Source organism: Phyllostomus hastatus, unplaced genomic scaffold (assembly GCF_019186645.2).
Source record: "Phyllostomus hastatus isolate PE091 unplaced genomic scaffold, TTU_PhHast_1.1 phas_scaffold_317, whole genome shotgun sequence".
Classification (NCBI taxonomy): Eukaryota; Metazoa; Chordata; class Mammalia; order Chiroptera; family Phyllostomidae; genus Phyllostomus; species Phyllostomus hastatus.
Window position 1 is genome coordinate 23,522,695 of NW_025334023.1, and position 144,179 is coordinate 23,666,873.

Here is a 144,179-nt window from a genome sequence, read left to right on the forward strand (position 1 = left end):
GAATTAAAAATTATTTTCCTTACATAGAAAATAATTAGTATTTAAAAGTAAGGCTATTATTACTAAAATTAAGTAATGCTATCCCTGAAAATAATAAATATTTCTTTTTAAACACCACTTCTCATTATATTAATTCTATTGATACTGATATAAGTTTTTAAAAATAGGTGTAATCAAAAGTTTTGGTTATGTATTATAATTTGATTCATTAAGAGTACAAGGATTTTTAGCAACTTCAACTATTAAGAAATTAATTATCTCTATGTAGATACACTGACATTACAAAATGGCATTATTTATGGTATACAGTTCTTAATTTGATTGTAAAACTATGCAAATATCCTAATAAAAAATTTCCCTATGATCTTGGACACAATTAAATTTATTGAATAGTGTACAGGTAAATAAAATATATTCTACTTTAAAAATTTTATATATTAAATTATTTAGTGATATTGCCATTACTTTATAGTCATTTTTGTTTTATTCTTTTTTTCTGGTGAAACATGTAATCTTCAAGTCTGTCTCACTTTGTTCCCAAATCCTTATATGGTCGATAACTTCCCTCAGACAAAAAAAAAATTGAAGTGTATGTACTAAAACACTGGATTAAACAAAAGAAGGCAACATTTGAATGTAAAATATGCTGATGGTTTCCTCTATTTCTCTGAATCAACTCTCTGTATTAGCAGAAAATCAAAGTTAATACAGGTTGTTTGAAGGATAGTGTTAAATGCAGACATTCTGCATGCAAATGAGCACAAGATATAGCGATTTCTAATGAAATATAACATTACATATGCATATACAACAAATATAATTATAACTTTATAATTTTTATAATATCCACTGGTCATTTTTCCTAATGCAATTTCTAAATTGAGAATTGCAGTGCTTTCCAAATAGTATTAAAATCATTACTTGAAAAGTATTTCAAAAAGAAAAGGAAAGTCTGCCATATAAGAAACTTAGGTCTAAATGTACAGTCTACCCAAGTATTATGACAGTGAGATATCTGACATACTACTCACATTTACTCACTTGATTGAGTTCTTGTATGCCTTGACCAACAACAAAAAAAGCTGGATATATTTCTGTACCAAAAAGAGAAAAGTCTAATAATAGCCTACTCCCAGTTAAAAAGATATGAATAAGAAAAACACAACTGCGTCCTAATTCCAGACCTGAAATCTAGGGCAAGTCATTAAAATAATAATACATTTCACCACTTGCTTTTCCCATATTGAGGAATTACTAAGGGAATCAAGTGAGGTAAAGTTTATGAAACCACCACAAAAAATATAAAATACTAGATAACCTGTGGTGTTACTATGTTCTATATGTTTCTAGTGAAGAGGAAACACATATTTGAATACTCTTTTCATCTTAGATGATCATTTTAAATTATTAATCCATTAAATTCATGAATCTTATCCATTTGATTTTCCTTAAAACAGAGCAAACATTATGATTGTTCCCAAAATCATACCATTGTTTTCATAGCCAATATACTCTATTAAAACCAAAGCAATGGCATAGAAATGAACAAATTTTATCCTAAATTAGGCATTTCACTAATTCTAACAACTTTTATCTAAGACCAATTAGTTTTTAAAACCCATGAACCTAGTGTATATTGATATTTTTATCAAATTATTTTCACAGTTGAATACATTTATTTAACCAGTTGATATTTTTTCAAAGGAACAAAAGCATTTCTGCTAAATTTATTGCAAGTTGTTAATTCAACTGTAATATCCCTTTTTAACCATTCATGTAAATTAAAGAATTTAAATATTGATGCTATTCAAATAAAATTGAAAAAATATCATTGTATCCTATTTAAAAGCATTGCACTTAAACAGAATAGATGAAAATACGATACCCATTTATATGGGTTGATGGTTTGTTGTATATTTACTATTTTTATAAAAGCATATCATATCTCTCAATAAAAGTCATCTTATTCTTGCTACTCCTCTGAACAAAAATTTCATGGCTACTAACTGCTTAAATCATACAGTCCAAAGTCCTTAGCCTGTCATATAAATCCTTTCCCAGGCTATAGTCCTAACTTCATCAATTCACTTCCTTTCTACTCTTGTACAATCTGACCATTATGCATCTAAGCCTCCACCACTACACATAAATCTCTTAGTTTTCTGCATTCCACTGAGCTACTCTGAAGCTAATATACTTTTATGTCTCATGTCCCACATTTATCTTCAAGGCAGTTTACTACTCTTACTCTCCCTTAATTGACATTTCACTTTCTTACTCAAAGTACACAACAAATGCTAGTGTTACCTAAATACCCCTGATTAAATTAGTAACTTCCATATAAACATACAATTTTAATAATGTTTAATCTGTTACTTTAATGCTAGCCAGATATACCCATATTTTTTACCACTTTATATTCTTTTTTATTTTATTTTTCAATTAAAGTTCACTTTCAATATACTTTTGTATTAGTTTGAGATGTACAGCATAATGGTTAGACAATCATATTATTTATAAAGTGTTTCTCTCAATATTTCCATAGCCATTTGTCACCACCATCCACAGTTATTACAATATTATTGATCATACTCCCTTTTGCTTTACTTCACATCCCTGTGACTATTGTGTAACTACCAATTTGTGCTTCTTAATCCCTTCACCTTTTTCACCCAGTCCCCCAACCAATCTCCCCTCTGCAACCATCAGTCTGCTCTCTGTACCTATGAGTGTGTTTCAATTGTGTTTGTTCCCTTTAGTGTGTTCCTGAATCTTGTTCTTTAGATTCCACATATGAGTGAAATCACATGATATTTGTTTTTCTCTTACTTATTTCACTTAGCATAGTACTCTCTCAGTCCATTCATGTTGTCACAAATGGTAAGATTCCATTTGTTTTATGGCCAAATAATATTCTATTCTATATATGTAGCACACTAACACACTTTCTTATTCACTCATTTATTGATGGGCACTAGGGATGCTTCCATATCTTGGCTATTGTAAATGATACTGCAATGAACATAAGTGCATATATTCTTGCAAATTAGTATTCTGAGTTTGTCCAGATATGTACCCAGAACTGGATTTGCTGGGTCATAAGGCAGTTTCATTTTTTAAAAAACTTTTTGAAGACCTTCAAATTGTTTTCCATAGTGTCTGCACCACTATGCATTCGCACCAAAGGTGCACAAGAATTCCTTGTTCTCCTCATTTTTGCCAAAACTTGCTTGTTGATTTATTGATGATAGCCATTCTGACAGACGTGAGGTGATATTTCATGGTTTTAATTGGCATTTCTCTGATGATTAGTGATGTTGAGTATCTTTCCATATGTTTATTGGCCATATGCTTTGGAGACATGTTTATTTAGGTCCTTTGCCCAATTTTAATTGGATTATTGGTTTTTTGGTGTTGAATTGAGTGAGTACTTTATAAATTTTGGTTATTAACCCTTTATGAGATAAATCATCAATGGATATGTTCTCCCATTCAGTGGGATGACTTTCCATTGGGTTGATGGCTTCCTTTGTTATGCAAAATATTTTTGGTTTGATGTAGTCCCATTTATTTATTTTTGTTTTCTTTGAGGAGATATATCAGAAAAAATATTGCTCTTTCCTCCCTTTGCTGTGAACCTGACCAGTGCAGACCCCCATTAGAGATCCACTAGCCCCACCCTCCCGACTGGAATCAGACCTGCCCTGTCAAGTTGAGAAGGTCCAGCCAGAATCAGGGACAGACTAACAACCTATAAGGCCAATCTGACCTCTACACCAGGGCCCAGGCAGCTGACTCTTCTGTAAGTCAAGAGCTGGCCAAAGTGGGATGACAAGGAGTTGAGAGGGTGCAGCTATTGAATTCCCCTAGGCTGATGCCATGTGGAGGGGAGTGCTCCACCCAAGAAAGTCAGTGTCTGTGGGAAATGTGGAAGAAAGACTCACCTCAGGAGCCCTGGCAGTTGTCCCTTCAGCTCTATGCCTAGACCCACATAGTCCAGTCTCTCTTCACACAACTCTAGCTGTAGTCATCTCTGATCTTCCCTCCCTCTGTTGGAACCCAGGGGCGGTAGCTTCCAACCAGATCTTTTGCGTTTTCCTTTAAGATGGCACCTGGTTTTCTAGCAGACTCCCATGTCAGACCAGTGGACACAATCCTGGCTGATATTCCCAGACAGATATTATGTGGTCTTTTCTTTCTGGCTCTGATACTCCAGGCTAAGGGTTGAGATTCCTCACTCCTCAAGGCAGATCTTTGCAGTTGAGTTATACCTCTGGATTCTCAGCCACCTCATGGGGTTGGGGGTGAGCCATCTTCCTGTCTCTGTCCTTCCAATGAGTCTCAATGTAGCTTTTTCTGTAAATGCTTGCTTAAAAGCCTTTTATCTAGCCCTTACTTGGTTATTCAGGTGATTAGTCTGTAATTTAGTTATAATTCCAACTTGGTCCTGGGTGGAGGGTAGAACTTCCACCTATTCCACTGCCATCTTGGATCCCCCACCATTTTATATTTTTTGAAGAAAGAGTAAATGAACTTTTTCTTACAGGTGTAAGAAGAAAGAATTGAAATAGATTAGTGTAGAACAGAATGAGTAAGCATTATACATCAGGCAAAACATTTTCTACAGAACAATTAGATTAATAATGTGCTTGATTGTAGAGACAATTGGGACACAAGGTAGAAAATATACTAAAATAATATATTTCTTCTTGCCAAGAATCCCTTTTCAAACAATGAAAGTTGTGAGAATTCCCTTTCTCACAGTGACAGCTGCTACATCACACACAACTTTAATGCACTAATATTGGGAGACTCTTTAGTATTCATGGCAGGGGAGGTTGGTACAAATCTTGTAATTTTCCACCTACCCATGGCAACCTTCCTTGCTATCAGAAATACACCTATTCTCCACAAGCATCTATTAATAATGCCATCAATAATGCTTCCACTATTGTTCTTGTTTAATATTTTAAAATGTTTTGCTGTCCTGGTTCTTTTCTGCCATGTTTGCCATGTACTTGAGTGGTCTTACCTCTTAAAGATGTTACAAGACATTTCTATCCTTCTCAAAAGAGCAGTGTTTTCATCATTAGAATTTTCTCTCTTTTTTTGCTTCAAAAACAATGATTATTTTTCACGATTCTTTGGGTTGGCTGAGGGGTTCTTCTGTTTTATACGACACATTTTATTTACTAGTATTTTATTTTTACATTTTTTTGTTTTTATTGTTGACACTATTACAGTTTACCCCCTTTGCTCCCCTCCACTCAGCACCCCCAACCCTCAACGTTTACCACACTGTTTTCTGTGTCCACGGGCTATACATATATGTATATATGTTCTTTGGCTAATCTCTTCCAGTTTTCCTAAACCCCCTCCCAACTGAGATCTGTCAGTCTGTTCTATATATCTATGCTTCTAGGATTATTTGGTTTATTTTGTTAATTAGGTGCTAAATATGAGTGAAATCACATGATATTTGTCTTTCTCTGACTGGGTTAATTTACTTAGCATAATGGTCTCCAAGTCTGTCCATGCTGTCTCAAAGACTAACGGTTCTTTTTTTTTCTCTTACTGCCAAGTAGTATTCCATTGCATAAATGTACCACAGCTTTTTTATCCACTCATCTACTGATGGAAACGTGGGCTGTTTCCAGATTTTAACTATTATAAATAATGCTACTATGAACATAAAAGTGAATATATTCCTTCTGATTGGTGTTTCCAGATTCTTAGGATGTCTTCCCCAAAAATGGGATTGCCGGGTCAAACAGCAGTTCCATTTTTTGTTTTCTGAGGAAATTCCATACTACTTTCCACAGTGACTGCACCAGTCTGCCTTCCCATCTATGATGAACAAGGGTTCCCTTTTCTCCACATCTTTTTCTTCACTTGTTGTCTGTTAATGTATTGATGGATTTTATTTCTATTTTAAATGGTCAGTTGTTCAGAAACAGCTTCTCTGATATCAGGATAGGTCATTTCATTCATTCATTCATTCACTCATTCATTCACATTTAGATTCTCAGTTTTTCTAGATATTTTCCAGTAGTCTAAGCTCTGTGTGTTAAGATTTTACAGTAATTACAATTAAGATTCTAAGTTTTTTCAGTGTATCAATCTTTTAGATACACATTAATTTCAATTATACATGGATAGTACTACTAACAATTATGACACATTAATGAGATTAATCAATAATGCACTCTATTGACAACAACACTGTGATTACTATTGTTACTTTTATGAGAACTACAGATATTAATGAACAAGAATTACTACTCCATGTAGGGTATTTGATAGATCATGACAAAAGATACAGACTACTAATGTGGGAGGGCACATTTGAAGCTGTATTTTTTAAAGATAAATAAGTGCACTGACAGTATCTAATTGGGTACAAATCATTAATGTCAGAAATCTGCCCACTAAATTTATTAATCATATATTTTCTATTCAATATGTTATTTCAAAATGACTTACAGTGTGTTAAATACTTCCATGAAGGGATCAAATATGGCCCTCTACCATGAAAATCATGAGATTCAGTGGAAAGGACCCCAATTTGAAATCAGATATTTAGATAAATGATTACATTTTCTGAGTCTCAGATTCTTCATATAGATAATCGTACTTGCCCTAACTTGCATTTCACTAACTTGAGTTACAGTGATATAGAATGAAGGTGTATTAACTTATTATACTGGTCAAAATTTAAAGTGCTATAAAATCAGTAATTGTTATTAGAAAATGTCCATAGTTTTGCTACTGTTAATTTCACAAAAGCACTCATTTAACATTACATTGGTAGTCTCACATTTTCAACTTTATGGTATCAGTTTATTTCTCTGATCCTTTGCACTGTAAATTTAGGTGACATTTAATTCTACTAAATCTGTTACATTACTGGTAAAAGAAGACAATTGTTGGTACACATTAAGAAAATATATATTGATAACCAAAATAAAAAACAAAAAAAGAACAAACTAAAAACAATGGAAGTATGTTTCAAACTTCTACTGTACTATCCTGCATACATCAGAGACTGTCCCATTTATGTTTTTCCTTCATTCCTGCAGACCACTGCCTCATGCCTTGCAAGAGGGAGCAGAGATAAATTTCTTCAAGATTTAAACCTCAATTAATAATTAATTAATTTTGCTATTGGCTATTAAAGCTAAGTTTAAAAATAGTCATGCCTTAGGATAATTAAATCTGATTTTGCTCTTTTGTCTAGAGTAAGTTTAAATTGAAATTATTTCTATTCCTCCATAAGTCTGACATTAATATATAAAGTTTCTAGGTTTTCAACTGTATTTTTGTTCTCATTCAAATAACTGCTATTTATTATGTGACTAAGAATATCAATTATATGCAACTTATGCATCTTAAAATTCCATGCATAAAAATAAAGGAAAAATGAAGATTAGGGGACCCATTTCTCAAAGTGAAAGGAGTCATTTCTTTAAAAAAATTTATTGTAAAACAAAATTAATTGCATAAATTGTTTTAAAATATCAGAAAGCACTGAAACAATGTAAAAATAGCTTATAATAACACTCCTCAAAGATTCGCCATGATTGTCAGTTGATTTTATATAAAATAACATAAATGGCATCATGCTATTTTATAACTTGTTTATTTCCCTTAATAATATATTATATATGACTTTCCATATTTGTCAGTGTAGATAAGTATCACTTCACACTTAAACAATATTAAATGTATTTAATCAATTTTAAAATTGATAGGTATTAGGATTAATTTCATTTTTTAAATATTGTTAAGCCTTGATTCAATTGGCTTACCTGAACATACATTCTTTCAGCTTGGCCAGTTATTTTAGGTAATTCCCTGTGAGTGAAACTAATGAAAATAAATTTTGAAATCTTTAATTTGGAACATGAAAACTATTTTATTATTAAAATATGTATCCATAAATTTCAAAATAAATTTTTCTTCATAGAAAAAGATGTACTACCTTCAGTTTTATTATTGTTCAGTTACAGTTGTCCCCATTTTTCTCCCATTACTCTTCCCTGCCTTACCAACCCCTCCCACCTTCCACATTCATTCCTCCCTCATCATCTTTGCCCATCTTTGCCCTTTATACTTGTTCCTTGACTTGGCCCCCATTATTCCCATTACCTTTGTCATCCCTCCCTTCTGGTCACTGTCAGTTTGCTCTTTATTTCTCAGATATTTAGGTGATGTACAGAATACTTTGGTACTAAATTGTCTCATTTATTTCAAATTCCACTGAATATCCAAACTACTTATTAGATACTCATTGAATCTAAGCTGGGCTCCTATTTTCTCAGATAAACTCTATAATAAGTAATAGTGATTTAAAATGCCATGTTGAAGAAGTCATGCAAGGTTTATGATTTTTTAAATATATTTTATTGATTATGCTATTACAGTTGTCCCAATTTGTCCCCCTTTGCCCCTCTCAACCTGGTACCCCCATTCCCTCCAGCAACCCTCCCCTTAGTTTACATCTGTGGGTCATGCATACAAGTTCTTTGGCTACTCTATTTCCTACGCTGTTCTTAACATCCCATGTCTATTTTGTACCTACCAATTTGTACGTCTTAATCCCTGCACCTTTTCCTCCATTCTCCTCCTCCCTGCCGATGACTTTCCAAATGATCTCCATATCTGTGATTCTGTTTCTCTTCTGCTTGTTTGCTTAGTTTGTTCTTTAGATTCGTTGTTAATAGTTGTGAATTTGTTGCCATTTTAATGTTCATAGTTTTGATCTTCTTGTTTCTATATAGTTCCCTTTAACATTTCATATAATAATGGGTTGGTGGTGATGAACTCCTTTAGGTTTACCTTGTCTGAGGATCACTTTATCTGCCCTTCAATTCTAAATGATAGCTTAGCTGAATAGAGTAATCTAGGTTGTAGGTCCTTGCTTTTCATCATTTTGAATTCTTGCCAGTCTCTTAAGGCCTGCAAAGTTTCTTTTGAGAAATCAGCTGACAGTTTTATGGGAATTCCTTTGTAGATAACTCTCTGCTTGTCTCTTGCTGCTTTTAAGCTTTTTCATGAAGAATTTCTTTGTAAAAAAAGAAACAAAACCAAAACTTTTTCTTACGCATTTGTTCCAGTTTGAGGTGATGAAATTAGAGAACAAAAAATACTATCAATACATCATTTAATATGTTTCAGGATCATTATAATTTATAAATGTTATTCAATTTAATCTTAATAAAGTATTATGCTTTTGATGTTTCCCCAACATTAGAGGAGAAGTTGAGATTTAAATGTTTGAACTGCTTCATTAAGATCAAGTTGGTTGTGTCAGTCATTTGTGTTTTTTTTCTCATATCCATCTCTGTCCTTTCCAAGATATGTTTTATATCACACAGGGCTCATCTGCAAACCACCTGACTCAAATTCTGTTTCCAGCTAGCCTTTAGCCAATGAGATGCCTGGAAGATAATTAGAGGGTGACAGAAATGAGAAGCCACCAAAGTTCCCTTTCTCTGCCCTGAACACTGTCTTCAGAGGTGATGTCTTTCTTCCATGATTTCAAATTCTCCCTTGGTGGATAAAGCTACCACAAGGCAGCTTTCACTGTGGTTCCATCTCCCACTGGGTGGCTTCTCTCCTGACTCTCCTCTCTTAGGATGGTGAAGTTCATGCTCTATGAATTTCTGAGTTTGTCCTGAATTCACTTCCCTATCAAGTTTTCCAACAATTGTCTCATTGGTTCCTATTATTAAAATGGCACTGCAGAACATTCTGATATGGATTTTGTTTTCTTGACTAGAACCAATAGTGGAGCAAGTAATGAAATCCAGATATCTGAACTGAAGATGTTCAGTCCTTATAATATCTTATATATGAATTATTATATACAGGTACTTGCTAGTTACAGAATAAAGGGGGAAATTAACCAATGTAATAGCAACAGATCCACAGTGGGAGGTTCTGTCTATAGATTTTTCAGCAGGGAAAGGCAGATATGTGTAGAATCCACAGATTTCAAATCTTTATCTTCTTTACTTTAAGTCTTCTCAATTGCATTTCTTCTTTTTCTGTAAGGTCAGGAATCTTCCAGGGACATAGAACTTTTGTCGGGCCAACAGAATGTGTTAGAAATCACCCTTCTAATAGTAACAAGGAGTTTGTTTATCCTGTGGTACGTTTTTTTAGGGTATAACATTTCTTTGTTCCCTATAGTTAAAGCCCTTTAATATAAAGATAATCTACAATATACATGCGAAAGATTTAGGGATATGTGGGGTTTTGTTTGTTTGTTTTGCTATCTCTATCACCTGTTTGTTCCACCTGGAAAAAACATCTGACATGCAAACCATTTTGGGACTTCATAAGTTCTTCTACCAGACTGGACATGAATTAGTAATTAATAAGATATGTATATTACTTGTAGCTATGTGCAGAATTAGTGCTGAAACTATTATAAAACTACTATGAAACTATTATCTCCTTCCTACTCTTCTTTTTATAAACTGCAATGGGCACACACTAACTCCATGAGACTGCAGATTTAGTGTCATTGTGTATAAGCTACTGCATATAAACACAATATTTTCATTTTAAGAATAAGGTGGTTCTTAATGTAAATGAACATCCTATTGCCTCTTTTTAAATAACATCCAATAATAATGACATATGAATGTGAGCTACCAATTTGCACCTTGTGTTATTATCATTAGCAACATATTGGCAATTTTAAAGTAAATATTTCAGTTTAAATCAAAATTCAGATAAAGGATAAGTCAATAAAACACAAAAGTGTAAATATGCACACAAAAATATTTGGCATGCATTAACTTTGCTTTTTTATTAAATGAGTATTTAAAATTTAAAACTGAGCTTTTGCATCCAAGCAGAAACTAACTTGAAAAGTCATAAAATGATCTCGGTCAGCCTTGACACTTGGCACAATGTATGTTTGCTTACAACATACACTTCCTAGATGTCTGTTAATGATAATGATTAAATTCCAGTTTTTAAATGAAGTTTCCCTATTTATCTTTCCCCTGAATGATGAACATTGACTACTACAAATGTGGAAATTGGCTCTTGTAATGCAAATTTTTTTGAGATCCTGTTGGTTTACACATTGGAGTCTAATTCATTGGAGTCTAATTCTTCAGGATATAACAGCTGTCACCCCAACATCCTATAAACATGCCTGCCAATCACTCTAACAGTAATGATTGTGTTCTGAGAGACTCAGTAACTGACATAGCCAGTCCTATACTGATGAGAACACATATAAACAGTTATGCAAAGTAAGTGGTGGAGTATATATGTGTAAGGATATGGTTGGGGAATGTTTCTGAAAGAACTGAAGTAGTTGCCCCTGAACAGAGTGTTCAATATTCCCTTACCATCTTGTCTCAGAACCTCTCCTCCAAAAATTCTACTCACACCATCCATGTAGTTTAGGCAAAAAGGAAATGAAATATTAGGAGCAGGACTCAGAACATAGTTATTGGAGTCCAGTGCAAAACAAAAATGTGGCACTATCAAAACAAAAATCATTAAGAATTTCAAGACAGTAACATCATTCAGCCAAGAATTAAGCCCTTTTGAGCATGTGCTGCTGTGAGACTGCACAGGCCATGCATCCATGAAGTCAGCACTGGTCAGGAGAAAGAATGAATCTCAAGAAAAATTAGATTGCTCTTTTCTATTTTCTATAACAAAGTTCCTTGTTATTTTGCAGCCACGGGTAACAGACATAACTGTAATGTCTTTTACAACTTACAGCTCCCACTGAATTGAATTAACTTCCACTAATATTTATGAAGCAGTTAGTTTGTATAGAAGACCACATTTATTATTGGAAAAGAAAAAGGTATACTCTGAGCTCTAAAGGAGATCAAAGAGCACTAGGGGGAGAATTGTATACAACCACCTGAAATAAACCTTAGGCTGAGGGAAATGCCTTAATAGAGCTATAATACTAGGTGTCACTTTTACTTGCTCCTTCTACATTGCAATTGTTTGTTTGCTTAACTGCCACCCAGTAGGCCTCAAGTTTTTCACATTAATTTCATTGTCTAACTTTGTATGTGGTGTACAAGAAATTTTAAGATTTTTAATGTATGAGTAAATGTGTGGTCCAGGAAAGAATCATACAAATAGTTTTTTTTAATTTATGTTTGGAAAAGCATAGATTTTTGAAACTACTTTCTAAGTGAGTTTGAGTTCCACCTCTGACTCCTACTGATTTTAAGGCTTAGACAAGTCAGATATTTGCACTATTCTTTAATAACATAAAGGTTCATCAATACGAGGATTGCTATGAAAATGGGAAACAAGGTATAGACAGTGCTTTGCATCTCCTCAATTCCAAGTTCTATACAGAATTAAATGTCTGCTCTTCTGTTTTTGTCCTGTTTTGTCTGGTTTTTGTTAGCGCAGTGAAAAGAACACAAAATTGAGCCAGGTGTACTAGGCTCAAAACCAGAATTTACCACTTACTGTTACTCTGAACAAGTTACTCTATGGGCCTTTGTTTTCTTTTGTATGAAACAGGAACAAAAGTAAAACCACTGCCATAATGTTGGTGAGACTGTTATATGAATTTATACATGTAAAACACTTGGAAACTATATTTGGTTAGTGGTAAACATTTTGTAGTGTCTGCAATTATTATTACTATTGTAATTCCATTACTTAATTGAACTGGGATCAAAACCTCAAATACTACTAGACTCCACCTTTATCCCTGTCTCCAACAAAGTGGTTCTCACATATATTCCTTCCATTTACACCAGTGACTTCACTCTAGTTTATACATGTCATATTCCATGAGTGAAACACTACATTATTTCTCCTGATTTATAAGCACTTTAATTGGTTCTCTCAGTAATTACAAAATAAGTCTTTTTTTAAATTACAAATCAACTTTACTCCGTCTGATCTCTAAGGACTATTACATCTATATTTCAGATTTGAATTTAATATTTACTATTTTATTTAATTTTTTGCTTTTTTCACCTATATGGATATTGTTAAAGGCTCATATTTTATTTTAATATAATCTCCTTTACATTTATTTATTTCAATATATCAATAGCAAGCTAATAAATTTTAAGTGATTTATCATAATATATAAGGTTAGGCAACAGTTTATAGTTGTTCACATGGAAAATAATATAATAATTAATAAATAATAATAATGCAAGAATAAACACTGTTTTGCATACTCACAACTATAAACTGACTTTTGCCTAACACCGTATATATGAATGAAACTGATAAAATTATTAAACTGATTAACAAAGCTTCTTGTAATACATAATATTATCAGCAGATCCAACTAATTGAGAATAACTAGGACAAGGGGTCAAGGGAAAGTAATTGGGACACAACTTCAGACCCTGATTATATTTCTGCCCATTTTTACATGGGGCTGATTTCTTAAACTTTCTGACTTCAATATTCTTCTCTATCAAATAGAGGGAAAAAATACTTGCCTTACATAATTTTCAGGAATCAAAATGTGAACAATGTATAGATATATTAAAATTTAAATATAAATAAATATATTAAATATATTTGAATATTAAAAATAAATGTTAATCATAGGCTTATAAATATATTTACTCATTATCACAATATTTCAAAAAATATTTTAATTCTACTAAACATATTTTGTTTTGTTGAATCAAGTAAAACATCTTTGATTATTATTAGAAGAACTATTAAATGGCATTGAACAAAAATATGGATGAATTTTATGTATAATGATGATTCCAAACTTTTACAGTTGAAAAGAAACTCAGAATATTGAGCATGAAAGAAAATGACATGAGTTTTTAAGTTGCATTTCTCTAGTGATTGGTGATACTGAGTATTTTTTCATAGGCTCTCTATAAGACCACTTTGGAAAAGTGCCTATTCAGGTCTTTTGCCCATTTTTAAATTGGGTTGTTTGTCTTCCTGGTGTTGAATTGCATTAGTTCTTGTATATTTTGGAGATTAAACTCTTATTAGTTTCCCTATTAGTTTTACTGATGGCTTCTTTCTTTTAACATTTTTGTATTTTATTTCATATATATATATATTTAATGATATATTTCTTATTACAGTTGTCCCACTTTTTCTCCCCTTTATTCCCCTCCACCCTTTAAACCTCCCACCAGAATTCCCCGACCTTAGTTCATGTCCATAGGTCATACATATAAGTTCTTTGGCTTCACCATTTCCTATACTATTCTTAACCACCCCCCCATCTGTTTTGTACCTACCATTTATGCTTCTTATTCCCTGTACCTTTATCTCCATTCTCTCCCCTTCCCCTCCCCACTGATAACCCTTTCTGTGATCTCTATTTCTGTGAATCTATTCCTGTTCTAGTTGTTTGCATAGTTAAGTTTTGTTTTTGCTTTTTTAGGTTCCGTTGTTGATAGTTGTGAGTTTGTTGTCATTTTACTGTTCATATTTTTTATCTTCTTTTTCTTAGATAAGTCTCTTTAATATTTCATGTAATAAAGGCTTGGTGGTGATGAACTCTTTTAACTTGACCTTATCTGGGAAGCGCTTTATCTGCCCTTCCATTTTAAATGATAGCTTTGCTGGATAGAGTAATCTTGGACGTAGGTTTTTGCCTTTTATGACATCAAATACTTCTTTTCAGCCCCTTCTGGCCTGCAAGGTTTATTTTGAGAAATCAGCTAATAGTCTTATGGGAACTCTTTTTTAGGTAGCCATCTCCCTTTCTCTTGCTGCTTTTAAGATTCTCTTCTTATCTTAAATCTTGGGTAATTACATTATGTGCCTTGGTGTGTGCTTCCTTGCATCCATCTTCTTTGGGCCTCTGTGAGCTTCCTGGACTTCCTGGAAGTCTATTTCTTTTGACAGATTGGGGAAGTTTTCCTTCATTACTTTTTCAAATAATTTTTCAGTTTCTTCCTCTTCCTGTTCTCCTTCTGGCACCCCTATGATCTGGGTGTTGTAACATTTAAAGTTGTCCAGGGAATTCCTAAGCTTCTCCTCCTTTTGAATTCTTGTTCCTTCATTTTGTTCTGGTTGAAAGTTTATTTCTTGCTTCTGTTCCAAACCATTGATTTGAGTCCTAGTTGCCTTCCCTTCACTGTTGGTTCCCTGTAGATTTTCCTTCATTTCACTTTGCATAGTCTTCACTTCCTCTATTTTGCAACAATACTCAACTATTTATGTGAGCATCCTGATTATCAGTGTTTTGAGCTCTGCATTTAATACATTGGCTATCTCTTCATCGCTTAGTTGTGTTTTTTTCTGGAGCTTTGATCTGTACTTTCATTTGGGTCATATTTTTGTCTTGCCATATCTGTATGTAGTAAAGGGCAGAGCCTTAGGTATTCAGCAGGGCAGAGCAACCCACATCACTACATAGTGGTCTGTATGTGGAGGAGGGGTCCCAGAGGAAACAATGCTGCTTGCTAAGCTTTCAGCCAGCTTTCAGTCACTTCCCCCGCTACCCACAATCAAATCTGGCCCTTCCAGTGATGATTCTCAGGTGGGTGGGTTTGTATATGTTCTAGGATACTGTGGGTCTCTCCAACCAATTCTCCTATGAGGCTGAGAGTTTCTCCTGCTGTCCCACCTCCCACAGATTTTTTTTTCAGCAACAGGTTTTGAGGCTTTATTTCCCTGTGCTGGAACTCTGGTTTGTGTGGTCTGTCTTGCTTCCCAGTTTTTCCTCCTGGTTTATCAGCACAAAAATGTGGGACTGCTCAGTCCACCAGCCACTGCCTTGCCAAGTTTGCAACCTTCCACCTTGACTGCCCCGGTCCTCCAGCCACTGCCTTACCTTGAGTCCTCTCCACCTCAGCTGCCTGTTTTCTCCTCTCCTACAGGTCTGGATGAATGTTTCTTCTTTAACTCCTTATTTGTCGGACTTCCATACATTTTTGATTTTCTGGCAGTTCTGGTTATTTTTTTGTTTTAAATTTGTTGTCGTCCTTCTTTTGGTTGTGCTAGGAGGCAAAGTGTATCTGCCTACTCCTCCATGTCAGCCAGAAGTCCTCTGATGGTTTCTTTAGCCTGCAAATTTTTATTTTGATGTAGTCCCATTTGTTTAGTTTCTCTTTTGTTTCCAGGGTCTTAGGAGATACGTTGGCAAAAATATTGCTACATGGGATATCTGGGATTTTACTGCTTATGTTTTCTTCTAGGATTTTTTGGTTTCACAATTTACATTTGTCTTTTACTCATTTTGAGTGTAGTTTGTGTATGGTGTAGGTTGGTGTCTAGTTCGTTTTTATTTGCATGCACCAGTTCAGTTTTCCCAGCACCATTTATTAAAGGGACCATCTTTGTTATACTCTATGTTCTTGCCTCATTTGTCAAATATCAATTGATCATACAGGTGTGGGTTTATTTCTGGGCTCTCTGTTCTGTTCCGTTGGTCTGTATTTCTGTTCTTATGCCAGTATCAGGCTATTTTTATTATGCTGGCTTTATAGTTTGATACCAGCAGTTATAATACTTCCAGGTTTGTTCTCCTTTCACAAAGTTGCTGAGGCTATCTGGGGTCTTTTTTTGTTTGTTTCTTATAAATTTTTGGAACAGTTGTTAGTCCTGTGAAATATGTCACTGGTATTTTAATAGGAATTGCATTGAATGTATAGATTACTTTGAGTAGAATAGAAATTTTAATATTTCTTCCAGTCTCTGAACCTGATATATGCTTCCACTTGCTTATATCTTCCTCAGTTTCTTTCTTCAGTGGTCTATAGTTTTCCAAGTATAGGTCTTTTAACTCCTTGGTTAAATTTATTCCTATGTACCTTATTATGTTTTTGCTGTATTTTTTCTTAGTTTCTCTTTCTGATAGCTTGCTATTGGAGCATAAAAGTGCCATCAATTTCTGGGTATTAACTTTTATCCTGCTACTTTGCTAAATTCATTTATTAGGTCTAGTAATTTTTGGTGGCATCTTTAAGGTTTTCTATGTACAATGTCATATGATCTGCAAATAATGAAAGCTTTACTTTCTCCTTTCAATTTGGATGCTTTTTTATTTCTTGTTAGTATCTGATCACTGTGGCAAACACCTTCAGAACTAGTTGAATGTGAATGGTTAAAGTGGATATCCCTATCTTGTTCCTGATCTCAAGGGGGAGGCTTTTGGTTTTGTCCATTGAGAATGATGTTAACTGCAGGTTTTTTTATATATAACCATCAGAGAAATGCAAATTAAACCTTAATAAGATGTCACCTTACACCTGTCAGAATGGCTACCATCAATAAATCAACAAACAAGTGTTGGTGAGGATGTGAAGAAAAGGGAACCCTAGTGCACTTTTGGTGGTAATGCAATCTGGCACAGCCCCTGAGGAAAACAATATGGAGTATCTTTTAAAAATTAAAAATGAGTCTCCCTTTCAACCCAGTGATTACACTTTCAGGAATATATCCTAAGGATCCCAAAACACCTTTAGAAAAATATATATATATACACTCCTATATTTATAGCTGCACTATTTACAATATAAGATTTGGAAACAGCCTAAGTCCCTATCAATAGATGAGTAGATAAAAAAGCTATGGTGCAGTTACACAATGGAATACTACACAGCAGTAAAAGAGAATAAACTCGTACATTTTGCAACAGCATGGATGAAGCTGGAGAATATTATGCTAAATAAATTGAGCCAGTCAGTAAAAGACAAATATTACATGATCTCACCTATAGGTAGAACCTAATGAATATCAGAAACTAATGAACAAAATAGTAACAGAAGCTTAGCAACATGAAACAGACTGACAGATGCTGGAAAGGACTGGGGAGGGGGTGGAGAATGGGATATAAAGTGGTGAAGAGATTAACCAAAGAATATTTATGAACAACCCATGGACACAGACAACAATACATGGTTTGACTTAGGGAGGGGAGAGTGTGGGACTGGGTAGAGGGGGGAAAAGGGAGAAAACGGGAACTGTAATAGAATAAACAATAAAAATAGGGTTTTTTTTTAAGAAAATGACAAGTATATGTAGGCAACAGTTTTTCTTTTAGGCTCAAGTGTAACACTTGTGGGTAGGTAGTTGGTGGAGAGAGAGAAAATGTAAGACTACAATAAGGTTTTGAAGTGCTTTTAATAGCAAGCTAAAGATCTCTTTTTGGTAATCAGAGCAATAGGTATTTATTTTTGGGGGACAAGAGAATGATGTCACTAAAGGAGTGCAATAAACTATTAATAGAATAAATACAAAATAGCCTAGACATGTGATGCCAGGTGCTTCCTTAAAGAGCTCTCAACTCTAGATGGAGAACCACTGCAGGGGTAAAACAGTGAAGCATGAAGAACCTGGTGTGGCGCTCACTATAGGAATAAAAAACAGAACAAGAGTTTCGTGGTGAGGCTTTCACCACTCACTTTCCCCAATTCATTCACCTCTCTTAAGTTTAACTTAAATTCTCTAAGTCTAAAATGTTATTATATATTGTGCATTCCCAACTTTCCCTTTTGCTACATGACTGCTACTCTTAAGTTCATGATAGAAATTCTCAAGCCACTAATGAAGAAGATTGTTGCTGAGAAAGATTCAATGTTATTCACTAACTAGCAAGTTAGATGTCCAAGATGATTGTTATGTCAGACTGATGGTTGGAATGATTGTGAGAGATATGCTAGTGGTATGCAAGATGAGATTAATATTAGGTATAATACTTTTGAAATGCAATGTGATAACTAGAGGAATTTATCAGTTTACCATGTAGAAGTTAGTAACTTGAGTTTGAGGCTATAGAATTTTTGCAGTTGAGAGATGAAGACACAGGTATGGTAAATAACAGTGTGGGAAGATAAAGGGAAAAAGAGAGAAGCTGAGGAAAGAACATTGGAGCATACCCAAATTTAATATGAGAGGAAAGAATCATAAAAGTAAAACAAAATTTGTGTTCAAATAGGAGAAGGAGAGATTAGTAATGAGGGGAGATTATAAATGTAAAATGTAAATATTTGGACAAATATCCATGTCAATTCTCTTATTTAATTTAATGCTTAATTTTATATATACCATTTATTATAATACTTTTGAAATCATCAAAAACTAAAGCAAAATGTAGAAATATAATAATCCATAACTCTAAAATTTAGAATTAAGTACTGTTAAGATTTTGGACTATTTTCTTCTGTGGTATTTAAATGTACTTTTACTTATGTGAAATTACAGTAAATATACATGCCATATTCTAGTTTTATTTTTCACTTATTTTATCATGTATATGTCTCATTTAATTTAGACTCTTCTTAAACATTACTTTAAAGTACGTATAATATCCACTCTATATCCACATGATAAATTAGATGATGATTTTCACACTTTTTCATAAAATACATTTTAAATATGCCTCTTTTTCTTTCTTTGTGAAAAAAATATTCAGAACTATGTGTACATACTTTTTTTCTTTATAAATAAAAGAAACCCACCCTCCTACATCCACAGGGCAAAGAATGGGGAAATGTAAGCTAAAGATTTTTTCCTTACTATTTATTCATTCCCAAATGATATATTTATTTGCACTAAAAACAAGCATCTCAATCTAGAGCAGTGTTTTTCTTTGAGGACACATTTTGAATATTTGCCTTTTGGGGATACTGGAGGTAACAATAATTAAACACCACTGGTATTGGCAATGCTAGCCCCTGCCACATTATGTAGAAGCAAACATCTTACTCCTATTAGAACATCTTATAGAGGCCTGCTGAACATCTGCATATTGAAATGAATATTAGTTTAGAATTTCATTAATTTTATTTTTTCTTCTATACTATAATTACTTTAATTGACTTCCTAAAATTGTGTATATAACTAGATTATATTATTTGTGAATTTCAGTTTAGGAAAATAAAGTAGATGTTACAAATACTGGTTATAAAAGGGGACATTAGCTCTGGTAGGTAACAATTATTAGTTTAGGATCTTTATATTCAAAACTTTTTAAAAATACAAAGACCTCCATTCAGCTTCTTAACCTAGTAAAAGGCTCTCTATGCTTATTTTTATATTAGTCTTTTACATTAAAGTTGTGATGTATTTATTGACCTTGTTTTTAAGAGACAAAGTAAGTATAAATGTTTAAGAAAACTTGATTTACTAAAATGTGATCATTTGAAAGCAAGTGGTAACATTATAGAATAAGGACATCAATCCAGCACCTAACAGTGGTGTATTTGAATTTGCTGGTGTTAAAAGGATCAATAAGTAGACATGATATCATCTTGAGATCATTGTTTAGGTATGATGACTAAAACTTCTGAGAAATGCACAGGTGGGTATTTTTTCCTCTTAAGTTACAGATTAATTGAAAGAAAAAAAATGAACTAGACAACATATCCTGAGCAAATATAGAAAACATTATTACAACTTGTGTGTCTGAGTGAATGAAACTCAAGAAACATTTTCTATGCACCTATGTTTTACATTTATTAAAGATATCTTTGTTAAATTAATGAGGCTGTAGCTTCACAGTGAATTCTGAAGAGTTACACTCACAAAAAGGCACTAAATATATTGAAGAGACTGTAAAACAGGGATTTATTTTTTGGATATGTCGGCATTTACAACATATTGAGATATAAAGAACATATGTTAGAGTTATTGAAAATGCAAAATGCAATGGAATGTCTTGTTTTCAATTTTTAAAAATCTATTGCTTTAATTTATGCTTATAATTCAAGGAATTTTATATACATTTAAAAAGCAAAATTTCCATTTTCACCATATTCTGCATAGCTTCAAGACAATACAAGCTAAAATAGGTTTATAGTTGAAAGTATGAAAAACAGTATACTCTAGTATTACTTATTATTATATTATTTTTCATACATACAACTGTAAACTTACTTTTGCTCACTCCTGTGTCTGTATGTGTATATATATTTCTTAAATATATATATTTTTAAAAGAAATATTATTTTTGAATAAGTGAGAAAAAGTTGTACCAAGCCTTCAAAATAGCTATTTGCAGCCATCTCCAAAGAAAATCTCCTGCCTCAATAGAAGTTATACACATTATCTAAATCTTTAAATGGCTTCTTATTTTCTATCGCATTGCCTACATTCCTCCCTAAATTGTTCTCACTGCATTTACACAAACCTATTTTCCACTTTTCTCAATACAAGTTTTAGAAACTGCTGGTTGCCTATTTGGTAGTTGTTTTTTTCCTTTTTTTCCTAACAGTGTTCTGCCCCCTCCCAGAAAACCTAAATATTAGTCAATTATGTTAATCAAATTCCCAATTCTAATAAAGGCTATGACTTAGTTCTGCTAAATAATTATCATCATTTGCTGATAAAATGTGACAAAATATTTTCTAATAAAATGGCAAATTTGAAATATGGCAGAAGTCTTGTCATCTTAAAAGAGTCATCCAGAGGACCAAGTCCACATTTTATTGGCATAATGTCAAAAAGATAAACTGAATGTTGGAACTTGATTACCATAGTGAAAGCACTATTTTACATTCTCTTTCCACTCTACTTCATGATTTTTATGAAGGTCACTGTTAAATTAGGTAATATGTTTCCCTTTATATTTATAATATTCTGAGTTGGATTTTCTATTATTTGCTGCCAAGAACATCAAAAAGATGAATTGTGTAATATACTATTCATATTCTTGCCATTATCACTTTGTTCCTTTTGTTTGAATACTGTTTTTTTAACCTTTTCAAGTTATTAATACCATCAAGAAATAACATGAAACCCACCTTCTCTACAATCTTATATTTTATGCAATCACCTTCACTTTCCTCCTCTTTCTTTGAATTTGCACAGCACTTACAGTCAGTAATACACAGTTTGGCCTAAAATAAAATAATATTTTAGTGTTTATCCACTATGCATTTGTTGAGTGTCTATAAGTTGTCATGCTCAGTGCTATATACATGTGATAAAGCATAACAGCACTGTGCTCCTGCACACAAACAGTTCAAGTCTAGAAGAAAAATAAAATACAGATAGAAGCAAACTATCTGCAAAGGCTGGAATACAGATATGTACAAGGGGCTGTGGTGGCAGAAAAGAGACAACTATCTTATTTATCTGGGGGCAATCAGAAATTCTGAGCTGCCTTAAAGAATGAGACGAAGTTCACCAGGGTGACAAAAAGGGTGATTAAGGACATCATATTTAGAAAAGATAGGATGTACAAAGACAAGGAAGTGGGAAACTATGACACCTTTGAGGACCTGAAGTTAATTTGTTTTGATTCAAGAATAAACTGCAAGGAATAAAGGGCTTATAAACTAGGCTAGAAAGGCAAGCAATGAAAATAATTGTATTTTGTACTTGTTCTCCAATTAAATTGGGTTTCCTATTTACTATCTAGCTTATGTTAAATTTATTTTTGGTGAAGGTATTGTAGAATTGCAAGATGATACTGATTTCAAACTTCCTGCAATTGTGGCCAGTAGATTTACTTGAACTTGTCTGATAGATCATCTTGATTTTTGAGCTGGATCACATGGTCATTATATGCTATATACCTCTTTTTTAACACTAGCACCTAAAACTGTGCAGGGAATATTGCAGGCATTCTACTTCCTTGTGAATGTGCTGTGTTAATTATACAAACAGAATTGGAATCTTGCACGGAAGCCTTAATATAGTATGTCCCCTTTATTAGTCATTTAATTTTCTAACGTCAGAGTGAAACCTAGAATTCTGTCTTGCATATCTGCATCCTTAAAGTCCTCTTTTATTGTAGCTATATATATACCACAATTCCCCAAACAGAAATCCACCAAAAGGCATCATTGGATGAAGTGTCTTTATTTAAGTTCATGGACACACAGATTATTATTTATCAACAATAATACCTGTTTAACATTTCTTCCTGAAGCATTATACTCAGAATCAGATAAATTTAAATATTAAATTTAGTTACTTAGAAAAATTTACCTTTTCTATTCAAGAAGAAGAAGTGTGTTGATATAAATCATTACTTTAACTAGATATCAAATTACTTATAAGAGCAAATGAAATAAAATTATATTAATCCTGTTTTGTGCTCAGGTTTACAAGTAACAATTATTTTTTAAATCACAAGAAATTGATAATGCATTAAAGTTTAATATATATTAGCAAAGACAGGAAGAAAAGTTTGAGAACACACTCTCTACTTACACTTTATTGAAGAGAAAGAGAAAGCTTGAGGTAATTCTGATGATGCTCTAGCACCACAATAGAACTGATTATATGTTGGCAAAATTACAAATAAGAATTTAGTCATTTTCTGTCTGCCAAAGAAAACTGCTGAGAATCACTGAGGGAGATAATACACAAATTTTATCTGGAATCCTTGGAATAGTGTTGAAAGTGTGATGACTATCACCTTATGTAATTTTTTTGTAGCAATGTTATTAAATATAGTCAACTCAAAGTGCTGACTGTAGGATCCATCATCCTTATCATTACATAAATAGTAGCAGTATTGCTTTTTATAATTTTCCCCTGGAACAATATATCACAAAACTTTTAAATTTTGATCATTTGTCAAACTTTATATTCTATAACAGTGTTAAGAGTAACAACATATCCCAAATGCCTTCTCTTAAGTATCTGAATTTGAAGCCTAGGTGTGCCACAGAAGGCCACATAAACTCAATACCACAACTTAGTTTCATAAAATGCAATATGCTAGCACAGCTTATCCTGTATCCCGAATAGCAAAGGAAAACAAATTGCACATGGGACTATAAGAACACAGTGCAACTCAATTCCAATCAGTAGCATGTGTAAAAAATGTATGATTAGATCAGTTGGAAGATGAATAATAAAATAAAAGTAGAATAAGTGATCCTTTGTGAGGAAGAAAAATTATAAACATTTCAAAGAAACAAAAATACACAATGGGTTACAATTTTCATTCACTGGAAAATACCGAGCTAGTTTCCCTGATGCTCTTCCATCAGACTCCTCCTTTTTTTAACCTCCTTTGTGCCCCGTGAAAAACTTTACACAAATAATGTTCATTTTCCAAATAGCACAGAAAATGAGATGTAGCATTTTCCATGGAAGATATAATAAAGTCTTTCCACAAATTATGTCATACTAAAGTAGATATAGAAGTACACTTTTTAAAAATATTTGTGAATATATCTATAGATGTCTGTTGGGAACCGCCCTGACTGGTATCAGAGGCTGAAACCCCCGCCTAGCTAAGGCTAAGGGAACGCCCTTGGAACCGTGAGCCGGCAAGGAGACAAAAGCTTATCTTCCTGGCAGGAATGCTGCTTCTGCTGCTTTATTCATAACTGAACCCCCAAAAGCTTGGTCGGTTAGCCAAAGACGGGTAAGATTCCCCATGGGGGGAACGACCCAAGCCAGGCACGATCACTTTGGGAGGCCCCCCAAAAGAAGGACTTGGGGGGCTGCAGCAAAAGGGGGTGATGGACCCTCGCTCCTCAGCTTTGACATAGCCTGAGTTCTCAGTGTCTGGAAGAAAATCTCCTTATCTCTTGGTTACCTAGTTCCCTTGCTCCACCTAAGCCTGAAACAATGACAGGGTGGTGCAGCTCGGTACTGAGAAGTGCGGATTCCCCAGGGTGATCAGGCCTAAGAAAGAACATGTAAATTACTGTGAAACCTTCTTTGTTTAGAATGCTCTCAGTTGAATGAGAAGGGTCTTAGGAGGAAGTTAGTTTGTTCCTCAGTCTTACAGCTCTTTGACCCCCCAACTCAATAGACCGGCAGAGTTCTTTGTTTTCTATAGTTCCTTACTTCCCCTAATGAGTACTGTACTTTACCTGAATTATTATGCAAAATGAGCCTAATAAAAGCAGGTATGGATGGTAAATCAGCACGCTCCCCACTAGGGGGGGTGGCCATTTCGTCCCTACTTCCCCACAGAAACTAGTCTGTCTCTGTGCATGTGGTGTTTTTTCTCGCGTGTTTATCGTCGAGCCGTTAAACACAGCGCAGCGTTCCGTGGTCACTGCTGGCCGGTGACCCACACGCAACAGATGTCAAGTATTAAAGAAGTAACTGCATCATGGAAAAAACCTGTTTTGTATCTTGTGATATTACATGTCTTAGAATTTGGGTATACTGAATCCATTACTTGGAATTCTCATATTTCACATCTCAGCACATCCAGTGCTCTTTAGGTACAGGACATGTGTGTTGTGTGCATTGTGTGTGCCTGTGTGTGTTTTAAAAGTTTCTATTTCTATATTTGGAAATGTTAACTAGTACTTTTTCTACTAATGGCAAACTCCTCCTAAAAAGTAAAGTTCGTATTTGAACTGCTTTACAAATTATAAAAGTGAAATCAGTTTTAATATTTTTCCCAATGATATTTTGCATAACTTTAAATGCTACAGTGTATCAGTCATAAGAGTTTGTAACTTTGTTGAAGTAAATTTTTTCTTAATGGTTATATCTAACTTTTGGAGGAGAAATAAAGCTTAAAGCAACTACTTCATGCATGCAACATTATTCTCAACTGGGTGAACAAAAACTAACATAAAATGATAACTTGCTTTCATTTCTAAACCAGTTTTACTTCCTAAACATATAGTATTTTATATGCCAATTCTCTTAACAGCTGTCAGTATGCATTAAGTGAAAAGAATATAATAAGGCTATCAAGTAAATATTATTTATAGAAGAGATGAAACAAGAAAGATTCCTTTTGTAATAGAAGGGAAATGTATTAACGTATCATAATTTTTTCTTTTATATTTTCATAGTTTTGAGCTAGCTTCAGTTGAAGTGTTGTTTCTATTCTTACCTTTCATTTGATTTGTTTTATCAACATTTATTTGAAAGTTTAGATAATGATGAACTAAAGGTAAACCTTTTTCTTAAAACAGATCTAAATTAAAAGGAATGTTTGCCCAATTTGTATTTTAATCAAATGCTGAATATGTATTTTAACCAATTACTTCCTGGCATTTGCAATCTATATTTTCAAAATTCATGTCTATTGATATTAAAACTAGTGCTTTTATTCTTTAGGTACAAAATTAGTGTTATCATTCTTTAGGTGCATATGTTCAACAGAAAAACATATGAACAATATTTACATATGAACATTTCATATACTAATTTAAAATTATTATAATTTTATGATATATTTGGTTACAGTAACAAAATGTGATTTTCCAGGACGTTGTTGGAGAAACTTAAATCTTTGCAGCTTATTGATGTGTTACTAGAGATGTTGTAAAAAGAATGAATAATTCATGAATGTGCAAAATCTATAACCAATGCTAAACTATATTTTGGTTTTTACAAGGGTTGCTGCCTTGAGCAAATCGAGAGAGGATCTGGTTCTTCATTTTTATGTATATATCTGTTACATAGCCAAGAGATTATATCATTTTGGCTGTTTTTTATCATCTGATATGTTTTATATCATTCCAATTATTTTAGGCCAAAGAAGCACACTGCTTAATAGCTGTTATATGTTCTGACTGAAAAACATTGTGCCTTGAGGTATGTGCCTTCTGTTTTAGCTTTGAATCACTGAGTCTTTCTGGCATATAGTAGACTCAAAACATGCTTGTTGGAGTGAACTGTACTAGCAAATACATTTGAAAAATTGCTCTAAAAATATACCAGCTTCTGAAGATTGGACTGGGTTATTTATAAAAGTTACACTATAAAAAGTAGACATTTAACTTCAGTGGCATTGAGTTTTAATTTAATAAACATATGATAATCAAAAATATTAAAAAATATTTCATTTTGAAATGCTTAGGTGAAGAATAAGACAAATTCATAAACAGGTAAAACTAAAAACAATGAAAAATACAATGTGAGTTGCAATTACTACATAGCATAACTATTAGCTAAATGTAATGGGATTTTCACATCCCAATATGCATTATCTCTTTCAAAGTAATCATTTTAGAAAACGACATACTTAACACCAATCACAATCTCATTACTCAAAAGAGTTTTAGCTCCTGATTTGATAGGATTCCCTTGAGTATTCTCAATGACAGCATTTTTCCCCAACCTGAGACCAGTTTATGAATTTACTATGCATATGGACTGATCTGAGCAATAAGGACTTTTTTATACATTTGTATTCCTTTTAACTTTACAGAAATTTTGTTTGAGAAATGTACAATGTTTTGAGTTCTGGAAAATGTGTACACTCTTTTAAAAAACATCCTAATCATTTCTTTCACTGAAAAAAGTTCTCCCATGACCCTTTCACATTTGTTCCAGATCTTTATAGGCCATGGACACTGATTTCTCTCATCATTCATTAGATTAGCCAGTTATTCAACTTCATATAAGTAAAATTGTATAGTATGCACATTTGTGTCTGACTTCTTTTGCTCAATTGTTAAATGTATTCACACAGAGTTTGTGTGATAGTATTATTATTTCCTTAAACTTTTTATAAAATTAATCAATGAAGCCATCTTAGCCTAGGGTGTCCTTTAGGAAAAAGTTTTAGATAATAAATTAGACTTCTTTAATAGACATAGGATTATTCAGATGTCTTATTTCTTTGTGTGCTAGTTTTAAGAATTGTTTTTTCCAAGGAATTTGTTTATTTTATCTATGTTAGAGCCAACTACTTGAAATATAACCTATAAATTTGGCTTTTTTTAGAAATACTGTAAAGTTCTTCAGTGTGAAATTTAGTAGTAAAATTAGTGCCAATTGTTTAGGTAAGTGATAGTTATTTTAGACTTGATAAAGTAAACATAATAATGGAAATGATAATATGTAGGGTAAAAATTTGTGGTTTTTTTTTCAGGATTTTAAAAATTGTTTTTAACATACAGTTGTCTGCATTTTCCCCCCACCACTCCCTGCAACCCCTGCCATCCCCACCTCTGCCCCCAATCCTACCCACCTTTGGCTTTGTCCATGGATCCTTTATACATGTTCCTGGCAACCTGTCCCCTTTTCTCTCCATTATCCCTTCCCACCTCTCCTGATTACTGTCAGTTTGTTCTTAATTTCAGTGTCTCTGGTTATATTTTGCTTGCTTATTTATTTTGTTGATTAGGTTCCACTTATAGGTGAGATCATATGGTATCTGTCTTTCACTGCCTGGCTTATTTCACTTAGCATAATGCTCTCCAGATCCATCCATGTTGTTGCAAAGGGTAGGAGCTTCTTCTTCCTTTCTGCTGCATAGTGTTCCATTGTTTAAATGTACCACAGTTTTTTGATCTATTCATTTACTGATGGGCATTTAGGTTGCTTACACCACTTGGCTATTGTAAATTGTGCTGCTATGAACATTGGGGTGCACAGGCTCTTTTGAATTGTTGTTTCAGGGTTCTTACAATATAATCCTAGCAGTGGAATTGCCAGGTCGAAAGGCAGATCCATTTTTAGTTTTCTGAGGAAATTCCATGCTGTTTTACACAGTGGCTGCACGAGTCTGCATTCCCACATTGACTTGTGGTTTATATATTTCCTGAAAAAGTTCTCTGATATTAAACTTAAGGTTAGGTATATTCCAGCTTTCCTAATTGTAATTTTTATTACAGTAATTCATAAATATGCCAATAGTTCCTTTAAAGTTTTTAATTCATATAAAATGTGAACATTTTCATTGATTTCTTCTTTCTACTTGCATAAGCTTTCTTTTTTTCTTTAATGTAAACCTTTGTCCCAGTTTTATGGACTATATGTGGTATTTTCAGTTTATGCCTAATTTAATGATGTTGTAGATTTAAGTACAAGTCAAGCAACTTATCTCCAGCCTCCAACAGAATGACCTTAGGTACATATTTTATGCTCTTTGAGCCTCAGTTTTGAACTTAAAAAGGTGGTAGTCATAGATTGTTTTGATGATTCAGTATGATCAAGAATATTTTCCTGCACTGGCTGATATGGCTCAGTGGTTGAGTACCAGCCTGCCAGTTCAATTCTCAGTCTACATCACATGCCTGGGCTGTAGACCAGGTCCCCAGTAGGGGGCTGTGCAAGAGGCAACCACACATCGATGTTTCTCTCCTTCTTTCTCCCTCCTTTCCCCTTTCTAATAAATAAATAAATAAAATCTTAAAAAAATGAAGTTGAAAAAAGAGGGGAGCTTATCCTTGGGGGAAAAAAAGAATATAGTGCTGACAGATTGGCCTGCCACATAGTACCTGACACATTGTGCATTCTAAGCCTTGCTGCTTACAGGATTGTGCAAGGCCAGCAACATCAATGTCTCCTGTAAGATTACAGAGTGTCAGCCCCCCATCAAGCCCTACTGAGTCAGCATCTGCATTTTAATAGTTTTCCAGGTGATTTGGATGCTCATACCAATTTCAGAACCAGTTTAGAAATAGTAATTAGTAATAGTAATTAGTATTATTAGTAGTATTATTAGTATTCTTAGTCTGTATTCAAATAGCTCTGGCCATTTGAACAGATACTTTTTGACATTCCCTGGACTAATTATGTTAACACTGATATCCAGCAGGAAGACACGCACATAATACCTGTGTGAGGTTCTCTAGGGTGATTTTGAAATAAAATATTATTTTCAAACTACTGGCATATTTTAATTCATATATTCAAAATTAATTTAAGATTTAAAAATGGCCACCTTTACAAAGTGTTTACTACTGACAAGAGAAAATGAATATAATAGTTATTTTTACTTAATTAGAAGCATACATATAAAGATCTCATTTACAGTAAAAGTGTATTTGCCTATCCCTTGGTTTATCTATTTCTTCATTCTTCACATATATGGAATAATCTGGATATGTTTGTCAAGTGCTGGAAACTGAACAGGGGGGTTCAGGGTTTTTTTTCACCTTTTTCTCTTTACTGTTTTTGTGTTGCCTCCATTTAAAAAAAGAAACTATCTAAAATTCTTTTCAGAAAAAAATCATTATTCCTGAGCACAAATTATGGCCTTAAAAAAGACACCTAAAATCTAAACCTAAATTCCCTTTGCTTGCAAATCTCCTTGAAGAAAGAACTGAGAAGACCTTAACAAGAAAGGCAGGCTCTTATTGGAATATTCAGCAGTCAGTAAAGCAGAATAGCCAGTGATAGGTGACAGGTTTTGAAGTTACAACCAGTTGGAAGTTATTAGGAGGAAGACACTGCCAGGAGCACAGCCAAGGCAGCTCCTGCAGCCATTTTCATGCCGTTGGGGACTAAGTGGTCATCAGGGAGCCTGACCACCAGCTGTGTGAAGAGAGAAACCAGTGTGCAGTGTAGACCTCAGTTGCAGTTGAGGGAGATCTGTCCCCTACACCTGAGGAAGTGTCTAAATTAAATCCTTCCTGCTGCAGCCGGGGAGCAAGCTTGTGGGGTGGAGTAGGGTAGGGTGGGGTGAAGGTCTTTAACCCCATTGCAATAGCTGTCTGTAAGCAGTAACATTGACTTGGGTAGGAATCTTTAAATTTGCTGCAGAAAGCAGAAAGCAAAGCATGTCAGTGTGGTTTACACATGTAGCAGAGTAATCCCTGGAAGACAAGAAAGCTAAAGGACAGGAGATTGATGTTTATAAAACAGGGCATTTTTCTAGGTATCTAAATTGTTTATTAAAACAATAACAGATCAAATTATTCTTAAAACAAATACTAAGTATATAATACATGACAGGTTCTGGTACAAAGTTCTGAGAATAAATATGTAAAACATCTAGTACTTGTCCTCTTAGTAGCTTATGATCCAGTGGTAAAGACTGACTTGAATAATTGCAATACAATGCAAGCACTATAACAGACATTCACAATATAGTATGGGAGCGATGGAAGCACACGAGTAGTGGCAGGACATTCACCAATCTAATCAACCAACACAACTTTTGAGAACAAAAAGAAGAAAGGTATATTTGACCTTGATTTACAGACTGTCTTTTTAATGTACCCTTCAACCACTTTTTATCCTGACTTCCACTTAAAGGTCATCTGGATCTTATCTGCCCCATTTTCCTAAGCCTGGTTTATACCTAAGTAATAAACAATTCTAATGAAATTTCAGATGAACATATTGCTTTGGCCATGAAGTTTTGTTTTGTTTTGTTTTGTTTTGTTTTCTGTTAGATCGCTCTAGTAGTGCTTAGTTGTCTAACTACATTTAAACAATTTTCTTGCATTGTATTGTGATAGCTGTCATATCAGCATGCATTTAAAAATACTTATCAAAATTGATGAATTTCTGTGTAGCCATTTTAATATTGAAGTTGAAAGCAAATATGCAATATTTTGGCATATTATGTATTATTATTTCGAGAGAGGTAAAAAAGCAACTGATCAAATGTGTCAAAAGTAGTCTGTGAAGCTTCAGGCTGGAGATTTCTTGCTGGATAGTGTTCCACATTTGGGTAGACCAGTTGGAGTTGATAGCGATCAAACAGAGAAATTAATTGAGAAAATGAACATTATGCCATGTAGGAGATAGCTGACATACTCAAAATATTCAAAGCAATAAAGTTATTGTTGAAAATTAAAAATGTGTTTTATTTTATGAAAGAATTATATAAACTTTTTGGCCAACTTAATACATTAGGGAATTAATGGAAAAGAGAAGCATATTTCTTATAATCTAAGAGTCAATTTGAGGGTGGAAGCCCTCATTTTGTAGAGAATAAACTATGAAAAGTTTTATTTTCTATCAAATTATTCCTCACTGTTGATTTTCTACTCAGTCTGACAGCAACTCTCAATCATGACAGCTTCTTACAGCTTTCAAATTAAGGTAAGACTGAATCATTGCCAACTACCATGAATGATGCTAGAAGTATAGCTAATACAAGGTAAGAATCCAGGAAAAGTGTTAAAGGAGATTTCCTCTTTCATTCACTAATGGTCACTCTTTCTTAGAAAGGTCTGATTCTGTATATTATACTCAATTTCTAGAATTCTAAAGCCCTATGACTGTTTGCCATTAATTTTCTATTTATCCAACCAAAATACATTCAAATTATGTGTTACTTTATTTTATATAAACTTTTAATAGATTCCCTTGCCTTTGTCTCCCCATACCTCAATGTATGATATTCAAAGTTATATTTCTAAAATCCAAAGTGACAATGTAACTTCTTTTAATAAAATTCTTTTGTGGCTCTTCAAGTCTGTCAGGGTAAAATCTTTGGTTTCCCAAGAGCTTTGAGAAAGGGCCTGCTTATCCCTCCTGCCTCACCCACTTTGCTCCCTCACCAGCAGGTTGCTCAAGGCATAAGGTTCTTTAATGTCTCTAAATAGATAATGTCATCTGATTCTCTAATATTTTTAAACAAGCTGTTAACTAGATGTGTATTCCTCTGCTCTAGACCATCTAAGAACTGAATACATGTTTTAATTTTACCCATACTTTATATCATCTAAAGTGTCTTTCCAGACTCTTCTCACATCAATGAATTAAATGCCTTCATTCTATATCCCACCACATCCTAGATATACCTTTTCATACTATTTATCACAATAAATTTCAGTTGTTAGCTAGTTGTCTTTCTTCCTTGTGGGAGATCTAGCTAGCACAAAGCAGGCGTATGGTGGTATTGTGTGAATACTTAATAAATTAATTAATAAGTTAAAGAATATTATAGCAAGACTTTATATTAAGACATTAGAGATTATCTAATGCAGCCTTAGTCTACAGAGGTAGAAATTTAATATGCTTTTCTCTAAGTAATCTAAGTTTTTTGAACACCAGAGCTTTTTAATTTTATTTTTCTTCTTTGACTACTCTAAAAAACCTCCTTCTTATGCCACCCTTTCTTCCTGTATGTAGCGCTGCCATACATTCCTCTTTATACCTACTGTAAATTCTTATATTTTAATGACAGACATGACACCTAAGCCAATCTTCCTTTTCTCAGTCTCCTACAGAAGATTTCAGCTTTTGTTTATTCCACATTGATTGCTTCTCTTGCACATCTCTCCACTGGCAGAACTGTCAATATTTATTTTAGGAGAACAATAGCTCTCTAAAGAAAAGGAAAATAAAAATATGGGGATCCCTAGAGCAGCATGAACATCTGGTCACTATGATAATGCTTACAAATTTTCTGACTATGCATGTCTTTAGTATTTGAAAGACAACAAGGATATTTTTAGTGTTAAAAATTTATAGAGAGACTTACAAGTAGTTTCCGTCCTATGAAATTCTAAAGATGCCAAAATGTTTGAGTGTTAGGTTCTTTGGAGAAGCAACTGCCAAAATGGAATTAGACCTGCAAGTGATTCACTGGAGAAAATGCCTATGATGGAAAATGGAAAGAATCCAGGAAAGAGTCCAAAAGAGCTGTCAGGGTACAATAAAGTTCTCATCTCTGTGAAGAAGAGAAGGAAGGGAATGAGTTTTGATGGAACATCTTAGACTGCAGCACAATTTGAAGAAAGTGTAGCAAGGCCAATGGAAAGTCCTTGAGTGGAAGTCACAGTCAGAACTCTCCTCAGAACCAACCTGCTTTAGTATTCCTGCTTTACTCAGTGATTGGCTGGGAAAAGTTAATGGGAAGGGAAAGCATCAGCTTAAAAACAATGATGGATTTCAAAATGTAAAACCATGAGCAATGGGTCAGTCAGACTCTCTTAGTCAGATCTGAGAAGCACATGTTCATGGCTGCCACAGTATGTTGTTTTACATTGCACAGCTCAGGTCATTAGAAAATTTCCTCGATGCAATGCTAGTTAATAGCTCTTTTCCATGTTTGGTAATAATTTTATCTATTGAAGACAGTTTCTGTAAAATAGTTGCAGTGTAAAAGAATAGATAATTTTCACATGTACTAAGTGGAGAAAACATTATCTTGTCCTTTCAGTCATACCCTCATGGACAACACAAGTACTTAACACCAGCAGTAATGGTCATTAAAATAAATATGGCAAAAAGGTTCTTTGAATATATTATATGGGTGCATATTTATATTTAATAACCATATCTACATATTCTTTTATCACTTCATGTATGTTAATTTACAGAAAAGTAATATGATCAGTAATGAGCAGATGAAAGTAAAATTGAAAAGCTTGATTAGATTTTAACAAAATTAATATTTCTAAACACTTTTATTGAGTTCAAAATTATATGCTAATTGTGTTTTAAAATGTTTCTTATATTAACTATCTATATTTCAACTTCAATGTTAAAGAAATCAAACTTCTCTCTACTCATCCTTTTTGTCAAACACAGTATGAATCTGCCCTAATAAGGCCAGTGTTGTTGGTATATGTGCCTATATGTGTAGGTGGTGTGGTTTCAGATGTATATATAACCTTTCACATTTTCTCGTAAGATTACTTAGTTTTTTTTTTTAAAGATTTTATTTATTTATTTTTAGAGAGGGAAGGGAGGGAGGGAGGGAGGGAGAGAGAGAGAGAGAGAGAGAGAGAGAGAGAGAGACATCAATGTGCGGTTGCTGGGGGTTCTGGCCTGCAACCCAGGAATGTACCCTGGCTGGGAATCGAACCTGGGACACTTTGGTTCCCAGCCCGTGCTCAATCCACTGAGCTACGCCAGCCAGGGCTGATTACTTACAGTTTTATAGTGACCTATAAGTTTTAAAAGTTGTTTACATGTAAATATGGCTGTCATTGACTCAACACAAGAAAAAGAGGTGGCAGCACTATGAAATCACTCATTTCCCTTTCAGACAAAGAAGGTAGATGCAGAGATGTGTCTGTTTTCCACAATTTGTCCTTGACTTGAACAGTCACTGGCATTTGTACGTTATTTTTCCCTAATCTAAACACTTGTATACTTGTGTGGTGCCCTCTGAATTTGAGAATTCTGCTTCCTGCATTCTCTTTTTTAAATATATTTTATTGATCATGCTATTACAGTTGTCCCATTCCCCCCTTCATTCCCCTCCACCCTGCACACCCTCTCCCACCCACGTCCCCCTGCTTAGTTCACGTCCATGTGTCATAAGTTCTTTGGCTTCTACATTTCCCATACTATTCTTGCCCTCCCCCTGTCTATTTTCTACCTACCGTCTATGCTACTTATTCTCTGTACCTTTGCCCCCTCTCTCCTCCTCCCACTCCCCTGTTGCTAACCCTCCATGTGATCTCCATTTCTGTGCTTCTGTTTCTGTTCTAGTTGTTCGCTTAGTTTGTTTTTGTTTTAGGTGTGGTTGTTAATAATTGTGAGTTTGCTGTCATTTTACTGTACATGTTTTTTATCTTCTTTTTCTTAGATAAGTCCTTTCAATATTTCGTATAACAAGGGCTTGGTGATGATGAACTCCTTGAACTTGACCTTATCTGAGAAGCACTTTATCTGCCCTTCCATTCTAAATGAAAGCTTTGTTGAATAGAGCAATCTTGGAGTAGGTCCTTGCCTTTCATGACTTGGAATACTTCTTTCTAGCCCCTTCTTTGCCTGCAAGGTCTCTCTTGAGAAATCAACTGACAGTCTAATGAACTCCTTTGTTGGTTACTGTCTCCTTATCTCTTGCTGCTTCTAGGATTCTCTCCTTCATTTTTATCTTGGCTAATGTAACTATGATGTGCCTTGGTGTGTTCCTCCTTGGGTCCAACTTCTTTGGGACTCTCTGAGTTTCCTGGACTTCCTGGAAGTCTATTTCCTTTGCTAGATTGGGGAAGTTCTCCTTTATTATTTGTTCAAATAACTTTTCCACTTGTTGCTCTTCCTCTCCCCCTTCTGGTACTCCTATAATTTGGATGTTGGAAGATTTAAAGATGTCCTGGAGGTTCCTAAGCCTCTCCTCATTTTTTATAATTCTCGTTTCTTTATTATTTTCTGTTTGGTTGTTTCTTTCTTCCTTCTGGTACACTCCACTGATTTGAGTCCCGATTTTCTGCCCATCACTCTTGGTTCCCTATGCATTTTCCTTCATTTCACTTAGCATAGCCTTCATTTTTTCCATCTAATTTGTGACCAAATTCAACCAGTTCTGTGAGCATCCTGATCACCAGTGCTTTGAACTGTGCATCTGATAGGCTGATTTCCAGCCAAGATGGAGGCGTAGGTAGACACACTGTGCCTCCTCACATAATAGAGACAACAATCATTTAGAAATAAAATAACAATCAGAACTGATAGAAAATTTAACTGTATAGGAGTCCAACAACCAAGGAGCTAAAATATACACATTCATCCAGACTGGTAGGCGAAGCTAAGTTGGACCACAGGGCCTCAGCACAAAAAGCAGTGGCACCAGGGGCACAAGTTACCCTGTGCACACAAGTCTGCAGCAGGCAGACCCTGGGTGCACAGGAAGTGGCTGGCACACCCTGGACACAGGGTGGCAATGGGCAGACCCAGCAGAAAGGCAACTGTGAAGCAAGGCACTGCATGCAAGGCAGCTGGCTGATCCAGTGGTCCCACATTCATGTGCAGATAATCCAAGCAAAACTGGGGGGCGAGACAGACCATGCAGCCCAGGGTCGAGCACCTGGAAATAAGGCCATGAAACACCAATTGAAAACACCTGTGGGGGTTTAGGCATAGGGAGAGACTCCCAGCCTCACAGGAGAGTTCACTGGAGAGACCCACAGGATCCTGGAATGTACACAGACCCACCCACATGGGAATTAGCACCAGAAGGGCCCAGTTTGTTTGGGGGAAGCAGTGAAGGGGACTGGGATCCAACAAAGAGCAGAGAGGGTACCATTGTTTCCTCTCAGACCCCACCCCCACATATAGCGTCACAACCCAGTGACTGGTGAACACCTAAGGCTTCGCCCCTAATACATAACAGGTGTGACAAGACAAAAAAAAAAGGCCCAAATGGAAGAACAGATCAAAGCTCTGCTGTTTCCTCCATTCTCTTAAGGATAAATGTCAGTGTGATTACCACTGAAAATCTGCCTTATTACCTTTTTGCTTCACACATCCTTAAAGATAATTATGTCTCCAATATAGCTATATTTGCACAAGAGCATTGTAAATCTGAGGATTTTAATTTAACTTCTATGTTTCCTACTATTTAATGTGTACTCTTTGTAAGTATATTTCCTCTAAAATGAGAAATATATAGAATGTCATTTAATTGAAAAATTGAAAAACTAACATTTATATAATTAAAAAAATTTTATTTTGGAAATTAGTGCTAATATTTTCATTACAGAAAAAAATTAAAAAGCAACCATTCTTTTTACTCAGAAACCACCAATCACTCTAAATCTTAGGTCAAATAATTGTATTAGAAGTTGGAAAATAAGAAATATTTTATTCAATATAAAATACACATTTAATATTATCAAATAAATATTTAAACATGATTTAATATGAACACAACTTTAGAAATAAAATAATGGTGTTCAGAACACGCTACCCTTGGCATAATGAATATTTTAAGCTTTTGTTTCAGAAAATGTCAGAAGCAGGAAAGGCATTCTGACTCCCTCCTCTCTTTGACTTTCTATCTTGAAACAAGTCTTGAAAACTTCATTTGAAAGGTGCCCTCTTCATGCCCTGTATTATTATCTCTGGAGACAAAAGGATGCCAGGAAGGAATTTAAGAAACAGGCATTACTACATCCCCCCACCAGTTTAGCACAATTACTTCATAGCTAAACTACCATTTTTCTCCACAACTAGGCTCTCTTCATTAAACTTATCACATAAATACATGTTTGTTTCACTGGGTCTTCATTACCTTATCAAAGCTACCATGTCATATATATTGTGTATTAATAAAATTGTATGCTTTGCTTCTATTACTATGTCTTTGCCAGTTTAATCCTTAGACCCAGCTAGAAAGCCTAAAAGGACTAGTAAAAACTTTTTCCCATACAAAAATTTCCAAACATTTTAAGATAATTTTTAATGAAAATAATACTGTCTCTAAAGTAAGAGACAATAATTTTTAGGTGCAATTTTGTTCATCTTTTTTTGATACCACATATTTTATGGAAAACATGATACTAATTTTTATAGGCTCAAAATAAAATTTACTATAAAAGATTATAATATTTTTGTATGACTTTAATTTTAAAATATTTGGTTTAAGGTTTTGTTCAATACTAGAAAGATTATGAGAACCTGGACTCATTATTTATTTGGTGAATAGAGATGTTCATGATCATTAGTCACTTCTCAGTTTTTTTCATATAAAAAGTCTCATTTTACTAGTATGCTATTAATTCTAGACCAACAGATGCCTTTTGACTACGCTGCCTGAAAAAATCTGTGTCCTTTTTCATAATGAAAAACTTTCCAAATGATCTACACATTTTCTGATTTAGGTTGTTTTCCCACATGTTAAGCAAAAAGAAATACAATATTTCAGGATGAAATACCAATAGAGTCATAACTATGTGAACAGAGAGAATTGGCAAATAATGCTCAAGAAGCTGCTATGCTGAAAACTTCAGTCAGGTACTCCTGAACAGATAAAGTGGAAAAAAAGTCATAAAAACACATTGGAAGAAGAGTTCAAATAGTGGAACTGACTGGAAAACTGCAAAGCAACAGGAGCACGCAGGCTGACTATAAGAACAAATGAGGTGATTAATTTTAAAGAAAGGGTTTGCCTTTGAGGCAGTGATGTTCTGAGACATTGTAAATTTGACTCAGCCATTAACAATATCCAGCACTGCTTAATCAATGTGTCCTAAATAAATGATTAAATAAGTCAGTGAAGGGCAGTAGCAAGTTACATACAGACACACACAGACACACACACAATTTATGCAATATGATAGACACATGTAAAAAACAAAGAAGCACACTGTAATATGTTGCCAGTGTGGATTATTTTCTCAATTTATTCTATTTGCACTGAATGAGATATACAGCAGCACTGTCTAGTAGAACTATAACACAAGCCACAAATGAGAAAAGTAAAAACAGGTGAAATTAAGTTTAATAATACATTTTATTTAAATCAATATATCCTACAACCTGCATAATTTTGTTAACCAGTGCCACCCAATATATTCAAGAAAAAGAAAAAAAATAAGCCAATACATCCATTAAGCCAATTATACATTATAAGCCAAAATATAATTTCAATATATAATAGATATAAAATATTTTACTTTTTCCCATATTAAGCCATAAGCCAATTATACATTACAAGCCAAAATATAATTTCAATATATAATAAATATAAAATATTTTACTTTTTCCCATATTAAGTATATCTGGTATGTAGTTTACGTTTTCACTGCATCTAATTTGTAGGAGCCACATTTGAGTCTCTGCATTGGTCTGTGTAAGTATAGACATTCTTACAGAGAGTTGATTCCTGGAAATTGTGTTCCCCGTGAGGAAAAGAAGAATTTGCTATCCCAAAATATGCTTTTTGGGATATTGATTATTTTTAAGCTGGATGTTTTTAAGAAAAGAAAGTCTTAGGAAAAAACTTTGAATTTTCCCCTAACTGCCTAAAAGGAATTTACTTGGAGAACCTGCTCTAGGAGGAGAGATATCATCATAGGTCACTTTACCATAAATTAGTGTATGAGAAAGGAACCTACCAAAGCCCATTGGTTCAAAGTCCTTTCTGTGCCCCATTGTTAGGATGGACCAGCAAACACTTATGCACCAAACGTATGCTTTTCCATTTCCATGTGAATTGACTTCCTACCCTGGGAAGACCCAGTCCATAACCACCCTCCCCTTTCCCTCAAGATGGTACATGAGCCTCAATTGCCAGATCTATCCTTAGGTTCCATGTTCTTTTGAAGCCCCCAGGTGCACATACATATATTAAATTTGGATATTTTCTCTTCTTAATGTCTTATGTCAATCTGAGTATTTGTCCAGTCAGAAGAACTTAATAAGGTGAGAGGAAAATTTTACTTTCCTATTCACACACAAATTCTGTGGTAACCTGCTAACACAGTTGCCCCTATTTGTTTTTCAGAACTTCTTTACAAATCTGATGATATTAAAACTATTTATTTATTGATTGATTGATTGATTCATTCATTCATTCATTTATGTTTTAGTCAATGATGGAGCAGGCACAATTCTAGACATGTGAAATTAAGTAGTGAATTTATTTTTAATAACTAGAACCCTTTGTAGTTTCTTATAATTCCAAAAGGAAAGCTAATAATTTAATTATGAAAGGCTTACTTTAGGCTAAGGGAGTATTTTTCAAAGAAGCTAAAAATGGCAAGAATAAGAGATAAGGTTGCTTTGTATTTGGACCTAGAGCAAATTGTAACTGCTGTAATGGATATGGTTCCCTAAACAGCGTACATACCCACAAGAATGTGTGCATACACACACATTATATATTTAGGATGTTCTTGTTAGATACTCTCTTTAGGTTTGTATTTTTTTGAATGCAAACATTTCTGAATAATGTAAGTTTTCTTGTTTCATACAACTTCTATTACTCAGATAGATAGCAAACAATACAAATTTGTTCCTGATCTGTAGCATTCATTTCTTCCTGGTTCTCTAATGGTCTTCCTCAGTCTTCTCTCTGGAATCCTCTGGGGTTCTCCTGGCTTTACTTATATGCCTAAAACTCTTCCACATAAAACACAAGCAGCCCTGACCAGGTAGCTCAACTGGTTAGAGTGTTGTCCTACTTGTGGGTTTAGTCACTGTTCGAGGCACGTATAAGGAACTACCAAAAATTCATAATTGGGTGGAACAACAAATCAATCTCTTTCCCTGTCTCTCTCTCTCTCTAAAAAAATCAATTAAAAAAAGAACCTCCTCAAACCAATGATTCCCATGTATTTACTATTCTCTTTTGATTTTTAAATAACATTTACTTACAACTTCTTCTACTGGCTTTGGCACCTCTTCAGTTTTCATCTCAGGTAATGTTGCTACAAAGTCACTCTGTCTAAAGCTGTCCTTACTAAAGCTCCTGCTCATCTCCTAGTTGGTAATTCGGAGACTCCTTTTCAGGGTGAATTGCCACTGCTGCCTTGGGTCTGCCAGGGTCACTTGGTGTCCTTTCAACTGACCCTTATTCTCTAAGCAATATCATCTACTCTTTGCTTCTACTATCATCTCTATGTTGTCGACCTGCCAACAAATATGTCCCAGGCTTGACCTCTATTTTAAACTCTAATCATTTTTAATCTCTACCTAGATTTCCTACATCAATTTAATATGCCCCTACCTTAAATAATACTAATAAGAAAAATTGTTGATAATAATTGAGGGCTGCCATGCTAATAACTAAGTACTTTGTATAGATTATTTTATTTAATCACCATAACAATTCTATGATATGAATATTACCCTCATGTTAAACATGTAGAAATATTCTAAGAGCAGTTAACTGACTTGTATCTTTAGTAGATATCACACAGCTGTCACAAATTCAAGTATGATTTTATTTTTTAAAATTGCATCTAATATTATTCAATGGCTTTCATTAATGAAAGCCCAATCAGTCATCACTATCATTTGAGCTAGTGAAGTGGTCCTCAAATTAAGAGGTAGATTATACAATTATTAAAAACATGGATACCAAAACCAAACTCTCCTGATCCAAACTCTGATTCTCTTGAGTAGTATAATCTTGAGCAATTACTAAATCCTTCTGGGCCTTGTTTTTTAACTGGGTACATAAAACAACATGCCAACAGGTACATAAAAACAACATGCCAACAGGTACATAAAAACAACATGCCAACAACATACACTTATTGTCTGTAGATGAAATATTTTGTATATAATAACTCTTGATGAAGATTTGCCATTGTTAGCACCTCCAGTCATATCTTATTACATCTCCTAGTCAGCTCCTAGAGTTACAGCATAATACGTTTCTTCCAATTCCTTATGGTAGACACCTTTGGGGATCTACCTATAGAGAACTGTATGCTGTTATTACTTTATTTCCATATATCATATCTGTGATAAACATCCTTATTTATTTAAGTTCTCTGTCAGAATAAATCAACAGGCTACTATTAAATGGTCAAAGTATTTGTTAGTTTTCAACAAATACATTTTCAAGCTAATAACTAAACAGTCAAAATATGTGTTTTGACATAAAGAAACTTTTCAGTCTTAGTCCCAGGTAGGCTACTGTACCTAAAAGACTGACAATATGTTGAGTCTCATATGCTAACCAATTACAACTGTTCTTTTTGGGTTTTCTTTCATCAGATCATCTTGCCTGCTTTTTTGCAATGTTGATTGTTATATGGAACTCTATAAATTTAGTTAAATCTGTTGAAGCCACCAGTGCAGTTTGAATCTCCGTCACATTCTCATTTTCAAAACATCATTTACTTCAAAATTGTCATGAAGTTTCTTCCAATTCTTGTATAGCACCAATGAAGTTTCCAAAGTTCTCTGATTGATCCCAATTTAATCAGAAACACTGATTCTAATTATTAAATTCACAGAGATTATGTCCTCTTTTCAGGTTAAATCCAACTGAAAGTTTTCCCCAATAGTCAAGTCTGTAACCTCTTCTTTCCATATGTGAATAGTATGCTTTGCCTATTGCTCCTATCTGAAACATGCTTTATTTTTTGATGTTGATCGAGAAATTTGCCCAAGAGCCTGAAGTGGGTCAGATTGTTCATAGCAGCAAGATAAGAAACCCAAGGTATATCCACATACTGCACTCTCCAGTCTTCACTTCCTGAGAAGCCACACCCCAAAAGACTTCTGGTGTTGCAGACACAGTTGTGCTGGATCAGACTCTTCTTGGACTGCTGCCAATATGATTTCCCTAATACCACTCCCTCCGTATTATACACACAGACGTCTCCTTCACAGAAGCATATTTCATGGATATTTGTTATGAAGAATGAAAGCAAGTTTTCAGTGTAATGGTATTCAGATAGAGAAAGAAGATATTCAGAGCCTTTCACCCTCCTTCTAACCATAAAAGAAGAACTTATTTGTTATTACATATAGAATCACAGGCTTTGTTATATAAAGCCTGGACAAATTAGGGGTTGGAAAACTCCCAGAGTATATAAACTGTTTTTTATTGACACAAAGCTACTTAAAGCAAAAAAAAAAATTAAATCTGGAAACTTGGGATGGGCTTATGACAATAGGAGAGAAGGGAAATCTAGAGGAATTGGAGTTTGGAAGGAGAACCTTGAAGGAGGTTACAATGATAATGCTATCGTATGAGGCATTGGAAAGAGATAAGTAGAGGCATTTCAATGTGCACACTGTGATAGTACATTCCCTTTGCCACCTCTTCAAAAGCCTTTGCTAGTGACATATTACTTTGAAAAAATTCTTGTCATATCTTTCTTTCTTTTCAATGTAACACTGTCTGAAAATGGATCTTAAGGTGGGAACAAAAGGGACAAATTTTATTCTGCTTACATATTTTAAGTAAAATTCATTGAATGCAAAATGACATGTTATTTGTGTTCTTTTTTCTCCCCTATAGATCCATGACCAAATTTCTTACATTGCTTATCTATAATAAAAAAAATCATTTCACATACCAAGCTTATTTTTTTCTTTCCTGTCTGTGACTAACCGTATATTCTCTTACCACATCATCTTAATACCAATGATGGACCTACTTATAAACCAATTAATTATTAATCAGAACATGACCATATTTCCAACTATGATAGCTTTAGTGTTATTTAGTTTAAAGTTCTGTGTGATGTGTTAAAGTGTGATGTGTGGGCTTTGTATTTCCTCTGTAAATCTAGATACTTTCAATTTATAACTTTCTAAGATGACATGCCATTGTGCATGCATATATATACAAGGGGAGACCAAAAAGCCCAGAATTTATTTATTAAAAAATTGTATATTTATTCTTACATGTTTAAATTTCAATCACCTTCCAAGTACTCTCCATTTGATGCAATACACCTATCGAGACACTTTTTTTCCACTGCTCAAAACATTTTTGAACTTGTCGATTTTGATACCTTTTTAGTGCTTCTGCCATTTTTTGTTTCACCTCTTCCATGTCAGCAAAATGTTTCCCTATGAGGACTTTGTTTCACCCAGGGAAACAACAAAAAAAGTTTCTGGCAGCGAGATTGGGTGAATAGGAAGGGTGGGACATGGGGATCATGATGTTTTTGGTCAAAAATGCGCTCATAAATCACCCACGATAAAATGGGCAAATGTGTTAATAGAGTCTTCAAAAAAGATTCACTGAAGCCGAATACAGCCTCTCAGAGCAAGGTCAGCTGGTGCACTGATACGGATAAGTTCCTAGAACACTAGCAGGGGAAGCCTATATTGCAAGGGGCCCACCCTCCAGAATATAATTCTGTTTTTTTCTGGGGGGGATTCCCACCTCATATACTTGAGATTGCACACATAACTTAAAATATTTCCATTTAATTTATTATATTCTTCAAATATACTGTATTGTAATATTCTGATTTTTGTAATCTAGTATTAGATTTGTTTTTGTTGTACTTAAGTACAACAAAATTTTATTTTCAAATAAAGTTCCTTATTTCCCAAACAAGAGCTTATCTACAAACCTATATGTATAAAATTTACATCAATCTCTTTCTTTCTCTTACATTTCTAAAATTAACTAATTTTAACCATTCCAGTGGGCTATATCCTAATGTTAAATTTCAATATTTTAAAGGAAATTCAAATCAGTAAATAGGCAGTATATACAAAACATACATATTGCTATAAAACTGCACTTGAATTATATATGTGATTATATACACATGAATTAGGTTCATATTTTACAAACCACAGATTTATATAATTATATTAAAGTATGAGAAATTATTATAATCACAAGTTGCATTTATATAACTAATAATGATCTTACTGGAATAATATGCCAACTTGACCCATCACATATATGGGAAAGGAAGCTTGGGGATATTTAGTATCCCTAAATGAGAAAAGAAAACAAGTATGCTGGAATTGGTACCTGTGATATTAGTATCAATGAGAGGAGATAAAACAGTATAGAAATATTAATAGAGAGACTGGAAACTCCAAGTACATGTCATAAACAGAATGTTACAGGAAAGTCAGTAACACTTTGTTGTAAGGACTCTTCTAAGTGCTTTTAATGAGAATGTACAGTGTGTGAATTCCATGTGACCATTCTGAATGGACTGAAAGGGGATGGCAGATGTTTTCAGAGAAAAAAAACGTCTCCTGGCATTAATTTTAAATTTGGATTCACATTGGTAATAGAAATTAAGGAAGCAACGTCTACTAGGAGCATCATAGAGCATAATAGAAGAATGGGGAAATAAATTTCCCTTTCCACTAAGCAATGGTTCCAGCTTTTTGTAAAGTAATAGCCTACCTCTAGTTTCCATGATAACTAAAGACCAAAAGGTCTAGAAAAAACTCATTTTAGGGACTAGCTATTAGTCTAATAAATAAACTCCTACCAGTTCTCCTAGTAGTATATCTTCAAGTTGTTAAATGTCTACCTTACCCAGATACTTAGCCCAAAAGGACCACTCTAAGTGTCATGTTTCTGAAATAAAGAGAAAGAAAGCAGAAAAGGAGAAAAGAAAAAAGGAAGCCCATAGGTAGGGAGGAAGGAAGAAAAGACAAATGGAGGAAGGGTCATTTCTTCATGACCACTATCTCAAATGAATATTAGTTCTAGTCCCAGATTCCAGGCAGTGAACGACAAATACCATATGATCTCACGTTTAACAGGAACCTAAACAACAAAACAAAGAAACAAGCAAAATATAACCAAAAACACTGAAATAGAGGATAGGCTGACAGTGACCACCGGGGAGACAAGAGGGAATTTCAGGGGACAATGGGAAGGGTTTACAGGAACAAATTTAAAGGACACATGGACAAAAACTAGGGGGAGGATGGTAATGGGAAGGAAGTGGGGAGGGTTGGGTGGGTGGGCTGGATTGGGAGTAAAAGTGAGAAAACTATACTTGAACAATGATTAAAATAAAATTTAAAAAAGAAAGAATCTGTGGGCTTGTATAAATAAACAACACCTCTTATTTCTAGATTTGTGTGTACGTGTGTGTGTTATAGAAACAGACAGAGAGAGACAGAAAATTTTGTAAATTGTAGGTAATAGCACATGGGCCAATATGTTTGATTATATAAGTAATTTGATAATTAAACATTGCATTATAAAAGTACATATGATGGAAAAGTACTTGGAAGAGAGCAGAAATTTTCCTAATCCCTCAACCATTAATATAATTCACTCATATAGAGAAAAACAAACAAATAACAATAAATTAGAAAAGATTCAGTTCTTAGAAAATGGGAGGGGACACAGATAAACTTATTTAATCTAAGAATTTAAAGTCATGAAAAACTATAGAAAACAGTTACTAAATAGAAGTCAGAAGTAGACTACATCTGGTCTAAGGATGTATTTATCTTGCATACAATAGTGTTAAATGAAAAGAGAGAGACAAAAACAGATGGGGAAATGGGAAGAAAAAGAAAGAGAAGGAGGAAAGGAGAAAGAGATAAAGAGAAACTTTTCAGCATGACTAAACTTCTCACTTAACCAGAGACCCTACCATGCTCTATTGTAATACCAGATAATCTGCACTTTAACATTATTTAAATTTGTACCTATGAAAAAAATTGAATCTGTGACCCTTGTATACAAATAAAGAAAAATTAAGATGAGGAAAGCCTAGAAGGGATTCCTGGAGTTTGAGACTAATTGGACAATGGGGGAAATGGGGAGGGGGATAAAGGTGAGAAAAAGAAGTTAAAAGAATATCATAAAGAGGAGATAATTCTTATTTATTATCTTCAGTTTTACAAAGATATATTCTAAAATCCAGCAATAATAATTAATTGACAAATTGCCTGGTTTGACAAACTCACAAAGAGTACTGTGCTCCTTTATATTAATATATAAATTTTATCCATCTGTGATTTAGCATCCTCATCTGAATGGTTTTAATCAGGATCACACCTAATAATACATAAATTGCTTTAAAAACCTTAAACAGTACAATGATTACAATACGACAGTGAATCGATAAGATAATGGAGGACTAAGCAACAATATATTACATTGCCTTTAAAAGATGAATACTCCTGAATACATGAATACATTTTATTTTAATTCTTTCTTACAGGCACTTAAGGACAGTGTGCTGTGATTTTATTAATTTAACTAGGATGGAAAAGAAAAAAAAGACAAATAATTGTGTGTATGTGTGTGTGTGTAAAATCACCTACCCACCATCAGTTGTCCCTCCCTTCTGTTCTCCAATTCAATCCTCATCATTGAAAATTGCATGGAGTCTCAACCTCATTATCTCTCAAATTTCTGTGGCACTTTGACCATTACTTTGTTTGCCTTCTTGTTAGCCAGATGACTACAAGAGTGCCAAACTTTAATGTCAATGAAGAAAGAGTTTTGGCAGATGAAGGAAACTGGCCAAGTGGGAGAAACAAGCAGAGAGGGACACTACCGAATGCTGAGGAGTTGTAGAGCAACCAGCTCAAGGAAGATGCTAAGAATACTGAGCTATGTGATGGAAGGACTTGAATCTTCAGAAGCAAAGGTCTTTGAAACTTAATCTTTGCACATAAGATCCTATGGTATGTGTGTGTGAGTGGTCAACCTATTTAGCTTTCCAAGTTGTAGTTTCCTCATTTCTAAAATGGAGAAAAAATGTTTTTTTTTTAATTAAAGGAACTAATTTGTGTGGACTTTTGTTATGCAGCAATAGGTAATAGTTTTAAATATTATTTGTGCATGTATGACTCTCAAATTTATATCTCTGGTCCAAACCTCTTCCCTAAATTTCAGGCATATATCTAACTACTTAATTGATATATCACATTAGATGTCTAACATCCAATGGAAATAATGCATCAGAAACTGAGCTCCTGATCTTTCCTTCCAAACTTGCTTTCCCCTCATTGTCCTTATCATCTCAACAGAAACTATACTGCCCCATGTGCTAAGGCTGGAAACTTTAGAGTCAACCCTGATCCTGCCCCTTACATTCAACATCAAAACTGCAAGCATTGTTTATAGATATATCCAGAAACTGACCGCATGCATTAGCATCACCTAGTCAAGGTATCCATTATCTATTACTTGATTTTTTAGTAGCTTCATTAATATATTGCATGTTACTCTCCCTACAATTTCTGCTTCACCCAGGAAGCAGAGTTGTGCTATTGAATGCCAGTCAGGATATAGCCTTCTGTACTCATAAACTACAGAGCTTCCCATCTCACTCAGAGTAAAACCCAAAATCATGATAGTGACCTCCAAGTTTTTTTTATCCCTTCATCTTCCCCAAACTCCAATACTGACTCTTAATCAATCAAACGTGAATCCATTATGTGCCTACGGAAAACTAGGAAGATTCCTGCCCAAGATGTTTTGCACTATGTGTCCTCTCTCTAGAACATTCTTATATCCACATGGCTTGTTCCCTGACAGTCTATATGTAAATATTACCTTCCATTGTCCCTCTAGCTAAAATGTTGACCATTTCTGCTCTACCCTTTCCAATACTAAAAACTCCTTTATTTTTTATTCTCATCATTTGTGACCATATAAATAAAGATATTTATATTATGTTTCACTTACTTATTAAATATATGTCTGACCGCCTTACTAGGACATAAATTCTGTTAAAGTGGGCATTTTTCACCTTTTCGCAATATTTTATTCTTAACAATGGGAACAATTCCTGATACAGAGCAGGCACTTAAGCATTAACTGAATGAAGGAATGAATCATAATCAAATGTTTTCCTTTAAAAATGTTTGCAAGGATATGAAATGCATAATTATGCATTAAATGCATAATTAAATCATGTAGAATAATCAAAGACTCTGTGTTCTGGATAAGTTTTAGTCACCTAGAAATGCTTGTAGGTTAAATTAAGCTTCTTTTTTTTCTAGAAATATTATCTTTCCCTTCTCAAAGCCATACTTAGATAGAACCAGAGAGAATCAGACTCCTCCCAGCCTAAAATAAGCAAATAATATTAAGTATTTATTACAAGGTGAACCTTTTAACACAATTATAGAAAAATAAATAAAAATCTGCATTGTTTTATTATATATGGACTTTGGGGTGGACATAGTTCAAAAATACATAAAAATCTGGAAACTGGAAGAAGCCATAAATGATTTTTACAGAAAATGTTAAGGATAAACAGATTAGATTTACCAAAGGCAATGTTGAGGACATACAGTGGTATATGGAATTTTCCAAGCATTTCAAAGGCAAAAATAACCTTCTGTCCCAAAAGACAGCATAATTGAAGTTATTTCTGACCCTCTGGAGGCTATTCACACTTATCAGTTTAGTGATACACTTAAATTTGGTTTACAGGTAGTATCCATAATTCACCTGATCTTTCAGGGGAGTTGAGAACAAAGGGAAAAATGTTGGGCAGCCAGAAGTAGAAAAAAACACATTAGTCCAGTAAATGAAAAGTTAAATACAGAATTGAAAACCTGTCAAAGCTCATATAAGGTATGAAATATGTATGTGAAAATGTGTTCATTCCCCAATTCACCACCATGCATGAAGGGTAAGGAATAACTGAATAAAGGGGTAGACCATTCCAGATTGGTAAATGGCAATTTTAATAAGCAAGAGAATGTACATACAAGGCAACTGTAAGACAAAGAGATCCCACCATTCAGAACCCCAAAAGTTTATAAGGATGCCTTAACTGGGTTCAGTCCCAAATTCAGCTCTTATAGTCTCAAGAGTATGTTACTCTTTCAAGTATCACTTGAAATGGCTGCTAGCATGGGAATAGTAGGCAGAGGTACTTTCCAAAGGCAGGGTTAGGGATAAAGAGCCTTCTGTTATCACGGTGCCATTTGTGGGTCAACTGGCAGTCATGTCCTCCAACACAATGATCTTGTAAATATTTTTCCATCTTTTAAAATCATGTTTTCTTTGACACAATATCTGAGTCATTTCTGGTGTTGGGTGTGGGAATGCAGCTGTCACAAAAGCCTTGAGTGGTAGCAGGGCAACTTCTCCCACTGCGCAGGCCAGTAAGTTGGACAGACTTATTTTAGCCAATCTGATGTTCCTAGCTGGGACCTTGAACATGCAGTTAGTGATTCAAAGAGAGGAACTTTTAATAATCATTTTAATATGACAGTGGTGGCATTGGTGTCCAACATCATCAGTACAAGGCTATTTCAGCTGCTCAGTTTCTGTTGGCTCCCTTCACCTTCCTTTGGTTGTTTTTATGGAGCATGGTTCTCAGCTTTGTGTTAAGTGTGCTGCCTGAATACCTTCCAATAAACCCTTTTCTACTTAAACTGAAACAACTATGAGTCCTTGGTTTACTACCAATACCTCAACTGGTTATAACAGTGTAGGTGTGCAAATAATTTCTAGTAGAAAGTACGCATTTGGGAAGATGGTGATTATATGCTACATAGCTTACCACTACAAAATCCTAAGGTTTGAAATAAAGTATAATACAAAAAGTAATGTATAAGAAAAGGGGATATTGAATTTCTTAAGAGGGAACATCAGATCAATGAAACAGCAGCCCACATCCATGTTATTGAAGCATGAAACAGGAAAGTACTGTAATGAGAAAGTGTTTAAGCCACTAGGCCTCTGAAACCTAATACAGAAACTGAAAAGGGAAAACCTGAGGGTAAAAAACAGGCAAGCCTTGAAATTGAAACTGAAGGAGACAACCCAAAGGCAATATTCACTGGCGCCTGGATGATCAGTCTGTAGGAATGGAGAGAGCCTAAGGGCAAAAATGCATTCAGGCCCAATAGTAAGTTCGAAAGGATTCCTTTAGGGCAAGACTCATTCTTTTTCTAACTATAAATTAGAATAGATCCAGTTTAGCCACAGCATGCTCAATGCTGTGGAATTGAAAAAGTAAGCATATAACTAGGAGCAACTTGCATTTTTTATAAAATAGTAATAAGTCTGATTGGTAAGAACTAGGATGTGGCTAGCATTTAAATACACAGCATGAGCTTATGAGAAAAATTAGATAATGAAAGAGAAAATAAAAAGAAAATGGGACTGGCAGGGAGAGCATATATTGATAAAACCTCTACTGAGTATAACATTGTGATCCAGAGTCAATTTCCACATCTCCTCAATCAGTATACATTAACACTTATCGACAGATGTATTTTTATAATGCAAACATCTCTAGGAAACCAGAATTGATGTTGAGATACTAACAGTAGAGAAATCTCTTTTCTATTTCGAGGAATAACATAAAATTGGCATCTTAAATTTACTTATGCAGAGGAGTAAGACTCCCTTTCTCTTAAGTAATAAACATCTTGAATGTTACAAACTGACAAATGTGAGCTGCATTAAAACTCTTTTATTGGCATACACAGTTATATACATATTTAGTTTCCCTGAAATTATCACCAGCCACACAGCTTAATACAGTTAACTGTAATACAGTTAATGACTAAGACTGTCCACATCAGCAGTTCTCAAAATATTCTCACAGATTATAAACACTAGCGTCACCTACATACTTGTTAAAAATGCAAATCCTAGGGCACCAGCTCGGATTTTTTAAATTCTTCATATGAGTCCCAGCAACATGTGTGTTAATAAGCCTTCCTGATGATTGTGATTGTGCAGGTAAACTTTGAGAATTACTCGTCTACATTACCATTAACATGACTACTATTTCAGAAAATTTTAGCCCATAAAATTTGTGAATAACTTTGTTTAGAAACTTCCTAATAAATCTAATCAATAAACTAGAGAATAACCCCACATATGATTTTTATTCTCCTTCTAGGAAAAACATATTATTCAATTGGGTTAATACAAACAACTTTTTACTCTTAAGTCTTCTTTTAAAACAGTTATGACCATGTCTCCCCTTTAAACTCACCTTATAAAGATGAGACTTCTGTTGGGTTTGAACCTTTGAACTTCTACATATTTTAAATGCTCCCAAATGCTTCTAGGAATGAAGATAATTTACATGAAATACTTTTAGTAGGTCCTTTTGGAAAGCTTTTATCTTTGTGGAAGTATGCTTTATTAATAATAAAACTGTTTCTTAAGGAAAAGAACAAGTATAGACCCTTACAAGTTTGTCCATGCTCCAAAATCTGTCCTGCTCCAAAAAGCCAATGAGTTTAGAAGTTCTCAGTGAATCAGCATTTTTGTAGAACAAATCTTGCCATATACAGTAGCCACCCCCAACCCTTATCGGGGGAAGATACATTCCAAGATCCCCAGTGGATGCCTGAAACCACAGATAGTACTGGATCCTACATACACCATGATTTTTCCTTTACATACATAACTATGACAATGTTTCACTTTAAATTAGGTACAGTAAGAGATTAACAAAAATGACTAGTAATAAAATACAGCAATTACATAACAATACACTGTAATAAAAGTTATGTGAATGTGGTCTCTGCCTCAAAATATTTTATTTTATTGTACTCACCTTTTCACTTAAAGGAAGCATTTTACAGTTTTTCTTTGGCGCATTTGAATCACCAGCATGACTACTGTTGCACTTTGGGGCCATCATTAAGCATTACTTGAACACAAGCAATGTAACCACTCAAGAGTCAATCCTGTAACTGAGAGGACTACCAAGAGACTAGTATGTCCAGCATTGCACACACTGGACAAGGGGATGATACACATCCTGGGTAGGATGAGCAGAGAGATTTCGTCATTCTGTTCACAAACGTGTGAAATTTAAAACCTATGAATTATTTATTTCTGGATTTTTTTCATTTTCAAAATATTTTATTTATTTATTTTAGCAAGAAGGGAATGGAGGAGGAAAAAGAGGAAGAGAAACATTGATGTGAGAAACATTGATCCATTGCCTTTCATAAGTGTCCCAGCCAGAGACCAGACCTGCAACCCAGGCATGTGATGGGTCCTGACCAGGAACTGAATTGGATACCCTTCACTTTGCAAAACAATGCTCAACCAACTGAGCCATACTGGTAAGAGCTATTGCTGGAATTTTTGATTTAATATTTTCAGACCATGGTTGACCATGAGTAACTAAAAATGCAAGAAGCAAAACTGTGGATGAAGGAGAACTACTGTGTCCCACATCAGAAAACAGAATAATTTTTCTCAGATCTGTTTTTGTGGGGGTTTTGTTGTTGTTGTTTGTTGTAGCTGTTGTTGTTGTTGTTTGTCTCTAAAAGCCTATTTCTAAGAGAGTCCATCCAGCCACCTAGCCATTCCAATTCTGGCCACAAAATAAGAGATCTTACCTGGCAGGTCTCTAAAGTCCAAATCTCACCTGCTTTTGGAATCTCCAGCAAGATGCAACTCAAAAAGCCTGTTGTAGCTTCCCCATGGCTGTCTAGTACTGACCAAGACTCTAAAGTATAGTAATACATACACTGGAGGATCCACAGCCATCTCAAGTTTTCAAGGCAAACCCAGGCGAGGGCACCAGGCCACAGGCAATGGCTAAAGACCTCTTTGGTGGTTCTCTTGGCTAAATTGAACCAGCACCATCCAGGGCTGGGACAGAAACACAGCAACCCAGCTCATCTCCACTGGGCCAAGGGAAGCTCCAAGCCCCATTCTGTTCTTAAGGACTGAGACCTGGGATTAGGAAAATATTCTCCGGTAGGGTTGGAGAACACAGGGCCTCCGCAAGGTGAATGTGGGTTGGAGAAGGCCCACCATCACCACGACCACCACTACCACCACCAAGTGTGGGAAGGGGAAGAAGGGCTCTAGTTTCCTTGGAGGCTGCACCCTGCCTGAGAGAGAGCAGCGCCCTAAAATTTACACTTAAGAAACTGACTTGGGGCCATGAAAACATACTTAAATCTAAGGGTTTGATTTCCCCTTTACAAATGGAAGCAGGTGAGAAAAGGAATTTTTTGGCTGAGTATCACAATAATTCTGAGTCCAGCCCACCAGGCTTAGCCCTGGAAACAGCAAACAAGCTGCCCTGCCCCAACAGGTGTGTGGACACTGGCTGCCAACTGCCATTCACTGGGCTAAGGTGTGGATGAGACAGCAGGGGAGGAAAGCCAATCCCCAGGGAATAGGAGTGCTGGGAAAGATCTTTAGTCCATCCTCAGTCCCCAGAGCAAGGCCAAGGCCCAACATTTAATGCCATCAGATATAACTCTGTACCCCAGACCCCCCATGTCACCTCAGCTCCTACTTTCTTCACTGACCCAGGCCACAGAATATAGCTATAAGTCCAGGATTTCTTCTTCATAAACTGCATGAGCTGAGGGACTTCCTAAAAGCTACCTGCCCAGGTGGTAGCCCTTCCCCACTTATGTATACCTATGTGTTTTATATGTCAGAAGCCAGGAGCAAGCACCTGTGACCTAAATGGTCAGCCACAGAAGTAAAATGTTAGTAACAAACAGCATTTATTCAGTATTCTGCAATTTATAAAGTACTTTTTACAAATTTTTCTATCCCCCTAAGTTAGGCATTGACATTTTTCCATTCCACAGGTACAAAAGAAAGGCTTAAAGAGGTATTCACTGGGGTGATAAAATCAGGTTTTCACCCCAAATTATCTAACTCTACAGTTAGTCAGATCGATGATGGACAACAAAAAATTGGGATGAGGGCTGAATACAAGTTGCACAAGCAATAAATTGATTCAGCGTTTCCAGACTTTTAAGGGTTTGTCCCAGTCTAAGTCCTTTATATCCACTAGACTAAAACTCCTGCTTCTTATATATACTAAAATAAAAATTTTTCACTTATTTTTAATGGCATAATTACACCAAAAAATAAAATTACAGTGGCCACATTGGGGAATTTTACACATGAACCATATTATTCATTTTATTCATTTTTAATTGGAATGAGGAAAGTCCCAAAAGAAATTCAGGTTCAAAATTGTTTCCTTAAAATATTCCTTGGCTAATTAAAAAATGAGGAAATTAAAAAATGAGGAAAACTTAAAACTCTCACTTAGATCCTCCTAAACTTCAACTAAAGCCTAAGGCTTTATCTTATTAGTCTTCTTTCTTCATCCTATGCTCCTGTATTGTCTGCTACCGGTACTTTTTTTTCTGTCCCGTTCCCCTTCTCTTAGAACCAGCTAGAAACCCACAAAGCTCAATTACATGTTAAACACCATTCAGCACAGGGAAATATCCTTACGGAAAAACTTTTGAAAGCCTAAATAAGTCAAAGAAAATTTTAGACATATCACATATTTAGAATAATTTCAGGAACATATATTCTAGGGTCCTCACATGGTATATCAATTAGCTTGTATGTTAGTGGAAACCTCACATGCAGATGCAAAAAACAAAATAAAAAGAGAAACAAAATTGAGAGGTAGAATAAGACAGTTTTGAAGATGACTTAAAAGATTCTAAATTGCATATGAACCTAGAAAGGTTTAAGAAAAATGTAATTATTTGTCATTGTCTTTTAGCTGTTATCCCAAATTGTTTCCTATGAAAGTAGATTGGCCTTGACTTCTAACTATAAATAAAAAATTAGTTCACTGGAGACTTTAAGAATAGGCTCTTTGAAAACTTCAACATATAAAAGTAGATTTGAAGCAGATATAATTCCAGCTTTTTCCTCCATTTTTTTTGTGAATGTAATCTAGAGATAAGAAATGTAAAACATAGCATATAAGCTTTTTATTTTACAACTAGAAAGATCATTGTATAGAATGGCTGTATTGAAACATAAGGAGGTGTGGAAAAAGAAGCATGGAGTAATTTGAGTCTTAAAGTAGGACATAGAATTTTGTATATTGTGCTCTGAAGTTGGGCTTTCACCATGTACTACAGTCAAATTTTTGAAGAAGTTTAATTTCTAGTTGTTCTAAATGTGGTATGTAAAACACAATTAGATTTAAGTAGTAGAAATATTTCTCTTGTGGTAGCATTAAGGATAAATTGAAAGAGTAAAAAAACTAGATACACAGAGCACGTAGAATTAACATGACTTAGAAACATCTTCTCTGTACTCACATGTTTATCTCATATATCAAAATTCTTCCTGCTTCATATAAGACAATACATCCAATATGTAACTAATAGATATGTTTTACAGGTGAACATTTGACCACATTAACTCCTCTTTCAAAAATATCTGGCAATCTGTTAACTTTTGAATTAAATTAAAACTTCTTTTCAAGATTTTTCAAGATTTTTCACCCATTTTGCTCAGCAGAGCTCACCATTCATACTATATACCTTTTATGTTTTATGTATGTGTGTATAAGTATATATACTTAATATGTAACATAGACACATTCTATGCATCATACATATAAGCATACTAGGTCTGTCCAGAAAAAGTCAAGCCATTGTTAATATAATGAGAATGGTTTGCACAACATCTATGTAACCTGGTAGCCAACAAGAGTGGAATACACATGCATGAACAATGATGACTTCACTGTACTAGTCAGTGAGGGTCGTAGGTGCCTTTGAATGAGCATGTGTACTGTATGGCCAGCACATTCAAAATGAAGCAAGTAGAGCAATGAATCTGCATGAAATTTTGCATTAAGCTTGAACATTCCGCCACGGAAAGTATTTGGATGAATCACAAGGCCACAGCTTAGGCAGCTGGTGATTGGCAGCTTCATCATGACAATATGCCAGCTCATGCATTTTGTCTAGTGCAGTTTTCTGGTGAAATAGCAAATCACCCACGTGACTCAGCCCTCCTACAGCCCAGATTTGGTGCCCAGAGACTTTTGCCTTTTCCCAAAACTAAAATCACTTTTGAAAAGGAAGAGAGTTCAGACTGTCAATAAGATTCAGGAAAATATGATGAGGCAACTGATGGTGATTGGGAGAACTGTGTGAGGTCCTGAGTTGCCTACTTTGAAGGAGACTGAGGGGTCTTGTCCTATGCACAGTGTTTCTTATCTCTTATACTTTCTTCAATAAATGTCTCTATTTTTCATATTATATGATTGAATACTTTCTGAAAAGAACATGTATATCCCCCACTTTTGTCTGCCCCCTCAATATCACACACTTTGTTCTGGCATCCCAAGCTACTATTTCAAGTTTCCCAAGTGCCTAAAATGATTGCTCTTGTTTAACTCCATGCCTTTCTTTTTAGTATTTTCTCTACTAAATTTTACTTTCTCCAATCTCCAACACTCAAAATATAATTCATCCTTTAAAACCACAGTCAAAAGCTGCTTTTTTCCCTATCCTTCTTCCCTGACACTCTTCATGATAATAAATTGTACTTCTACTATTCAGGGGTAGTTATATCATGACTTGGTGTTCACCGTGAGTTTTGATGGGCATACACACTTTCTTGTGCATCTGTGTAAATTCTAAAACCAAAAATTAGAAGTTAAGTACATAGTATACTCCAATCAATGAATGAGTAAAGAGTACATGGATGAACTAATACTTAATCATTTCTATAAAGTTTTCCTTTTCCCCCTCATTAGGTGATAAGTATGTGATTATCTGAACAAATATTTTACTTCCTGTGTAATGACTTCCTCACAATACACAGTACAATGCTTTCAACACAGTGGGTAATCAATACCTGCTGTTGACTGTTGAAATAAAATAAATTTACAAAAATAAACCAGGCTTGTTTCTAGTAATGGAACTCCCCTTGGTGATTTTTGGCATGCTAAATGAAATCACCACAGGAAAGTTTGTGAATGATACCCTGAATATTCCAAATGAATGTTGTACGTTCAGATAGAGCACCACTGGCTTCAGTTGCAAAGATACTGAAAATTAAGTAAGTTTCAAAAGGGAAAATTTTCTGGGTGACATTAATGATTCAGCTATTTGTCTCTTCCCTTTGGGACCAAGTACACTGATGTCATTAAATTGAATATGAATAAAATTGCACAACTAGAAATGCCTTTCTTCAAGTATTATAAAAATATGATTTATAATTATTAAACATAATATTATACAGAAGAAAAGTATACAGGCCTCCTAAAACAGGTTTTCCTAATATGACTGACATTAGAATATCATTTTAGCTATATTTTAATAGTAATTTATGTAATATATGCATATGCAGGGTATTAATAATTGTTATACACAGATTCATTTAGGGGAGCAAGCCATAATTTTAAAACTATATAATAAACATATGACATAAAAAGCATTACTTAATATGACACTTTTTCATTTTCATTTCCATGATTATTTCTTAAGGAGTAAAAGTTCTGAAACTTTAAGTTTCTAAATGTATGCAAAGCACTAAAATATTAACTATGTGTGCAACAGTTAGAAATATATTGTTATCCTTAAAGATACTCTTTTTCACCAGAAAAACAAGTATCTTAACTTGAACATGTATACTTCATTTGGGTTTCTTCTTTTAATTTAAAAATAAATCTTTATTTTTTAAAGAATGGCTTTTTTATTCTCCATTTTGTTTTCTGTTTGGAATACTAATTCTTATACAGGATTGTTCTTTTTTTCTGACAAATACCAATAGCTGATTTCATCTAAACAAAAAATAGCACATCCCCCATCAAATTATAATACAAAAGTCCATATATTTCAAATAGTAAAAATATTATAAATTTATTTTCTTCCTTTTTTTACTTTTAAAAGTAAAAAAAAACATAAGTTGCTTTGGTTTGTCTTTTAAATTATATTGTCTAAAATATATATTTTTCTCATGTTCTCATTTTCTGCTTTTCTTTCTACTAAAGTGTCAGTCAATATATCTCAAAGAGAGTTGACTGTTTTGTTTGGCAGTAATTCTCTATACCAAAGAATTATGGAAGTAATCACATTCTGAAGGAATGTGTTTCTACTAGCTACATTGCAATGGGCCCCAGATATCCAATTTACAAGTTTTAAATTAATGTATGTTTATTCTGCTACACAACAAAAAGTAGTTATCATAGAAACTAATTCATTGCATAATACTCTCACCATCAACTAGTTTCACAATATCACCCACCCTTTGGAAATAAGAGAAATAGAACACACAAAATTTTATTCTTTCCTTTCAAAATGTAAAATATGAAAAATAGATAGGATCAGAGTCATGTAGGGCTGTGACAAAAATGAAAATAAAATCTTCGATTTGTAGTCTTTATCAGTGTTATTTATATAATTGATAATAAGGATATACAGGGACCAGATATATGGGAAATAAACATACCTGGATATAAGGAAAGTTAATATTAATTTGCCTGTTTTCTCAGTTTCCACTCTTTGCTTTTCTGGAAAATCTTTTTTTGGGGGCGGGATTTAGGGGAGTTCCAGCCAAGATGGAGGTGTAGGTAGAAATGCTTCACTTCCTCACACAACCAAAAGAAGAATAACAACCAATTTAAAAACAAAAAATAACCACAACTGCCAGAAAATCAAACTGCATGAAAGTCCAACAACCAAGGAGTTAAAGAAGAAACATTCGTCCAGACTGGTAGAAGAGATGGAGTCGGGGCAGAGAGAATATGCAGCAAGGCCACAGTGGGCTGGGCCAAACAAGGCAGCACCTGACAGAAGGGATTTCCCACATTCACATGCAGATAAACCTGGAGGAATGACTGGAAAGCGAGATAAACCCAGGGTTCCAATGCGGGAAAATAAAGCCTCAAACCTCTGGCTGTATAAACCTGTGTGGGTTGTGGGAACAGGAGAAACTCCCAGCCTCACAGGAGGATCCACTGGGGAGACACATAGTATCCTAGAATGTACACAAGCCCACCCACCTGGGAATCCCCAACTGAAAGGGCAAGATCCCCTTGTGGGAAGCAAGGGAAATGATGGAAAGTGGGGTGAGAGCCAAGCAGGCAGTACTGTTCCCTCTCTAACCCCTCCACCCCATACAGCACCACAACAAAACAACTCAGCAAAAGGGGTTGCTCTGCCCTGATGAATACCTAAAGCTCTGCCTCTTAGAAGAGAACAGGTGTGCAGAAACAAAGAAATATGGCCAAAATGAAAGAACAGATCAAAAGTCCAGAAAAAGAACTAAGCAATGAAGAAATAGCCTATCAGACGCACAGTTCAAAACACTGGTAATCAGGATGTTCACAGAAATTATTGAGTTCAGTGGCAAAATGAAGATATGAAGAATATACTGGTGAAATAAAGGAAAATATACAAGGAACCAACAGTGAAGGGAAGGAAACTGGGACTCAAATCAATGATTTGGAACAAAAGAAAAAAATAAACATTCAACTGGAACACAATGAAGAAATTAGAATTCAAAAAAAAATTAGGAGAGGCTGAGGAAGCTCTGGGGTAATTTTAAATGTTCCAACATCAAAATCATAAGGGTGCCAGAAGAGAAACAGCAAGAAATTGAAAACTTATTTGAACAAATAATGAAGGAAAACTTCCCCAATCTGGAGAAGGAAATAGACATGCAAATCCAGGATGCTCAGAGAGGCCCCTAAAAGTTGGATCCAAAAAGAAACACACTGAAACACATCATAATTAAATTATCCAAGATTAAAGATAAGGAGAGAATCTTAAAAGCAGCAAGACAAAAAGAGGCAGTTACCTACAAAAGAGTTCCCATAAGACTATCATCTGATTTCTCCAAAGAAACCTTATAGGCAAGAAGGGGCTGAAAAGAAGTATTTGAAGTCATGAAAGGCAAGGACCTACATCCAAGATTGCTCTATCCAGTAAAGCTTTCATTTAGAATGGAAGGGCAAATAAAGTGCTTCTCAGATAAGGTCAAGTTAAGGGGATTCATCAACACCAAGCCTTTATTATACAAAATATTAAAGGGACTTATCTAAGAAATAGAAGATCAAAAGCTTTGAACAGTAAATGACAGCAAACTCACATCTATCAACAACTGAACCTAAAAAAAAAAAAAAGCAAAAACTAAGTTAACAACTGGAACAGGAACAGAATCACAGAAATAAAGATCACATGGAGGGTTATCAGCAATGGGAGGGGGAGAATAGGGGAAAAGGTACAGGGAATAAGAAGCATAATTGGTACGTACAAAATAAACAGGGGGGAGGTTAAGAATAGTATAGGAAATGGAGAAGCCAAAGACCTTATATGTATAACCCATGGACATGAACTAAGGGTGGGAGGAATGCAGATGGGTGGATGGGGTACAGGGCTGAAGGAGATACAGGGGAGAAGAATATGGGACAAATATAATAGCATAATCAATAAAATACACTTAAAAATCTTTTTTCTGAACTGTGTTTCATGTAGGTTTTCATCCTGCGATGATGAATAGATTTTTAATATACTTCTGGCATAACTGGCCCATGAAGGAATCAGGTTAACCATGGACTACAGTCAGTACAGAAGACTATGTTCACTTAAGTCATATTTCAAAATACAAAAAGAGACTTTCCATGAAAATCAGACACCTTCTTCATTTATTTATTTTACTTCTCTATAAAGCTCAGTTGAATATGCAAATAATTTAAAGTTAAGTCAATTGCTAAAGTTAAGTTTACTGAGCAAGCCACCTTCAATTTACCAAGGAACTCAGGTCATTACAGATGAGGAAAATAAGGCATAGAGAATATAACTTGCTCAAGTAGAAACACTAAATTTGAAAGTCAGGTGATTAGGCTCCGTTATTACTATTGTTAACCAGAATGTTCTACTAGTGAAGCCATCATGATACATGCTATTACATATTTTTCCAAAATCTCAGAAAGAGGAGAAAGACAAATTGAGGCAGCAGCAAAATTAAATTTTATCATGAATTTAAAAATAATTAGCAATGTTTTCAAGTACCTATTTATAGGTTTTTAGACCAACCTTGCATAACGAAAGTGTTCTAAGGAAAATGTAAGGATGAACCACTCCTGAAGATGGTCAGCCATCTTTGCCCAAGATGTGGACCTAGGATGTAACTGACACCACAGTGGCAGTGCCTATTTCATTATAAATCCTTTAGAATTTTTTTAAATGATACAGAATTTTATCACGTACTACTGATAAGAAACGGGCTTTGCCAAAATGAACCTGCAAAATAATGTATTCTCTTAAGAGCTGACAAACTGAAAGGTGCATGTGATGCACTAGAACTTAGAAAGGAGGCAATAAACACAAATAATTTTCCTATCTAGTAATTTATTTCATAACTAATTAATGTGAAAATATTTAAAGATTCTTAGTTATTTGTGACTACTTATATACAGTAACTCCTGAAAAATAGAGAAAAACTTGAAAAAATGAATCATTTGTATGTCAATTTTCTTTAAAATTGGTGACAATGCTTTTTTCTTTGGAATGGTTGATACCCTAACACTGGGACACCAACAGAATCCATGGCATCAACTTTGGATTGAGATGCCCTTGCTCTGCCTTGGGTTGTACAGTAGTACCTAATCTTTTTTATTGCAAATCTTAAAGTCACTCCACTGATTTAGTGTTTTGGGTCACCTTCATTGTACCTGTAAACTGACATCAGTAGTCTGATTTGGTATCATTTTAAGACTTAGTTTGTATAGTGACTGTGAAACCTGAACAAAATAGAGATAAAAATTATACAAAATGCTTTAAATGGGGTGCCATGTTATTATTTTAAACTTTACAACTGTATATATTTGTGAAACAGCTTGATTTGTTTCCAATTATCTTTTGTAAAAATGAAATACACTGGATTTTTTCATGAAAGGGCATGGGAAATGTTAACTCTCAATACATATTTTTAAAATATATTAGATAAATTTAATGTAACTGAGAAAATCATGGAGGAATTCCATTAAGTTACACTCTTTCACAAATACAAATAAATTTTCACTATTTTTAAAAATGAAAATAATTGTATAAATATATATGTAGAAGCTGCAATAGCACACTTGTTTAACTTGTGTATGAGGTATGAAAATAGTGACATAATTTGAAGAACAGACAATTAAGACATTTTTAATTTTAGGGTAAAAATCTCAATATCAAAAGCTAAACAATTGATTCTATTAAGAACAAATTATTTGAACTGCTTAGATGGCTGAGTTATTGATTAGGTTTTACTGGATTATTGCTGCAAACTGATGTTCACATGATCAATACAACAAAAGCTTATATACCCAGTCTGCGGAGCTTTTAGAAAACTGTGAAAGGCAATGTTTTGAACACTCAAGGCCAGAGTGGGCTCATATTTTACTCATTTTTGTGTTCTCATAAAATAAATGAGAAATGACAAACAAAGTTCTAAACTTAAGGGGAATAATTCAAGCTAAAACAAAGTTACATTTCTTTTTCTCTATAGATTTGGTTTAGCATCTCCTTTGCTTCTTCTTCTTTTTCTTCTTCTTCTTTTTCTTCTTCTTCTTCTTCTTCTTATTTATTATTATTATTATTATTATTATTATTATTATTTGGAATGGCATTTATTACATTTTACAGTTTTGCTTTAAATTTCTAATAAGCCTGAAAATTGTGACTAAAGGAATGTTAACAACTACTTCAGATCTGTGACAGCCCTTTCTTCTTTAACCATAAGAAGGTAGTTAAAATCATATATATTTTGCCCTGGCTGGTCAATCAGTGGATTGAGTGCAGGCTGCGAACCAAAGTGTCGCAGGTTCGATTCCCAGTCAGGGGACATGCCTGGGTTGCAGGCCACGGCCCCCAGCAACCGCACATTGATGTTTCTCTCTTTCTCTCTCTTTCTCCCTCCCTTCCCTCTCTAAAAATAAATAAATAAAATATTTTAAAAATCATACATATTTCTAGATATGCATCAGCAAAACCATTAAATAATGGATATTGTGAGACTTTGATCTTTGCATAAAACATTCAGAGTAAACTAGCCAAAGTGGTAATGTTTAAGAATGTGTTTGTGCCATCCAGCATCATCTTACCCTGCACAGACTAAAACAACAAATAAACCCACACTGAATAGAGTTTCACTCACTTTTTACTTTTATTTTTGAATGATCTCTTAATTCTTTATTTTTCTTTCAACTCTTTGGATTTTTATAGCTTCAGGTTTTTAAAACAAGCTAAATGGAAAATGCAGTTAATTTTAGGCAAAGATAAAGCCTAAAACAATAGCACCAAGTGTTAACAAACATCAGTATTATGCTAATTAATCAGGCTGGTACAATATTTATCTTATATTCTAACATAATGTATTTAATGTTTTATAATTATTTTTATGATAAAAATATGCTATAAGAGCTTTTTTAGACTAATAAAAGCATATTTACATAGAAAAATGGTTTGGGTTCTAGTTATTAAATTATATTTTCTTATTATTCTCTCAAAATCTATACATACCTGTGCATACTTAATCATCTTTTCCTTTTTCTACAGTGATATTTCCACTCTAAGTGACACCTTAGGAATAGGAACCCAAAGTGTCCAGATTCTCATCCATCTGTTATTGAGCAAATACCTGCTGGGTGACTTTCTTATCTGATTGGTTTTATGGCCTCTGAAACCATAAAACCAAATGAAAGATAAATCCCTACTCCCCCCTGCCATCCTAAATAATGCACTGTATATGATTACTGAACAAATTAAAATGGGTACATGAAATTTACTTAAGTTTCTTTTTCTTGACTTTCTGAAATGCTAAACATTTTTATTTCAAATGTAAAAATCTCTGAAACTGTTTTAGACAAGTTTTGGTATACCAAGAAATATTCCTTTTAAATGCTTAGTAAGGCACTGCTGATTCCTCCAGGCCACCTATTTCTTAACACAAGGAATACGTCATAAGCTAATACAACATTTGGTGTCTTTCCTACTTTTGGATTAAGTGCTCTACACTTGCTCATTCTTTTCTTTGTTGATCCATTCAGTTAAATCACAGAGGTCATTTTAGTTGTGCACAAGGCAAAGTTTGTAATTTCAACTACTGTGTTTGTGCTTGATACCTGCAAACTCTCTATTTTTTCTTGATCTCAAAAAGAAGTCTTGGACTTTGATTTGATTTTTATTGTTAGTGTTTTCTATTGAGGCAGAAAGAATACAAAGAACAGCAGCTTGGCTTTTCTGAATTTATCTAGTGACAAAAAATAAGAGTGTTGATCCTTTCTGCAGTTCAATTGTATTTCCTCTTGATGACACAGGTTCTTGTTCAGAAGAAATTGGTTCAAGGAATAGTATCTTAAGATAAAAAAAGGAAGCACAAGATATAAAAGAGGTAACAGCATACTCTTAGACTTAAATACAGTCAATGGTCTAAAAGGTTGTGAGATGCCTTTAGGCTTGTTGGATCAAATCACTCTTTAGGATTTCCCTTCTTTTCTTTTTTTAGCCTAAGACATATTTAATACTTTTTTATTGCTCATATTTCTATGATGTTAAGAAATTGAATTTATGGACTCAATTTTTAGTGTAATTATCAAAATATAGTCCAGAATGGAGAAAAATATTGCTTGATTTTAAACAAGAGCCCTAAAGAATTTTCTAAGAACATTTTGAAAGATTACTAAAGATACAGAAAATGTCATTTCAGGTTTTTAAATTTAATCTTTATTGTATTTTTCCCATTACTCTTTAGTACTCTTATGCCCCCCTACCCCCAGAAGTCACCACATTGTTGTCCATGTCCATGAGTCTCTTTTCTTTTTTTCTGTTTTCAATTAATTATTCTTCTTATGATAACTTTGGTATCTGATCAAAAACTATGACATTTTAGCTAGTTGCTAATTTGTTGAATTGGAACAGAATTATACAACTAAAACTCATAAGTTTATAATTTATTTAGATTACAGATGGGACATTTTACTTAGTGATACTTATGATTTGATTCAATGATAAAATTCAAACATAGTTTGAATTCAAAAATACATCATCATAAACGTTCCCATATCTTAAAGTGAGTTATAAAAGAATATATATCCTTGATTTCTTTGTGCTAAGATTTTGCTGTGTGCAACATTTGTAAATGATATATAAAATGGGAAATATTTACTTGTGTTTCATCAGTGTTAAAATACATATTGGTTTACTGCCCATTGATTTTATAAGAAGCAATGCTCCATGTTCTGGAATGAGCAATGCAGGTGTACCAAAATCCAGCAAGGCAAAGATTCGTTATAAAAAATTTTAAACAATTTTAAAGATGTTTATTACAAATTTGTCATGAATATACAAGTTTAGTTTCTTCATAACAATTAGGAAAAGTCAAATTACATAAACATTTAATATTATTGATGTCGTCAAGTCAAGGTATAGTAAGAACACTTACTATATGTAGAGGTATAGTAAGAACACTTAATGAGAGTTTGTTTTGTGTTATACTATACTGAAAGCAATTGTTTCTTATGTAGTATTTCTCAATGCTGACAACTTCAAAGCATTATGTTATTTAGAGCATTAGGCATTAGGACAAAGATCTAGTTTAATTAAATAAACATTTCACTTGTTTATGTTATTTACAGCAGTGTATGATCAAAATGTGTTCCTATCTTTAAAGCCCCTTGCATGGACATATCTGGAAGCATAATTTTTGGCAGAAGAAATCATGTCAACAAAAGTACAGAGATGGAAAATTTAATGACAGTTTTCAGAGAGATGTGGCTCTATCTAAAATGTGTGCATTGATGTAGTTGCAGAGGAACTTAGAAAGAGTTTCTAAAGGACAGCTGTGGAGCTCCTTACTGGCACACTGAAGAATTCAAAATGTGTTTTTCAAACAGAAACAACCATTAAAGCCTTGAAAGTAAAGAAAGGGAATGACTAGACTTGAGTCTTCAAAAGGTTACTCCATTAGAATGACTGACATTTTGGAGAATACAGGGAGAGAAACTAGTCTGGAGATGTTATTCCAGTGAAAGATGCCCTGAATCAGTGCTGAGTGAGAGAGATTTGTAAAGCTGGTTTGAATACAAGATGACTCATTTCTCCATAATTTTTTATTTTCTTGACATCCTTTCTGCTCTTCCTGAGTAGAACTGTCTTCTCTTCATTGTACTTCCACTGGATATTTTGAATACAATGGATAAGGAAAGGAAAACAATGTTATGTTACAAATATCTCTGGCTTTTCACAGATGTGCACTTTATTTCTTAGAAATTTTGGCAATGTCTCAAAGCATTTTTAATTGACTTCTTGCTGCTATTTGTTTCTTGCTTTCAGTTATTATGTAAAGGGAATAAGGAAAAGGTTAACTCATAGAATTAAACTGAAGATGAGCAAAAACAGAAGGTTAAAAAGTTTTATAAACATGTAAAAGTGCTCAAAATATTAAGCATAAATAAAAATGAAAATAAAATACGTTTTTATCTCTTCCATTAGGTATAGGACAAGAAGTTTGGTAATACACAATACTGGCTTAGAATATAGAGAGACAGACACTCTAATAAACTGTTAGTGAGAATGTTAATTGGAACCATCTCTGTGGGGGGCAATTTGGCAATAAAACCAAAATTTTAAATGCATATTCTTACTGACCTAGCAATTTTATTTCTAGATCTAGTTATACTTATGTAAACATAAATACATAAGAATTTTTTATTTCATAAACATTTGTATTCCTATTTAAAAATGAATTGATAATGAATTTTAAGTAAAGGACTATTTATATAAATAATGATATAACTTTACCATGAATAGTCTACAGTGTTCAAAAACTATATACCTTTGGAATTGATATGTGGACACCTAAGATTCTTTTTTAAAAATAATATTCACTGGAAGGAAGTCATAGAAAAATCTGTTATATGGGCTACTTCTGAGGGATAGAACTAGAGAACATTTTAGGGAAAATATTTGGCTTCCATCATATTCTTTTTATACTGCTCATCATTATTTCTATAATATTAGAATAAAAAAGAGATGATGACAACAGTGTTTATTTCAAGCAAGATTCTGACTTATGAGACTTGCTTTACCATATGGTCCTAAGGCTAAGCATATCATTTGTAATCTAACAGAAAGAATTTCAGCATCATTTTAAACGTCATTCTTAAACAACATCCCACTCTTTATCAATAAAGGGGTAGGAAAAGAGTTATAATTATCTTTTGTTACTGGAAAGTAACTTCTACAAAACAATGCCTTTTAAAATTAATCCTTAAAATGATATCTGTACTATTTTTACCTAGGGGAAAAAGGATTAATAAGGATGTACCTATTTATATTTAAGTTTTATTTTTCTGTCTTGAGAAAGCTTAAATTAACCTAATGATTTTGAAATGAAAAGACAAAGGAAATTAATAAGAGCAATTTTTTCAGATGAAAAATAATTGATCTCAAATATATCATTTACCTAAATATTAGCTAAAGACAAACACTAAACAGAGATTAACAATTAGAAAAGATATGTTGCATTAACTTTTAAACACCTTTTAAAGTTCTAATATGTAAAAGACATCTAATCATGCAAAAATCTAAAGAAGAGAAGTAATGAGAATGAGAACACTGAGTCATTTCTTCTAAATATATTTATCAAAGCAACTATATAGTATCAAGATGGTATTTTAATATTCAATCTGGGGAAATTAACCATGTACTTGTATGTAAAGTCCCTTATCTTATAAGACAAATGCATGCAGAAAAGATAAAAAGAAAACTGTTTCAGGTAAAATATCAAGTCCAGGTATTTTTTAAAAGTATTTCATGATGTAAATTATTATTTAATCACTTCTTCATTGAACAGTTTAAAACTGCTTTCTATCAGCTCCCTCTCCTGTCTGCTTTGTGGCTTTCTCCACCTTTCTCTTTTCCTCTGTATCCTGTATCTCTGAAACCAGTATAGTATTATCATACTTCTTTGAAAGAAACTATTTTTTGTGAGATTTGTTTCTTTCATTTCTTTCTACTGTGTTCAAACTCCTGCAATAGTAAAATATTCAGTAATTATGTAGGTAAAAGGTTGATTGGTTGTACAGATACAAAGCATATACATATTTCAAGTGGCATATAAGTTACCACATTACTCATAAATTTATTTATTTTTTAATAACTTATAATATCACAGTAGCAAAGCCAATAAAATAGCAATATGTCTAAATATCTCTTACAGAAAAACTTAACTATAAAATGATTGTAAGTTGAAATGAAATCTTTTCACTTTTGCTCTAAAATGTACTACCAATTTACATTTTAAAAGATTTCAGTTTTAATTTGTGTTAATAAATTAGTATTAGACACAACTTTGCAGCAAGAGACACTTCCTTAGAAGTATTTAAATAACAAAGAGATATAGTCAAAATAAAAGAAGAAAATATTTGGAGGAAGCATTTTCAAATGAATATATTCTATACCATTTTACAATCCCATTGGGTTCAAAAACAATTTTGAAAAAGCTTTCCCTCCTACCAAAATAAAATCAATCCTCCAAACAAGCTCACAAAGGGCATTAAAGACTTCCCTCAGATAAAGCAAAACACAGTATTTTTTAAAATAAATAAAAAATAATAATCTATTTAAATATTGTCAAATACAATTAAGACCATAAAAAGAAATCATCTCACTAACAGCAAATGTACAATGCTGTGCCAAGAAAATAAATGAGTTTCCTCATATTTGGAAAACTGAAGTGATTGTACCCAGATGTATTTATACAAAATTCAAATGAATTTTCTGCCTTCTAATATTTCTTGTACTTAAGCCTAAAAATATATTGTTGCAAGCAACCATACGTAAAGATATGAAGAAAATGATTTTAACTTGTGAATTACACAATTGCATTTCCTTGTTACAAAAAAACCCACAAAACTGAGAGGTAGTAGTTAATATCCTTGTACAGGAAAAGAAATGGAAGCTATAAAGGTTACTGTATTGCTTAGGTAAGCACATAGAGAAATTGCTGAATCAGGATTAATCTTGTGTGTAATAAGTCCATGCTTTTCCTTGGCCTCCCCATATGCCGTGAACGTTACCTTTGTTTGGTGGAATCTATCCTAAATTCAGCTGTCAACAACTACAATTTTGTTTCTTGCAATTTTCCTCTTCATCAGAACCTCGGATCGTGCACAGTCATTGAACTAAAGTGGATCAAAACTTTACGAGAAAAAACTCTTTTACATTTATTGATTTTAACTGTCTTGCTGGAGAGATTAGTAAAATGAGGAAATGGCTTTTCCAAGTCAAAGTAAGGGACAAAACTGAGGCTGAACCTCATATTCAATGCCATCTAATTTTGAGTTATCCTCTTCTTTTTGAACAAAATCCCGATTCTTCAAAGGTCTCTCAGAATCCTTTACATTTCTGCATCTGATATATTTTATATTCTCTCTTTGGATAACAAAGAGTTCTTTCTTTACATTAACTAACTCTCTTATTTTCTTCTACACATCCATCTTATCTGCTTATCTTTCCACCAACTGAAAAAGAGTCTTTCCCAATCCATAATGGAAAGTTCCTTCAAGTTCCGTTGCTTCTCATTTTGTCTGGGATATAACCCATCCCTACAATGACCATTTCTGGTCCTCCAAGATTCTCAGAATGTGTGACCCATATCTTAATAAGTATGTTTACTGATACATTTTCTTAAGATTCTTATTATGTTGTGTTCTGGCTGACAATTTTCCATCTTTCCATTGTCAGGAATCAAACCTCTAATTTCCTTTACATCTCCAACAGTAAGTGGTATTGTAAGTGTGAATTTTTAAGAAATGTTTATTCAAATAATTTACTTGACTCAGAGGTAAGATACAAAAGAATAATCTTTAAATACTCATGGTCTATAGATCTCAATATAACTCCACAATTAGGACAGCATTGTGCCTTATACAAAAATAGATTTTTGTAGATAGATAATTTAAAATTTATACATTAGAAAAGGAATTGGAGTGAAACCAAAATTTCTTCCCAGACTTAAATTTTTGATGTTACTAGTACTGTCAATTTTTTTCATTGAAAAGTAGACTTTTTTCCTATATAATTACATCTTCATGACAGTTAATATCCTGATTTTACAAGTAAATAAGTAACTTTTCTAAAATTATACAATAAATTGTAGAGCCCACTCTAAATCTTATAATTCAAATACCTAATCCCCTAATTCATACTACCTCCCTATATTAAATATACTATTGTAAATAGCAAAATAATGTTTACTACTGTTCTGCTGCTACTATTACTACTACATGGGAGGACCTGTGTAAGCAAAGCTTCATTAGCTTCATGGTTAACCCACCCCTGTAAAACAAGAATCACCAACACATTAATATTACATACTTGATAACTCAAAAACCAAGCTTACTTATAACAACATATAAAAATTGTATATCTTCATAGCATCTAAGCCACATCCCTTTTCCCTCAGATTTGGCTGTATCATCAGAGACTAGATGATACTAAAGTTAGCACTATAATGAGATGTAGAAAAACAGAACATTCATTTAAATTAGGTGAATCTTGGAACCACAGTTACTTCAAAATAAATTAGACTCTAGGAAGTAAATACAGCAATTACAGAACCAATGTTAGCATGAAATAGTCCAAACTAGAAAGACTGGAGGAAAACGAACAGCTGTCCATAAAAGGAGAAATATTGAAAATTTGCATCTTAGCTGTATGCAACTTTATCACTGAACATTTCACACTAAATTACATTCACCCTATGTGCTTATTTCCTCCATCAGTCCATGAAATACTTACTCCCCTTCATACTCTTACTTATTATTACTACAACTGTCCACAGAAGACCACTTGAGTGATTGAAATAATGTAGAAATTGCTTTAAATGTGAAAGGAATTACTCTTTTGTTAATTTTACTCACTGGGGTATATACTAACAACAACTCATTAAAGAATGTGAAGCAAACGAATATAGTCATGTTTTAAAACACAATTAATATAGTAATTTTTTTTTATAAAATCAACTCTGGATCATTTAACTTAAATATCAAGTAACCACTCTTTCTTACTAAGTTTATTGTTCTTTGAAAACATTGAAGAATTAAAAGTTGTAGGTAAGTAAATATACAAAAAATTAAAATTCAAATAATTTTAAGACCATCTATTTATTGGACCTGGAGAATAAATTTTGTATTTTCTACCAGAGTTATCTACAAATTTTGGCTATATGCATAAGGTAGAAAAGACCTCAAACCAAACATTGTTTTAGCCACAGTCTTTTACACATCCTATTACGTCTGCCACCTTTAAATATTCAGAATTTAAAGGAAGAAAGTCTTAAAATATAAGGTCACCCCATATAAACACATACACAAATTTCTTGTCATAATTTGACAATTAAAGAAATTTGAGAGAGAGCATCTGTAAAAATATCGCTATCAGAAACCCAGCACCATTCAAGTGACTTTCCACTAAGTTGTACTATGCTAATTTTACAGTTTATCACATTCAGTTCCACTGGTGAAAAATTTTAGCATATAGATGCATTCTAAAATCATTTATATAGTACTATTTAAATTAAGTATAAACAAACTTGGTTCAAATACAATGATAACTAAATACTATTACTCAAATTTGCTCTGTATTAACTTCCTTTTGTATTGAATCAGTAAATTTAAAATTTATATACAAGTTAATATTTGAATTTTAAAACTCAGAATAGTGCCTATTTTTAGAGACTCATTTTCTGTTTTGCATTTTATTAAATGCTCTAAAATCATTAGTGCCCTAACAAAGGTCATTATTTAAATTTTATTCAAATTTTCCAATACACAGAAATATTATCTCACCCACATTTCTCACTGGTTTTCCACTTAATTTAGCACCCCATCAAACATTTATTACTGGGGGAAAAACACCAATCCAGAAAAGAAGCTAATGAAAAAATGAATGGTCCTTTATAATCACTGGAAAAAAATTACATTTCTTTTCCTACTTGAGTTCACAGTTTTCTTAACTGAAACTGTCAAAGCCTCCTATTTGATTTAGCTGGTGAGTGCACACTAAGTTCATTGTGAAAAAAGTTCACATCTAGCTATTAAGTTGTCTAGTCATTCAAGTCTTGGTTAACAACAGAACCTGGGTATAGTAGCTGTTTCTTCTGACTTTATGGATTTTAAATTATTGGAATAAATTATGAAAACCTCTGACCTAGAAATTTAAGAGAACTGGGTTCTAATTCCATCTTTTCCATTAAATGTAATGTTAAACCCATCACTTAACCTTTTCATATCTTTGTTTATTCCTTTTCATGACAAATGACAAATATGTGAAAATAGGAGCTTGGTAAGTTCCTTCTAACACTAAATGGTATCATTCTGTCATTTTTTCTTAAGTATCCTCATAATTATTTATCACCAATAACTCATGAGATATGTGCTTATTTTTAATAAAATGATTATTTTAGCATTAGGAACTCTCATTCACTAGCACACACATTTCCATTAGAACAATGGAACTGAAAGACAAAGAATATTACATTGAATTATGGTTTAAAGGTTTCATATAAACAGGAGAGTTTTCAAATAACAAAATGTGGCAAAATCTAAAATTAATTATGAGAATTTTCACAATGTTTTCAGAAATATTCATGAGCACTTGAATTTGTTTAGGTGTCCCAGAAACAATTTTACATTTAATAATAATAATAAATCCTAATGCAATAAAAATTTATTTCTACGAAACAAAATTATTTTTTAAATTTCTATTGTCACCTGTACCTTCAAATAAATATTCACATTGATCACTAGGGATTTCATCTAATTCTGTCATTAGATACTATAAACCATAATAGCATCTCAACAAATATTATGTCATTGAAAAATGAATTTGGCCCTGTCTGGTGTAGCTCTGTGGATTGAGCATGGGCTGCAAACCAAAGGGTTCAATTTCCAGTTAGGGCACATGCCTAGGTTGCAGGCCAGGTCCCCATAGGAGGCGCACAAGAGGCAACTACTCATTGATATTTCTCTACCTCTTTCTCCTTCCCTTCCTCTCTCTCTAAAAATAAATTAATTAATTAAAAAAAAGTGAATTTATATATAAAGCTGGAATGGGAGCACCTAGAAGATTTAAAATAATTTATCTAAACTATCTGTCATCTGTATGTTTGGTTTGGTTTCCAAAAAATTCTTTAATACTTGTAAATATAAAGTTAAATATTTGAGAAAGTAAAGATTAAACTTTATACACTTAAAAATAAATTTTTCACCAAATACAATACAACCATTTTTCTACTTGTTATCTTACAAAATAACCCTTGCAACTAGTAAAATTTTGTGAAAATACAGCAGCTCCAAACATATTACAAGTATAATTACCCTATTATAATATCTCTTTCAATTAAAATCCCTAATATTTTTAGCTTCAGAATGAATGTTTGTGCTAAATGATGACTATCAAGTGGAAGAAAATTCAATCCATCTTTTATCACATAAGAGGTCAGCAAAGTTTCTCTTCCTAAGCTCCATATGCTATAGTTACTACTGGATCATAATGGAAGATGAGATGTTCTCCTTCTTGAGCATTTAACAGCTATAAAAATGCTAAAAAGCAAAATTCTATGTCCCTCATAGAATGGTATGTATACAATTATACATCCTGTCAAAGGTCACAAATGAGAGTTTTTGACCACTCAGGTAAATGCAGTACTTTCACCTTCCTCCTTGCCTGATCTTATACAATTACTTAAAATTTCTATGAAGTTCATAACAGTCACTTTAATACTTAAGCAGGTTCAGATTTTAGGGTAAAGAACCAAACTATAAAGGTGTGTTTGTGGGAAAAGTCATAAAATATGTTAATGCTTTCTATTAAGATCTCAACTTTTTTGGACTACATAAGTGAATATAAGAAATACTTGGAGCCCTGGCTGGCATAGCTCAGTGGATTGAGCGCGGGCTGGGAATCAAAGTGTCCCAGGTTCAATTCCCAGCCAGGGTACATTCCTAGGTTGCAGGCCATAACCCCCAGCAACCACACATTAATGTCCCTCTCTCTCTCTCCCTCTCTCTCTCTCTCTCCCTCCCTCCCTCCCTTCCCTCCCTAAAAATAAATAAATAAAATCTTTAAAAAAAAAAAGCCTCCTCTAATTGTTTAAAAAAAAAAAAAAAAGAAATATTTGGAACCACAACTAGTATAGGAGGAAATACACAAGTCCTGCCAGATCTTTTAAAAGAAGTCCACTTGTTAAAAGTGAATAAAAAAAGTGGTATTCATAAATAAGTAGGTTATTAGGCCATTATGGATTTTTAAGGGACCACTTAGAAAACCAGAAAAAATAAATAAATTTCGTCCCTATGTTGTCAAATGCAACCAATGGAACAATTTTGGAGCTGTATAAAAATGATAGTGATCACAAGGAATTCCAGTTTAAGGAACACATGGGAAAAGAACATGACTGTACTTTCTAAAATTTTCCACAAGTAATGTTTCATAGTTTTATATTAGATTAAGAAATGGTAGATTCATTGATTTTTTTACTTCCATTAAAAAAAACAGAGCTTGATTTATTTTTTGGAATTACTTTCTGCCAATTTCTATAGATCCATTACCCTGTACTAAAGAAAAGAAGAGCTTTCACATTTTGGCTAGCTTTTAAGTCTTATGAGCTAATGTTTAAGACAGCTATAATGTCAAAAATACAATATGCACTCTCTGGAATATGAAATTAAAAACCTGTGTTTTAACTTAAGCGCCTGATAGCATGAAAATGTTCTCTGCTTAGCTTAAGCACATGTTTATCATAGATAAAATATAAAGAAAGTTAAATATATACTCATATATCAAGTTCATGTGATATAATTTAATAGTGCCAAATAACTCTGATGAAAACTTATTTGCAAAACTGTATTTTCCTACAAATTAAATATATAATCACTTAAAAATTTCTTCCATACTCACTTTATCAATGAAGCACTATCAAATTTGTTTTATTTATTTTAATGAAAAAAATAAAAAAAAAACTATTGAAGTATCTGGGGAAAATATAACCTCGTACTGTTACATTTATTCAAACCTTCTCAACATTATATATTTGAATATCAAAAATTTGTAAAACAGGAGAAATTAATTGAAAGGGTATGGGTAAATAGTATTCAATATTAAATCTTAAGTGTTAATGACTTTTATATACTTCATTGCTTTCGTAAATGTGCCAGTCTCTAATGTAGAGTTATTGATCACAAATGCTCAGAATATAGACCTCTGCAGAGATTCTACTGCTTTGAGCTTCCAACCAGCCTCTTTCCTGCTACAAAGTGCTAAGAAGTTCATGTAACATATTAGCACAACCTTATGACCCTCATCTGAAAAACATATTTTCAGAAAAACATACCTCTTTCATATTTATATCTTTAGTAATAAGAAAGAGGTGAATAAATCTGAGCTCCTGAAGTCAGAATTTGAAATAGCAAATTATATGGACCTGTTAAATTAAGAGAAATAAATTTCTAACCTCTTAGTAAATTTTTAGAACATATTTAAAAAACAATTCAAAAACTATAATCAAAATATGTGTGGCAGAATGGATTCAGCAAATCTAACATTTGGTCTTATAAAATCGAAATTAATTTTTGATGACTGAAGGGCACTTAACCTCTACTATAAAACTTTGTTTTAGCCAACGGGACTTAGGCATAATCAAATAATCTTTATACTTTTACAGCCATCTAGACAAGTTTGGGTTGTTTTTTTTTTTCTTCACAAAAACATGCCATTTATTTTACCTAGAAATAAGACAAACTCTAAACTAACTTGGCCAGCAAATATTCCCTTACTTTCTTCATCTGGAGAGCCCTCTACCCTTAATTAACATCCTTTGGTCCTTATCACTAAATCAGTTTTGCCATTAAACCATACTCTTAACTCTACTCTGAAGGTGACAAAGGTTTTCTAAAATGTTGGATAAAAAATACATTTAAAGAAGTATATATTAGTCAAACCAGATCTTTTTTAAAACTTAATTTGGCACATAAAATTGAAGTAAACTTTCACAAGCAACTATTTTTTAATTATTCTTAAATAAACATAGTCTACTTGTTCATTCATGGTTTGATTTTAATTCACCTCCCAAAATTAACAAAGATGTCAGACCACCACATAGTTGAAGTATTGCTCACCTGAGGAGAAAAGGTATTTCAACGATCCATTTAAAAATTCCACAACTGTAGTTTCTCAGACCTATTTCCAAATGCATCTTGGTATGCATGTGCCTCAAAAGTTATAGACAAAGTCTGAAATTTAGTGACTCTATTGGGGTAATGTTCTTTTTTCTAAATTTTTATTATTCTAACTTTCTATTCAGTTGTGTATGAAATCAAAGAGAAATGAAAATTAGCAGTTTTTCTCTCCATTTTGTAGTTTCTAAAAGTGTTAACAGGAATAATTGAAAGGCTCCATCAAGGTTTACATAACATATTGGAATTTATACAAATATTTTAATAAACATTTTATTGATTTTCTATTTTCAAATATGGTTTTAAATAATTGAATCACACTCCAGCTAAGTTAGTTTTCAAATTCAATTTTATTTTTTAGATTGTATTTCCCTTTAACTTTTAACTTTAAATTTTGTGCTTTGTTTACTCCACTAGACTTAGTTGTTCTTTGTATGTGATATTTTTTCATCTTTATTCATTTGTTTTATGTGACATTGTCTTATATAATCATATCATTTTTACCATTGTAATAAAGGAAACATATACTTTTGAGACTCAATAAACTAGTCCACATAGAATTTATAATCATTTGAGTATGAAGTAGGAAAACATACAAAGAAACCCTTCTGAGTTTCTTAAAATTGACAATAGGAACTTAAAAAAATAATAATGTAATCACTAATATTTTATGTTTAAGGTCACAATATTAATAATGATGAACTTATTTAAGCTTGCTATGGTACTCAATTATGCCTCCACTAATTTTTAAATTTGACCCACTACTTATTTATCTTGCATGTTTAAGGCTAGTACACTGCATCTACTTCTTACATCCTTATTTCCAGTTACCGTGGAAAATCAAGGTATAAGCATGGCCTTTCTCAATGATTTTAGCTTTAAATTTTTTTTAAAAAAAGAGTACATGCATATAGGTAAGACATTTCACATACAATAGTTAAAAAGTTTTTTTCTTCCAAACCTGCATTTACATGATCACAATGAATAGTATTGTTCAAGGTAGAGAGGTTATCAGATTGTAAAAATAAAATAATTCTAAAACATTTAGTGGATTATTAGTTTTCCCACATAAAGTTAGTTAAAACAACTTAAATTTTTTGAGGTTGTCTGAATAATTCTCAGCTTACTATACACCATGTCCATGTACATGCAAATTACCACTCTTCCACTTTTCAATTAAAAAACTCAATATGGATGTCTGAATATACGTTCATATTCTTTTTAAAAATCTATCACATTCCTACACAACATTCAGAAAACACCTCAGCATAATCCAAGATACTGTTGTTTTAGTCTCTCGAACTTTGTAGAACTTCACTTACAGAGTATCCTTGCTGAAATTTAACAAGTTACTGCACTGTCAGACGCCCAGTTACCTGGTCTCTCTTCTCTCAAACAAACTGCTCAATCCTAAGACACATATTCAGCACCTGAGAATGCACCCTATTTTATGAACATTTAGTTTAGTTTAGTTTTTTTTAAAAGAAAAATCCCTACCCTATCTTCGTATTCATCACCTTACAGTTCAGTTGTAGGAATTGTTTACTCTTATTTTCGATGACATTATGAAATATACAAATAGGTTATAGTTACTCTTGTTTCAACTTTTCTTACATAAAATCCCAGCAGAGAAAAAAATAGCATGTTGAAAAATATATAAAAGCTTTATTTTACAGTTTTTAAATTCTGGCAACATCGCTAGAGAGGGTGGCTATGCAGAAGCCAGTGTGTCAAAATTTGAAAGCGCCTGGGAGAGAAAGTGCACAATTCAGAGAAAGCAGTCATTGGCAAAGGAATGTATGTCAGCCACTTACCAATGAGATGCCAGACTCCCCTGTCCTTCCTCTGAGACTCTCAATTCCCGTCTCCCATCATCCTGCCCCTCGGCACAGTTCAAAGAGAGCAGTTCCTGGGGTCCTTCTTCAGCCTGTGGCAGAAGAGAATCCGGGAGTGTGGAATCATTCAGTGGGAATCCTCCAGCTTGCCCGGCTTCTCCCAGAAGAGAGGACCCAGGTAACGCCTCCCTTCCGCCCCGAGCTTTAATGGCACTTTGGCTGCTGCCTTCTCGCAGTTAACACTCCCGCACTCGGTAGTTGGTTATATTGGGAAGTAGGCGCGGCGCCTCCTCCGGCTGGTGTGTTTGGGGCTCGCGTGTTCTCCAATGCGTCCGCGCGCCCCGCGCCCTGCGCCTCTGACTGGCTGTGTCCTTCCCGGCGGTCCCTCGCCCCTCCCTGCTCGCCCGCGCTGTCGCCCTCGCCCGCGCCCAGCGCCTCACTGCCTCTCGCCGAAAAGGTTCTTTTAGCTTGTCCCCGGGCTTAAAGGTCTGTTTGTCTCAAGAAGGGTTTTATATGTTTTCCTCATCGTCTCACTAGTCAACCGCTCCCGAGGACGCAGGGCTTCCCTCACGCCGGTCAGCCCTGCCACCTTCCCTGGGTTAACGTCCGTAGATTACAAAGCAGACGGAGGTGTCGGCGGGTGCGGGCCCAGACTGGAGTCCCTTCCCGTCCTCCGAGGCAGCTGCCTCTCTCCCGACTCCCAGGCTCCGCGCTTCCACCTCAGATCGCCGCGGCGTTCACTTGGGTGGCTCCAGAGCGGACTTTCTCACTTTGGAGAATTTCCTCAGGTCCTGACTGGGAAGACTGCTCTTTGTTTACACACTTACGAGTTGTGTCTTCGGACTGTTAGGCTCTCTGACTGGGTCGATTTCCCCTGGATTCTCTCCCCCGTGTCCGTTCTCAATAAGCTGAGGAAATAGTTGCCTGAGTCTCAGACAGCAGCCCTGTCTCTGAATTTTTATATCACAATGGAGGTAATTGGGAAAATAACCCAGGTAGTAAATCCACAGTGTGGCAGCTTTAGTGCCATTGTTCTGCTAGTCCTCCCCACTACTTTTCCTCTCTCTGAATCGTTCTTTCTTTCTCCTGATGCATTTGATGTTAATTGAGTGTTTGCTAAATGAATCCTATGACATTTCTGTTGCAATGTATTTCCGTAGATAATGCGGTTGGCACCTGTGTTTTATGGGAAGGAAAGCCCACATGCTGTTTTCTATTTCTGTAGGTCTATGCACGAAACTGCTCAGAGAAGCCTCAGGTCACACCGCGGAGGTCGGTTTTTCACGTGTGTTTGAGACCAGCCTGACCTGCACTGAGGCTGATTCCTCTGCTTACTTCATCCCCCAGTGAGGTCTCACTGGCTCTGATTGGCACGGGGAGTACAGTGCCATGCAGCCTGTAGCTGGAAGCTTCCTGCCCCCAGCTCTGTGTTCTTTCTCTTGCAGCTTTCCTAGTAATTAAAATTGGTCTTTTTTTTTTTCTGTTCCTTGGCGTCTTCTCATTCATCCACACGTGTTAGACAAACATCCAGTCTTTAATGGCTACCCTCAGGACCTAGGCTGATTTCTCGTTCCACAGCAGAGACAAATTTGTGTGTTCGCATTTAATGCTTCTCTGCCTTCCCATACTTTTTATTTTCTTTTTCCCTGCTTTCCAGTAATTAGGTTGTTTTCTTTATGTGTTAACTGAGGGATTGTTGCAGAGATTCGACTTGTCTGTGCTTTTTCTCTCCTTCACTGGCTCCACTCCTGCATCAGGCTATTGGTTCACAGGGAGAATCACCAGGACTTTTATAACCTCTTTAAATATATCACAAAATAGATACAAAGTCTGAGGGCTTAAAGCATGCTTTTCTATTGTGCAGTTGTTTTGCCTTAAAACGTTTGTTATAATTGAGCACATTCAATCTTAATGGGGGACTTGGAAGGTGAGCTTGCTTGTACTTTTCTTCACTTCCTAAATACCTTTATAGTACATGACTTAAGAATTTTGGCATTTACATCAGTATCTCATGTATTTCATAGACTTTCTTGTAACTGGCTTTTCAGAAAAAATTTGCTTGGCTTATCAAAATTTATTCAATTAAAAATTAATCAAAAGTATAGGTCAGTCAAAAGAAGACAGAGGGTAAAGTGAGAGAAAATAGTAGAGAAATGAATCCAAGAATGGGGTTTAAGGAGAAAAATTATTTTATATTTTGTCAGAAATGGCCCCAAGTTTACCAGTAAGGTGGTTAATAGCTAGTATAAAGAAGCAAACACGCAGCAATGTGATTCATGGTACCCTACCGCAATCAACCTGAGCAAGGAAATTTATGTTTCAAATGATACAGACGATTTAAAATTTTTTCCATTTTTAATAAAAGAATCTAAAGGCTTATGATTTTGACTTTTTATAAAGGAAACAATATTATCACAAGTTGGGCATGAACATATTTTAGCAACAAGTAGATGATATAATAGCATTTTTCCTTTCAAGGTTATCTGATAATTTAAAGGGAGAGAAAGGAGATGTTGAATCTGGTTAATCAGGAATAGTGAGATCTCTTTTTGTCAGTTCAAATTTAGAATGTTAGTTTCAAATCATAATTTAGGGTGACTAGGTTACATGACATGTCTGCAATACAGAATGAGTGACTATATTTTGATTTATTTTATAACTTAAATGTTCCATTTTATATTTATAATTACATATTCTATATTAATATATATTTCAAATTAACATCTATAGATAATATAGTCTTAGTACTATAATATAGTATAGTACTATAGTACTATATTAGTACTATAGATAGTACTAATAGTATAGATTAGTACAGAATAGTATAGATAGTATAGATTAGTACTAATATAGTACTATAGATAATATTAGTCTTTCTGACTTCTACAACTTTCTGAAAAATTTAGATTTTTGATATGTTTATTTTTGTGCTGAATATTTTTAATGGTTGTGTTTGTAAAGTGAGGGGTCTATAGATCATGTATTCTGTTATATAACAAGTCACAGGTATAAGCATGTTGACATCTGAAATTAGAAAAAAAGTAGTGCATAAAGTAAGATGCAGGAAAAATTTTTCTTGTAGGACTTCTGCCAAGAAGAAACAAACTATTTCAAATTTCCTAGCATTACCCTGGCCTGTGTAGCTCAGTTGGTTGAAGCATCCTCTCATAACAAAGGTTTCAGGTTCAGTTCCAGGTCACAGCACATACCTAGGTTGAGGTTTTGATCCCCTGGGTTCATGTGTTTGCCTGGTCTGGTTCATGCTCCTACAGGAGGCAACCAATCAATGCTTCTCTCTCACATCAACGTTTCTTTCCCTTGCTCTCTCTCTAAAAGTAGTGAAGAAATGTCATCTGGTGAGGATTAAAAACAAAAATTCCTAGCACCCATCAGGGTTTTCACAGATATCATATGCATCATAACTAAAGGTTTCTATTTTTATCATGTGAAAATGAGATTTTAAAATATTGTTCTGTCTTAGAATTGTCTTTAGAAGACTACAGAGTATTCATACTCCATCTTTACAATCATAATTCTGTTTACCTAAGTAAAGCCATTATTAAAATATCACTTATTTCTCCCTATTTCAGAATAATAGTGATACTTTAAAAGTAACCAGATCATTGTCTATCTTGATTAAAATATAATTTGAATGTTAAATGAATTAAAAATACTGTTTATAAGTGGGTTAAGTGGTTTAGTGGGTCATTTTCTCCACACAATGGTTAGAGTACCTGGACCTTGCTGTCTCATTGTTTATCTGATCTTGTCTAACCATCTTTGTGTAAATGTCTTAATCTCTTTATCTGCTGGTCCCCAGTGGGCAAGTGAGCAGATGCAGCACATCTGCAGCAGTTGAGTTGCCTCTAAGCTTTTGTCTTATTTGTGTTACAAATATTTTCTTTAAATCATGCCCTCCCTTTTCTCTCCTTTTATTTGATTCACATAAGGTGAATCAAGGTTCTAGTTAACAGACCATAACTACCATTAGATCCCAAGTTTTACCATAAAATGTTGGGAAGCAGAGAGCACTACGCAGTTCAAATCAAGTTCAATCCTTTCTTTCCTAGATTACCTGCGTTGCATATTGGAACCAATTTCACCATTTACAGTTTGTGTTTTGATGTTTTAATCCTCTATGGTTTATGGTAAAAATAATGGTGAATGTGAAACTATTTAGAAATAAAACTAATAAGAAAATAAACATCTTGGATTCTGAATATATACACTGGTATTCCCTAAAAATATAAATAAAACATCAAGACCTATAAGTGAACTTTTACTTGAACTGGACAACATATGATGGTTTTAATTTTATTTTGTTATTCTTAGAACATCAGTTTTAGGACTTATATCACAGCTGTTTTCTGAAAGCAGAAATAAACATATCTTAATCAGACCCGAGAAATATACTGACTTAATTAATTTAACATCTGGTTCAGGAACCAACACTAAAGAACATAGAATACTTTGTAGATGTCTTGATAACATCTGCAACCAAAATCATCAGGAGGTATGAAAGAGGCACTCTAATTCAAGTGCTCTGAGGCTCATAGTGCCAGCTTTTGCTTGCAGTGGCTACAGACATGACTGACTTCCCAGTGCTTCTCATGCTCATCCTCTGTGACACCTTGGCCTAACAAAAATGTTCTTCCTTATGAAAAAAAAAAGCACTGGCAGTTAAACTAAGATTTTAGGAAACAGGAGTAAAATTTGAAATTACTTATTATTAGTTTCCATACAGTAGCTTTTGTTAGATAAGCGCTTGCATGTTTCCTTAGATATGTCTTCAGTGTGAGAATGCCGATGAGTTTTATGACACTACTTTTATAGATGCCTAATTTTCATTTTGTATAGTGATCGTTCTCCAAGATCATTTAGCACAAAATTTTTTCCACAAAGAAAAAAAACCTAAGTCACTTTTTTGTGACCAGATATTTCTCCAGATATTCTCTGTTTTCACACTGCTTTTCTAAATCTGAGATTAAAAATCTCTAGTAACTTCTTATAATCTGTCTCAATTAATGTGTCTTACTTTAAAGGATTTTTATGTGTGTTGCACCTCAATCATTTCCCATCTCTTTCCTGTTTCCTATTAACTTGACAATTCTTTGATGTTCTGCACTAAATCAGAATAATCTTCCTTCCAAAAATTTTGTGCTATTATAATGTTATATCCCTCTTTCTGTTTCGGCCAACCTTAGTTTCGTTTATATCTGGAATCATATTTTTTTCTGATTTGTATCTTTAATAATTTAAGTATTTTATGTGAGTATTTAGAACTAGACTATATTCTTCTTGTAGCCCAGAAACTAAATTTCCCTGACACTTTGCTGAAATTTTGTGTTAAAACATTTTAATTGGTTGAGTGATATGCATATAGGAAGCTTCATTTGTTTGACTGAGATTCACTCCAGGAGACTGCATCATGAAGCAGAAGCAGAACATCTTCACCACCTATTTTTCTGTTCACCAGTAAACCAGTAGTTAGCAATCATGACCACTAGATGGCACTCGTGTTCTAATTAGGAATGTCATTGAGGTTTGTCCTAGGGATTTTCTGATTCTTTTTAGGGAACTGAGAGGAACCCCCAAGTTAGCAATTGTAACTATAAGAAAAGTTATATATACAATTTAACACGGTATGTCTGATAAATACATCAGCAAGTTGTAAAGTGTCAAAATGCTTAATAGGAGGTCTTGCACTTAGAAGCAAAGTAAGAGTTATTAACATTTGTTGAGGGCTAACTATACACTAGGCATTGAAGTCGTATGCTTTATATGAACTCTTTGTTTCATTTTATCCTAATGGTCTAGTTGAAACTCTCACTGAAATATTCTGTCTCCAATGAGTGTTCTTAACCCTTCACTAAACCAATCCTTATTTTGATTAGCATAAATTAATCAAATCATCCCAAAACAAGTTGTTCATAACCACGTGCACAGAACAGACCTCATATAGAGAGAATCCAACTAATGGAAAATAATTAAGCCCAAGTTCATAATAAGATAAAATGCCATATTAAACATATTAGTTGGCGTTTTATGGCATGTTTGTATATTCTCAGGGACATGATTCATTCTTGTAACATTTATTAGGAACTTAACTACTCTAAGCACTGTACAGAAATTAGTTTAAATATGAGGTTTCAATAAAACTTTTACATATACTTAAAAAATAGATACTATATATTCTCTTATTTTAGTGTTTTGCCTGAATAGCAACCTGATTCTACATGCTAATTGGCATATACGGGCCACAATTGGGGAGGAAAATCCATAATTTAACAATAGTTGCTGTTTTGTTCAGAAGAGATTACATTTTGGCATTTCAAATTTATTTGTCATCAATCCTATTTATATCTGGTTGCTTTCTTTATAAATTAAAAAAATCACTGTCCTCTCACCATGTTAGTTTTACCAGGGCACATAAAAATAGGCTGTGTTCTTTCTACCTGACCGTCCACCATCCATATCTCATGGTAACTGGTAACAATGAAAGGATTAGGACTGATAACAGAAGAGGCTCCCCTCTGAAATAGCTATCTTGGCTTTGCTTTCTGACAATAGTAAAAATTTGCTTTGTGTTATGAAATTTCAAGATATAATTTATAAGCTTATGCAAGTACAGACATATCACCAATATTTTATGATTAAATAGAACCTTTATTGTAAGGACCCCAAGCCTATTTAATATGGCAACAAAAATTAATCAGTATAGTATAGCTACATGGCACTGCTTTTGTATACCTCTCATTATTTCCTATGCCACATCATTTATGTGCATACTCAAACTGTATGAAAGGAAGGAATTATACACTGAGACTCAGCTTTCTGAGCAGTTGGTGAAGGGGTGTTCCTAATGAGATAAAAATAAATTATATCAGGAGCCAAAGTACAATATAATGCAACTTTACTATCAAACATTAATTGATTATTAATTATTAGCTCACAAAGGGCTGACAGTCTCATTTTAAGGAAAAGAAAGAAGTCTATGTTGGACACTTCCAAGAGAAGCCAAAAGACTAAACAAGGTGGCATCATGCTGGCTTAAGTATGTGCTACATGATGGTTGCTAGTTAGGTAGCAGATACTGATGAGAACCCAGCAGTAAAAGAAATAATATCAAAAACCACTGGAAAACAATATGAGAAAAGAAAAATGACAACATTTGCTGAAAATATGACAGCAATAAGTGTTCTATACCTATAATGAGCCTTCAGGACAATACCACCAACAATGAATGACAATCCCTAAATGGTAGGAAGTATGGTTGTTTACTATGAAAATCAGCACAATTAAAGTGTAATGATCTATTAGTATCAGATTAAACTGCATGTTTGACTAGAAGTTTGAAAATGTTAATAGCGAAGTTATTAACTTAGAGCTTTTTCAGTATTAGATGAATAATGGGAAAATGTTTTAGTTTTCTTACTAAAGAATTGATTTTTTGATAAGACAAAAAAAAGAGACTAATTTCTAGATTCATGGAAAATGCACTGGGAGGATTGAGCCTCTTAAAGGTACTTCCCACTCAGACAACCATCTTCCTTTCCCAGGTCAGCTTCACCTGCTGGTTTTCCCTGGAATGTGTTCTCCCAGCAAATGATTTAAATTGAGGAAACTCTAGCTATCCTATGATCTCCACACCCAAAACAGGATTACATATCTTCCCCTTCTGTTTCATTTTGTTTACCTCTCTTTCCATATGATCTGAATTAGAGTTCCAACTTCTCTGATTTTCTTTGACTGACATAAACACAATTTTATCCTGCTTTGTTCTCAATTGTGTTAATTACTTCAAAATGAAAATATGCTCTCTATGAAGAGATGAAAATAAATTTTGTTTTAAAGACTAAATTGTTGACTTTGATATGTTTTTGTATTGAATGAAATGTTTACTTCATTTTTCATTAATTCTTGACTGCATACTGTGCTCACAGTTTTGTTCTGTTTTTGTTTTTGTTTTAAAATGAAAGCACTAGAGCCATTTTTAATGTTGAAAAAATTAACATGGCTTAAAAAAGTAGGAGGGATTCTTTCTGGTGTCTCAGTTGGACTTGCTCACTGAGAGGTCAGAACTGAATATAGTAGAAAAAATCAAATACGTTGAGCTTGTCTCTCCCCACATAATTAAATTTGAGGTTACTTTCATTGTTTCTATGAAGCACTAGTGTTACAATAATTTCCTATGAAAATAAGTTTCCAAATAAGTATCTTCAATACTTAATCAAAAGTATAAACAAACTGGAAACAATTTATTGTTAAAATCTCTGAACAATTTGGATTTTAACAAAAATTAACTCTTACCTATAAAGCCTTCTTAATATATACTATACTTATTTATTAACAGATTTAAAATAGCATAAGTAGATATTTATTTTGAATGTGGGGGCTTATTTTTCTTAAGTATTATTTATTGACCTTATATTAAGGAGAGTTCTGAAATAAATTTTTATTTTCAGGATTCCTAATTTGAGGTTCTTAGTGCCCAACTACTTAGATAAGTGTATTAAAATTTAGATTTTTGTCTCTTTACATGGTAAATTAATATGATAATTAATACATATTATCATTTTTAATTTATACATTCCTTTAACATTAAACATTTTTACTAGCAATTGTGTGATACTGCATCATATATCATGATGTACCGTCATTACTCTCAAGGAGTTTACAGAATGTCCAAAGTGCTTTATTTGAGATATTCCCAGGATTATGTAAAAAGTTTGGGGAAAATACCTCTCTATGCATTGAAGGGATTTCTTCACCAATGACATGCACTTGAATTGGCTCAGAAGAATGAGTGGAAGAGCTGTCCAGAGGTAATTAAAAATATATATGTTGATATCTATATCCACAGCCACATACCTATAGCTATGTCTATATCTATGTAGATATAGGTATTTATATCAACATCTACATCTATCCAGCCCTGTGATAGTAGCACAGTGTGCTGTCACAAATTCAGGAAAATTTAGGAAATTTATGTTCAGGAAAGTTAAAAATGATGAATATGAGTAGATTCTGCATTGAGGGAAGGTGTTATTAGAGTAGGAAGCAGCTCAATTAAGACATATATCATCTGAAGGAACTAGAATTGTAAAGTTTTAATCAGGAGGAGGTAATTCTATTGATGAATAAACTTGAAGAAGATAAATCAGTAAGGAGGCTTATAATGTTTGTTGACGAAAGAAGCCATCCATGATAAGGAGAATAAGAAAATAAGACTGTGGCAGGGCAGTGGATTTCAGACCCTTTTAGGATGAGCTATCAGAGGGACTTGTGGACTAATTGGCATGCAGGCAGGTGGCACAAGATTCACTCTGCATTAACTCTTTTAGGAGAGCAGAACTAGGTATACCACAGTGAATGAAACAGAAAAGAAGTAGACTTCACTCTCCCATAGTTTAATTTTTTTGTCAGGTATAAACAAGTAAACAAGATATTACACTGAATCCATTATGCCAAATAGAAAAAGAATGGAACTCTAGTTGCTCAAAATTTGTAGGTTTAGCTGAAATGTAGTATTTAAGGGATATATTTAGGGATACATGTGAGTTTAGTTTTGGAAATAGTGACAAAATTCATTTGTGTAATATTTCAGGAAGTTGTGTTGAACAATACTACTGTATTTACAAGTCATAGATCTTGTTTTGAAAGTAAGCAGGTATAGTTGATGCATGGAATAAATGGATGTACTGTTGAAAATGATGAGAAAGGTCGGGGATGACAGTGAAACCTTGTGGAAAAACAGTTTAGAGTCATAGGAAATAAAAACCAGTATTAAACACTGATAAGGCAATATTGTGCTTGTTGGAGGAGAATCATATAAAAAGACATTAAGGAAGCCAAAGCTAGAGAGAATTTCAAGAAAAAGGGGCAAGTGTAAATGCATCATTCAAAGGAAAGAAAGAAAATCAGAATGCAAAACTGAGTTTTGATTTGTCTTTAAGAGCATATACAAGTATGTTGCAGTTATGAAAAGTTTCCTCAAGGCAATGGATAACATGAAAAGATTATCAAAATTTAAATACATTTTTTAATGAAATAGAACATTGAGAAATTGAAAACATTCCACTTGTTGTAACTTTATTTGGCTGAATTTAACTTGGGGTCAATAGTACTAATATATATGAGGATTTTTTTCCTGAAGAGTTATTTTTCAAACATATATCATCTTATCATTCCTGTGAATAAATGTTTCTGTTGTTAGAAAATTAGATTTTAAGAATTCAATTTCTGGGGATTAATCCATATATAAAATATAGAGAGATTTTTTGTGTGTATATATATATTTGTATTGTTTTACATTTTGAGAATCATTTGTTATTAAAACAAAAAAGCACACTGTAATATAGAGACCTTACTGCAGCATGTGTATCATTTCATATTAACACAGCATTTGCCAACTCACAATTGAGAGAATATAGGCAAAGGGAAACTTACTCATTTAGAAGAATCAACTAAAGTGATTCTTCTTAAATAATACCCAGTTAAAGTTAGTCATACCTAACATCTCTATTTCTTTATTAATAACACAAGCGAACATAACTAAAATATGCTGTGACATTCTTATTTGTAAAATATTGTTCAATATATGCTCATTGTCACTAATGATAAATTATAAATAATACAATCTTAAAACTCAAATCACTGTTGCTAGATAAAACAGGGCATCATATCTAATTTTCCTCTAACAACAAAAAGAAACAAAAGAATCTGAATCTGAATCTGAAACAGTAAAATACCAACAAAAAGACAATATATTTCAGGTTGATTTTGGACCCCGCAGAACAAATTAGAATATATGTTAGCTATTTTTATTTAAAAATGGCAAATCAAAACCATCTTTTAGGACACATTTCTTTACTCAAAAAATTAAAATTATTTTTTATTGTTTTCAGAAAAGTATGTTTTTCTGAAAATATAGCAGATATCTTCCATACCAATGAGTGGACTGGAATAATTCTTCATTATTATCTTATAATGAGAATATGAAATTATTTTTACAACTTCCTTTTAGTTTGTTGTAAGTTAATTTGGTAAGTGCATCTTTTTAATTCTCTTGCATTTTCTGGAGATTAGTGTTTAAATTTGGTCTTCCAAAAATTTTTTTTGAAGACATGCTATATAAAAAGCTAAGCAGAATACATATTTTTATTTTGGTTTATGCTTGTAGACATGAATTCTAATTAACTCGGCAACAGCTGATAATAAGATTATTAGCATGTAGAAAGTGTACAGTTAATAGAAGCAGAACTAGAGGCAATTAGTGGAATTAGGTGTTTTTTCTACCGAGAAACAGTATCCTAAATACTAATTGTTTATGCCAGTCTAGTCACTGTAAATATCACTAATAGCATCATTAAATCTATGTAACACTACATTATAAGCACTAAATAGACTTACTGATTTGGTATTAGATTGGCATTGTGATGAACTTATTAACATTTTTCATGACTGTGTACACTGGGGAAACTTGGTTTAACAGCAAGATTTAGCTGAATATAGTTTTGAAAGATAAAAACATGCTTACTCTGCCATAGGTACAGGGCCTGTATGTTACACTCTTAAAATTACTCAGTAACTTTTAAATTTTTTAGTTCATTTGTGCAGTGAATTTTTTATTAATAAAGCTCATGAAACTGTCATGAAATAAAAGTGCTGTTCCCTAAGACTAAAGAAAAAGAGAGATAGAAGAACAGTTAGTAGTAATTATTACTTTCTTATTTTAAATGTTCATTACTTTACTTTTTTATGCTTCATATTATCCAATGGGTTTGGTATGAATGTAGCTTTGAGGGTAGGGGCAGTGGACTTCCAATTTTTCTTGTGGTTTATTTCCATGGAATAGACAAGCTGTCTATCTGACATGTGAAGTGAGGTATGGTAAGCCACATACTTCCTTCAGTTCTGTTTGCAGTGTGTGCTTTTTATCTCTCCCTTTTATTCATCTTCATTTTTCTTTCTTAGTCATCTCCTGTTTTTTAATTCTTTATCAAAAACATATATAAAATCCAAAAAAACCCACAGTAGCCTCTCTATTCTGAAATATATATATATTATCTAATATATAGAGAGATAATATATATTAGATAATTAGATATATCTAATATATATTAGATAATATATATTATCTAATATATATTATATTTATAAATATATAGATATATTTATTTATTTATTTATTTATTCTAGCATTTTGGTTTTAGGACTTAGATGCTCAAACTCTGTGGACTTTGTACCACTTAGCACTCAAAGTACACAAAGTCCAAAAGAGTTTTTGTTGTTGCTTTGATTATATCTATTGATATTCATGATATAAGAAATTGAAAATGAGAAACTTAAAAACAATTTTTATAATTCACTTAAAACTAGAAATAGTGAACAGTATATGCTAGCAAAAATACGCTATTTTATAAAAAGTATTATATTAAAACAAAAATAGTGGAAAGATTAACAATATTTTATGTTTGCCAAAACATTGTAAATATCTTTCTTAATCGAAGACAGATTCCCATGTCTGCTTCTGTTACACTATCACATTGAATGTAGCTGCTGGGCCACTCCTCTGTACACACATGAAAGAATGAAAATTTTTTAAAAAGGAAATACCATTTTAGCCTTTTTATGAGTTCAGCTTTATTTCACATACGTCATGAAAGGATCTTTGGGATCCCAGAGTCCTAGGACCACCTTTCAGAAACCACTAGTTTGAGGCAATGTCAGGTTTATAAATCAGAATAATTTAGCTAATTGTGCTAAGATTAAAACATTTATTACTATCTCCATATAATTTATAATCTAGATTGAATCTTCACTTATATCCATCTAAATAGCTAATATAAATTCATTGTATATAAAACATTTAGCTACCTAGGTTGTAGGGATACAGACTCCAACATAACCTTTTTAAGCTAGCAGTTTCTAAAAGGTCCTTTTCTATGTATGACTTTCTAAGCATATGCTTCAGCAACGTAATACAGAATTCCATATAATCAGGAGGGAAATTATCATTAAAAATAAAAGTCCTCTAAAATTACACACACACAATCTTACTAAGTTAAGGGAATATATAACCTAACAACATTTGCTTTTCAGGAATTTTTATTTTAAGGGTAAAATGAGTCAAGTGAACTCATAAAAATTTGAGGTACCATCAACCAGGTCTGAGCACAGTTATACTTAATCACCAGACTTGAGTAGAAAAGTAAAAAGCAAAGTAAAAAAAAATTGTTTAAGACTCTGTAAAACATTAAAGGAGCAAATTTACTCCTGAGCCACAGACGTTTTTAATATTGTCTTTTACCAATTCTCTCCTGTATCCATTCCCACAAGTCCTCTGTCAATATTTCCCAAGCCTAACAGTCATATTCAATAGTCTTTGTTTCCCAAATATTCCCAGCCTCAGATCACACATGTTCCTGTTTGTTTTCATTTGATTACTCCTTTATTTTCACTTCCCGCTTCTCTTAATCACTCTTCTTACAGCAATATGAAGGCTTACAGCATTCTCACCATATGACTCACTGTGGAACTCCTACCTCTGCCAGTTCCACTTTCCCTCCCATTGTTCAAAAAGTGGGTGCAGCAGATGCCCAGGCACTTAGCAGGCAAGACACAATCTGTAGTGAGTGTGGTAGGTAAGTGGAAAGGCTGTGTATAAATATAATTTTTATTCTTATTTCAAAAGCAAAATAATGAATTCCAAAATATAAAATAAAAGATGTGATTTCAGCTTCTGTCCATGGAATATAATACATGGCTGTGCCCAATCCTTTCACCTTCTCGCAACCCCCACAACCCCCATCCCCACAGCTGAGGAAAAAATAACAACTCATGGACATGGACAACAGTGTGGATATTCCATGGGGTTGAGGATTGGGGGAGCTGGAGGACGATATAGAGGGAATGAATAAGGATGGACTGATACTTGACTTGAAGTGATGAACACACAATACAGTGTACAATGATGTGATGTAGAATTGTGTACCTGAAACCTCTATGATTTTGTTAACCAGTGTCACTCCAACAAATTCAATAAAAGATACATGGCTGTGGTTTGACTCTCTTAATAGTAACATTTTTATTTTATTTTAGATTCATAGCCATTTTGAAAGATTGATCAATGTGTAACTAAGAATGTTGGTACTTTAAACAGTAATTAAATCCCTTGCTCAACCCTAAGATTCTGTATTCATGAAGGAGTAGGGAATGGAGGAGTGTTTTTTTTTGCTGCTACCTAGATAAAACATAGCATCTCTATTTCTGTCCACTTGGAGGAAGTTTGTTTTTATCTCATACCTCCATCATACAGTTACTGTCCTCCAGCCAAAAGAAGGTTGATAGGTATTTTTCTCTTTTATGGAATAACAAAGGAAAGAACACACAGAATGCAGAGAAAGGACCCTCAGTTTTGAAAAGAGTATATAGCCCACCAGATCAATTTGTAGCCCAGCAGATCCATTTCCACATTAATAAGCAGATGCCACACAGCATTAAACAAACTTTAAATACATTTATAAGCAAATATCAGAACTTTCAGAAAATATAGTAAAACTCTACCAACATGCTGTAAATGATGTCTACAAATTTGGTTCAATAAGATAGACAATCACATTATTGCTGAGCATAGTAAGGAAATAATAGGAGTTCTTAAAAAGTAAACAGCATAGGCTAATGGAAGAAAATATGGGAGACAATATATCAAAAGCTAGAGAAATAATTTTTAAAGGACACAAAAGTTGCAAATTTTAAGAATAATAATTTCTATTCAATAGATATTAATTGATGTTAAGATACAAATGTGACTGGGGGAAGATATTTATGACATCTAAAATGGCAAAAGGGATGCATATCTAAAACATACTAAGAACATTGAAATTGAGTAAAAATATCAGGAAAACCAATAGAAAATAATCAATACATGTTAATGATCAGTTAGAAATATAAATCTCAATGTATAACAAGCACATGAATTGATAATCTCACAGTGATTTTTCAACCAGTGTGATGTGGCAGGCACACTGGTGTGCCAAAAGAAGCATGCAGTGTCTGACTACTTATTTAGAGGCACTGACCTCTTTTTCCTTAGACTGTCATATTAAAAAATAACAGCCCACGCAAAAATAGCTGTCCACTGTGAATGAATCAAAATTATACTTAGTTTTTGTCAGATCAGCAAAAAATGCATTTTCTGGTTTGCTACAGAATTTTAGTAATTAGTTTATATGTGCCATGAGATAAAAATGTTTGAAAATTGGAAAATACAATTTGCAAGATCCTTTTTATCTACCTTGAATGGCAGAAATATGTATCATTTCCAGTAAGTGGAACAGACATAGGGAGATGAATTTTAGATTTTACCAAGAGTATGTAAAATGACCAGCCATGAGGACTTCATTAAAATAATATTTATTAAATTATGAATATTTAAGTCTGATATGTTCAATATTGTTTTTTGGAAATAAATTGTAATCTTCACTTTATTCTATATTCTTCCCTGTGCCATAGAAGGTGCAGTATGGAAATATATTTTCAAAAATGTATTGCTATCCTAGTTCTTGTTTAGATTTCTCCAGAAAGAAGCAGTCATGTGTGGTAAGGAAGATAGAAGGAGCTGTTGAGATTATAACAGGCAATGGTAGGGGGCTATGCAGATGTGAAGTTTTTCCACCAACCTTGAGATGTTTTCCTGTGGATCACCAATCCATGAACACTGGAGGAGGTTTCTTTTAGTTCCTTCCATTCCTGATGCCATGGAAGCTAGAAAGGCATATGAGAGCCAACAGAAGCCTTTCCTAATATCACATATCAAGCCTTTCCAAGGGCTTTTATACCTAACTCACTGTATTAAATACCATTCTCTAAATCTGTAGAGCAGAATCTCATCTTACATGGACTGATACACAAACTAATCCTACTTATGGGTTAATTATACAACAACAACAAAGACAAACAAAAAAACTTTATCACACATTACATCATCATATTCTTTATAACAATGAATAGTCACAGGTTTCAAAATTGAATGATATATAGAGAATACATAAAATATGGAGAGTGGAATAGTTTTGAGCTAGAAACAACAACATAGAAACAAAGAAGTGTGAATATATCTCAAAACATTAGTGCTGAGAATGAAAGAGGAGTAAAATAATATGATTCATGGGTAAGTATCATATCTAAATTAAAGCATAAGCACTCAACAAGAGTCCATATTTGATAAGGTTTTACATGTATTGCAGAGTATATTAAATAAGGAGAGTAGGTACATAAGGAATTAAAGGGTACAGGGTAGCAGACCAGAAGAAAAGAGGAAATAAAATGTAATGGAATCAAATAACATAAAACAGTAAGATAAAATACAAAAAGGATGCCTTAGAATGGATATACAAGGGATGACCCCAGAAAGTATGGAAATTATCTTCTGGTGCATGGGTCCTTTGTAGTACAGGCCTCACCCACTAGGTGAATATTCTAGGAACACATCTGTATCAATGTACCAGCTGGTGTTGGTGTGAGAGGCTGTGTCCAGCTTCAGTGAATTTTTTGAAGACTCTCTCAACGTGTTTGACCATTTTGTAATGGGTGATTTACAACACACCTGCCCACACCATGCTGAGTGTTTGGCAGTTCTTGGACAAAAATGGCATGACCCATGTGCCCCACCCTCCCTGTTCACCTAGTTTCTCCCTAGACAATTTTTATTGTTTGTTTGTTTCCCCGGATGAAAAAGTCCTCAAAGGGAAACATTTTGCCAGTGTGGAAGAAGCAAACCAAACATGGCTGAAGCACTAAAAGGCCTCAAAATGGACAAATTCAAAACAGTTTTTAGCAGTGGAAAAAATGTCTCAATAGGTATATTGCATCAAATAGAGAGTACTTTGAAGGTACCTGAAGTTTACACATATAAGAATAAATATGCAATTTTGTATAAGTAAATTCCAGTTTTTTTGGCCCCCCATCATATGAATACAGCTTGCTATGAGCTGAGGAATACAAAGGAGTATAGGCTGTCTCTCTACACCTAAAGATCAGAAAGGAAACAATAAATACAATACAAAAAATACTTTAATCAGTGTTTTTTCTAAGTTCACCCTAGTGCTTTCAAATTTATTTTGTATTATTTTTGTACTAAAATGTAGATTTTGAAACTGATCCCTCAATAGATATAGAGCTTTCTTATGCATATTTTCTTGACACATTTCATTTGTACTTGCATCTATACTTCACAAACTAAAGCAACAGTTAAATTATTTTAAAATCCAATAGCTTTTAACTGTTGAATACAGCTTCTGTTCTTTCAGCAGCTTTTTTACTTATGTTGTGTTTACTGAATTTTGATTTTAAATGAATTAACATTTCAACATTTATATATATTAAAGCTGTTAAATGTGTTCACATTTAAAAGTAATAGAAAAAGCAAAATATGTAGCAGTAATATTATTTTTAAATACCAGTTTTACTTTCTTCTTCTTCTTCCCTAAACTACAGAAACTGTATAGTATAGTAAGTGATACAGATGCACCATGAAGGAATATTAGTTATTCTCCGACAGCTTCATTTCTATAACAGATAATATAATTCTTTGTTCTTTCAACTATTAATTTTGTTGAAAAGTAATGTGTCCAGATCCAAGGGACATGTCATGATTTGCCTGGGCCAATGATGGTTACCTTATTTCTGTACTAGAGACTGGTCAGGCATGAGCAACGATGTAAATAAAGTCTGCTACAGATGTTTGAAAAGATTTTCCTCCCCGATACAGGCAATAGTGGCATTAGAAGTCTCTTTTGTGCCTCTTCATCCTTCCCCAAATTTTGGACATAGTCAATGAAAACAAGATTTCTCTTTCTGTAACAGTTATCTTGCACTTATCAAACAAGAAGCAAAAGGAGAAAATAAAAATGTTTAAGAGGGTGAAATGCAATAACATGGTGAAACAGAGAAATGCATATATGAAGATAAGAATGCCTAATAGTTTACTTTTTGGTGGAAACTTCATACTCTTTTTCACAGTCGTTGCACCAATCTGTATTTCCACCAACAGAGCACAAGGATCTCCCTTTCTCCACATCCTCGCCAGAGTTGTTGTTTGTTGATTTATTCATGATAGCCACTCTGACATGTGTGAGGTGATATCTCATTGTTGTTTTACTTTGCATCTCTCTGATGATTTGTGACATTGAGCATTTTTCATATGTCTATTGGCCATCTGTATGCCCTCTTTGGAGAAGTATCTATTCAGGTCCTTTACCCATTTTTTAATTGGATCCTTTGTCTTCCTGGTATTGAGCTGTATAAGTTCTTTATATATTTTAGAGATTAACCCCTATGAGATGTATCAGTGGCAAATGTGTGCTCCCGTATAGTGAGTTCCTTTTCATTTTATTGATGGTTTCTTTTGCTTTAAAGAAGACTTTTAGTTTGATGTAACCTCATTTGTTTATTTTTTCCCTTGCCCTAGGAGATATAGCAGCAAAAATATTACTCCAAGAGATGTCTGAGATTTTACTGCCTGTTTTCTTCAAAGATTTTTATGTTTTCACAATGTACACTTAAGTCTTTTATCCTTAGTTCTTCTGTATTGTATAAGTTGGTGGTCTAGTTCCCTTTTTTTTTTTGCATGTATGTGTCCAGTTTTTCTAACACCACTTATTGAAGATATTTTCTTTACCCAAATGTATGCACATGCCTCCTTTGTCAAATAATAATTGACCATGTAGGTGTGGGTTTATTTCTGGGTTCTCTGTTCTATTCCATTGATCTACATGCCAGTTCTTATGCCATTACCAGGCTATTTTGATTACAATGTCTTTGTAGTATAGTTTGATATCAGGTATTATGATACCTCCAACTTTGTTCTTCTTTCTCAAGATTGCTGAGGATATTCTGTGTCTGTTTTTGTTCCATATAAATCTTTGGAATATTTGTTCTTGCTCTGTTAAATATTCCATTGGTATTTTAATAGGAATTGAATCTATAGATTGTTTGGGGTAGTATGGACATTTTAATAATGTCAGTCCTTCTAATCCATGATCATGATATATCCTTCCACTAATTTGTATCTTCCTCAATTTCATCTTTTAGTGCCCTATAGTTTTCATAGCACAAGTCTTTTACCTCCTTGCTTAAATATATTACTAAGTACTTTATTTTCTTTTGTTTCAATAGCAAATGGGATTGTTTTCTTAGTTTCTTTTTCTGATAATTCATTGTTGTTGTATAGAAATGCTACCGATTTCTATATATTAATTTTGTATCCTACTACTTTGCCAAATTAATTTATTAGATCTAGTAGCTTTTTGATGGGGTTTTTAGAGCTTTCTATGTGCAGTATCATGTCATCTGCAAATATGAAAGTTTTACTCACTCCTTCCCAATTTGCATGCCTTTTATTTATTCTTTTTTTCTAATTACTCTAGCTAGAACTTCCAGTACTATGTAGAATAAAAGTGGTGAAAGTGGACACCCCTGTCTTGTTCTAGATCTTAAGGGAAACAGTTTTGGTTTTGCCCATTGAGTATGATGTTGGCTGTGGGTTTGTCACATCTGTCCTTTATAACATGAGGTTATGTTCCTTCTATTCCTACTTAGCTGAGAGCTTTATCATAAATGGGTGATGGATTTTATCAAATGCCTTTTCTGTATATAGTAATATGATCATGTGGTTTTTATCCTTCATTTTTTTAATGTGGTGAATCGCACTTACTGATTTGCAAATATTGTACCAGTCTTGCATCTCTGGAATAAATGCTAGTATGCTATCAACAGTTTTAGCTTCTATGTTCATCAGAGATATTGCCCTATAATTTTCTTTCTTAGAAATGTCTTTAGCTGGTTTTGGAATTAGGATAACACTGAGCTCATAAAATATACTTGAGAGTCTTCCCTTCTGTTGAATTTTTTAGAATAGTTTGAGAAGGACAGGTGTTAATTATTCATTAAATATCTGGTAAAATTCACCTATGAAGCCATCTGACCATGGACATTTATTTGCAGGGAGTTTTTTATTTGCAGCTTCTATTTCACTAGTTGTAACTGTCTATTCAGATTACCTGATTCTTTCTGGTTTGGTTTTGTAAGACTGTATGTTTCTAGGAATTTATATATTTCTTCCAGATTGCCCATTTTGTTGGCATAAAATTGTTTGTAATGTTTTCTTACAATTCTTTGTGTCTTTGGTGTCAGTTGTTACTTCTCCTCTTTCATCTGATTTATTTATATGGGTCTCTCTCTCTCTCTCTCTCTCTCTCTCTCTCTCTCTCTCTCTCTCTCTCTCTCTCTCTCTCTCTCTCTCTCTCCCCCTCTCCCTCTCCCTCTCCCTCTCCCTCTCCCTCTCTCTCTCCCTCTCCCAGACTGGTTAAAAATTTTTCAATCTGGTTTATCTTTCCAAAGAAGCAGCTCTTGGTTTAATTAATCTCTTCTATTATTTTTTTAGACTCTGTTTTGTTTATTTCTGCTCTGATCTTTACTATTCCTCCTTCATAAAATCGATCTGTCACTTTTCTTAAAATGCCCCTCATTGCCTTCAGGTACAATTCAGTGTAATTCAAAGCCACAAATTATTTGGGTGCCACTTTTCTCCACCATACTTCTTTGCATTCAGAGAAGCACTCTACCCTATTGCCAACAGTCAACTGATGGTATTGCTTGGAATGTCTGTGGTAGAAATGATTCTTGTTCTACATTTTAACTGAACCTGGCAGAGTCATATATCTTTGTTTTTGTCAATCTACCGGGTATGAAATAATATCTTATTATAGAGGAAGCCAATTCATCTTTGTTTATTTTATAGGTTTTTCCTATATAGACATTGCTTACATTTTTAGACCCATATTATTGTCCATTTATGTATGTTGCAAATACATTCTCTCAGAAAATGTGTTTCTCCCCTAATTTTCCCTCTATAGTATTATTTGATGAAACAGGTTTCTTAAATTTAATATAATTGAATTTTACAAATTTCTGTTAATGTTAACATTTTAAAATTTATTCATTGACCAGTGATATACTGAAATGTTAAAATATACTTTTTATGTTGTCCTATAAAATGTTATGAGTTTTATTTACAGGTAATTATTTTATTTTGCTTTGTTTTATTTTGTTTTATTTTTCACATTCAGGTCCATAAGCACATAGATTTTTTTTTCATGTAGAGGGTCAATTTTACCACTCTAAAAATTTTGAGAAGTTCCTTATTTCTCATTGCTTAGTAAGTCATACCATTTGTCACACATACCAAGTTTGCACACCTGACTATTTTGGGGCCCTCTATTCTGTTCTGTGATCAATTTATAATTCTTTAAGCCGATACCACATTATCTCAATTATTAATGCTTTTTAAATCATTTTGATATCTGTTAGTCAAATCTTTACATGTTAATTTTATCAACAATGTCTTCCTTCTTCTTCATTTGTACTCCTTAGATTTGTTTTATTTCACCCATAGCCTCTGTACTTCTTATACATGTTATACTAACCTCATCAATTCCCAGGAAACACCTTATGGTAGTTTTGTTTACAAGAAAGTTTAAAATTTTTCCCCACAAAACCACTTTACATATGTTGTGGGGGTTTTTCCCTGGTTACCATTGTATATGCATTATAACATCAATTTTAAAATTATATCTGTGAACTCCTCCTTTGCTTCAACAATTATAAATTCTATTGTATTTTTAATTTCAGGGTCTACATACTCATTGCTGATATTTAGAAACACGGTGGATTTTTGTATATATATCTTCTATTTTCTTAAGTTGCTGAACTCATGAGGAAGTCCTGAGTCCTGGGAGATTCTTTTTTATACATGGGAATTTTTCTATAGACAACCATGTCATCTGGAAATAGAAACCACTTCATTTCTTTATTTTTCATTTTCATGCTATTCATTTCCTCTTCTTGCCTTATTCTATCAATTGAAACTTCAAGTGATATGTTAAATACTAGTGTTAAAAGTAGACATTTTTGCCTTCTTTCTGATCTTAGGAAAAATAAATTGTTTAGCAGATACCTTAGTAAAAATAAATTGTTTAACAGATATTGAGTCTTGTTCAAAATATCCATAGAGACATTTGGTCCATGCCAACTCATCTCTCTCACCCAATGCACCATACCAGTTAAGCTACCATAGGATTATTTTTGTAATAAACAGCCACAGCACAATCAATGGACCAAAAACTGTATTATTTATGTGTTAATACTATAAATCAAAAATTGAAATAAACATTATGAGCTATTTAAATCTGGGGTGTTTTCTAAGCATGGATGTTTTAGACAGAACCAAATATCAAGGACCACTTGATGTGGACCAAATATTCTCATGAAAATTTTGGACAGAACCAAATTACAATAATATTTTTTCATGGACAGAATGTCTTTGTGGACATTTGGACCAGCACCGAATATCATGCAGGGAATAATCCGATCTTGAACATTAAATATAATGTTACCTAAAGGGTTTTCATAAATACTCTTTATCAAGCTGAAATTCTATTCTATTTTTCTGACAGTTGTCATAAATTAATGCCAAACTTCTCAAATGAGTGTTCCGCATTGATTGATATGACCATGTGACTTTTTTCTCTTTACCCTGTTAATATGGATTGCATTGATTTTGAATATATTAATCCAGATTCCCATGCCCAGAATAAACCTTACTTGGCCATTTCCATAATGTTTCTTATACAGTGCTTAATTCTATACCAGCGATTTTCAACTTGTGTATCACAAGAGGCACACTGGTGTGCTATAAGAATTTTTATAACATTCAATACCTGACCAATAAGTCAGGGGCACTGACCTCATTGCCCTTAGACTGTCAAATTAAAAAAATGACAACAGCCAATACAACAATATCCATGAGGTATAAATGACTCAAAATCATACCTATTTTTTCTCAGATTAGCAAATCTATTTTGGCGGTGCTGCAGAATTTTAGCAATTAGTTCATGTGTGTCATCAGATGAAAAGGGTTTAAAGTCACTGTTCTGTATGATAATATTTTATAAGGAGTTTACATCTCTACTCATAAGCAATGTTGACCTGTGGTTTTGTTGTTTTTTTTGTGTTGTTTTGCATTGTTTTTGTGCTTTCTCTGGTTCTATTAAGAGCTATAAATGTTCCTGTCAACACTGTGATCCATACATTTTTATACGCTGTATTTTACTTTCATTTAGTCCAATGTATTTTCTAATTTCCTTTTGGACTTCCTTCTTTGACCCGTGGGTTATTTAGTTTGCTACTTTCCAAATTTTAGGAGATTTTCCTGTTAACTTGATTGATTTCTAGTGGGATTTCATATTGGTTGGAGAACCAATGATTTCAATTCTTTTAAATCTCCTGTTAACTTGATTGATTTCTAGTGGGATTTCATATTGGTTGGAGAACCAAATGATTTCAATTCTTTTAAATTTCCTGAGGTTTTTTTATAGCCCAGTATATGATCTACACTTTAATGTTTCTTGAGCTGTTGAAAAAAAATGTGTGCTTTGATATTTGTTTGGTGGAGTGTTCCATTTTCTCCTGTTGGTTGGTTAGAATGCTGAATTATTTGATATCCTTGCTAACTTTTTATTTGTTTACCAATTTTTGAAAGAAGCTTGATATCCACAATTATGAATTTGTCTATTTCTACTTTTAGTTTTATCAGCTTTAACTTTGTACATTTTGCAGCTATCTTATTTGGTTCATACATTTTGAGGGGTGTGATGTCCCCTTGCTATATTTTAACATCATACAATACCCCTCTCTTTCTCTCATAGCTTACTTTTCTCTAAAGTCTACCTTTTCTGATAATAATGTAGCCCTACCTCCTCATTTGTATGATTTTTAAATTATTTTACTTTATAGAATATAAACTGCCTATAGTTTATAATTAAAGTTAGTGTCTGATTGGCCATTTAAAAATATTCTTTCAATTCCAGGCTATTAATTAGTGTAGCTACACTATTTATGTTTGATGTAATTATTGATATTAAAGATTATCTGTAATTTATTTCTTTTATAATTTTATTTCTCTTATTGCATTTTTTTACTTTCATACTCACATGTTTTAAAATATCATTTTCATTTATTATATATTTTTAGTTTATCTTTTTTTATGTATAGTTTTAGTGGTGGTTCTGAGCATTTCATTACATATACAAAGCTTATCACAGTCTATTACATAATTATTTTACCAATTGAGTGGAGTGTATAGAACTCTTACCCCTTTCTACATTCCACTGCCAGACCCCATTTATAATATAATTATTAAATATTTCCTCTCTATATAAAACCACATTCCACAATGCTATAATTTTTGCTTCAGCTATGGAACACAAATTAGAAAAATCAATGAAAGAAAGCAAGAATATTGCTATCCATATTTTTTTCTTACTGTGTTCTTTTTTCCTTGTTGGTATTCCAAAGCTGCTTCTCTTATTTTTTCCTGCTTAGAGAACTTCTTTAGCCATTCATTTAGCACCAAATCTATTAGGAGAAAACCACTTTTTGTTTTTGTTTTTTTTTTGTTTTTGTTTTTTCACCTGAGAATGTCTTGGCTTTTTTCTTCACTGCTGAAATATATTTTTTGTAGGATATAAGTTGTAGTTGACAATTTTTTTCTTTCAGTTCTTCGAAGATATTGTGCGAATTTTGACTTCAGTGGTTTCTGATAAGAAATCTACTGTCATTCACATTACTTTTACCCTACAGGTGAGGTCTCATAGGTCTTATTTCCCTCTTGTTGTTTTTAGGATTTTTTGTTTGTTTAGAAACACACACAGAGTTTGACTATGCTGTATTTTGGTGTGTATTTCAAAGGGTTTGTTCAGACTGGGGTCTTCTTCACTTCTCATACTTGTAGGTTTATATCTTTTGACAAGTTCAGGATGTTCTTAGTCATTATTTCTTGAGTACTTTTGGCCTTGATACTCTTTCTCTTCAACGTTGGGACTCCAATGATACAAATATTAGGTAATTTGTTATAATGCCATATAGGCCCCTAAAGTTCTGTTCACCTTTTCTTGAAGTCTGTTCTCTGCATGTTGTAAAGATTCATTACTTTCTATTGTTTTATGTTCCATTTCACTAATCCTTTCTTCTGACACCTCCATTCTAATATTGAACTGTACATACCAGTTTCTTTATTCTTTAGTTTTAAAAATTTTATTCAGTTCTTCTTTATTTAGTTCAGCTTTTATATTTAGCTGAGATCTTTTTCATTGTTGAGTCTTTATTTTTTCATTTGTTTCATGCATGTTTGTAATAGTTTATTGAAGCATTAGATTCATGGCTTCTTTAAAAACTTCATTATATCCATTATCTCAATATTTGCCTCTATTTATTGCCCTTTTTTATTCAATTTTAGATCTTTCTGGTTCTTGATACAATAAATGATTTTCAATTGAAACTTGGACATTCTTATTACATTATGAAAAATTTTAAACTTATTTGTACTTTCTTTTAGCTGACTTTCTCTAACAGTGCTCTGGTGAGAGAATTGGAGAAACCACAAAATAGAGAAAGAAGTTCATGTTTTCCAGTCACCTTCTTTTGATACCTAAGGTGGAACACTGCTCATGACTGTTGGGAATGAAAGTCTAGGTTTGCTGTGTGGTCTTCAGTGACACCATAGGATAGTAGGGCATGTTATCAGCTAGCAGGGATGAAATTCACAGCCCCCTATTGGAACATCTCTGCCATCACCACTACACAGGTGGGGTGACTTACAGTCTTACAAGGGCAAAAGTCTAGGTTCCCCACTTGGCCTTTGCCAGATCAAGTAATGGGAATGGGAGCAGAGTTTTCCCCATGGAATTGCCTGAAGTAGAGTGGTTATTTTCTAAGAATTTTCTGTTACTCGGTTTGTCCTATTTTGCTCCTGGGTTTAGAAAGAACACTTCTTTTGGAGGAAACTCTTTTGTCTGTGCCTATGGGCATTTGCAGGTTACAGCTTCTTAAAAGCAAGTCTGGTTATATGAAACAAAAAGAAAATTCAGAGACTTAATATATTTCTCCAGTGCCCATGTCCCTAACAAGTATGCCTTCTTTTTTCCAACTTTCAAGAGTTTTTTTTTACCTGTTTTTTAAAGATTTTATTTATTTATTTATTTTTAGATAGGGGAAGGGAGGGAAAGAGAAAGAGAGAAACATCAATGTGTGGTTGCCTCTCACATGGCTCCCACTGGGGACCTTGCCCACAACCCAGGCATATGCCCTGACTGGGAATCGAACCTGTGATGCTTTGGTTCACAGCTCACGCTCGATCCACTGAGCTACATCATACAAGGCAAGAGTTTCCTTATATTTGGTTTATATATAATGTTCAGGGCCTTTTGTGGTACTTAGCAAGAAAATTAGAGAAAAGTATGCTACTTCATCCTCCCAGAAGTGAAAGCCTTCATCACTGTCTTTTAAAAGCTCTAACTTACTACCGTTTAAGTATTTTTTTTATTACAACCGGATCCAATGTACATGAGTCACACTAGTCAGGGCTATATTAAAGAATTTTTAATAGCAAATAATATGTGTTACTTCCCTTTGATACCACTCTGTAGTCACACATATTTAGAAGTAGCTGCAATGTAAAATGAAGAACAGTTTTCTCACTGAAACAAAGGTTTATCTTAGTATGAATCAGGCATTAAAATAGCAAAAGAGAAACAGAAGGCTAAGGAGCATAAATTTAAACTGTGCCTCTATGTAATTTTTGGAATAAAGATAATAGAGCCCTTAAAAATAACATTCTGAATCCTCTAGGAAAAATCAATGATTCCACTGACCATAATTTTTTCCCTTCCAGACACAGGCATTAATTATTGTCAAGGTTAAACATAGGAAATATATCAATGCCACTTTACCACAATCATGTTTTTTAATGTTTAGTGTTCTATTTCTTAACAAACTTTGTTTTTATTTTAAAAGTAGCATATTTCAAATAAAAGGGAGTTTATAAAAAGTTTTCTCAAGTCTCAATCTTGAGATATGTAAAATCAGTGCAAATACATTAATAATGGTTAACTTATACTTACAATTGTTCTATTAATATTAGCTATGGGGATTTTAATCATGTTACGTCTAACCACCTGTTTTATTAGAATCATTATTGCTCTTCTTTAATTGAATTTACTAAACTTTGTCTTTGCTTTTTAGAAGGCCTAGGGCAATAAACATTTACTTTTAGTGCTTGTAGTTATAAATAAGTATCTACATTATTTTTCTTCCTACTAATTAGCTTGAAATTTACTGTTTTCCCATTATTATTTTACTGTATTATTATCCACAGTTATTTATTAATCATATACTATAACCCAAACAATTCCATATTTTAATACTCACAAAGATATAAAATACACAGTACTATGATATCCACTGTTTAATTAAGTACCCTAAGGTGCAAGGACTTTAAATAACATGCCCAAAGCTATAGAGCTCCAAGTGGCAGCAACTGAATTGTAAATCATGTCCAAATGCTTTTGAAACTTTTAACAGTGGAAACTTATTGCCTCATATACACATAAATAAAAATTAAACAATTCATCACACCATCATAATATATCATTTGCAATGCTGCAATTTATTATTTCTATCCATAATTCTATTCCTACCTTTTTTTCTCACTATATGGATACCTTTACCATGGTTGCATCTATACTGAATGTGTACAGACTTTCTTTTCTTGTCATTATTTCTTAAACAGTATAGTAGTGTGACAGGACATACCTGAAGCAGGAGGAGCCTGCTTCATTCTTAGGTAGGAGCTGACCAGCAGCTGTTCCCAGACAGCAGCCGTTCTCAGATAAGCAGTTATCTCAAGGTCATACACTAACCCCCGTTTTAACAGCTGCACTCCTTCCCCTCCTCCTTCTGACTGTGTAACAAGCATATAAGGAAACTCCAGCTTGACCTCAAGGCCCAGAATTTGGATTTTTTTATCTCCTCTGGGTCCACATGTAACAATAAACCCCACTTTGCAAACTCCAAGGCTGTCTGAGTCGTCTTTTTCGTAACAGTAGAACAACTTTTTACATAGTATATACATTGTATTAGGTATCATAAATAGTCTAGAGATGACTTAAAGTATTTGCAAGAATGTGCACAGGTTACATGCAAATATAATACCATTTTAAGTAGGTGACTTAAGCATTCTTGGATTTTGGTATTCTTGGGATCTTGGAACTAATCCCCCATGAATAACAAGGAATGACTGTATGTGCCAAAGTTTTCGTGTGTATATGTGAGTGTTTTATTTTTAAATACTGAAGCTTTTGTCCATGTGCATTTTCATTATTACCAGTAGAGCTGAATGGTAAGTTTCTGAATAATGGTACAGAATTGAACATTGGGTATCTGTAGAAATGACAAGAGCACTGATACCCCCAGACCCTAGTACATCAAAGGAGCATCAGACATGGCTAGTTTGTCACAGCATGGTGACTCTGTACACCATGGGGAAACTTTAGAGCACTTAAGAATGAGCACCAACTGAAGTAGTAGTAACCACTGTGGGTGATCTTAAGAAATTTAATGGGCAGCACAGGCCTCTACAGCAGTCCTTTCTACAGAAAAGACAAAGAGAAAAATAATAAATGAGAGGTGAGCTGAGGGAGCTTTTGTAAGATGACAAAAACATTCAGCATGTCAGCATCTCAGAAATCCACCTGGACCTTTGATCAGTATTTCAGTGAATTTATAAATCAATTTAGGGAGGATTATTATTCTTAAATGATTGATTCTTAAAACCTATGAATAAATTCTATCTTATCATTTCTTTAGCATTTTAATTCTTTTCAACAATGTTCTGTAATTTTCAAAGTAAATGGAGGTTTTAAACATCTTTTGTTACATTTGTTAAGATTTTATATTTTTGAAACTATTATAAATATTACTCTTAAAAATAGTTTATTATCTACCTAGAATTGCCAGTAAAAGTGATCTTTAATAAAAGTAGTCATAACAAGTATTCTTGTTTTGTTATCAATCTTATGAATAAAACTTTTAACAATAAATTATTGAAGTTGCTGTTGACATTTTTTAGATGCTTGCATTATATCCGTGACTTAAAGGCTTTAAAAAGATATTTTATCTCCATTCCTGGTGTCAGGAATCTGGGTGGGGTTTAGCCAGGCCCTTTGGCTCAAGTCTGCCTGGAATCTGCAATCAAAATGTCAGCCTAGGCAGGCTCGCCTTCCAAGCTCACTCTCTTTGTTGAAAGAATTCAGTTCTTCATGGGTTGTTGGACTAGGGACCTCAGCTCCTCACTGGATGTTGGCTGGAGGAAACACATTGCTTTGCTTCTTGGACCTCTTTATAAGGCAACTCACAAAACGGTAACTGGCTTCATCAAAGTGAGAAAGCAAGATAGATTGAGAGTGATATGGATGCCACAGTGCCATAAAATTTAACATTAGAAGCAGCATTCCCTCGAATTTACCATATCCTGTTTCCTAGAGATTACTAGTTCAGACTCTCACATAAGGGAAAAGCCATGAATACCTGTATTCAGGGACCATTGGTAGCTATTTTAGAAACAGACTAACCCAAAACTCTTCATCAAGTAGGAAGTTCTTTCTATTGCAACATTGCTGAGTGGTTTTTACTTAAATAAGTGTTGAATTTTGTCTGCACCTTCATATATCGACATAATCATATAATTTTTGTCCTCTTTTTTATTTTCTCTACTGATTTGGTCAATTATATCGCCTGACCTGCAATCTTTATACCAAACTTTTATTATAGTATTAACTCTGCTTGTTAATGAGGCATTATCCTTTTAATATATTACTGTACTTTACTTAGTGGTATTTTGTTTAGAATCTCTGCATCTATTACAAAAGAAATATTTGTTTTTAAATCTCTTTCCTTTATTTTGTTGTCATGTTTGATGATAACATTATGCCACCCTCATAAAATTAGTTCAGAAATATTTTCTCTGTTTTTCTACATTAGATTTGTCCAAAGAAATATCGGTGTTCTCCTGTCTTTAAATGTCTGAAAATCTTCACTGGTGAGTTCATTTGAGCCTAGAGATCTCTTTAAGGAAAATTTTAAATGTGGATTCAGTTTGAAAATAGATATAAAATGTTATTGGTGTTTTATGTCTTTTCAAAAAATTACAATTTTTTAAAGTTTTTTATTTAACTGAAAAATTTTAAATTAGTGTTATAGAATGTTAATATAGAATTGTCTTAACATCATTTTAATATCTAAAAATTATGTAGTGATGAACACCTTTCATTCCTTATAGGTTAATTGTACCTATTCTTCATTAGTCTTGCTAGCAATCTATTAACTTTATTAGTCTTAAAAAACGCTTTAATTTGTTGATATTTTTTATAATTCCACTAATTTATAGTTTACTTTTTACACTCTTTACACTTTGTTTGGGTTATTTAGCTTTTAAAAAATTACTTGAGGTACACACATATTTGGGGGACTTTTTTCTAATACATGTATTTTAATGTTATAAATTACTCTATAGGTCCACAAGAAATGAATCTTAATTTTGTAAGGAAGTACTTCTTTCGATCATTTAATTCAAAATAATTATTAGTTTATTTTATAATTATTTTCACTATAAGATCTCTTTATTGGTATTAATTACTTAATTTCTAAACAGTGTAGATTTTCTACTTTTATTTTTGTTATTAACTTTTAGATTAATTTGATCGTGGTCAAAGAACATATCCTGAATAATTACTACCTTGAGAAATTATTTGGGGTTTGTTTTCTTGTTTAATAAACATAGGGTTAAATTTAAGAATATATAGCATGAGTAGATGAAAAGAATGTTTAACCATTTGTTGTTATGGGTGGTATTCTAAATGTGGAAATTAGCAAATTGTTAATTTGTTAAATTGTTAATGTGCAGACCTCCTATATTGTTACTCATATTTATTTTCTTGTTTTATCACTTTTTAGAAAGGTATGTTGAAATCTTCCAGGAAAAATTGATTTCTACTCTAATTATTTTAATTTTTACTTAATATATTTGAAGTCATATTATTGTGTGCAGTGAAATTTTATATGGTTACATTTTCCTGAAGAATATACACCTTTATCATTACAAGATATCCCTTTCTTTCTGTTTTACCTAGTAACAACTCTTAGTTCTTAAAGTCTGTTTTTTACATACTAAAATAGGAATTCAAGCTTTCTTTCATTTAGTGTTTTTGAAATAGTATTGTTTTTATCTTTACATGATAGTCTTTCTGTATCCACATATATTTAAATTCTATCTCTAGAAGAAAATACATAGTCCTTTTTAAAAAATAGTTTTCCAATTAAATTTATGGGTGTGATATTGGTTAATAGGATCATACAGGTGTCCAGGGTACATTTCTAGGATACATGCTCTATATATTGCATTGTGTGCCCACCAACCAAATTCAAATGATCTTCCACCACCATATGTTTTGCCTCTTTTACCCTTTACTACCTCCCTTTCCCTCTAGTAACCAACTGTCCCTAGCAAGGAATTTATAATCTTTTTTAAATACTGGTCTGACCATCTTAGCCTTATTTAGTGTTTACATTTTTTTTGAATACTCACACACATATATATAGACACATTCACACAAGGGTGAACAAAAAGTAGGTTTACAGTTATGATATAAATAAATAATACAACAATAAATAAATAATAATACAAGAATAAATTGTATTTCACATACTCACAACTGTAAACTTATTTTTGCCAACCTCTGTATGTCTATTGTTAACCTAAAAATAAAATGCCTAAGTGAGGCAACAAGTATTTATTTGAGATCAAAATGAATAGCTACTTGGGAATCACTGAGTCTAGCAGAAACCCAAATGGTGTTGTGATCAATGGGTAAAAGCAAAAGTTTTTTTTTATTACAAGGGAAGAGAATAAATTACAATAGTAGAAGGAACAAACTTCTATAGGTGCAAACAAACTTATTCTTTAGATGATCATGATGGCGCCAATTCAAAAAAATGTCTTTAGTTATCAGTCTAGTAATTGGGATATCTGCTTTCCTGTTAGCTTTTCAAAGAATTGTTTGAAATACAATGTTTTTTTTGTCCCAGTTCAAAGGTGCTTTTTTTTCCCATTTCAACATTCCAAAGGTTTTAGGAGTAAGATTTGCAAGATATTTTCTTTGGAATGGCTGCCCTGCCCTAACTGTATTTTAAAATGACTTCACTCAGGTCAACTTCTCATAATATATAATGTTTATATGTACTATTTTACTATTTTTGGTATATACTCCACTTTCTGGCCTTCATTTAAATTTCTTTTTAAATTATTTAATAAGGTTTATTATAGGTACATTATTTATTAAGTGATTATAATAGAAAATTAAACATGAATATGGACTTATTTTATCCAGTCTAAGTTATAACTTTAAGCAGTGCTTAATGATACAAAATCTTCTCACCTTTTTGTTTTTTGTGTATTTTAATTTTACTTATATTTAATCTTTACATTATAATTATACTTTTGTATGGCCAGTATCCAATATATTATGCATACATTTACCTTTTGAGATAGTCTTTTTTTCCTGTCTCTTGTATTTCTATATAGAATTATTCTCTTTACACCTGAACAACACTCCAGTATTCATTTAACTGTACATATAATAATGGGTTTCTTAGTTTTTCTTGTCTTAAATAATCTTTATTTTTCTTCACCTACAGCGATATTTTTCCTGAATATAGAACACTCAGAAATTTGTTTTGTTTGCCTTTGGTAAGATTTTTTTATTGTTTTCTGGTTTCTATATTTATGTGAACATTCAGCCATTAGTGATGTTTCTGCTTTTGCAATGATGTGTCACTTTTTATAGCTGTTATTGAAATGTTCTCTTTACCTTGAGTTTTCAACATGATGTGCCAAGATGTAGATTTCTTTGCATTAATCCTACTTGGTGTATACAGAATTTATTGCATCTGTCACTTGTTGTTAGTTTGGCTTTAGAAAATTATCAATCAATATTTTTTCAAATGCTCCTTTTGCTCTATTTTCATCTGTCCTTCTGAACTCCAGTTTAAAAAAAGTTAGAACTTTTAACTTTGTTTCACATATTACTTATGATTTTTTCTAATATTTACCCTCATTTCTCTATGTGCATCAATATGAATACATTCTATTAATCAGCCTTCTTATTTCTTTCAGCCTTGAGCACTGGGACACTTCAGAATTAAGTGAATGCCTTCATATGAAAACTAAAGTAGTAGTGAGCTCAATTTCTCACCTGTACTTCTTTCTTACTGGAAACCTAGCAATTTCTTCTCTTTAGCTGTTTTCTCTCTAAGGAAAATATCCCATTTCTTTTGATTTTCCTGCCTTTTAGTGACAGCTTTTGCCTGGGCCCTTTCTCAGAACCTCAATTTCTTTGTCCAGAATTGACAAAACTCCTGAGGGGAAAAGTGGATGCAAAATTTCAGCTCATCTTTTTGAATTGCTTTCCCTTCTTCTGGGATTTTTTTTCTGTTTTGATTGCTTCAGACTTTTTCCAATGTTTTCACTAGATTTTTTAATTGAAATTTTTAGCTTTTTAACTTGTTTTTGGTGAGAGTATTGTTATTCTACATCCATAACTGTAATCATACTATAATAACTATAATCAGTATATTCTATTTTTAATCTTGGTTTTCAGAAAGAAAAATGGGATGGTACAACTTGTTACATTCATTTTGAAAAGTACTTATTATTACTGTTATAAAGTGATATTTTCTTTTTTACTTATACTTAAATATTCTATTTTAACTTCAAACGTATCTTTTAAGATTTTATTTATTTACTTTTGGAGATAGGAAGGGAAGGAGAAAGAGAGGGAGAGAACTTTTAATGTGTGGTTGCCTATCACGTGCCTCCTGTTGGGGACCTGGCCCACAACCCAAGCATGTGCCTTAGACTGGGAATCGAACCACTGACCCTTTGGTCCTCAGGCCAGAACTCAATCTACTGAGCTGCACCAGCCAGGTTAACTTCAAACATATTTAAATACATTTACTCATCAATGTTTTGATGTAACACAGGGCTGCAAATAAGTAAGTTATTTGGAGCTGTGGATTATCTTCCTTGAACAAACCACAATCAAAATAGGTATTTTTATGATTCCCAGTTTGGGTTTCTTTTTAGTGTAGCAATAACTTAAACAAAGGGAAAGTAATCTGTGTGCAGGACTTTAAGTTACTTAAAACAGGAGTTTAAGTTACTTAGAATTCTTGATCAACTTTTTACAAGTTTTACCCACACTTATTTCAATGGTGGGTATTTTTGAATTATATTTTATTGATTATGATATTAGAGTTGTCCTGATTTTTGCCCCTTTGCCCCACCCCCCACAAAACACCCTCTCCACTCCCTCAGGCAACTCCCACACCTTTGTACATGTCTATGAGACATGCATAGCAGTTCTTCAGTGACTCCATTCCCTATACTGTACTTTACACCCCCATGGCTATTCTGTAGCTACCAATGAGTACCTCTTACTCCCTTCGCCTCTTCACCCATTCTCCCAAAGCCCCATACCATTTGGCACCCATCAAAATGCTCTGCATATGCAGGATTCTGTCTCTATTCTTCTTGCTTGCTGTTTGTTATTTAGATTCACTTGTTGAGAGATGTATTTATTACCATCCTATTGTTCATGGTTTTGATCTTTTGCTTACATAAGTCCTTTTAACATTTCATATAATAATGATTTGGTGATGATGAATTCCCTTAGTTTTTTTCTTGTCTGGAAAGCTCTTTATCTGCCCTTCAATTCTAAATGATAGCTTTTCTGGGTAGAGTGATCTTGGCTGTAGGTCCCTACTTTTCATGCCTGAATATTTCTTGCCAATCTCTTCTACCCTGAAGTTTCTTTTGAGAAATCAGCTGACAGTCTTATGGGAACTCTCATTTAGGCAACAAACTTCTTTGTTCTTGCTGCTTTTAAGATTCTTTCTTTATCTTTAACATTTGGCATTTTAATTCTGATGTGTCTTGGAGTGGGCCTCTTTGCATCCATCTTATTTGGCACTATCTGTGCTTCCTGAACTTGCATGTCTATTTCCTTCACTTCAAATTAGGGAAGTTTTCTTTCATTATTTTTCAGATAAATTTCCAATTTCTTGCCATTTTTCTTCTCCTTTTTCACCCCTATGATGCTAATGTTGAAAAGCTTGAAGTTATCCCAGGTGCTGCTTAAACTAGCCTCAATTTTTTGGATCTTTTTTTCTTGTTCTACTTCTGATTGGTTGGGTTTTTTGTTTGTTTGTTTTTTGTTGTTTTATCATTGTTGTGTTTTGCTTCCTTATGTTCCAAATCATTGATTTGGTTCTTGGCTTCATCCACTCTACTATTGATTCCCTGTCAATTGTTCTTTATTTCAATTAGTGTATTCATCATTTCTGACTGAATCATTTTTATGCTGTTGAACTACTCACTAAGTTCCTTGAGCATCCTTATAACCAGTGCTTTGAACTCTGTATCTGATAGATTGCTTATCTCCATTTTATTTAGCTCTTTTTCTGGAGCTTTCACCTCTCTCTTCATTTGGATCATGCTTCTTCATCTCCTCATTTTAGCAACCTCCCTCTGTTTGTTTCTGTGTATTAGATAGAGTTGCTATGACTCTCTGTCTTGGTAGTATGACTTAATGTAGCAGGTGCCTTGTAGGGTCCAGTGGCACAGCCTCTCCTATCACCCAAGCTAGTTACTCGAGGTGAGCCCTTCTTGTGCTCTGAGTACATGCTCCTCTTGTAGTTGAGTCTTGACTGCTGTTGGCAGGTCAATACAAAGGATTTACTGAGACAGTCAGCTGCCAGGACTGGCTGTGCCCACTGGCCACCAACTTATGCCTTCTGTGGAGGATCAGCTGTGCAGGGGTAGAGTGGTGGTTCTCCAGTGTGGTCTATAGCTCTCCATTGGGTGCACAGGCTCTGGGGTTTCCCAGGTGGTGCAGGCCAAGGTCAGCCAACACTTGTGTTCTTCTCCAGAACCACCCAGCATGAACTACAGAGCAATCTTCAGATGGCTGCTACTTGTGCTGGGCTTGGAGGTTCCCAGTCAAAGCCAAGCTGTGATCCTAGGCTTGTCACTGCTAGTACCAAGCCTGTGGCCACTTAACAAAGGGTATAGAGGGCTGGTGGCTTGCTGAGGCTGGCTGTTGCTGGTTTTAGAGGATTTAGGTAGATATGAAGCATGAGCCCAGATAAGCCATTTGTAAAAGCTACTGTTTACAGCTTGGGTAGACCCCATGAGCTGGGTGAGGCAGATCTGCAAGGAATCACCAGGACAGGGCAAACAGTGTGGGCTATGCTGATGGAGTCTGTGGCTCCAAACAGATATGACACCCACGTGCTGGCTCTGTGGGTCTGTGGGAAGAGAGTTAGAAAAGGAACAATAGCCTCTGCCCACTGTTCTGTCTAGGGGAAAGCTTTCCCCCAGCTCTCTCCCTGATGCCAGATATTTTGGTTCCTCCCAGTATGCCACTGGTGCCTTTCAAGCTGCTATTCCCAGTGCTGGAGCTCAGAGGGAGTGAGTCTAAGTTCACAAAAGAACTACTTAGGAATCCAGCAGTTTCTTCCACTGACTCAGTCCTGATTGTTTTTCAGCCAGAAGTTACAGGGATTTATCTTCCTGGCACTGGAACATTTGTATGAGGGGCCTGGTGTGTGGGCTGGGGCCCTTCGCTCCTGAGATATCTCTCCCAAATTTTTATCCACCACTTGTAGTTGTAGGACCAGCCCACTCTGCTTTGCATCTCTGTCTCTCTTAGTGCTCTGGATGGATGTGGTTTCTTTAATTTTGTAGCTGTCAGACTTTAATTCAACTCAATTTCTAATGCTTCTGAAGAATGGTTGTTGTATAGTTTGGTTGTAATTTTGATGTGGTTATGTGAGGAGGCAAGCTGTGTTTTCCTATACCTCCATCTTGACTGGAAGTCAAAATAACATTTTCTCATTGATCTACTAAAAATAAAACTGATATTTAATAATTCAATACAGTGGAACAGAACTGTATACTAGGTAACATATCAGAAAATAAGTTCTTAAGCCAAAATATTTTTCATCTATAAACTCTACTTCACCTGATTATTAGATGTGAGTAGGTTTTTATTTTCCTCACTGAAGAATTCACTGTTCTAGGAAATGCCTTATTACAAAAAAACATTATTTATAGCACAGAGAGTAAGACATTTCTTGTAAGTGATAAGAGATTTCACTTGTTGTTGAAAATCTGACTCTGAATTACAAATACTAAATATGTATTTTATGTATGCTGATTACTTTTAATTCCCCAGGCATTTTTTATGCAATTCAATTTTTTTGTATCTAACTTCTTAAATTAATAATTCATGAGCTATTTATTGAGAGCCTACTAAGTGTGCAGTGTCTATTTTAATCACAATATATTTATAGGCAAGAGGCTTTTTCTTTTGTTCAAATTTTATTTATTTATAAATCACAACCATAAAAAAGACATAAGGCTGAATCTTCAATCCCAAGTCTTATCTGAAGTAATAGAATTTAAATGGTTAGATCTCTGAACACTTTCACCACCTTAGAGGATGGATTCTAATGGGTATAATATTATAAATTAGCTATTAAAATAATGTGATACACTATTTCAACTTTTATGCCTCTGCAATGTTAACCATTAAACTTTTTGTTTTGGTACAGACTCTAGAAGTCACTGAAGTTTCCTCGTATGAGAAAATTACAATGACTGTGTTTAAATTAAATATTTCCACAATACTTGAGCTTACAGTTAATAACATATTAAAATTTATATTAACTTATGTTATATATCCATATATTTATATAACTTTATATTATTACAGGTAATATGAAATAACTGATATCTACAACTTACTCATCTCTGTACCCCCAGTACCTATATATTTTTTTCAATTATGAACTATTAAATGTTTCTTGAGTGAATGAGTAAATAAATTAATTATATCTACTGAGATTATAGCATTTACACTTTCCAATTTTGTTTTAAACACACATTTTATCTAATAATATTATAATAAAGAAAATTCAAGAAGAACCAGTTTATTGCAGTAACATTTTTTATTTGTATTTTTAAGTATGTTTTAGTCATTATGTTATTATAGTTGTCCCAATATTTTTCTTCCCTTTATCCCCCCTCCTTTCCTGAATACTCCCCACCCTCCTTCATCCTCCAACCTTAGTTCATGTCCATGAGTTGTACATAGAAGTTCTTTAACTTCTCTACTTCCTATACTGTTTCTTTTTTTCTATGGATAGTAGATTTATTTTTTTAAGATTTTATTCATTTATTTTTAGAGAGGGAAGGGAGGGAGAGAGAGAGAGAGAAACATCAATGTGCGGTTGCTGGGGGTCATGGCCTGCCACCCAGGCACGTGTCTTGACTGGGAATCAAACCTGCAACACTGGTTCGCAGCCCGAGCTCAATCCACTGAGCTATGCCAGCCAGGGCAGATTTATTTTTTAAACAAAATTTAATAAAAAAGTTTTTTTAATTGTTGTTTTAGTAAAGTTGTTTCCAATTTCACCCCACCATTCCCCCTCAGCCCAGCCATCCCCACCTTCCACACCTGATCCTACCCCCTGCCTTGGTTTTGTTCATATGTCCTTTGTAGATGTTCCTAAAAACCCTTCTTCCTCCGCCCCCAGTATCCCCTTCTACCTTTCCTCTGGTTACTGTCAGTTTGTTCTTATACTATTCTTAACCTCCCCCTGTCTATTTTGTACCTACCTACCATTTTTGCTTCTTATTCCCTGTACCTTTTCCCCCCTTTCTTCCCCTCTCCCTCCTCACTGATAACCTTCAATGTGATCTCCATTTCTGTGATTCTGTTCCTGTTCTAGTTGTTTGCTTAGTTTTTATTTTTCTTTTTAAGGTTCAGATGTTGATAGTCATGAGTTTGTTGTCATTTTACTGTTCTTAGTTTTTGATCTTCTTCTATTTCTTAGATAAGTCCCTTTATCATTTCATATAGTAAGGGCTTGGTGATGATGGACTCTTTTAACTTTGCCTTGTCTGGGAAGCACTTTATGTGCCCTTCCTTTCTAAATGATAGCTTTGCTGGTTGGAGTCATCTTGGATGTAGGTCTTTGCCTTCAAATACTTCTTTCCAGCCCCTTCTTGCCTGCAAGGTTTCTTTTGAGAAATCAGCTGATAGTCTTACAGGCATTTCTTTGTAGATAACTGTCTCCTTTTCTCTTGCTGCTTTTAAGATTATCTCTCTATCTTTAAGCTTGGGTAACTTAATGATGATGTGCTCTGGTGTGTTCCTCCTTGGGTCCAATTTCTTTCAGATTCTCTGGGATTCCTGGACTTCCTGGAAGTCTACTTCTTTTGCCAGATTGGGGAAATTTTCCTTCATTAATTGTTCAAAAAAGTTTTCGATTTCTTGCTCTTCCTCTTCTCCTTCTGGTACCCCTATGATTCAGAGGTTGGCAGGCTGGAGCACTTAAAATTGTCCCATAGGTTCCTAAACCTCTCCTCATTTTTTTGAATTCTTATTTCTTCATTCTGTTCTGATTGGATGTTTATTTCTTCGTTTTGCTCCAAATCATTGATTTGAGTCCTGGTTTCCTTCCTTCATTGTTGATTCCTTGTATATTTTCCTTTATTTCACTTTTTATAGCCTTCATTTTTTCCTTCATTTTTTAACCAAGCTTAATCAGTTTTGTGAGCATCTTCATTAGCAGTGTTTTGAACTCTGCTTCTGATAGGTTGTCTATCTCCTAATCCCTTGGCTCTCTCTCTTTTTTTTTTTTTTGGAATTTTGATCCATTCTTTCATTTGGGCCATATTTCTTTATCTTGGCATGTCTGTTATGTTGTAAGGGGAGGAGCCTTAGGTATTCACTGGGGAAGAGTAACCCCTTTTGCTGTGTTGTGATGCTGTATGTAAGGGAGGGGTTGGAGAGAGAGTAGTGCTGCTTACTCGCTCTACACTAGCCCCAATTTCCATCATTTCCAACAAGCAGATTATGCTCATTGAGGTGCTGATTCACAGGTGGGTGGAGTTGTGTACATTCTAGGACCCTGTGGATCTCTCTAATGAACTCTCTTGTGCAGCTGGGAGGTTCTCTCGCCTTCATAAACTCTCCAGAATTTTACAGCCAGAGGTTTCAAGTCTTTAGTTTCCTGGTCAGCCAGCCCCTGCCTCACCATCGTGGTCTGCTGACTTACAGTGGGTCCTCTCTGCCAGGATTCCCATTGTCTCCATCCATCCTACCTATCTGGATGAATGTTTCTTTTAACTCCTTGGTTGTTGGAGTTCCATGCAGTTTGATTTTCTGGAAGTTCTAGCTGTTTATTGCTTTTAAATTGGTTGTTATCCTTTTGATTTTGTGAGGAAGTGAAATGTTTCTACCTACACCTCCATCTTGGCCAGAAATTGCAGTAACATCTATGTTCTACATAATACAGCCTTTGACTGTAAGCCTGTGATGTTAGATATTGATCAGAATTATCACAATAGGTAAAAATGAGGCATTAAATTACCTAAAACTCTAAAAAAGATTTTCTCAGAGTGATGTGACCAATGAGGATGTTGTTCTAAGGAGAACAGCTCCAAAAGATGTCATGATGATATAAGAAAATAAACAAAATAGATGAAAGTACAGGTATCTCAGTAATTACATAAGAATACTGCCTTTCTCTTAAAAAAAACTTGTTTGTAAAGTATTATAATAATGAGGATATATTTAAAAGGCATAAAATCCAGTTAGTAAAGGATCAATAAATATTGAGATCATACATACACCAGAGACTGTTTTACATGCTGGGGATCAAACAGTAAGCAAAAAAGTACACTTGTAGGGTTTAAAGCTAAAGTCAAGAAAGAAATTTGCCAAATAATCAAACAAATGTTAAAGAGATTTTTAAAATTAAGAGAAAATGTAAAGCAAACTGATAAGACAGCAGAGCAAGGTGTTCAGAGTTATGAAGATGCATAGTTTCCTATCTATAATTTATATTCAGTTGAATAGTAAAAAATATGAGGGCAATATGAAACTATTTTTACATTTTCAAGGACTCAGAGCTTATTTCTGACAAAACACTTTTAGGATTTTCTTTGAGTGCACAATTAGCCAAACAAATGGTTAAACTGAAAAAGAAAAGATATTGAATTCAGGTCAAATCTTGGACAAATTAAAGACAGACCTTGGCAAAACTATATTGTCTCTATTTTTGATGTAATGATAATATGAAGTTTAGAAATGCAAAGGAAGATGTAAAATGGATGGCACTATTAAAAATATGCATTTGCCTGTTGATGGATTGATTATATCCTGGGTACCCAATGGTTGCCTCTCCAAAAATCTGTACTATAAAGAGCATCTCAAACCTTTGAGCCAAAGCAGAATTATCATTTCCTGCTAAAGAGGCATAGTAAAATATGTATGCATTTATTTCCAGGTTTGCTTTAGAGTTGTGTCAGCCTAATCCAATATTCTTTTCAGTTTTTCACTTTGTAGGTAGGAAATAACCACATTCTTGAGATTCTGTTCAGAATAAAGGCATAAACCCATAAAAGTTGTGAATGATTCACAGTTTCCCCAGGCTCTGAAGACAAATGTGCTAACTCCTAAAAACAACTTGGGTACTTCTTGGAAAATGTTAGATTTTAAAAAATTGTTTTTTTCAAAATCTGGGAAGCAATATAGAGGTTTGATAAAACTACATCTTAGATGAATAAAGAAGGTCTCATCATAAATAGACATGGAATTTTGTTGAAGTGAAATTTTTTTGTTAAATAACATTTCTGATTTTGTTGTTATTCTATTATATTAAATTTTTACTAAACCATTTATTTTACCTTCTTCTTATACCTTAAGGGTAATGGTCTTGATCTTTTATTTCAAACATTCTTTTGTATTACAAGTCTGCTTTCTGTTCAAGGGCAGACTTAAAATGAGACACACATGGTTAACATGCCACCTGTTTACTTTTTCATTGAAATTCACATTTTATACTTCCACTTGAGTTTCAATAGCTTTCCACTCAATCTGTTTTGTTTACACTTTTTAACTAATCATACTTTTTCTTCTTAAATTTCCTGCTCAATTATCTACTTTTTTTATCATAATCTCTGAGATGTGGGGGGTGGGGGGGGAGCTGGTTGGAGAATGGGAGGAAGGAAGGGAATGGAAGAAAAAGAAAAGAGTGGAGGGGAGGTGGCAGGAGAGGAAGAACTAAAAACTCAGAAAGGGTAGACTGGTGCCACAGAGTCCTGGAAATGAATACTTGCTTAGCAACTCAATTTCCATCTGACCAGGTGTAAACCATTTATTTATTCATAAAGCCATTCAATTCTTACAGACTCTTATATATGTTCTACACACTATGTTAAAAAGTAGGGATAAAAAGAATTTGCTAAGCATCATTCTGCCTTAAACATACAATATACTGTTGGCATATTAACTTTCTGAAAAGGTTTTTTCATCTTGAAAAGGATAATACTAAAGCTTAATTGTATTATCTGTTATTTTTTCTTTATTTATAATCCTGATTTTTTGTTATATTTTTATTTTGTTTTCATTGAATTTATTAGGGTGACATGGGTTAATAAAATTATATAGATTTTAGGTGTACAATTCTATAATATATCATCCATATGTATGAAAAAACTATGGTACATTTACACAATGGAATGCTACTCAACCCTAAGGAAGAATAAAATTTTGCCCTTTACGATTGCATGAATGGACATGGAGATTATTATGCTAAGTGAAATAAGCCAGTCAGAGAAAGACAAATATGTGATTTCACTCATATAGAACCCAGTGAATAAGATAAACTAACAAATTAAATAGAAACACACTCGTAGCTAGAAGACAGCTGCCAGAGAGAAGGTGGGTTGTGGGGCTGGATGAAAAGGGTGAAGGATTAAGCAAAAAAGAAACAAACAAAAAAACAACACAACAACAACTCACAGACACAGACAACAGAATGATGATTACCAGAGGGAAAGGTGGGGGAAGGGAGAAGAGGGTCTAGGGGGAATACATGGTGATAGGAGACTTGACATGGGGGTGGTGACCCTGATTCTTTGATATGAATTTTACCTTCATTCTGAAGGAAACCCAGTGAAATGTGATTTACAATGGGGGCTTTGGGAACAGTCATGTCAGTTCAGTGAAATGCATATTATTATCCCGTTGTACAAATGATGAAACAGATATATCTAAATGCTCAATAAACTCACTAAATAACATAGTGCTTAACAAGCTAAAATCATCTGAAGCCCAGGCTGTCCCAGGCCAATCCTGATGTCCTCAAACTTTGTCACTGGTGCTAGGCTTCTTTTATTCAACTTTTAATGTGATTCTTTGTGCATGTCTTTGCCTACCTTTTGAAAGTTCCTCAATTTTCACTCCTTTTCACTGCAGTTCAAACTAATTTTCTGGAATAATCTGATGCGAAAGGGGATATAGTACCTGAAGTATATTATTATATGGAGTTGACTAGCTCTTTATAATCTTTATGTTTTTACTCCTCACAATAACTTTATGAGGTAGATGATAGCACTCTATTTTTTAATAACAAATTGAGACTAGAATGGTTGTATATGCTGTCAATTAATCAATCCTTGAGCATAGGATAAAATATTTGGGGGTTTGGGAGCTTTCTAGTATCCTCAAAATATTATGATTTTTATAAATTTGGAAACATAAATTTAACATTAGTATAACTTTGCCAGTATAAGCATGGAGTTAAAAAGAATAAGCAAAACTATTAATTATTCTGTATTTTACACTAAATCTAATTATGCTAAATTTGATTACTTTTTAATCACTATACTGATAACTTCTGTAGCAAATAATGGGTATGGAAAATTAAGCTTAGGCTTCTCTGAATTCTCCATACAAAATGTCTCATTATGCTGCATCTGTTTCTATTAGTGGTGGTGATAGTATATGTCTGAGAGAATAAAACCTTTTCATGCACCTAAAGTGCACATTGAGTTATACCTATACCTTTTCAAGTGTGTAGCCCTGTGAGAAAAGAATCCATATTATGTGTTTACTCATAGACTGTTCTCAACAGTAGACTGTAAATCACAAAATGTCTGGTATTACAAAGAGAATTGCACATAATCATTATTAAGTATTTGCAGCAAACACATTTCTTCATTTCTCCTTTGCTATAATGTCTTTCCCTGCCTTTCTACTTCACCAAAACCAAAATATCAATAGTCTTCCCAACTTTTTTCAGATAATAAAGAAAATCATTACATTTCATGTCCTAAACATTTTACTTTTTCTTAGTTTCATTTTCAGTGCTATAGGATATGTTTATTGTCTGTATGTTCATTCTCATTGTTCTTGATGTCAAAATAGATTTTTTGTTGTTGTTTTTTATATTTACTGAATGTTTTCAACATTCAAAGCATTAGGGAAAATCCACACAAGGCTCAGTTGCTAAAAATGAGAGTGCTACCTTTTTTAGGAAGGCAGTGAATGAAGACCATGGTCTCAGACTATGCGAGTTATGGTATCTAACTTGCCAAAGTCTTATTAACTAATATTTTATCTTTATAGTTAATTCCACATAAATTACTCCATTTCTTTATTCATTTAGTAATCAGAATATAGTAAGGAAGACAAAGAAGCAAAATTTGAGCAATAAATACTATGTGAGGCCCTGGCCAGGAAGCTCAGTTGGTTACAGCATCATTTCAATTAACCAATGCTGCAGGTTCCATCCCTGGTCAGGGCACATACTATAATCAACCAATGAATGCATAAGTAAGTGAAACACCAAAAAGATCTCTCTCTCACTCTCTCTCTCTCTGCTCAATACAATCAAAGTAAATAAAAATACTATGTGATAGTATATATCAGAATATGAAGAAAAGAAGAGAAAAATAATAGGCAATAAGACTTCATTATATTATTCTTTTTAAAAAGATTTTACTCATTTATTGTTAGAGAGGAGAAGGGAGGGAGAAATAGAGGGAGAGAAATATCAATGTGTGGTTGCCTCTCAAGCACCCCCAACTGGAGACCAGGCCCACAACACAGGCATGTACTAGGAATCGAACCAGCAACCCTTTGGTTCACAGTCTGGCACTCAATCCACTGAGCCACACCTGGCATGACAAGACTTCATTATATTATTCTTAATATATCAGAAAATATTATCCATGAAGAAGCCAATCAATGGTAATTTCAAGAAGAGAAAAATAACATGTATAAGGGCAGTGTGCCTTAGCAAACACTGGTGGCTTTGAAAATATGGAAGTGGGCAGTTTGGATGAGTATAAATGAACACATGTGGAAGTTACTGGTGACAGATGAGGCTTTTTAGCTTATCATTTAGATTTTATTTTGACCATAATTGAAAAGATATGAGATTTTCTTTTAAATTGGCAGTGACCAAATCATATACTTTAATTCATTCAGATATGTTTTTTCAAATTGTTGCTCTGGAAACAGAAAAGACAAAAGAATGGGTGTGACTCACAGCCATCTTGTGCTAGTGTATGAAGAACATTCGCCCTTGTGTCTCAAGGATTCATAGCATTTTCTTCATTCATCAGAACTGCATAGCACCTACATGTCTAGAACCTAGCTTGACATCATTTTGAAGAATTAGACTGCAATACTGACCTTTTCTATCATGTTGGGCTTTATTTGGAAAGTAGAATTCTTAATGTGATGGATAGAGAAGGAGCTTTCATAAGAATGAGACCTTATATAATTGTGGGAGCTGGTAAATAAATCTGTGAAAATATGCTACCTGTGTTATCAGGCGATGAGTCTATAATTGCCATAGATCATCAGCACTAACAGTTAAGGAGCAAAGTGACACACAGACCAATGGAACAGAACAAAGAGTCCAGAAATAAACCCAAGTCTCTATGATCAATTAACATTTGACAAAGTGGGCAGCAACATAAAATGGAGTAAAAATGGCCTCTTCAACAAATGGTGTTGGGGGAGCTAGACAGCTATGTGCAAAAAAATGAAATTCAAGCAAGCACCAACTTAAACCATACACAAAATTAAATTCAAGGTGGATAAAAGATTTAAATATAATCCATGACACCATTAAAGTCCTAGAGGAGAACATAGGCAGGAAAATAACAGATATTTCACAAAGCAACATTTTCACTGATATGTCCCCTACAGCAAGGGACATAAAGAAAATAATAAATAAATGGGATCTCATCAAAATAAAAAGCTTCTTCACAGCTAAAGAAAACAGCATTAAAATAAAAAGAGAACCAATGTATGGGAAAACATATTTGTCAATGATACCTCAGACAAGGGTTTAATCTCCAAAATATATAAAGAACTCACATGAATCCACTCTAAGAAGACCAAGCAACACAATTAAAGAATGGGCAAAGGACTTGAACAGACACTTCTCCAAGGACATACAGAGAATTCAAAGACACATTAAAGATGCTCAGTATCACTAGCTATTAGAGAGATGCAAATTAGAACCACAATGAGATACCACTTCACACCAGTTAGAATGGCCATCATAAACAAATCAACAAACAAGAAGTGCTGGTGAGGTTGTGGATAAAAGGGAACCCTAGTGCACTACTGGTGGGAATGCAGACTGGTGCAACCACTATGGAAAACAGTATGGAATTTCCTCAGAAAACTAAAACTGGGTCTGCCTTTTGACCCAGCAATTTTACTACTGGGATTATATCCTAAGAACTCTGAAACACCAATCTATAAGAACCTATGCACCCCAATGTTCATAGCAGCACAATTCACAATAGCCAAGTGCTGGAAGCAACCTACATGCTCATCAGTAAATGAATGGATTAAAACACAATGGTACATTTACACAATGGAATACTATGCAGCAGAAAGAAAGAAGGAACTCCTACCCTTTGCAACAGCATGTATGGAACTGGAGAACATTATGCTAAGTGAAATAAGCCAAGCAGTGAAAGACAAATACCATATGATCTCACCTTTAACTGGAACCTAATCAACAAAACAAGCAAGCAAGCAAAATATAACCAGAGACATTGAGATTAAGAACAATCTGACAGGAACCAGAGGGGAGGAGGGAGAGGATAAAGCGGGAAAAGGAGGGAAGGGTTTTCAGGATCAACTGTAAAGGACACATGGATAAAACCAAGGGGGGTGTAAGTCAGGGGAGGGAGGTGGGGATAGCTTAGGTGCAGGGGGAGTGGTGGGGGGTAAATGCAGACAACTGTACTTAAACAACAATAAAATAGTTTAAAAAATAAAATATGGAAAGCAAAAAGAAAGAAAAAGAAGCAAAGTGACAGAGTATCATTGCCTCCAACCTAGATGACATAGGTAAACTCTAGAAGTTAGTGCTTTTCCCTATTAATTTCACATTGGCCCAGGCCCAGGATTTGGAGAATATAAAGAGGGAAATTTGGTGGGAATTAGAGGAGTTTCAGACTCTATTTCAGCCAGAAACCAAGAGGTAGACTCAGCCAGTCAGTGGATGTGACTGTGACTGGTGCAGAAACATAATGGCTACCACTTCACTTACACCTTAAAAATTCTTTGCTATTTCATTAGAAGAAATGCTGGACCATTTAGTTCCAGCTAGAGAATATGACAATATCACCACCATCCACCACATGTCAACTTAGATTCCATACATAATTTATTAAACCATATGAAATTTCCCAATAAAGACAACAGCAAACCATGATTCATGTATGTGAAGCAATTATCACCTTGTACAACTGAAAGCACACTGTTCCTTTCCCCAAAGGTGAAAGGAAGACCTAATTGTCATTTCATCTATTTTTGAGTGATATCTGTCTTCATCTAGGCCAATCATGTCCTTCTTTGATATAATGATTTATATACTGAGATATTAAGTTAAACATTATTAATACAGCTTATACAGTGAGGGGATGATGGGAGAGGGCAGAAAAAGAAAAAGAATTGGTCAGTGCTTAACACATACATTCACACTGAAATAAGAAAGAAATGTCATAAGAAATAGAGTCTGTATTTGTGCAACTTCTATTATGAATCATAACTGGTATTTATAAAAATGTAAACATTCTTTATTTTATACCTTTATTTTTTCTTAGCACATATGTAGGCTAGCTTTGATACTTTTTCTGGTAGGGTGACCTAAATATTAATTTCTATGGAATCTAAACCCTTGTGGTAGTTTAGATTCCATAGAAATCAAGCCCTTGTAGTCATTTTTAATACATATACAAAAGTACTTTGATACTCTTCATTTAGAGATGGAGCTTAATTTCCCTTCCTTTGAGTATGTACAGCACTTTGTGAATCACTTCTAATGAATAGAATATAGTAACAATGAAAACATGTCACCCCAATATTGTTATAAAAATACTGTGGCTTCACATCTTGAGGGTTCTGTCTCTTTGGCATCTGTTTCTTGGTATGAAAAATCCATATCTTTAGTAGCCCCACTGAGAAGTCCTATTTGGTTTGTGCTAAAAGAATGAAACTCCTAGCCACATTAATGAACTCAGAAGCAGATCCACCAAGCTTCAAATAAAAGGTCTGCTGTCTGGGGTGCCAGTTTGACTGCAACCTCAAAAAAAACTATGAACCAGCACCAACAACAGGTACTCTCAGAATCTTGACCATTAGAAAGTGAGTTAATAAATGTTCATTTTTTTAATCTGGAAAACTTCGGGATAGATTTTTTAATGCAGCAGTAGATAATTAATACCACTTTTTGTATCTGGAAGTGGGGTGTTGTTTTAACTACAACCTAAAGTGTAGGAATGGCCTTGGAACTGGACAGTGGGCTTTGAGGAGAGTTAAGGAAAAGCTTAGAGTACCCTGAGCACACCATTTGTAGAAGTCTGAACTTTCACATGCAGTAAGACCTCTCCAGAAAAGAAGAGATCTTCGTTATGTGGGGTCTGAAAGTTTAGCAACAGTGTTGACTAAAAATGTATGGAAAGTAGAAAATGTACTTAGTAAATTGGTAGATGAGGAGATTTACAACCAGAGAAGTACCACTTTTTTTTCCTTGCTATTTAGAGTGAAATGCAAGAAGATAGAGAAAAACTGTTAAGGACAAAGGGAAAACTATTACATGATAAGGGGCCAGAATTTCATGATTTTAAAGTTTCTCAGCCACTTCAGAAGCACATGGTGCTAAATTTGAGAAATTGTTCTGTTCCCAGTCAGGGCACATGTCTGGGTTGTAGGCCATGGCCCCCAGCAACTGCACATTGATGTTTCTCTCTCTCTCTCTTTCTCCCTCCCTTCCTTCTCTATAAATAAATAAATAAATAAATCTTTGAAAAAAGAATGTTTAAAAAAAAGAAATTGTTCTGAAGCAAGGATTAAATCTAGGATACTGCAAGAAAAATAGGGTCTAAAGATGAAGCTGAGGATGTGATTATAAAACCTTTTGTTAAATCTTCAAAAAGAGTAAAGGTAGTATCCCAGAGTACCTTTCCATACAACAAATATTCTTCTAGACAAATTAAGGGTATACTTCATAGATCATCTCAGTCAAACAATAGTGCTTCTAGGAAGATTAAGAATGTTATATCCCAGAATTTTTAGCAAAAGTTCAAGTTAGAAAAAGGTTTAACCTTGAAGAGATATGTGGTAATACCCTTTGTCAAACACAATAAATCTTAAATGTTAGAGGACACCCAAAATATTTTAGAGAGTGATATTGGAAACTCTGTCATCTTAGAATGAAGTAGAGAGTGTATACAAAGTGAAGAGCCTACTGTAACCTTAAAATTTTACTGGCAGGAAGCAAAGAGAAAAGTACTGAGATGTCAACATGTGATACCCCCCCTTCAAGAAAAACAAAGTATGTTGCAGAGAGAAGAAACATGAGAACAGAGCACAGAACCAAGGGTGTAATGTTTCTATTTAAAAACCTTCCCTTGATCTACTTGTATTATTTCATTAATCATTAGCATAGCTTATATAGACAACACAGGATGCTTGCTTCACTCTTTCCTTTTAGTTTCCAAATTTTTATAACAGTGAGTCTATTCATGATATGCAACAATTTCTAAATGTTTTTCCTGAGCAGCATCACAGTTTTCTGTTGGTACAATCAATCCTGAGATGTCTCTAAAGATTTTCCAGTTTTTCTCATCAAGGTCATTAAAATGAGGGATAATCTTCTCTGTTCTAGGTGTTTACTGACCCTCAATCAACCCTTTACATGCTTTGATATCAAAGGGCAATTCAGAATTCTGAAATCTACTTCTTTTCACACTTTTTGTACTTTCTCTCTCTGCATCCATCTTGGTCTTCAGCCATGTCACTGCAAAATGAAGAGCCCTTCTTGCTGGTTGGCAATTTTGATAGATTATATAATTCTGTCGATGATGGTATAGTTCTAAGTTTAAGGCTATTTGTAGGAAATTCTGGAAATACTATTTTTCCTCTATTAATCTTGGATTGTGAGGTAATGGATTTGTTATTATTTCAAGAAAGTTAGTTTTTAAATGCAAAGAAAACAATCTTCTTTGTAAATTCAATGGTTGGGGTAATACAGACCAAATGATTAACAGAACATGAAAATAATAAACTCTTTATAAACTCTGTTTATAGAAGTTAAAAAAAAGTATATCCTTTATACAGGATATACTTTATAAAGGATAAGTATATCCTTATCCTTTATGCTAACCTTACCAAATATATGCTCCTGAATCTTCTGCAAAATATATATTCCAATGTTCAAAAAGATGTTCACTTTTCACAAAGTGACTTTTGGTAATAGTTATTACATGGCAGCATTTGAACAGGAACTCAGTAAGAAATAAGAATAATCAGCTTATAGTAGTGGTTTTGTCATAGTTTTGTTATTGCTGAGAATGATGTATGTACTTAACACTTGCTTAAGGCAAAACACATTAACCTATTGTCTCACTTATTTTGCTTTTATTTCTATATTTGGAATGGATGAGTTCTACAATCAACTATAAAATGCTCACTCTACAGTCACTGAACAGGTGTATTATAATTTTAATTTTGTGAAGTAAAATATGAACTGGACGATCTGACCTTCTTGAATTATATTTGGTTTTAAAAGAACCAGTCTGAAACAGATTGTTTCTTTCATTCCAAACATGAACACTTTTCATAAAGGTAAAGAATTAGGGAGCATTATGACTATGTATTTCTTTCATTTTATCAAAACTGATTCAGACACCCCAGTAACTTATCTATAGACATAGTTAATATACTTTATGTTTACTTTGTTTACTTGTTGACTAGCACACCAAAATTCTTTTGATTTTTTCAAATCCTCACCTGAGGATATGTTTATTGATTTTAGAGAGACAGAGAGGAAGGGGGAGAGAAAGAGAGAAAGAGACAGACAGACAGACATTGATGTGGGAGACAAACATCCATTTGTTGCCTCCTGAATGTGCCCCTATCGAGAATCAACACCAAAACCTTGTGGTATGTAGGATGACACTCCAACCATCTGAGCCACCCAACCAGTGCCAGAAGTCTTTGACCAAAGAAGCATTACAAATAATTCTTATGTATATGTGATTGAAATATTTGTAATGTGTTTCAACATCATCTATTAATAGGATAAAGACACTTTTAACCTGTTTTTAAAATATTTTGATTTATGTTTTTCTCCTAAGTATTTAATTTTATTCATCTTTTCTCATTATATTTTGTGGATTTAGCTATTATCAGTGAAGAATTTTTTTGTACCAGTATTCTCAGAAGTTCTGTTTTTATTTTATTGCTAGTTAAGTAGACATTGCATTTGGAAGTCATTTTTCCCTAAGTTTTTCAGTGTCACAGTTAGGTAAGACTTGATATTGACCTGAATGATTCTAATATAGAAAATCTCATAAACTTCCAGAACCTCCTCTTACTTTTGCAACATTTTAAGTTATAGATATTTTCGTTGTAGATTCAATGACATCTGTGATCTCCTTGCTCACAGAAAAGGTTATAGACAACTAGAAGGGGTGTTCAGTTGTTTTTTTTAAAGATTGTGTAAGAAAGAAAAAATATCAAGAAACAATTTTTAAGAGCCCATGGATTCTTAATGTCTCAAGTCAACAACACCACAATACAGAATGCAGTGAAGGGAAACTGCCATCACATTACTGTGATAGCAGGGAAGGAATAAAGACTATTTCAGACAGCTGGCCTTCAACTGAAGAAAATTTAAAATGAGACAGTAATGAACACCTGAGTGTGGTAATGAATCATATCCTTTAACCTTAATTCTAAGGACATGATTTAAAAATGGAAGAATAATGGCATATAATATCCCATTATTTTCAGGTGTACATCATTGTGATTCAACATTTATATACATTACAAAATAATTACCACAATAAGTCTAGTTACCATCTGTCGCCACACAAAGTCATGACAATATAATTGACTATATTCCCTATGCTGTACATTAGAACTCCATGACTTATTTATTTTATAACTGGAAGTTGGTACTTTTTAATCCCCTTCAGTTATTTCACTTGCCCTCAACTCCCCCTCCTCATCTGGTAACCACCAGTTTGTTTCCTGTGTTTATGAAACTGTTTCTGTTTTACTTTGTTTGTTCATTTATTTTGTTTTTAGATTCCACATGTAAGTGAAATCATATGATATTTGTTTTTCTCTGTCTAACTTATTTCACTTGGCATAATACCCTATAAGTCCACTCATATGTTGCAAATGACAAGATTTCATTCTTCATTTATGACTAATATGTGTGTGTGTATGTGTGTGTGTGTGTGTGAGATGCTTCCACATCTTGGCTCTTATTAATGGCACTGCAATGAACATAAGGGCCCACATCTCTTCAGATTAGTAATTTTAAGCCTAATTTTAAAAATATAATTTTAAACCTATATATTTCAGGTTTTAGATATTGAAAGAACATACTAATCTGCAATTAAGTAAAGAAATAATTGTCCTTCCTAGGATATCTAGAGAATACCTGTTGCTCCTAAAGATGAATACCACACAATTTAGCTCAGGATAAAGGTAGATAAGCAGTTAATCTATATTCTAGCCTCCTGAATTACTTCTCATTTCGAAGAGGAAAAATCTAGGGCATTTTTAATGAATATACTTCACTTTCATAAACTCACTGTTGAGGTTACATTTTCTGAGTATCTGAAGCATTACACTACTGCTAAAATATTTATTCATAACACATATGACCAATATTTTCAATATACATAAAGTGCATTTCAAATATAAAATAAGTATTTTCAATATGAATCTTAAACAGTGTTAATTGGATGATAATAATCCTCTGGATAGTGTGAGCATAGACTCTTAGGATATAAAATTTTATTTCATGTTATTTTATTCATTTAAAATATTAAATTACACATGTGAATTGATAGACATAATATTTCCCTTCAGCTGCACATGATATATATATATATATATATATATATATATATATGCATGCATGTATGTATGTATGTATGTATATGTATATATGTGTATATATGTATATGTTGATTTTGTTTTCTATTCTGTACAAATAAAAAGCAAGAGACTTTGGAAAAATGCAAAACTCTATCTTTTATGTGAAGAAGTCTTCAAATTATGGTATCAGTTTATGAGTGACTTTCACGAATTAAGGAGATACCTACATGAAACAACACATTCTCACATAGGAATAAGTTAGTGTATTATCAGGCCCTGAAAAGCTCATGTAATCTCTCCTCCAAAATAACCCTTTTTGTCACTATGCTTTGACCAAGAAATCACTTTTCCTAACAATAACTCTAAATATACTTTAGTCTTAATTCTTTTTCATGTAACAACTCAGCTTAGATAAGGCAAAATAACTCTAGTCTCTTCTTCTTGCAGCTCTCCTCTGTGTGGGGCAAAAGATCTTCCTGATGACACAGTGAGTCAGGCAGTGGGAAGGTATGTACCTGCATGCATGCATGCATGCATACATACATACACACACATACACACATACATGAATAAAGTAACTGGAATTAGAAATAGCCTACTAATGGTGAACAGAGCACTAACACCTGGATAGCAAGCTGGAGAGGACTTTGAAAAGAAAGATAAAACTTCAAACTAGTAAGCTCACATTCACATGTTTTGTAGACATAGAATAAAAATATTCCCTCCACCTGCAGCATCGTAAATCGTTATATTCTGTTTGTCCTTGTTTGTCAAGGTGATTTTATGGTGTTTTACTTTCAATATTTTATATTACAAAAACACTATACATTTATGGATTCCAAGCAGAAATTATATTAAAATATCAAATATGCTTTTGCAAATGATATTGCTGTAGATTGGGTGACTCATTTTATTTTTTCCACTTGAAGTATCAGTATGCAAACTTCTGCAAGATATGATTTTTTATTTTGCTAAGCCATCTTAAAATGCGTACATATGAAGCCAAACATATGCAGGTATATACATGCTGACCATATGTTCATTATCTTAATATTCAAAATATTAGTAAAAGAAAATACTATATCATTAATGTCAAATCATCAATGAATGCTGAGATCTTTGAATAGCAAATAGCACAACTTACCTATCTCATAAATGTTTGTTCAGACCTGCAGAAATTATAACTGTCTAATCACAAAGCATATGCCAAATTTGTATATTAATTATATATTAAAAGAGGAACTGGTAGTTACAAAAAAGTCACAGGGATGTAAGTACAGCATAAGGGGTATAGTCAGTAATACTTTAATAACTATGCATTGTTTCAGGTGGGTACCACTTTGTAAAGTATATGATTATCTAATCACTGTGCTGTCCACCTAAAACTAATACAGAATAATATTGAATGTAAATGGTAAGTGGAAATAAAAAATAATAAACAAACAAACAAACAAAAGATTAGCTATCTAAGGAAGACGAGAGTGAGGATGTGTGTGCAGTGAGATGCCAGGTTGGATTTTTAATTATTCCTTGAATAACAAATGCCAAAAAAGCATTTTGGAAACAATACATCTAATCGCTTGGTAAGCAGATCTTATTGGAATAATATGTTGAAATTCACATAAAGTGTAAATCAACTCTGAGTTCCTGAAAATAACTCACTCTGAGACATGGGTGTTGAGATTAGCATCCAATAGGAGGATTGACAGATACTTTATAGCCCACAAAACAGGGAGTTAAGAGAAAAAGATTTGCCCATAACCCCAAAGGAGAATGAGAAACAAATTATTTGGGGGTCTTTGAAATTAATATTGCCTTTTCTAATAAGAATACTGCTGAATGGAATATTCTACTACCCCAAGAATAAAGGACTAAAGTTACTGTTAATTGTAAGCCTCTCTCAAAGACTGCCTTCAAAGCAACTTCCCAATTTGCTGGTAAGTAAATTAGCCAGGGCCTTTGTCCAATGTGTATGCTTCTGATTTGGCTTGTACAAACTAGTCAGTGTAATATGTGCATGGTAGTGTGTTCTTCATGGTAACTGCAAAAGGAATTAAGTTTACTTTTAATACACTTAGCAAGATAGCCTTAAGTTTTATGGGAATCATAGAAATAAGGAAGGAAGGAAGGAAGGAAGGGAGGGAGGGAGGGAGGGAGGGAGGGAGGGAGGAAAGAAGGGAGGGGAGGGAGGGTGGAAGGGAAGGAAGGAAAAGGAAAGCAGGGAGGGAGGAAGGAAATAGGAACAGAGGGAGGAAGAGAGAAAAGGATATTCTGGGCTTGCTTTTACAGAAGTTAGATGAGGTGATACTTAGGTAGGTGCCTGGCATAATCTTGTGAATTGGGATGGAATGGTAATAAACTATTTTTTACTAAAAGAGAAGCTATGAGCCATAGAAATAGAAATTTTGGCCTTAGAGATGATCACTTTTTAAATATACTAGAAGCAGTAAATAGGACACAAGACAAAGAGGGAAGAATTACATAGTATAGAGAAGAACCTCACCTATACAGAGTTATGTTTCCTGTATATTCATTAAACTTCCAAATTTATTTATTAAAGTTAGGGGTAAGCATTATCATTTTTCCCTATACATATAGGTGAATTTTATTTTTATTGTTATTCAATTACGGTTGTCTCTATTTTTCACCCATTACTCTCCCCTGCCCTACCAACTCCCCACCTCCCACATTTAGTCCTCCCCCCACCCCTCATTGTCTTTGTCCTTGGGCCCTTTATATATGTTCCTTGACCTTTCTCCTTCTTTCCCCCATTATTCTCCTCCTGTCTCCCCTCTGGTTACTGTCAATTTGTTCTTAATTTCAATGTCTCTGGTTATATTTTGCTCGCTTGTTTATTTTGATTAGGTTCCACTTATAGGTGAGATCATTTGGTATTTGTCTTTCACTGCCTGGCTTGTTTTCACTTAGCATAATACTCTCCAGTTCCATCCATGTTGTCATGAAGGGTAGGAGTTCCTTTTTCTTTCTTCTCTGTAGTATTACACTGTAAATGTACTGTAGTTTTTTGATCCACTCATTTACTTATGGACACCTAAGCTGTTTCCAGTATTTGGCTACTGTAAATAGTGCTGTTTTGAATATTGGCATGCATAGGTTCTTTTTAATTGGTGTTCCAGGATTCTTAGGGTATAATCTCAGCAATTCCATTGCAGGGTCAAAAGGCAGTTCCATTTTAGTTGTTTGAGGACATTTTATACAGTTTTCCACAGTGGCTGCCTCTGTCTGCATTCCTGCCAACAGTGCACTAGGGTTCCCTTTTCTCCACAACCTCACCAGCACTTGTTTGTTGATTTGTTTATGATAGCCATTCTGACTGGTGTGAAGTGGTATCTCATTGTGGTTTTAATTTGCATCTCTCTCATGGCTAGTGATGCTGAGTATCCTTTCATATGTCTCTGTGCCCTTTGAAAGCATTATCATTTTTAATGAAATGAGAAATACTTTTTGTAGTAACAAGTTAATTTTTAAAAACCTCTAAGGTTATATCACTGATAAAGAAATACAGTTGTCACTGGGTATTATTGCAAGAGGTAAATGTGCTCTCTATATTCTTTTATTACCATTGGAAAAACTAGGATTAATAGACAAACAGCTCACTTTTAAAAATACATCCATTCTCAAGGAATTCATTAAGAAAAGATCATGAAATATATACTGTGTATCTCCTAAAACATGAAAGCATTTCTTCATTGTGTATTTAAGTCTTCTAATAGGGTTAAATCAAAGTAAAATAGACAAGGACTTGGGAATCTGTGCTTGAACTGTTAGCTTGGATATAATATTTTTAAATGTCCTATGTGCTTTTGAAAACCGTTATTAGTACAGAATATCTGTGCATAAATAAATTGTAATATCTGTTTCTTAACCTTGTGGACATGATTAGCACAAATAATGTATCACAGTAGCAGATTTTAGAAATAAAACTGTGGTGTTTTTAAATGAATATATTGCTATTAGCTCATTTTTCACTTGCTAGAAGACACCAAATGTTTAATTAAAAACCAACCTTATACAGGTATAGCTGCATTTCTGCCAAACAAAAAGCTGGTTGAAAGATTTGGCAGCTATATAAATAATACATAATCTAGGAGTTGTGCTCTTTTTTCTTTCACACAAACTCCTTCAAGAAATATATGTGCCTCGTTTTATTAATGCATAAGAGGAAAAAATCCCTTTCTCTTAGAAAATCCACTGTCACATATATTGGCTTCTCTTACTACTGTAATAAAACCCAGAGATTTGTTTTAAAGGACACCACATTATGGATTTTCCTTTGAGAAAATGCAACAGTGAGCTTTGGTTAAACAATGAATTATGCCTCCATCTTTCAAATGAATACAGCTTAAATATAGTAATTTGAAATATTAGTTTAGGCAGAATTTTAATTAGCTTTTATAAGCCCTAGGATGTACCTCTCAGTAATGTTGTTTTCAGTCTCTACTTTCAGACACCCTGAGTATTAATTTTAGCATAATAATCAACCTTTCATATACTTTAAAATCAAAGAAATAATATCATAGTTGAATCTAGTTATTATATACTAACTTTTTGTTACCTGAATTTTATAAGCTGATGCAGAAGTTTAGAAAGATTTGGCATCACATGTGAAAAGGTGTTAAGTTAAAAAAGAATTGCACATGAAGCTGGTAGGAAATAGGAGGTTTCTAGAACAACACATCTCTAAATCCAGGGAAAGTGCTAAGATATTAAGCATCACCTCTGTTTAAACTTACATGGTGCATTACAAAGAGATAGTTTTAGTAAAAGGTGGACACATCAGCCCTGGCTGGTGTGGCTCAGTGGACTGAGCACCAGGCTGTGAACCAACAGTTATTGGCTCGATTCCCAATCAGGGCACATGCCTGGGTTGTGGGCCAGGTCCCCAGTAGAGTGTGTGTGAGAGGCAACCACACATTGATATTTCTCTCTCTGTCTTTCTCCTTCGTGTCCCCTCTCTCTAAAAACAAATAAATAAAAATCTTTAAAAAGGATCATATTAGCATTTATATTAATTACTTAATATACTAATAATCCTTAACATTTATTCAACATCTTTTAAATACTTGGCATGTGCTGTCTTTACATTGATACTTTCTTCTTAATCACTCACAACAGCCTATGGTTTGTACATTTTACAGTCAAGAATATGAGACTTAAAATGGTTAAGTAGTATGCCTGCTTGGAAGCGACACAATAAAGATTTTGAACCAGGTTTATTCATATCTAGGGTTTAAAGATTTAACCACTTTGCTACATTGTTAAATGACATTTAGTCTGGTAATCTGGCATAATATCACTACTAGTATTTATTAAACATTTCCAGGTACTAATATCTGGCATAATATCGCTACTAGTATTTATTAAACATTCCCAGGTACTAATCTCAATTATTCCCATCAATTCAAGGTTCTACTACCACAACAAATACTATCAAATATACAATTATTAATTTAAAAATATAAAAATATACAATTCGGGTAATATGCCTAACATACATATGAGGTGCATGAGTATATACACTACACACATAATCATAATATGTCCTAGAATGTTTATAGCAACTTTATTTGCAATAGCCCCAAACTGGAAACTATCCAAACACCTATCAGTGCTTGAATGGCAAATAAATTATGACTATATTAAGTTTATTCTCAAAAATAAAGTGCTGAATGAAAGCAGCCTGACTTTTAAAAGTATGTAGTTATCTTATTTCTGTGAAATATAAAAACAGGAAAAAGTAATCTATGTTGTTAGAAGGGAATATAATTACCCTTTGCCTCAAAGGGTATAATATAAAGGGACAATCCTGGGGTGCTAACACAACTTCTTTTTTGAGTGGTGGTTTTTATGAATATATTCAGTGTATAAGTATCTATCAAACTTCACACATTTTAGGTATGTGTGTGTTTGTCTATAAATACTTTAATAAAATTTTAAAGTTGATTAACTGCGCTTCTTTCTTTTCTGAGTTTACTTTTCCTGTTATTATCATCTCCTCACAGCCCACGTATACTATATCCTTGTTTATTCAAGCTAGGTGTAAACTTCAGCCTGTCCTCTGTATCTTTAAAGTATTATGCTATAATAGTTCATGAAAATAGCTATAAACATTGGGGAAAAATTTTGTAAACATAGAAGGTTTAAAGTATTCCAAATATTTTTAAATTTAGAAAGCATTTATGTTTATATCTGAATATATCTGAAAAATTTTAAATTATATCCAATTTTGTTTAATGTACTAAATCTAGGGCTTCAAAAACATTTTTACCTTTTAGTCTCTGCTCTCAGTTTACATTTCCAAATAAAGTTCATTATTTTCATTCACTTTCTAATTCTTAATTTTTTCATCCTACTAAATGAGAGCAATACTATAAATGCATATTTTTAAAGATCCTTTGATGCTCAGTTTTTCCATATTATAAATTTGTAAAAACTAATGAACATTTTATGTTGATGATATATTGCAGATGAAAGAATATTCATATTTACCACCTTAACAAAATACTGACATTACCATTTAACTTACTGATTGTTATAACTTAAGCATTTTTACCATGATATCAGACTTTCCTATAGTTTTTTAAAATTATTATTTTATAATATTTACTGCATGCCTATCATGTAACAGGCCCTCTTCTAGTCAGTGGCGTACACAGTGAGTACAAAAGGCAAAAGACCCTCTCTTCAAAGACCTTGTAGACTAGTGATGATGGGCAGCTATACAATAAAATATGAAGTAAATACATACCATTTCATATATTGATCAAATATGCCAGGGGATAGAGTAAAGAACAGTTTCTGTTTTAAGTAGGGAGTTCAAGAAAGGACTCTTTAATAAAGGGGATGTTTTGGCAGAGACCAGGAGAAAGTGAATACTGAGAAAAACAGGTTTGTCTGAAAAGAGCAAACCAAAGAGAGAGAAGAGCAAGGACCAGAGTTCTGGTTGGCAGAGTCTGGGAGAGAGTTTTTGTAGCCAGATGCCCAGATCTTTGATGATAGAGGCTATTATAAAGAATTTTAGTTTCATTCTGCAAGACATAAGAAGCCACTAGCAGCACAGTGGTCCCCAACCTCTTTGGAACCAGGGACCAGTTTTGTGGGAGACAATTTTTCCACAGACTGGGACAGGTGATAATTCAAGCACATTACATTTATTGTGTACTTTATATTATTATTACATTGTAATATATAATGAAATAACCATACAACTTACCACATGCTAGGGTTAGCATGTGAACTTACCAAAACTGTGACCAAGACAAGTGTGCAATTTGGGAAAGAGGCACAGACAGAAATGATAAATAAAATAATAATCAGGCCCACCATGGACTAAAATAAGTGTCAGATTCTGATTTAAAGCCTTCTGCCAGATGCAGCTGTACAATTGAAGCACATCAACTTGCTTGCCACTATAAAGCCTGCCACCAGATGCAGCTTAATTGCCACTTGCTACTCACTGATAAGGTTTTGATATGAGTCTACAAGCAACTGATTTATTATGGTCTCTATTCAGTCAGACCTCTCTGCTAATGATAATCTGTAATTGCAGCTGCTCTGCAGTACAAGCATCTCTGCCTCAGCTCCATCCCAGATCATCAGGTACTGGATTCTCATAAGGTGCTTGCAACCTAGATTCCCTGCATGCACAGTTCACAGAAGGATTTACACTCCTTCAAGAATCTAATGCTGCTGCCGATCTGACAGCAGGGGGAGCTCAGGAAGTAATGCCAGCAATGAGGAGTGGCTATAAATACAGATGAAGCTTCTCTCATTTGCCTGCCTCTCACCTCCTGCTGTATGGCCCGATTTATAACTGGCCATGGACAGGTACAAGTCCATAGCCTGGGGGTTGAGGATCCCGGCACTAGAGAGTTTTAAGGTGTATGGTGAGATGATTTATATTACATTTTAAATGGATTACTCTAGATTCAGTGTTGAAAATAGACCCTAAGTGTGTGTGTGTGTGTGTGTGTGTGTGTGTGTGTGTTGGTAGTGGTGGTATAGGGATGAAACATGGATATAAGTTAAAATGCAATTGCCATAGTCCAATAGAGATCAGGTGGTGATGTCTGGGGCTTATATTTTCACATTAAAGAAGAGAGGACAGATAATGCATTTTAAATTAAATTTGTTGGGGTGAAATTGGTTAATAAGATTATATAGGTATCACCTGTACATTTCTATGATACATGATCTGTACATTGCATTGTGTGCCACTACCCAAAGTAAAATCATCTTGTGTCACCATATACCTGGCACCTTTTACTCTTTACTACCCCTCACACCACTTTCCTCTGGTAACCACCATACTGTTGTCTGAATCTATCAGTTTTTGTTTTCTTGTTTGTTCATTTCTTACTTTGTTTTATATCCTACATGAGTAAAATCATATGATTCTTAACTTTTTATGACAGATTTCCCTTAGCATGAAATTTTCAAAGTCCATCCATGCAATCACAAATGACAGTATTTTCTTATGGATGAGTAGTATTCCATAGTGTATATGGACCACATTTTCTTTATCCAGTCATCTCTCAAGGGACACTCTGATTGTTTCCATGTCCTGGTCACCATGAATGATGCTGCAATGAACATATATTTTTTGTGCATATAATTTTGCAAATAAGTGCTTTTAAATTTTTTATGTACATACTCAGAAAAGAGATTAGGAGTCATAAGGTTACTATTCTTAATTTTTAGAGGAAACTCCATAGTGTTTTCCATAGTGGCTGTACTCATTTACATTCCCATCAACAGTAAATAAGAGTTTCTTTTTCTGCACAACCTCTCCAACAGTTGTTATTACCTGTTTTGTTGATAATAGCCTTTCTAAATGGTTTAAAGTAGTATCTTACTATAGTTACCTTTGCATTTTCTTAATAGCTAGTAAAGTTGATAATCTTTTCATATATCTGTTGGCCATTTGTATGTCTTCTTGGGAAAACTGTTCAGGTCCTATGCCTATTTTCTATTTGGATTTTTTTTTGTTTGGTGTTGAGTTGTATGAGTTTTTAAAATATTTTAGATATTAAACTCTTGTAGGAGCTGTTGTTTGCAAATATGTTCTTCCATTTGGTTGGTTCCCTTTTTGTTTCATTGGTAGTTTCTTTTGCTGTGCAAAGCTTTTAAGTTTGATATAGTCCCAAAATTTATTGTTGCCTTTAATTCTCTTGTCTTTGAGGTCAAATTCATAAAATCTTCTCTAAAACCAAGATCCATAAGTTAAGTGCTTATCTTTTTTTTATGGAGTTTATTTTTTCAGATTTTATATTTAGGTCTTTGACCTATTTCAGGTTATTTTTTGTTGATGAGAACAAACTGTAATCAACTTTCATTCTTTTGCATGTGGTTCTCCAATAGCATTTTATTTATTTTCTTTCTTTTTTTTATTGATTGTAGAGCTAGAGAGGAAGGCAGAGAAGGAAAGGGAGACAGAGAGAGAGAGAAAGACCGAGAGAGAGAGAGAGAGAGAGGGAGAGGAACTTTGATCCATTGTTCCACTATTTATGCATTCATTGGTTGGTATCTATATATGACCTCACCAGGGATTGAACCTGTGACATTGGCTTAGCAGGACAATTGCTCTAGCCAACTGAGCAACCGAGGCAGGGCCTCTCCAATTGCATTTTTAAAGTATCAACAATAAAATATTAGTAAAAAATAAATGAATGCCACTTAAAAAGCACACCTTGCCAAATTTATCATTGTATACCCAGTAATGATACAAACTTGTCAAAATAATTGCCAAATGAGTGAATAGAATATCACATGCTCCTTTTCTCTTTATTTGGTCCCAATTGTACTCTCAAGTCACTGCCAATTGTCAAAATTTCCATGCTATTACTCTAAATTAATTGCCCCTTTTGCATGCCCTCAGTAACCTGTGTATATTTCCATTACAGTTCTTGGCAATATTTCATACACACAGAGAATATGGTTAGAGGACTAAAACAGTGTTGTCCAATATAAATTCAGTGTGATTCACATAGGTTATTTAAAATGTACTGGAACTGGAGCTATAACTTTTATTGTCTCATTTGAATTTTGTAGATAATATTAGGAAAGAAGATGGTTAAAACAGTCTCAGCCTAATTTAAATATCTGAGTAGCAGTGACTTAAAGGGACATGGGTCAAAGACTGAATATTTGAAACCACCAGCCTCAGAGTTGAGCAACATATGAGAGGCCTCTTCTTTATGTTGGGATGAAAGAGCAGATTCTTTCCATCCACATAGTTTGGCTAGAAAGCTACCAGCTTGGTTGATCATTTAAAATAAATCATCAGTGACAATCCAAAATGATGGAGGAGTAAGTGGAAGCTGCACTAATCTCCTCTCAGGACCAATCTAGAATTACAACTATATTGTAGAGAAATCATCTTGAATAACCAACTGAACACTAGCCAGAGAAAAGCCTTATAACCGAAGACATACAGAAAAAAACTCACAACAATGTGACCGATTAGGAGTATGTAGGAGGTGCAAAAGGGCTGGCTAAGCTCCCATATGCAGTAGCTGAAATGCATGAGGGATATTTCAGTGGCTGTGGCTGGGGGTCCCGCTGAGAAGTGTGAGGTCTAAACCTCAAGCTGGGCTCCCTAGCATACAGCACTAGAGCCAGAAAGGAACCCACATAACATCTAGCTGCGAAAAGCAGAAGAGGTTCTGTTGGCCAGAGAGAGATAGCTAGAGATGCAGAGAGCCTCTTAAAGGGCCAAAGCACAAAATTTTGTTTGTAGCCACTTACCCTGGGTGCCCACAAAGGAAAGACAAAGTGGAGTAGATGTGCATGAGAAGGGTCTGGGGTTGGTGTCTCTGGGGAGAGAACTGAGGGAATAGCACCAGGATCCATGTGCTGACACATTCCCCATACTGCTGGAGCCATCTCTGTCAGGCAGAGCCTTCTCTCTGAATGTCAGCACCTGATGATAAGCAAGAGCCCTGCCCAAAGGAATTATACCACCCCACCCTGTGGTACTGCTGGCAGATTGATTATATTAACAACTGAGCAGTTTAATGGCTGATTGGTTTAACATCTAAGGCAGAAAATACAAAGAGGCAGCCAAAATGCAAATGCAAAGAAACAGCCTCAAATGAAAGAACTAGAGAATTTTCCAGAAGTACTAGATGATAAGGAGGTAAGCAATTTATCAATAGAGTTTAGAGTAATGATTATGAGGTTACTCAACAGAATGAAAAAAGGCACAGAAACCATAAAAAAGGACCATTCAGAAATAAGGAATGCAATATCTGATATAAATAATACACTAGAAGGAATAAACAGTAGGTTCAATGAAGCAGAGGATTGAATCAGTGTTTTGTAAGACAAGATAGAAAAAAACCTAGGCAGAGCAGCAAAAAGAAAAACAAATTCTAAAAAATGAGGAGACAACATGAAGCATAGCAATATCTGCACCATGGGGATACCAGAAAGAAAGGAGAGTGAGCAAAGAATCAAGAACCTATTTGAAGAAATAATGACTGTGAACTCCCCTAAGCTGGAGAAGGAAAAAATCACACAACTCCAGGAAGGTCAGAGAGTCCCAGACAAGGTGGACCCAAAGAGGCCTACACCAAGGCACATCAAAATTAAAATGACAAGGCTTAAAGATAAGGAGAGAATACTAAAAGCCACAAGAGAAAAGCAGGCAGTTGCCTACAAGGGAACATCAATTGGACTCTCATCTGATTCTTCATCAGAACATTTGAGGCCAGAAGGGAGTGGCATGAAATATTCATGGTGATGAAAAGCAAGGACCTACAATGGCTACTTTACTCGGCAAAGCTGTCATTTAAAATCAAAGGAGAAATAAGGAGCTTCCCAGACAATTAAGAGCTAAAGGAGTTTGTTAACACAAAACCAGCACTGCAACAAATATTAAAGAGCTCAACTTAAGAAGAAGAAAAAGAGAAAGTAAGGAGGAAAATAGTCTAACAATAAAATGGTACTACACACATATTTATCAATAATCACCTTAAATGTAAATGGCTTAAATACTCCAACCAAAATACTGAGGGTACCTGACTGGATAAGAAGACAAGATCTGTATATATGCTGCCTCCAAGATCCTACCAGAGATTGAAAGATACACACAGACTAAAAGTGAAAGGTTGGAAAAAGTTATTTCATGCAAATGGAAAGGAAAACAAAAAGCTGGGTAGCAGTACTCATATCTGATGAACAGACTTTAAAACCAAGGCTATCGTGAGAGACAAAGAAGAGCATTACATAATGATAAAGGGAATAATCCAACAAGATGATAAAACCCTAGTAAACATTTACCTACCCACTGTAGGAGCACCTAAGTATGTAAAGCAAATATTGATGGACATAAAAGGAGAGATCAACAGAAATACTGTCATAGTTGTGGATTTTAACATCTAGTTGACTTCAATAGATGGATTTTCCAGGCAGAAAATCAACAAGAAGAC